The sequence below is a fragment of the Ostrea edulis genome, chromosome 9 (genome assembly GCF_947568905.1).
Source record: "Ostrea edulis chromosome 9, xbOstEdul1.1, whole genome shotgun sequence".
Classification (NCBI taxonomy): Eukaryota; Metazoa; Mollusca; class Bivalvia; order Ostreida; family Ostreidae; genus Ostrea; species Ostrea edulis.
In genome coordinates this window covers 22,962,113-23,106,291 of record NC_079172.1, presented here as the reverse complement: position 1 = coordinate 23,106,291, position 144,179 = coordinate 22,962,113, and the positions used below count along the sequence as shown (strand labels likewise).

General features: G+C 34.4%; 3 protein-coding genes and 3 long non-coding RNA genes across 8 annotated transcripts in view; 3 read left to right on the top strand and 3 right to left on the bottom strand.

Annotated features, from left to right (window-relative positions):
- LOC130050100 (uncharacterized) overlaps positions 1–4,339 on the top strand; it is a 7,690-nt gene extending 3,351 nt beyond the window's left edge. Inside the window, exon 2 of the long non-coding RNA XR_008798497.1 lies at positions 1,509–4,339. This is a non-coding gene — a long non-coding RNA (uncharacterized LOC130050100). The remainder of the gene's footprint in view (positions 1–1,508) is intronic.
- LOC125659938 (uncharacterized) overlaps positions 1–8,143 on the bottom strand; it is a 27,069-nt gene extending 18,926 nt beyond the window's left edge. Inside the window, exon 1 of the mRNA XM_048891746.2 lies at positions 8,025–8,143. The gene's annotated coding sequence lies outside the window, so the exon portion shown is untranslated. The remainder of the gene's footprint in view (positions 1–8,024) is intronic.
- Positions 8,144–26,123: 17,980 nt separating this feature from the next.
- LOC125659325 (UDP-glucose:glycoprotein glucosyltransferase 1-like) lies at positions 26,124–74,946 on the bottom strand. 3 transcript variants are annotated; one of them, XM_056148874.1, is made up of 41 exons: positions 67,611–67,738; positions 67,338–67,450; positions 66,539–66,624; positions 64,813–64,943; positions 64,072–64,184; positions 63,395–63,569; positions 62,896–62,992; positions 59,036–59,108; positions 58,212–58,312; positions 57,651–57,750; positions 56,419–56,479; positions 55,031–55,186; positions 54,486–54,572; positions 54,151–54,270; positions 53,107–53,328; positions 51,823–51,954; positions 50,894–51,058; positions 49,223–49,346; positions 48,121–48,213; positions 47,515–47,609; positions 46,927–47,133; positions 46,451–46,582; positions 45,632–45,762; positions 44,454–44,549; positions 43,811–43,913; positions 43,603–43,682; positions 43,198–43,387; positions 42,381–42,432; positions 40,780–40,886; positions 40,440–40,525; positions 39,823–39,907; positions 39,644–39,726; positions 38,895–38,981; positions 37,292–37,376; positions 37,083–37,192; positions 35,499–35,571; positions 33,637–33,740; positions 31,489–31,545; positions 31,023–31,254; positions 30,077–30,245; positions 26,124–28,754 (listed from the first exon to the last, which is right to left on the bottom strand). In XM_056148874.1, exons 1-41 carry the CDS (start codon positions 67,656–67,658, stop codon positions 28,723–28,725), a joined length of 4,593 nt encoding a protein of 1,530 aa, XP_056004849.1. In that variant the 5' UTR covers positions 67,659–67,738; the 3' UTR covers positions 26,124–28,722. The 3 variants fall into 3 exon arrangements, with proteins under 3 accessions (XP_056004849.1, XP_056004848.1, XP_056004847.1); XM_056148873.1 differs by lacking the exon at positions 67,611–67,738 and adding an exon at positions 74,904–74,946 and having other exon boundaries at positions 26,124–30,245; XM_056148872.1 differs by having other exon boundaries at positions 26,124–30,245.
- An 8,355-nt stretch (positions 74,947–83,301) lies between these two features.
- On the bottom strand, positions 83,302–95,613 carry LOC125659332 (uncharacterized). Its single transcript, XR_008798496.1, has 4 exons — positions 92,942–95,613; positions 92,427–92,504; positions 87,817–87,879; positions 83,302–83,375 (listed from the first exon to the last, which is right to left on the bottom strand). It is a non-coding gene; the product is annotated as an uncharacterized LOC125659332 (long non-coding RNA).
- LOC125659331 (uncharacterized) lies at positions 83,493–87,146 on the top strand. The gene is made up of 3 exons (XR_007364024.2): positions 83,493–83,961; positions 84,866–84,950; positions 85,085–87,146. It is a non-coding gene; the product is annotated as an uncharacterized LOC125659331 (long non-coding RNA).
- Positions 95,614–124,488: 28,875 nt separating the features above from the next.
- LOC125659326 (protein unc-93 homolog A-like) lies at positions 124,489–142,855 on the top strand. The gene is made up of 5 exons (XM_048890963.2): positions 124,489–128,577; positions 139,399–139,532; positions 141,141–141,254; positions 141,726–141,990; positions 142,339–142,855. The coding sequence occupies exons 1-5, from the start codon at positions 127,410–127,412 to the stop codon at positions 142,596–142,598; spliced, it is 1,941 nt and encodes a 646-aa protein (XP_048746920.1). The 5' UTR covers positions 124,489–127,409; the 3' UTR covers positions 142,599–142,855.
- Positions 142,856–144,179: the final 1,324 nt, after the last annotated feature.

Sequence of the window (144,179 nt, the reverse complement as noted above, 5' to 3'; positions counted from 1 at the left end):
GACAGACATCAAACTTTAAATAGTACACTGGTGTATATTCAGGAGAAGATGACTCCTATTGATTTTGAGGTCACATGGTCAAAGGTCAAGGGTCAAACTGGACATAGTAATATACTGTCCACTCAATATCTTGATAACCCTTTTACTTGACAGACATCAAACTTAGTACACTGGTACATGTTCAGGAGAGGATGACCCATATTGATTTTGAGGTCAAAAGTCAAAAGTTGAACTGGACATAGTAATATATTGTCTCCTATATTTTAAGAATTATTTGTTTGATTGACACGTACCAAACTTGGTACACTGGTACAGCATAAGGAGTAGATGACCCCTATTGAATTTTAGGTCACATGGTCAATTCACTCTTGACATAGGAAGATATTGTCTGCTCAATATTTTGAATTGATGATAATACTATCAATTAAATGAGGTGTGTGTATAACCGTTTTCAATTTTGCACCATGGGGGGGCATATGTGTTTTACAAACATCTCTTGTTTTTTTTTTTCAGAATATATATTTCACGTTCATTATTCTCACATGTTGCTGTAGAGTGTAGATTACATCATTTTTTTTACATTGTTTTCTTTGGACAGAAAATTTCCATACAGCAATATTATAATTGTTGTTGAGTGATTTTGAAGTACATTTTCATGTAACACTGAAGTTGAACATTCTTTTTCCCTGTTGTCCGTCTGTCTGTAAACTTTCACATTTCTGACTTCTTCTCAAGAACCACTGGGCCAATTTCAACCTAACTTGACAAAAAGCATCCTTGGTGAAGGGCTTTCAAGTTTGTTCAAATAAAGGGCCACACCCCCTTTCAAAGGGAAGATCTAATTACAAAATTGCAAAAATAGGGTGGGGTCATTTAAAAATCTTCTTCTAAAGAACCACTGGGCCAGATGATGTGAAAGTTACATGAAAGCTTCCGGACAAGTGTAGATTGAAGTTTGTTCAAATCATGACCCCCTGGGGTAGAATAGGGCCACACTAGGTGATCAAAGTTTTACATGTACAAATATATAGGGAAAATCTTCACAAGAAGTAGGAAAATAACAAGGCCAGTAAAATACAAATTTACGTAAAGGCTTCCTGAAATAGTGCAGATTCAAGTTTGTCATAATCATGCCTCGCAGGGAAGGTTGGCCGAGGCCACAATAGGAGATCAAAGTTTTACATTCAAATAAGTATAGAGAATTTTCAAGAACCATTAGGCCAGAGCAGTTTACATTTACATGAAAGCTTCCTGACATACAGCTCTGTAGTGCAGATTCAAGTTTGTAAAAATAAAATTTCCAAAAGGTGTCGCTGTGTTTGGTGTAATTTTTGTTCGTTCTGCACAAACTAGCTCATTCAGCTTGACACAGCCTAGGTAATTTACAGCTGATCATTTGATAAACACTTACTTTGTAGAAATAGAAATTATGATTTTTATCTATTTATACATTTATTGCTATTTCTATGAAGACCTTTTACTAATCACTTCTCTAAATATTTTTGCAGATTTGTCAGAATGTTATGCATCGTTATCAACAGAAAAGAACTTCATAGGTAGACCAAAGCTGACATGGGATGAGATCCTAGAACAAGACCTAGAGTTTACAGGATTGGATAGGATCAATCCACTGGGTCGCCAAGTGTGGAAGTACAAACTTCAACCTCGACAGGACAGCCAGGCCTCACCCTTGCAAAAAGATTAATTTGGCCTGGATAGTCAAAATGAGTGATGATGATTGATATCAAGGTCTGACACTGGAAGCTCAGTAAGGGTAGATGCTGGCAATGGAGCTGTTTAGCAATAAAACAAACAAGTTTAACATTAAACATGTTTGTATACTTTTTTGGCTCACCTGAGCCAAAGGCTCAAGTGAGCTTTTCTGATCACCTTTGCCTGTCGTCTGTCTGTTTATAAACTTTTCACATTTTCATTTTCTTCTCCAGAGTGAACCACTGGACCAGTTTCAATCAAACTTGGTATGCATCATCAACAGATAAAGGGTATTCAAGTTTGTTCATATAAAGGGTCATGCACCCTTCAAAAAGGAAATAATCATGGAAATGCAAAAATAGGTTGGGGTCATTTGAAAAACCTTTTCAAGAACCACTGGACCAGGAAAGTTGAATTCACACGAAAGGTTCCTGTTTTGTGCAAATCATGGTCTCTGGGGGTAGGGTGGGGTCACAATAGAGAATCAAAGTTTTACATTCATATATAGTGCATATTCAAGTTTGTAAAAAGCTCACAGGGGTAGGGTGGGGGTCACAATAGGGGATTTAAGTTTTACATGTGAAATATATACAAGGAAAATCTTTTAAAATCTTCTCCTCAAAAACTAGATGCAGAACTGTAGCTCTTTGAAAAGAGAGCTTCAGATGAACCCCTTATAAAAAAAACTTCAATTTATGGCAGAGAAAAAAAGTGCATGTTTAAGTCCCTCTATCACTGCATTCCTGCATCGCTGTCTCATGAATTTAATATTAAATAATTCCCAACATATTTTTCCACTATACTTGTTTCCAAACATACTTTCAAATATTTTCTAAACCCACATATAACCCCAAAACAGCTTCAAGTGATTTCAATTTCTTTGTTGATGTAGCCATGTTAAGTAGCCAGTCAATTTGAACCCCAGTTCATTTCCATACTCATACTCATTTTGAAACATAATGTCTGTGTGAACTAATATCCTCACAAATATTTTTAGTGAAATATTTTGGATGAAATCATCCCAGTTGGGTTAAATACTTATTATTCAAATACTGTAGGTTTGAATATTGAACTAATCTCACAGCTTTCTTAAGTTTGGTCCCCATCCCCACCAGTCTGTTTTTACGCTTAACTATTGAAATGGAGTGTAAGGGATCAGACTAGGCTTTTATAGCATTATCAATTTTCAAAAGCTTTAGAAAAATTATACAATTTTAGGTCACTTGAGTAAACTCAGATGACATATTGCTATTGATCTGCATCTGTTGTAGTCCGTCGACATTAACAATTGAACATTTTTAACTAAATTCTATAACTGAAAGATGAAGATACCGCACAGCGATCAATCTACGATTCAAATAACGGAATTCTTTTCAAATTTAGTATGAAGCACACAAATTTACATTAAACCTTCTTGACATAGTGCATATTCAAGTTTGTTAAAATCATTTCCCCGGGAGTTATGGTGTGGTAACAATAGGGGGTCAAAGTTTTATATGCTAGCTGATATAAAGGAAAATTCTTTAAAGATATCTCTTGAACTATTTAAGCTAGGGCTTTCATATCTTGTATATACAATTTTTATGGCAAAACAAATCTGACCTATTCAGTATGTCCTGAACTACATTGTGTTTAAGGTAGATGTTTCATATATATTATATATTATGAATTTCTTATGATAAAACCTTTCATCTTGTTGAGGAGCCTCTCACCTCTGGTTGGCGCGGGTTTGAATCCTGCTCGCACCGGTAATTGAGAAAGTTTCCCAGTTTACTCTCGGAAGGTCGGTGGTCTCTTCCCAGGTACATTGTATCTGGGTTCTCTCTTCCACCAATAAAAACTGGGCACCACCAGATAACTGAAAAATTGTTGAGTGTGGCGGAAAACAGTTAAAACAATCAATCATATTATGTTATTTGACCTTGTGACCCTGAACTCTGAGTTTGACATACTTTTAAGAAAGTATAACATATTAAGTATATCCAGGACTATTTTAGATAGGGCTTTTATGTTTTGTATATTGATTACTTATGGCAAGGTCTTTCATATCATACCAAGACCTACGACTTTTTACCTTGGTCTTATCCAGAACAGCAATATCATGCTAGTCATATCTTTGTCTTATATGATTTCATTTTAGTAATGTTGTGTTCTTTAGAGCTAGGTTTGGGTCACATTATTCATGAGAATAAAGATTGATAAAATAGCATTTAAAAATCAAAACAGCAGGGCCAAGATGACTCAGGTGAGCGATGTGGCCCATGGGCCTCTTGTTGATTTTGATATTTCTACCTATATCATTTGTATGAGAAATGGAACTCCTTTTTTTCTTTTACAAATACATGTATTATCATATGGATCCATCTTTGTTGATTATTTAATCAAAGGACATATTCAATTCATTCAATGTATTAAATGTAAATTTATGGATATGTCTGTGGTTGAATTACTTATGTATGTATGTATACATTTTTCTCGCACATGCAATTACATATATGATGTATATATATTTACTAATTGTACATGTAATATCCCCTGTTATATAATAAAATATATGACTGAGAATAAAAGACCTGCTGTTTTCATTGCTACCATGAAACATTAAAAGATTAGAATAATTCAAAAATCTTAATGAATTCTATAATATATGAATTTGATATTTGTATATGATTGCCTCACTGGTGTTCAATGTGAACTTTGGTTTATTGTTTCAGTTTGCTCGATCTTTATATCAAATTAAAATTTAAGACAAATAAGGAATCATTTCCGAAATTGGTTAATATGGTACATTGTAGTAAAATAATCAAGAGTTTATTCATATGAGATAGCTAAATTTCACATGAATAACCAGTGACTGATTCTTGATTGTCAACATTTTCACCGAACAGTTCAGAAATTACCATGGTACATGTACATACTATTAGGGGATCATAAAATTCCTTAAAGAGTGACAAATTTTTAAATATCACCTTTTCAAGGAGAAAAATCCTCTTACGTATATGAATACTATGAAGAGATTAAAAGAGAGGTGGCTAGATCACTTGTATGGTGAGATTCATTTGTGGCAAGAACTGGTATGATGTCTTGAGTCAGAAAGCACTGGAATCCACTAGGAATAGTTTTAGACTATGGAGCGCCAAAATAACAAACTCAGATATTTGAAGATATCTTTAATTATTTGAAGATATTATTAATTCATTTCATGCACGCAACATTGCAATCAAAGATCTCTTCAAATAATTAATGATATCTTCATTTGAATTGAATTATTGATATCATTATTTATTCCGCTGAATTGATGCACACAATAATTTAATTGTTGCTCTCCTCAAATGAATTATAATTTAATGATACCAACAATAGAATTAATGCATGCTACAATTCAATTGAAGAGAGCAATAATTCATTAATGCTAACATCACTTAATGTGCGCAATAAATGGATTATTGCTCGCTTCTATTGAATTAATGATATCATTAATTAAATTGGTGCGTGCAATAATTATGTTAGTGAGAGTAATTATCTAATTGAGATATAATCCTTAATTAATTCGACATATCCACAACTGAATGAATGATTTCTTTAATTAAATTGTTGCTCTCTTTTTAAAAACAAAACAACGATGTGCGCATTAATTACTTATGAAATAACCCTGTATATATAATTAAAAAGATCTATTGAATTAAAAGAGATAATCAAGTCATTCATACAGAGCTCTAAATTAATTTTTGCAAGCAATATTTCCACCACATGGATATTATTGGACTTCAATTATTTGAGCTTATGTAAAACATTAAGATTTTAAAAATCATCCTGGTGAATTTGTATTACAAAAGTCATGAGAGGACACGTCCAGTTTTTGAACAAAAACAGAAAGTAATATATTCCCTTGAATTTGGTCATCCCTGTCCTCAGTGTGTTTCAGACGTGTTTAGTGGGAGGGGGGGGGGGGGGGGGTCCAACACGTTTAGCGGATATTTAGTTGTTGGCATGTGGCGGGAGCGAAACCAGGAATTATCCAAGGGGAGGACGTAATGAGTGCCTAAAGCACGAAATCTCTAAACAAAAATATCTAAGATGAAGGAAAATCGTGATTTTTGGGGGTTTTCTATTACAATTTTGTCCTCATATTTCAAAGTGAGATGATAGTCAAAATTGACATAATTTCCATGTACATATCATAAACATGTAGATATTTTTGTAACAGTATATGAAGGAATCTGGAGCAAATCCTGATTCTGAAGTTATATAAACTGGTGTTATACACCGGATTTTCAAACAATTTATGGTGTTTGCAACGTTTGATTAAAGTTTTCTGTAAGGCCACATCTATGTAGTTACATTTACACAGAATGTTCATGAAAATGTTACCTTTTGGAGTGGAATTAAGATATCGCGTAACATTTTTTTTTACAAAGATATCTAATTTTTATCTATATCAAAAGTCAACAAAAAACTTAAAAGTAATACAAAAAATGTATATAATTATTAATACTTGTTTTAGATCTTTTAGGCACTGCATTATGCAGAATTTTGATTTTATTTATCATACTTTTTGGTTGAATTACTACCGAGTCTGGCCCGTACAGCATGTATTGACAAACGAGGGAGTCTATAATCATAGAAGTATATATATATATATATATATATATATATCAGGGAAGTCGTTGTGGCTGAGTGGACTTACGCACTGGTTTGACAATCTTGCTTGGCGGTGGGTGCCGTACGTCGCTGGTTCGACCCCGGGCTGGGGCGAAAATTTTCAGTACCTAGTTGTGATTATTTAGTGCTTTATATATATATTATATATATATATATATATATATATAATGATAATTATTATAAGTTATTATTACAATTAAAGTTATCATTATGGACACTACTACCCCTCCCCCGTCCGGTCGCGGTAGCTCAATGGTAGAGAGTTCGCTTCGTAACCGGGAGGTCGTGAGTTCAAGCACCGTTCATCCGCAAACCCAATTTTAAGACGTTGAAATTGGTAGTGATTGCTCCTTCGCCAAACGCTCGACATTTAGAAGTGAGAATCACGGATCTTTTAGATGTGACCTTATAAACGTAGATCCCTGGTCGTACATGTAGTAGGTGTTCGCACGATATTTCAAAGAACCCTAATTTCAACGAAATGTGTGGATTCCCTGTCTATCCCATCCCAATTTCCATTTATGTAATCGTTTCACACTTTTTTGTAAGTTTTAGAGATTGGCCTTATGTATTTAGCGTGGTGAGAATGATTGTTTGGATGTTTCAAAGTGTTTGATTGCCCGTGTGTATCAGAGTGTTTAACTGGCCGCGTGTTTCAGAGTGTTCAATTGCCTGTGTGTAAAGGAAAGTGTTCAATTGACCGTGTGTAAAGGAAAGTGTTCAATTGACCGTGTGTAAAAGAAAGTGTTCAATCCCCTGTGTGTAAAGGAAAGTGTTCAATTGCCTGTGTGTAAAGGAAAGTGTTCAATTGACCGTGTGTAAAGGAAAGTGTTCAATTGCCTGTGTGTAAAGGAAAGTGTTCAATTGACCGTGTGTAAAGAAAAGTGTTCAATTGCCTGTGTGTAAAGGAAAGTGTTCAATTGACAGTGTGTAAAGGAAAGTGTTCACTTGATAAGCAAAAATTCAAGGAGTGAATAAAACTATATTTCACAAATTTCGACCGCAGCAATGTCTTCTATGTTGTTTTTAGTACCAAATAGTAAATTTTCGTACTAAAATACCAATAACTGTAGAAGTGTTCAGTTGCAGGTGGGGAGTTAAGGTGTTCATTTGACACGCGTTACACGTATGTGTGTGTGTGTGTGTGTGTGTGTGTGTGTGTGTGTGTGTGTGTATAGTGTATATATTTGGGGGGGAAAACACAACTAAATGCATGATTATGATGATGTTCATGAAGCTCTCTACTAAATTGTGAAATCCATGGTCCTTGGATCAGGAATTCGGGCCCTTGGGTAGGGCCAATATGGCCACATAATAAAAATGCATAAAAATTATTTCTTCTTCTCTACTTTCACAGTCATGTGAGATAGATTAAATGCATGATTATGATGTCCGTAATGTTCTCTTTTTAATATGTGAAATCCATGGGTCAGTGGTGGGTTTTTTTCTCGGGGGGAGGGGTGTTTGGTTCACACAATGAGTCATATCTTCAAACGAGCAAGGAGGTACAGACTCTATACGATACTGAATGTTTTCACCGAAGAAAGAAAAGTACATATATATATATGCAAAATACATGTAGTTCTGTATTTCTATAATCATGCTTTTTCATAAAATTTATTAGAATAAGTGGATATAATGGTACTCACATTTTCTCCACTACCCGCCGGGCGAGATTCTGAATTCTGGATGGCAATATTTTTGTTAATTTTCCACAATTCGTGTGTTTCCTTTAAAGGCGGACATTACTGAAATGCGTCTAATTAATTATCTCTTCCGTAATTAATACCCCGAATTATGTGCATAAGTATACATGTACAACATTTAGCTTGCAGCTAATCGAACAGACTTGTACAAACAGAAGCGTGAATTTATGCACAGAAAGAGACAAGGAGGTTGTATAAAGAACATGCTATTACACCCGCCAATTGGAGGCTATGTTTTCCATCTTGTTTGATAATTTGATTTCATTCCCATTTTCACAAAAGGTGGTTTAATTAACTTATGGATGGAAGTGATCAGTGAACGCGAGCAGTAATTGTTGAAGACAAAGAAAGTTTGGACATTAAGGATCTGTGTGGGAACATAATTAATTGTTTAATCGCAGATCACGTGTGTTCACGATATTTTGATACCACGTAGTCTCACCTTAAGGAAGCATATCAATGCCGATATCAAGGAAAGAAAGAATGGAGTAATATCCTTCTTTGGTAAAGAAGACCCACTGTCCAGTTTCTATCCATCCGACATAAATGTCTTTAATGAAAATTTCAAATCATCCGAGCACGCATTCCAGTGTGTTAAAGCCCTACGCTCGGGTGACATTGTTGCCGCAGAAAAAATCAGGGAAGCGCCCACCGCACGGGATACCAAATTCACTGGTAACAAAACAGTACCACCTGATAGTTGGTAAAAACCAGAGAACAAGCCATGGAAGAAATCCTATACAAAAAAGCTGCCCAAGTTGAACTTTTCTGATTATATATATATATATATTCAAACAATATTTGTTCACTAGAATATAGGTGTCGATAGATTTTAATTAAGAAAAGTTCACAAACACTGTGTGAATTTAGAAATTCTGATATTTTATTTGCGTTCATTGATGTTGTGATTAATTTAGCTCACCTGAGACCAGAATAGATATCGATATATTTATTCAGCTCACCTGGGACCAGAATAGATATCGATAGATTTATTTAGCTTACTTGACACCAGAATAGATATCGATAAATTTATTTAGCTCACTTGAGACTAGAATAGATATCGATAAATTTATTTAGCTCACATGAGTCTAGAATAGGTATCAATAAATAAATTTAGCTCACCCGAGATACTCTTATGTAATGTAGATAGTGCATAATGTGATTATTATTTTTACATAAAATTTAATTCTTTATTTTTTGACACAGATCGTTATATTTTTATGGAGACATTAAACATCCTTTTCTTAAGAAGCACAAGAGAACAGTTTGTCAAATTGATGTGCAAGCATCCTCATGTATTGTAGATTCAGATTTTGATTTCGAAATATTACCCAGTGTCAGAAAAGCTTAAAGGAGTTTACAATATACATGAATAGGAAATCATTTTCATAAACTTCTCAAAAACCAGAAGGGTAGAATAGGTCAAAGTAATATGCAAGCATCCCCATGTGGTATACATTCCGACTTGTTCACAACACCTCCCCATGTAGTATATATTTAGACTTGTTCATAACTCATCCCCATGTACAATCTGATTAAAATAAGATCTTTGATCATGTAGTGTTCATAACACCTCCCCATGTAGTATACATTTAGAATTGTTCATAACACCTCCCCATGTAGTATACATTTAGAATTGTTCATAACACCTCCCCATGTAGTATACATTTAGAATTGTTCATAACACCTCCCCATGTAGTATACATTTAGAATTGTTCATAACACCTCCCCATGTAGTATACATTTAGAATTGTTCATAACACCTCCCCATGTAGTATACATTTAGAATTGTTCATAACACCTCCCCATGTAGTATACATTTAGAATTGTTCATAACACCTCCCCATGTAGTATACATTTAGAATTGTTCATAACACCTCCCCATGTAGTATACATTTAGAATTGTTCACAACACCTCCCCATGTAGTATACATTTAGAATTGTTCATAACACCTCCCCATGTAGTATACATTTAGAATTGTTCATAACACCTCCCCATGTAGTATACATTTAGAATTGTTCATAACACCTCCCCATGTAGTATACATTTAGAATTGTTCATAACACCTCCCCATGTAGTATACATTTAGAATTGTTCATAACACCTCCCCATGTAGTATACATTTAGAATTGTTCATAACACCTCCCCATGTAGTATACATTTAGAATTGTTCATAACACCTCCCCATGTAGTATACATTTAGAATTGTTCATAACACCTCCCCATGTAGTATACATTTAGAATTGTTCATAACACCTCCCCATGTAGTATACATTTAGAATTGTTCATAACACCTCCCCATGTAGTATACATTTAGAATTGTTCATAACACCTCCCCATGTAGTATACATTTAGAATTGTTCATAACACCTCCCCATGTAGTATACATTTAGAATTGTTCATAACACCTCCCCATGTAGTATACATTTAGAATTGTTCATAACACCTCCCCATGTAGTATACATTTAGAATTACCTAATTCAGGTTTAAGTTTATTCATACTTGTATCGTAATCATGATACAGGTCAGAATGAGGCTGGAAAGGGGGTTTAAAGGGACTGATTCACGATTTTCTCCAAAATTTTCTTTTTCACTTTTAATGATCAAAATCTACTGTTTAATGTGTTTAAAAGATTTCACATCAAAATCATGGTTATCACGGAAGCTCATTTTAGAGAGTTTATTATTTGTTTTGTAAACAAAGACTGCGGTATGTTATTGTTTACGAAATTTTCAAAAGAAATAGATATCGATCTAAGTTTATCATCTCTTTCACATTTCAAGCATCTTGGGGGTAAAATATGTCATCTAAAAGTTAAAATTTCTGACTGTGCAAAATTAAGATGCTTTATATGTTACAAAGTAAATATTTCACTTGTTTGTTGGTATACATAAAAAGACTCGAGTCTTTGTTTACATAACACAGATTTAAGGGTAAAATATTGGTTTTATTCTTGCATTCAGAAGGTTAAAATTTTGACTGTCAACATTAAATGAGTTATATTTTTAATGTTTAACATCGAAAATGAAAAATATTTTTTATCAAAAATCGTGAACCAGCCCCAAAGTTCGACATTAGAATAAGTAGGATATTTTTCATTTTAAAATCTTTTTTAAAACTACAAAAGTACAATACATCAAACTGATATCTAAGTTACTTTCTAGAATGTAATGTAGATTCTAGACCGTTCTAATCAGGATTCTCGTGACTGAGGTGGGACCAGATAGGGTATTTCCAATTTTACGTTGGAATGTATTTGTATTGCATTTTGTTTTTTCAAGAACCACAAGGGTCAAATTAAGATCTTAGCATTCTTTATTTAATTTAGGTTCAAGAGTGTTCATGCCATGACCTCAGGGCCAGGGTGGGAACCCCACCCCCACCCCCACCCCCCAAGAAGGTGTTAATTTCATACAGTAAATTCATTCTCGTAAAATCTTCTCGCCATTTTTTCATAGCATCCTCATGTGGTGTAGATTCATACTGGTTAAAACCATGCCACCTGGGCTGAGAGTTGCGTCATAATATGTTTTGCAAGTTTTATATAGGGTTACATGTAGGAAAAATTTTTGAAAATTTTCTTATCGAAAACCACATGTACAATCTCAATTCGCCCGACCGATCAGACATATCTTATATTGCTCTAAATTCAATCCAAAATCCAATCATTTTGTTAGTTTAGTGTAGCAGTTGTATCATTTAGTTTAGTGTTGTAGTTGTGCTATTTTTTTTAATATTATTTTTTTCACACACAACGGAAGATATGACAAGTTTCAGGGTTTTATAACAATACTGTATTTAATTTCTTATATATATCCTTGTATCTATTGCACACATCCAACACTTTTGGTTTGTGCTCCTGAGCTCGAGACGGAGAGAGAGAGAGAGAGAGAGAGAGAGAGAGAGAGAGAGAGAGAGAGAGAGAATATTGCTGCGTCTTATCGATGTCAGCGTTTATCGAACAGGAAAAATTGAATTTCCTATTTATATTTGTGCACAGATCTATATATAACTGGGATAAATTAGAAATAGATAAGTGGGGCTGTATTCTGAAGTGAAGTTTTTAAACACACAAAGCCGGTGTAAGATACAGATCGATGAGGGGTTGAAATTAAGGACACTGTGTCGTATTCTCAGGTAAACATAGAGGACGTTCCGGAAGACGAATGTTAATATTGGGGAGGCTGGGGTGAATATCAGGCGCGCTCAGGCAAATATCAGGAACTGGGTTTGAGAGTGGTGTCAATATAAGGGTCAGATGCTCATTTCATGTCATTATTTGGTATGGAGAGGCATTGATCGACAGAAATCCTGTAAAACATTCCGATTCAGTTCTCGTTTATCTTACTTTGTACGATAGACACGTGTATCAGAGTTTTGTTATTTTGTCATATATTTGAAATTTAAAATGAAAAGCAGAGCACATTTATGAATTGTTGTGGAATCAGGAAATTATCAAATCTCTCTCTCTCTCTCTCTCTCTCTCTCTCTCTCTCTCTCTCTCTCTCTCTCTCTCTCTCTCTCTCTCTCTCTCTCTCTCTCTCCGTCTCGAGCTCTACGTATGATAGTTTATCAGATTCGCTGAACTGAATTGAAAATGTGCCCATTATAGTGAGTGGCAATATGTAACATTTTGCAATATATGTATATTATGAAATTTAAAATTTCAAGTACGTTAAATTATTCAAACCGGTTATTGTATGATCGAAAATTAAGATTTAAACTCTAACACCAATTGCAGTTTTCAGAGCGTTAAAATACTATATCCTTTGTACACTTATGAAAAGAAAGTTTATTGTGGACTTTTATGTGGTACAGTTATTTCAAAATATTGCTAAAGTGTACCAAATATTAACATATAGGCCTAGTGTACACGTGATGAAATAATCGCCCCGACTCTGTTAAGAGATTGATAGTGTTGTAACCTGTAAGTTCCAAAAGGAGTGTAATTGTGTGTTCTAGAAGTTCAACAGGTCATGTTTTCAGAAAATATGGAAATCGCAAACCTAAGAGCAATGCAATACCCTTCAGGTAATACGATAACTTGAATACCAATGGAAGGCCCACCGGGGACATACACAGTGTAGCAGAATGCATACAGAGGGCGTTGAAGCTCAATAGTAGATAGATTTACATAGTAACCTAGATCAGACACTCCATTGTCAGTACATGTGATAGGTTATAACAACAGATATCAGTAAAGTACAGTACCACCTGGTCTCAGGAATTCCATGTTTTCAATATGCAGTGACAGATTTCAAGGGGGTGGCACCCGCCACCCCACCCTCCCCTTATTTGAAAAATTAAGGTAAATTATAGTCTCTTGTTTAGAAAAAAAAACGATAAAAGAAGCAATCATTTTTTTCCCATTCCCAGATAAACAAATGACAATATCTTTTGTTTTATTGGTGCTTTAACTGGGATATCTTATATCCCCCCCCCCCCCTAAAAAAAAACCCATTCAAACTTGTCATTTTATTAATTTCACTTCATCAAAACTGACAGAAAATAGTAAAACTGACTACATAGGAGCATAGGAGACATATTCCAAGCCCTATAAAATCCGGGGGTTTCGCTGCCTGCGCCCCCTTGCCCCTGGACCCACTGGGAGCCTTAAGGTCGTCCCCCTGCCTCATGAAATTGCGCCCCTAACTTCAATTCCTGGATCCACCGCTGGTATGGTATGTGATCTGCAAACATAAAAAAAAATACGGGGGGGGGGGGGGTAAGCGAAGATGAATCTCAGGTTAATTAGGGACCTATTCAAATTTACTAGATCCCTGGATTAAGCAAGTGTATTTTCACTGATTATTTTCAGAAGTTAATCAGCACTTGACTTTTATGGCTTTGAGGCATCATTTGTTCAAATTTTAATGAATTCTTAAAAGTGTGCAGTAGACTAGAGTAATACACACGAGCCCCTTAATTGCGAGACATATTCCTCAACTTCTCTATATATACAAGATTCGAGTTTCATTTCAGCATACATAACGATGTTATTGGTTAGAAAACGATTTTTTCTCAGATCTTGTATATCTTATGAATACAAGTTCAGCTATTGAATCAGTTTAATTAATCAATGACAGTTTCACGAAGAAAACACCTCCAAATAGCGAATTTAATTAAAACACACGGAAAAGGCCGCTGCCATTTTAGATGTATAAAAAAGAGGCTACCATCCCTGTCCTTTTTTTCCCTTTCAAAACCATGATGTTGTTCGATTTTTTTTGTTGTTGCAAGTTTGACTACAAATAAAGTTAAACGGAGCATTGAAGTTTATGAAAATATAATGCATTTAACGACAGGGCCTTCGTGATATTTCATAAAAATACGCTTACCAATCGATTCAAATGCGGCCATTGCGGGAACAATTCTGCTTCAAAGGTATGCGTTTTGATGCATAATTAGCATCATTCAGAAGACCCCCTCCCCCAGAGGTTAGAGTATAAAGCGGTTAGATAGTATAGAGATACCCAAAAACTGAAAATAGTGATCGTGGCCATGACACTGCATAAGTCAGTAATCGGAGTTGTTATACACCTTAATTTTTTCCCTTTATAAAATAAGTGAGCTTTTTTGATCGTTTATCGGCTACCTGTCCGCCCGTCTGTCCGCAAACTTTTCACATTTTCTTTTTCTTCTTCCAAACTACTGGACCAATTTCAAGCACAAATTACCCATTCACTTTTGTTCAAATGAAGGACAATGTCTCCTTCACTGGGAATATAATCACGAAAAGGCAAAAATAGGGTGGGATCATTTAAAACTCTTCTCAAGAACCATTGGGCCATAAAAATGATTTTCGTGACAGCTTCCTGGCATAGTGCAGGTTCAAATTTGTTAACATCTTGGTCCCCCGGGGTAGGAATAGGGGATCAAAGTTTTACATGCAGATATATAAGGAAAATAGTTTAAAATCTTTTCAAGAACAAATCATGGTTAGTCCTGGCAATAAGCAAGCATTCTCAGGTAGAACAGATTCAAGTTTGTTCAATTCCAAGCTCGTGGGGGTAGGGTGGGGTCACAATAGGGGATCAAAGTTTTAGATGAAAATAAACAAGAAATCAATTTAAATAAATTCTTTTCAGGAGTAACAAGGCCATACTAAATAATATGCATGGTCAAATTTTTCCAAGTTGTGTGGATTCAAGTTGTGTTTATCTCCCCGCAACTATAGTCTAGTGGTCTGTCCAAAACTTTAACCTGCTGATAACTTTTGAATGGCGAGTGATAGGACTCTCATATTTCATACACACATTCATTGTGACAACATCTTTCTTTCGTAACAAAAGGTTTCGGGGGCCGCGGTGAAACTTCAATCTACACAATGTTTGCATTTTGATACGATTTTGTGTGGTCCCGCTACTCCTGAAATGAATTGTTTTAATTAATATTCTCCACATTTCCACATAACACTTTGATCCCCTAGAGCCCCACCCTATCCCCGGTAATAAACTTGAATCTGCACTACCTGAGGATGCTTCTATGACTAATGTGTTCTTGGATTTGAAGATCTGTGATGAAGACCGGTGTTGTATAGTAGCCTTTCCCCCTAGCCATCTTTTCCCCCGGAAAAATGGCTATATAGTAGTCCCCCCCCCCCCCCCCCCCGGAAAAATGGCTATATAGTAGATCTTCCCCCACGGAAATGTGGCTATATACAAGTAGTAGGATCCCCCCCCCCTTTTATAGCCAGATTACCTCCTAGGAAAACCTACTATATAGTAGACCCCCCCCCCTCTTTTCATTCCGGTTACGTTTACGGCGGACCATTTCCATACATATTTTTTCCATTTCTGAAATTAATCCTTTTCTGGCTATTCGTTGTTTGTTTTTTTTGGTTTTTTTTTATTATCCTAAATGGAGAGTTAATTTCCGGATTTCCTTGATTGGGATTTTTGGAAATATTTATTATTCAACAACATTTCATTCAGTCGAATGTTATATAAAACAATAATATACATGTATTTAGAATGTAAAATCAAAATATTTCGTGCTTGTAAAACAGCACATATTTAGGCAACTCAGAATTTGTTAGTTAAACAAATAAATATTTATCATACGAGAAATCAAAATTGTTTCTCTCCATTTGATTAACACAAAAGCTTTTCATACAGATAGTGGAGTAAAACTTATATTTTACATTTCTGTTAATTGTCTACCCCCTGATTCCAAATTGCCGCTACTAAGGAATCAACTCGCTTTCCCGCTAGACATGATTCTCAACACCTCATTTTTTCAATTGAATTAGATGTTTTTGAGAGGAACACCCCCTCCGACTGTTCTCGGGTCATTGGTGGATTAATAGATGTGAACATGCTATCGATTTATAACTGTAACTATTCCAGGCGGTGCAACTCCCAGCTGTACTGTCAGTACTTTAATTTATACATATATATTCGTTTACAAAATGTCTCCAAAGATGAATTTATTTTGAATCTGACAGATGGACAACGTCATCATACTTTGTTCCCATACGAAGAATATTCTGTAAAAGTTTTGATTTTAACATGCATTTCTAAAACTTTTTAGCTCACCTAAGCTGAAAGCTTAACTATTATTCATTATGCCATTTCAATTTATTACATGTATATGTTCATACATGTATATTAAATGTATCTGCTATCCTAAAAGATCCTAGATTGTTTTAAAAAATGAAAACGAAGACTCGGGGTAATATTACGTCCATCTTGTATTAAAATCTTTTGCCCAGTACCCACCCACTCCCCAGTGGAATTTTGAAATTTCAATTCTTTACTATACATTTGCACCCAAAAATATGTTTGACCCCCTGGAAAAATTGGGTGTATTAGACTGTATACCTAAAATATTTGGACCCCCTGGAAATATTACCTGGATCCACCCCTGACTTAGGTTGGCTTCGTTTTGTTCCTACATTATGTACATAGGCCTAGGTTCGTTTCGTGGTTTTGTAGGTGCCCTTATGATCAACATATACAAACGAAAAAACAAAATGACCAAAGAGTCAAAAGAACGGCCTCAAACCATTTGTTTCATCTAAAAATTCGAAGTAAACATATTTTAGACAAAAATAATGCATTGTACATTCATTACTTCAAAAACTCTAATAATTTTATGCGCTTTTCATCAGATGTGTTCAAACATGGATATAATATTAGAAAGACCAATAAATTAAATTAATATTGTACATGTACTCTCTAAATTGTAGTCAAAAATACAGATATCCTACCCTTGAGCATGTTTTCAATGAGAATGCATTTTTTTAGTATAATTTCGTTTGTATATACTTTCTCAGTAATACCGTAAAGCCCATCTTTACAATTTGTCTCTATGAAAATACATGTACATGTATCTACATTTAAACTATCGGCAACATACACTTTTCGATACTCAGATCTATGCAATATCAATACAAAGCCCGAAGTCCTGCCTTTCCATAGTCTTTTTTCTAAAATCAAAACAAAAAACGTGAGGGGGTAACCCTGCTATGGGAGAAAGGCTACTATATAGCCATTTTTCCGGGGGGGGGGGGGGGTGGTCTACTATGGGGGAAAGGATACTATACAACACCGGACGTGTGGGGTCACTCTCTGTACAGTACTGTTAGAGTACTACAACTAAATAAGCACTCAGAAATAATGCAAGAATGCATTTTATATCATGTTTATTTTTAATAAAATAATATAAATATCGAAGGATATAATGTTCAGTTAGTGGTTCACCACACAAAAACAAGTATATGCGTATATCTAAGATGTGAATTCAAGACTGCACACAAAATGCTGACAAAGTGAAATTCCTTAGTACATTGCAATACCTAATTTAAAAAAAAATAATTTTTTTTTATTAGCATTGTCCATTGTACAAATAGAAATTTTATAAGTGCATCATAATATATACTTTTAAAGGTAAGATGTACAATGGATATAATATAATCACTCATACCAACCATTCATACTCCACTCAAACATTTCAAAAATAGCTGAAATTATACCAAAATAATAATTATTGAAGTTGCTACATGTATAATAGTATAAAAAATATATAAATTTATACAAAACATGCAGTAAAAAATATATTATTCAGTGGGTTCAAATATATTGTTCCACAAATTCCATTGTTTTTCAAAAAATAATTGATTGGAATTGTAAATAGATACAAGAGGCCCACAGGCCTTATCGGTCACCTAGTGAAAAAGTATCACTACTTCCATGGGCTATGAAATCTAGAAAAAAATTCCTGTTCTAAATATCTAAGCTAAATTCTAATGTTCAGCAACAGTATAAAACAAGATGTGTTCTTAAAACTTCACTGCCCTAAAAAGTGCATACACTGATGAAAGGCGTTAAATAATAGGTGTATTAGCATTAAAACATCAAAAGATATGACTAATTTGGACTCATCTTAAAGTCATAACCCTGGGTTGTGAAATTCACCATTTTTTGTACATCCTTTTCTGCTATTCCTAAATATGCATTTAGATTTTATACAGTATCAGAAAACTTACACATAAATACTATATACTAAGGTTGGCCCCACCCTGGGGTCAAAACCCTTACTCTGGGGAAAATCAAATTTACAATTTTGGTAAAAGACTACCTGCTCTATCCATTTAGTTTCAATTTAGTATCAAAAGCACTAAAGAAAATGTTATTTAAGTGTTTTACACATAAACACTATATAACAAGTTAGGCCCTGCCCTGGGGTCATAATCCCTACCCCGGGGATCATGAAATTTACAATTTTGGTAGAGGTCTTCCTGCTCTACATCACTTTGCATTTAGTTTTTCGTACATGTGTGTGGTTCTTGAGAAAAAGATTTTTGAAAATTTGTCATTTTGGGGCAGTTTTGCTCTGCCCCTAAGGCCCCAGGGGTGCAGGAATCCTGAAATTTACAATTTATGTTCCCTTTGTTCCAAAGATGTTTCATACCAAATTTGAAAAGAATTGGAATGATAGTTATCAAGAAGTTAAAAATGTCTATTGTTTACACACTAAATAACTGACCATTTTGGCCCTACCCTGATACCAAAATCCCTACCCCTGGAATAATCAAATTTCCAATTTTGGTAAAGGACTACCTCTTCTTCTAAATATCTATTTACTTTCAATTTAGTATCAATAGCATTAAAGAAGATGTAATTTAAGTGTTTTACATATAAACACTATATATATACAACTGTAACAAGATTTGCCCCGCCCTGGGGTCAGAACCCCTACCCCGGGGATCATGAAATTTACAATTTTGGTAGAGGCCTTCCTGCTCTACATCACTATGCATTTAGTTTTTCTTACATGTATATGTGTGGTTCTTGAGAAGAAGATTTTTGAATATTGGTCAATTTTGGGCAATTGTTGCCCCACCCCTAGGGCACCAGGGGTGCTGGAGTCTTGAAATTTACAATTTATGTCTTCCTTGTCCCAATGATGCTTCATACCAAATTTGAAAAGAATTGGACTGGCAGTTATTAAGAAGTTAAAAATGTTTAATTGTTAACGCACGACGGACGACGACGGACGAACAATTGTTTACTCAGGTGACCTAATAAACCTTTCAATACTGTATTTTGTTTTCAAGTGGTTCAGAAGACCTAAAATATTTAGTGTTTTACCTTGTAATGAGTTATTGAAAATATACTGTTTAGTATACGAAATAATAAAGTTAATTTTTATGTTGTCTTTGGCAAGTGGTAATTCTCCCAAAATGATATTCTTAAAATTAAAACCAATCCTTTTTTAAGTAGTCCTGTAAACATGCAAACTTAAAGCTCTCCAAAGAGCCAATACCTCATTACAACTCACAAACATATGTTGAATAGTTTACACAAGTTACAAACATCTGATATTTTGATTTGAATTTTTTTGAGATAGTAGCCGACAGGAAGAATTCTGTGAAGAAGTCGATACTGTAGCCACTGTACAGAGGAATCTGATGTAGTTTTGAAACAAACTTTGAAAGCATCATTTATGTATATATCATTAATACTTAAGGACTGAAGCTAATTTTGACCTATGCTATACGATATAATTTATTATTTTTTAATTTTATCATCATTTATTTCATGATAAAATCAAAGTAAAAAAACTAGCGACCAATACCTTGAGGTTAAAATTACGGAAGGATACCATGTGGTATTCAAAAGGGTCTGCATCCAAGAGTATAAACTTGAAGAAATAAAACAGATCACCAACACATCATCAGAATGCAGTGTTAATTTTATTAGGCTGACCGGTTTCGACCTTAGGGCGGTCGTCATGAGAACCTTTGTATTCTATAATAAATAGACTGCACATTTTGATATTGCCGCTCGGAATGCAGTTAATCAAAACTTTCAAGGGACTTCAATCAAGGGTTGTTATTTTTCTCACTACACTGTCTATCTGGAGAAACAAACATTGCGTTTTCAGGAAGAAGACAACTTCCATCGCCTTGTGAGAAGAGCGGGCGTTCTCCCTCTGGCTCCTGAGCATCAAGTGGAGGATGTGTGGTTATAGGTTCTGGAAGACGATGAAGAAGATGATGGCCAGAGCGTCCTGCGTTTCAATGTCTATGTCACCGAGACTTTGGTAGAAAGCCAATCTAATCAAATACACTGAAGTTGGAGAAGATCTTATTAAACTACGCACTGTTAAAAATACTAAAGAAGATAAATTTCATTTCCTCGCTGAGTGTCCATTCTATGATAATTCCAATGTTATTTATTGCAATTGTTTTGATTGGACAAAAATAAAGCTGAACAAGAGTTTACACATCAATAAATCCGAAAACGCGATGTATTCATACACGCCTGAAAACAAATAACATAGTGCGGGGAAACTATTCAAATTTTTGCAATTGTTAATAAAGTGAATGAATTGGAATTATAAGAATCAAACATTCTTTTTGAAGAATTTATCGATGTGTAAACTCCGGATATTTTACCCCCCAACTTTAATATAAAAGTGCTTCGCATTTTTATTAGGTTTGTGAGTAAACTGACCGGAGTTTACACATCGATAAATTCTTCAAAAAGAATGTTTAATCCTATATTGAAGAGAGAAATATGTGGGGTTTTTTTCATGATATATACAAGCTCAACATTTTTTTTTATCTATTTAACAAATAAGGACAAAATTACTTGGTTAATTGATGATTAATGAAGACAAACCAGTAACGGTCAAATCGAGTGAATATTTAGTTAAAACTTTCAGAAAAAGAGGTGATGCTTTAAAACTGCACAAGTCCCTCAAGTTTATTATTCATATGTTGGTATTATACTGATATTGTCCATTTACTTGTGTATATACACCTGATTTGCAATTCATATATATGTATGTACTTGTTTCCCCCACATGCTACATCCACATGTAGTTTGCAGTCCATGCATGTAATCTGTAGTTAATGTTGTAAACTTTTTGAAATTTCCTTCTTTATAAGCTGTCTTGCTGTTATGCCTTCTTGGCCCAAAATTGGAATAAATTTATCTTATCTGTAGTTTAAGATATTATGAATGAAAAATTAAAATGTATAACATGACTATTTTCTACATTAATATACCAAACTTAAATATCAACTTAATTACACCGTGTGTGATGTGTACTCTGGCATGGAAACTCAATGTTTGTGTGTAGTGTTGGACTTGAACATCTGTCTGTCGGCCCAAGACCATATAAAATCAAAGGGATTGATGAAGTTAACCTTAGAATATAGTCTGTCCTTTGGGGAGGCAAACACTTTCGGCAGATTATGATTGTGCATGAAAAATAGCCCAGGAGCCACATCATCAGAACACTGTTATACATATTCTTTGTAATTTTGAACCATCTTTTTTGAGATTTATGTTTTTCAACCCGTCTTTGTTTTGTTTTTTTCTACATGCATTTAAAACCGATAGTCTTGATTATATAAAAAAAAATTCAAAATTATAAAAAACACATCGACGATTCACATTGAAATCTCAATATATTTGAAAATGAGATTACATACTAGTAGAGAGAAAATTATCGTGTTATATGGTGTTGCTTGTTTGTAACATATTTTCCAATTGTAAAGTCCCAGATTGATATAATAGTGAAAGGGCATTGGTCGATCTCTTTGTGGTCGTTTTTGAAAAAAAAAAAGTATTTTAGAAAATGGGGAAAACATTTGCTCAGGTAATTCAACAATAGGTTTGAATTTAAACGAGATAAAAAAAAAATTAAATGCATAAGCCTGCGAAAAAATACTTGCCTTTTTATGATATATTCAAATCGTCCAAATCCCTGACGTGATTCTCGAAACTGAAGGATAAAACTATTATCATATAGTTAGCATTTTTTCTGTATCATTTTTGACATACTACAATGTTCCAGTTGAAAAACGACAAGAACCCCCACTTGCTTCCGGGGATGTTTTCACAAAATGTATTACTAAAATGTCATTTTCCACACTGCTATATTGTTCCGGATATTTAGATCCCTGCAAAGACATATTCATAACCTGCATTGTAAACTAATCTGGCCCCAAGGAAATGTCATTTTTGTAGAGTACACTCCTTGGGTCACCTTTGTCACACGACAACCATCTATAATACAGACCTCTCAAATATAACTTATGCGGTAATTGCAAAGATCGAAGGAATACCGCAGTCATTATTCTGCGATATACCTTCATACGTAATAACTAATTTTTTGAGAAAATATATACCCACCTCGCTTGCACTTCGTATTATGCTAATACAACAATATTGATTGATTAATTGATGTTTTCCGCCACACTCAACAATTTTTCAGTTATCTGGTGGCGCCCATTTTTTTTTTATAGGTGGAAGAGAGAACCCAGATACAATGTACCTGGGAAGAGACCACCGACCTTCCGAAAGTAAACTGGGAAACTTTATCACTTACCGGCGCGAGCGGGATTCGAACCCGCGCCGACAAGAGTTGATAACTGATTATTCAGTTTTATAATCATAAAAATCAATCAATAAATGTATCTGTTGTTAAAAAACAGATTAATGAATGACTGAAGAATCTTTATCATTCGATATCATATTAATTGTCTGCATTCCGAGATCGATACACATGTAAACAAGTTTTCTTGGACCGTGTATTCAAAGCAGCTGATATATTCCGTCAACATCAAACTAAATATTTGATTTATTTTCAAAACATATTTAGAATATCAGTTCGTTTCATAGTGACCTAATTTGTAGCTACGTAGGAAAATGATCGGCTGTATATTTCTGAGCCATAGTAGAATAGAAACAAGAGGCCCATGAGCCACATTGCTCATCTTGGTCCATATCTAAAGATTTTCCATATGTATTTGCATGTAAAACTTTGGTCCCTATTGTGGCCCCAACCTACCCCCGGGGACCATGATTTTTACAAACTTGAATCTGCACTATGTCAGGAAGCTTTCATGTAAACTTCTTTAACCCAATAGTTCTTGAGAAGATTTTTAAAGATTTTCCCTATATATTTGCATGTAAAACTTTGATCCCCTATTGTGGCTCCATCCTACCCGGGGGCCATGATTTTAACAGACTTGATTCTGCACTATGTCAGGAAGCTTTCATGTAAATCTCAGCTCTTCTTGCCCAGTGGTTCTTGAGAAGATTTTCCCTATTACCATGTAAAACTTTGATCCCCTCTTGTGGCCCCATGACCCCACCCTGTTTTTGCATTTTTGTGATTATCTCCCCTTTGAAGGGGCATGACCCTTCATTTGAACCCCTTTACCCAAGAATGCTTTGTGCCAAGTTTGGTTGAAATTGACCCAGTGGTTCTGGAGATGAAAATGTGAAAAGTTTACAAAGACGCAGACAACAGACAAATTCTTATCAGAAAAGCTCACTTGAGCCTTCGGCTCAGATGAGCTAATAAAAATCTTGTTTTTGTGGATGATGCAGGATAATCTCCTTAATCTCGAAATCTAAAAGCCTTCACTAACGCCTCGGCTTTTATATTTCAATACATTTCTCGACCTCGGAGGTTATCCTGCAACATTTACGAAAACGTGATCAATATTTCTTGAATACATGCTACCATTTGTGGCATATAACCATCTTTATCTCAGACACATCCTGATTAAATCTAAGACGGATCATAGTAATTATTTTACCTGAAATATCAAGTGAGCTTCATTGAAGTTTGCCCCATACTCTCTCTCTCTCTCTCTGTAACTTCTCATATTTTCAACTTCTACTAAATAAACAAAGGGCCAATTTCGATCAACCTTATTTTACTATAAAATAGCCTTTGGTAAAAGGGATTCAAAACTGAAATATGAAAGGCCATGTCTTCTTTGAAGGAGAGATATATACTTGCATTAGCAGAGGAATTTGTAAGCCGATAGAACTCATTTGTTTCCAATTCTTCTGTATAATTATACAAATGTTTAAAAAAAAACAAGGAAAAGTACAGGAAATGATTTATAATGTAAAACTTATACGGTACCAATTTTGATGCACCAGATGCGCATTTCGCAAATAATGTCTCTTCAGTGATGCTCAACCGAAATGTTTGAAATCCGAAATAACTATGAAGTTTTAGAGCTAAATATAGCCAAAAACAGCGTGCCAAAAAAGTGGAGCCAAATTAGTCCAAGGATAAGAGCTATGCATGAGGGATATAATCCTTAATTTTGAAATGAATTTCTAAATTTTATAACAGCAATTCAATATACATCCGTATTTTCAAGCTTGTAACGAAGTACTTAGCTACTGGGCTGTAGAGACCCTCGGGGACTAACAGTCCACCAGCAGAGGCCTCGACCCAGGGGTCACAATGTAAAACGTATACGGTAAACATATATATCCCCACACACATCCCCTGTTTAGCCCTGTGAAAAGGATAAACTCTGCATTTAGAATGCATGTAGCGATAGCAAACAATATGGCTTATCTACTGGTCAGGGGCAACCATAATGATACATTTGATCTCTCAAGATACAAAGTAGACATTTCCAAATAATCAGTCATGACCTTTGACCTTGCGACATGAAAACCAATGGTGATCATCTACTCGTCAGAGGGCGCCTGTGTACCAAGTTTGAGTCTGTCAAGCAAAGGTTCTCAAGATACTGAGCAGACAACATCTTATGTCCAGAGTAGTTTGATCCTTTACTTTGTGACCTCAAAATCATTAGGGGTCTTCTACTCCTTAGGGTGTACCAATGTATCATATCTGTCAAGCAAAGGGTTCTTAATACATGTATATTGAGCAGACTATTTCTTATTATGTCCATTTTGGCCCTTGACCTCGTGCCCTCTCTTCTACAAAGGGGAGCATAAAAATGCTTTGATCCATACGATATGAAGATCCAAGTTTGCTCAAACCACAAGTCCCAAGACCAGGGTGGGGCAACAAAAGGGGTTCAAAGTTGCAATAAGAAATTATGTAGAAAAATTCTTTAAAAATCCTCCGAATAATCACATAGGTACAGAATTTAAAAGTCATACATAATTAATGAATTTGTAATGTAAATTCATATTTGTGGATCACACCATAACTCCCAAGAGTGGGGTCTCGAGGTGGGCTGAAAGTTTTACATAACATTATGCAGAAATATTCTCTCCAGTCCTACAAGGGCACAGATTAATATGGGACCATCCTCATTTACTGTAGGTTCAACGTCATACGTGACCCTGGGGTCACAACATGGGTGTAATTTTTTTTTAATAGGAATTGAAAAAATAAGTTTCTTCTCAACAATATGCCTATCAAAGAGGTATAAACCATAACAGCTTTCTAGTTAGGTTGATTTCAGGTCACAGACAAGTATAAACCATAGCAGAAATAAATATCAAAATATCTACACAGGTAGTAGTGTAATAAAAATATCACAAAGTCGATTGATCATACTGCGACAACTAGTTTCATGCTTCATCAAGAATATACTTCTGACTAGTACAGTACTTTTAATCAGCTTTGTGATATTTTATCACACACGCACATATATATAAGACCTATGATGACCAACAATATGGACATTGAAAATTGTCGAATTTTCGGGAAAACCCATTTCTTCCTCAGATCAAACATAGCATGGTTGTTTTTTGTTCTTCTTTAGGACAGAGAACACAACAAGACTCCAGGTTTTATACAAAATAAATTTATTGACAGTCAACATACAAAAACCTGCTCTTTCATACCATCATCAAATGAGCCACGTGTGGTCTTACTGTTATACAGTAAAACATGACTATAGCGAAGTGCTAGGGACAAACAAATCTGTCTCATTATAGACATAATTTGTTACATCCAATAGGTTCATAATATGTTTTATAACTACAGGGAATGAAAATGACTTCGCTGTAAGTGTGAATTCATTATAAGAGTGTTTGTTGTAAACATGTTATACTGTAGTCAAACTTATAATGTCCAAAACGCCGTCTGCAGTGTACCAGCGCACAATTTACCAGAATGAATAATATTAATATCCATTGCTGATAAAGCAGGTCCTAGTAAGGAAGAAAACTTGGCATTATTTAGAGAGTATGCAACGACTTTTGACTGGCGAGAAGTTTCAAATAATCATGAAAAGGAGAATACTTGTTACTGTATTTTCAGGAAATATGCATATATTCCAATGTGTGAAGTATTTCAGCAATTAAATTAATCTTACAAATCTTGCATCTATCATCCTGCAGTTGTTACTATGATAAGCAGGAATAAGTCATTGCAAATAAATTTACATCATAAAATGAATAATAAAAAAAAATCAATTATAATTTACAGTTCTCTAGAAAAGTAAACATTAGTGAGAAATTAGTTGTGATTTCAAATGTATATGACCTAAAATTTCATGCAGAATTCAGAAACTTGTACCTGTTTCAAACATACTGCGGAAAATTCTGTAAAAGCATTCAAGTAATATGAAATATTAAGATTGTTTTGGCAATAAATATGTAACAGTCTTTTTCTACATACATATGGCATTCAGCTATAATGTGGGACACACTATCATTTCCACATAATGATACATCCCAAAAAAAGCCCCCAAAATATGTTACATTTATGTTATAGTTACCCCTCCAACAAGTCAACTAACAGCACTAGCACCCCATGCAACAAAACAATTAAGTCACAATTTGCAAAGCACCGAATACACCACATATAAATTATCACATGGCAATTTCTATATTGCATCTTATATCAGCCGTTGGCCATTTTTGATTATCCTGAGAACTGTAAGGTCCAATGGCCAATATAAAGTGACCAAGGGTCGATATAAAGTGACAGAGGGCTGATGTAAAATGACTGAGAGCTGATATAAAGTGGCCGAGGGCTGACATAAGTGACCAAGGGCTGATATGAAATGACCGAGGGCTGATAAAGAGTGACTGAGGGCTGATATAAGATCCCATATAAAAATGCCATGTCATCATTTTTATATCTTATGCTTAGAGAAAACATACTGTAGCTTGCTTATTTTACGCGAGTACTTATTATCACGAAATCACTCATGGACGTCAAATAGTGAAAAAATAAATTCGCGAGTGCTCTGTTGATCCAAGTGTTTTTGCATGTATCCTAGCAACATAAAAATAAAAGTGAGATAGCTTTTTTTGCGAGTGATGTTTCTTGCAAAATTACGCGATAATAAATTCCTCGCGTGTATTTAGGTATCTACAGTATAAATACAATATACTATATATTTCATTAATTCAATATATTGTTTGAAATAAATGAAGAAATAACAAAAAAAAAACTAAAAAATAAATAAATATCAATTTCATTTGAAAATAATGGTAACATTTCTTCTAATGCAATGAAGCCCCCTTGAACATACAAACAGGCCTGCCCTTGTAGTTTTGGTGACAATATTTAGGAATTATACTGATTGTGACATCATAACATTATGTTATTGCGTAAAAGATTAACTTCACAACACCTACAACAATGAAAATTTGAAAGATGTGTATTATAAAATGTTGCCGGAAAAGGGTGTATAAAATTCTTTATCAAAACCAGGCAACACACTTTTCAATATTTTTTGCTTAAAACAAATAGGGCACAAAACAGTATATTTTCTATAAGTATATGATATATAATTATATTTTATTTCCCTATATCTACCGTCTACACCCATTTCACAATCTTTAATAGTTTTTGTTGCAAGTGGCAATGTATTTTAACAAAACACTACACAAAATATAACAACAAACATGTGCAGTCACATGATGCTGGAAATTGACATCAGATGTATATTTCTCAAGTTCATCATATTAACTCATTCACGCATTACTTAAATGGAAATTGCACTAAAAATTCACTTTAACTACACTTGCTCATACTTTCCTCGCACACCTCACTGCAATCTTCCAGATACATGTCTATACATCACAATCACCAAAGAAAAAGGTAGAACATTCACTGTAGTTTGAAAATTCAGCATATCAAGATTATTCTTTTTTAAATTACTGGTATTGAAGGTAAAACTCTTTATCTAACACTATTGTCACTTAATTACCTCAAGAGTTTTTGTGGAACAGGAATTATTGATCCTTTACTATGAATGTAAAATTCTCCATTCGTTAATGGTAAATAATGATCTTTAAATGATATAAACATATCCAAAATCAATAGATCATTACAAGAATTAATGGCTGATGGTTCGTAAGTTATGTCAATTTTGGTCCTTATGAAATGAGGAACTTCGACATTAAATATCACTAGGTGCTGTACCATTGCTATAATTCATCATGTAAATGCAATTTGGATCCTGAAACAAAAGAAATAAAATTGATTAATTATTGGGAGATACTGAGAAAATATTACCTTATCTTACAGGTATTAGCCTCTTAAAGGTAAATAGAAATATATTCCATATCCAAGACAAATACATAGTTAATATATAGAGAACATTCAATCAGTATTTAACCAGTAAATGATGTGTAATCAGAAATATTCTAGATTTTGTGATATCCATATTTCATCTTAACACTAAGTACGAGGTAACGAATCAATAGCCCTTGACTTGTGGAGATATCGCGTATCTTTTCACAATCTTCTCTATTAATTAAAGTACGAGGTAACAAATCAATAGCCCTTGACTTGTGGAGATGTCACATATCTTTTCACAATCCTCTCCTTTTGCTTCTAAGGAGGTACATGTATATGTATAACCAATTTTTAAAAATTGTTATAAATAAAAACTACAGGATAAATGTCACAAAGCACTGGTTTTGAGAAATGAAAAGTTTGCCTTGTATACCAAAATAAAGCAGTAATTATTATTAAACCCCCTGAAGGACTCAACATATGATCTAAAACTGTAGATTGCCAGTCTACAACACTTTCACTCAGTTACAACAAAACACAAGTGAACAGAAAGTTACTGGTAAAAAGATGGAATAAAATTACAGTATTATCTAATCAATTCAAAGTACAGGTTTTTCTCACTTTATTTGGTGAACCTGAATCTGTATAATTTGGACAGATCTTTAAGTCGTAACTTGTACAGACATATAATTCTATCGACTACTTCTCTGTATAATTTGAACAGATCTTTAAGTCATTGTAACTTGTACAGTAAGTATGTACATGTACAATTCTTGTGTGATTTATATGCTGTTTGAACAATTATTGTATGTGTTAATTTGGCGGTATGGTTTTAAAATGAATTATGTTTATGTACACCTGGTTTTTAAAAGGAAAACTTTCCTATTTTGTACCATTCATTCGTTATTTTCTAGCAAATTAAGTTCCTACAGTAGTTTATTTGATTTTAGATAATTTCAGTTAATTTAACCAAAAGGAGCGCAAAATTATAATCTGTAAAACATTCATTTAATGATCTCCTTTCTAATCAATAATTAAGGCAATAGTGTAGGCATTGTTTGCTGCCTAATCCTTATTATGCTATTCATAATAAAATACTGTTTAAATTATCTGATTTCTAATGTTCTTAACTTTGTTTTTTTTCGAGTGTACCTTATAACTCAAATTTTCAAGGTTGTTGGTTTATACATCTGTCCAAACTATTAAGTACATATGGTAGTGAAACCATGGTGACGAGGAATGACCTTGAGGTGAAAACCTTACCTATTTTTGCTTCATCTATATTGGGCGGCTCGTACTCTACTTGGATTCGTGTGTTCGTCTTATATACTTTGTCCCACAGTACTTTTACTTCGTAATCGTATTCTTTCCACTCAGGCAATATACGCAACGCTGCTTTCAGCTTGGGTTCCTTTGTTAAAGGATTATTGCACTGAAAAAAAAAAAAACACAGCCCAAATTCATTTCATTTCATTCGACAATCTAGATTATGTTTGATACTGATGACAGGTTAGAGGATTTTTAGAAAGGAATATAATTATTTTGACCCGATAACACTGAAATAAACTACAACATAAATCTTACAGATTTAATAATTTTGAACTTATGAGCTAGGCATGTATATTGAAATGCTTCGGACAATGAAAGGAAGAGATTGAACAACGAGCAAAATACAATGTCACTAAGAGCAAAGGACATCATTCAGTACCACCATATCTTTCTATCCCCTCACAAAGAAAATCACTTCTCTTAACCTACATGTAATACACACACTGTGATACAACAGTCTGCTTTCACGGTAAATCATCAGTGTGAACTGCTACACTATATTGCTCTACAAGATCTTATTCTTTATCATAATGATTAATCTTAGCTCTATTTCTTGCTAACATATAACATTTTATAATTCTGAGATTGCGGGTATAGGTGATTTTTTAAGACTGTAAAGCATGTAACGATAAATGTCTGATTTATATAGGGAGTTCCATCAATGTTTGTATACAGTAAAACACAGATATAATGAATAATGAAAGCCCAGTGAAGAACAGTTCTTTATAACCAAACTTCGTTATATCCAGTAACATTTTTGTTATTTTTGTATCATAGGGAAATAAATATTACTTCACAATAAGCATAGATTCATTATAAACATATTCATTATAAGCGTGTTTTACTGTAATTATAATCGGTTAATTCATGGATCACTGACCAGATCTATAGTTTTGGCTGTTTTTTTCGACTCGTCGCTGCACCACGTCTCGCACCACAACCAGTCCTGCGGTAGTGATTTGATGGACACCTGGTGTATCATATTGTTTGGCAGATCCTGGTCCAAGTTTGACAAACTGTTTGGATCCTGGGATAGTCCCTGGTACTGACCTCTGAGACGGTCCCCAGCCGCAATACGTCGGAACTTTTTGAGATCCACGACATACAAAGCACTGTTTAAACCCAGAGAGTGTGTTACAATACATGAATATATACATTAAATCATTTGTTAGATTCACACTGTACTAAAAACAATAACTCCAGCTTCTCTAAATTCAAAGTTTGTTTGAAGGTCAACATCACGACTCCAAGATCAATGCTTTTAGGACTTTTCTAGGTAAATCAAGTTTGGTGGTGGCTGGGGAGGGTGGGGGTGCTATTGATTCAATGGTTAAATTTCAGATTACCTGATGTGATACTCTCTTCCAGCTAAATGACTAGCCCAATAACCAGATTTCCAAAATCTGAAAATACATTACATCAATTCAAAATTATACCACACAGCTGATACATCAATTCAAAATTATACCACACACCATATAGTTGTTTACTGAATCATTCAGGTTCATCTCTAGTCCGTAACTTACTACCACCAGAGTTCACATCTATAGAGTAGTGTACAGTCTATAGTGAGTAGTGTACAGTCTATAGTGAGTAGTGTACAGTCTATAGCGAGTAGTGTACAGTCTATAGTGTACAGCCTATAGTGAGTAGTGTACAGTCTATAGTGAGTAGTGTACAGTCTATAGTGAGTAGTGTACAGTCTATAGTGAGTAGTGTACAGTCTATAGTGTACAGCCTATAGTGAGTAGTGTACAGTCTATAGTGAGTAGTGTACAGTCTATAGTGAGTAGTGTACAGTCTATAGTGTACAGTCTATAGTGAGTAGTGTACAGTCTATAGTGTACAGCCTATAGTGAGTAGTGTACAGTCTATAGTGAGTAGTGTACAGTCTATAGTGAGTAGTGTACAGTCTATAGTGAGTAGTGTACAGCCTATAGTGAGTAGTGTACAGTCTATAGTGAGTAGTGTACAGTCTATAGTGAGAAGTGTACAGTCTATAGTGTACAGTCTATAGTGAGTAGTGTACAGTCTATAGTGTACAGCCTATAGTGAGTAGTGTACAGTCTATAGTGAGTAGTGTACAGTCTATAGTGAGTAGTGTACAGTCTATAGTGTACAGTCTATAGTGAGTAGTGTACAGTCTATAGTGAGTAGTGTACAGTCTATAGTGTACAGTCTATAGTGAGTAGTGTACAGTCTATAGTGAGTAGTGTACAGTCTATAGTGAGTAGTGTACAGCCTATAGTGAGTAGTGTACAGTCTATAGTGAGTAGTGTACAGTCTATAGTGAGTAGTGTACAGTCTATAGTGTACAGTCTATAGTGAGTAGTGTACAGTCTATAGTGAGTAGTGTACAGCCTATAGTGTACAGTCTATAGTGAGTAGTGTACAGTCTATAGTGTACAGTCTATAGTGAGTAGTGTACAGTCTATAGTGAGTAGTGTACAGTTTATAGTGAGTAGTGTACAGTCTATAGTGAGTAGTGTACAGTTTATAGTGTACAGTCTATAGTGAGTAGTGTACAGCCTATAGTGTACAGTCTATAGTGAGTAGTGTACAGTCTATAGTGTACAGTCTATAGTGAGTAGTGTACAGTCTATAGTGAGTAGTGTACAGTCTATAGTGAGTAGTGTACAGTCTATAGTGAGTAGTGTACAGTCTATAGTGTACAGCCTATAGTGAGTGGTGTACAGCCTATAGTGAGTAGTGTACAGTCTATAGTGAGTAGTGTACAGTCTATAGTGAGTAGTGTACAGTCTATAGTGAGTAGTGTACAGTCTATAGTGTACAGTCTATAGTGTACAGTCTATAGTGAGTAGTGTACAGTCTATAGTGAGTAGTGTACAGTCTATAGTGTACAGCCTATAGTGAGTAGTGTACAGTCTATAGTGTACAGTCTATAGTGAGTAGTGTACAGTATATAGTGAGTAGTGTACAGTCTATAGTGAGTAGTGTACAGTCTATAGTGTACAGTCTATAGTGAGTAGTGTACAGTCTATAGTGAGTAGTGTACAGTCTATAGTGAGTAGTGTACAGTCTATAGTGTACAGTCTATAGTGAGTAGTGTACAGTTTATAGTGAGTAGTGTACAGTCTATAGTGTACAGTCTATAGTGAGTAGTGTACAGTCTATAGTGTACAGTCTATAGTAAGTAGTGTACAGTCTATAGTGAGTAGTGTACAGTTTATAGTGAGTAGTGTACAGTCTATAGTGTACAGTCTATAGTGAGTAGTGCACAGCCTATAGTGAGTAGTGTACAGTTTATAGTGAGTAGTGTACAGTCTATAGTGAGTAGTGTACAGTCTATAGTGAGTAGTGTACAGTCTATAGTGTACAGTCTATAGTGAGTAGTATACAGTCTATAGTGAGTAGTGTACAGTCTATAGTGAGTAGTGTACAGTCTATAATGAGTAGTGTACAGTCTATAGTGAGTAGTGTAAGGACACAAAACAATGTTACACACACGTTTTCAGAAACCTCAGTTGCAATACCTGAATCCATCCATTTCTTTCCTGCTAGAACAAAATGGTGTGTATCCATAGGGGGCACCCTGAAGGTCAAGGTCATTCAACTCTTGTAAATCTGTCCTGACAACCTACAGTAAAAAAAAACAATAAATAGTTTAACAGACACTGCTGTACTCTCTTTGAGTGGGGCAGATTTTAAAGACTGCAAGTTACATGCATAAATGGAGCACGAGATGCCTTAAAATACCTGCATACACTGTACCTAAATTATTGATAAACTTGAAGGACCTCAATCGTTAACTCTTTATTCCCACCTACATTTTCTATTTGCATATTCAAAACTATGTTGCAGTTTTTCAACTTTGGTTTTGTTTAATGCAAAGAGGGATGTATTATCAAATGTTTAATACATCTGATGTAAGTGTCAATCAATTAAATTAATACTTAAGGACTGAAGCTAATTTTGACCTATGCTATACGATATAATGTAACTTGGTGCAGTTTACGCTTTATAATCCGCAAAGCGGAGTTTCTACCATTAATATTTTGTGTATTTACAAGTAAAAAAAAATATATACGCCTTGTTTAAAATCAAGAAAAAAAGTCAAACAAACGTATTTCATTGTGCATGTTTTGTTTCGTTGATTTTCTATTTTTATAGAAGGCCTACAACTTAACGGTGCTACGATGTAAAAAAAAAAAAAAAAAAAAAAAGTAGTGCCATTTGGGTTGTCGAGGGGGTGTGTTCCCATACCAAGTTTCATTATACAATGTAAACTAAAAATTTTGCTCAGCCAATCAAAATGCATGTTACAAGTAAATTCAAATCACTCTTAATTACAACATGTTTTGTTTAGGGGGTAACAAATTTTGACCACTGAAATTATGCTCTATAGAATTTCTCCCCAATTTTTTGTATATTGATCACTATCATATGTTCAACTTCTGTAAAATGGTCCTTATGAGATGCTACTATAAAAAGTAACTGTTTATTGGCATTTATTGGGTAATAGGATTTTAGAAACTCCTACATTCCAACCTAACCCGTGGATATGGGGTATATTATAGGTATGTAAATTTAACAGTACCCATAAAACAAGCACTCACAAATAAAGGAAGAAGAAAGGAGGTAAGTAAGAATGAAAGTGTAGCAATACTCTGGCTACATAATCTTTATACAATAAGTCAGGCCAAAGTTTAAAGGCATAGCACACAGTCATATAATGACAGCCTTTTGCATGTAATTTATTAAATTGTGTACTTGACAATGTAACAATATTTATACATATAGCATCATAAATTTATAAAATTTTATCTTTAATTATTGTTTTTATTCAATTTGAAATTGGGTAGTGGTTGGCCATTCTCAACATACTTTAGTCTATAAACAGACACCCTGCCAATCAAAAACTCCTTTGGACTGAATTTTCTAAATAACAATATTTATTACTTAGAGAAAGGTTTTCTTGGTTTATGGAGTGGGGTGGGGAGAAGGTGTGTGTGTCTTTTTTAAAAATCCGTTTTCCATTGATTTCCATAGTAAAAGATTCGAGTTTTACTAAAATTATAGAGTTATTATAGAGTTATTATTAGGAATTATAAATCCTATTTATCACCAAATATCAATTTAAAATTAAAGAAATTTTTGAAAGTTATTTTTGAGGTAAGTGGCTATCAAGAGTTAGCATTCAGGGTCCTTTACCAAGTTCACTTTTTATTTACATCTTCATAAGAGAAAATTTTATTCCCCTGTAGTGGTAAAAAAAAAAATTGGCAAGGGGTTCATGCAACAAACGTATTGTGTATATTACATAGAAGTTAATTTACACTTAAACAGCTGATCCACTGACAATTCTTTAATCTAATGAGTTTTACGTCAACCTTACCTGATCAGCATCCACAAATATGAACTTCTTAACACCCAAGGGAAATAACACATCCAAGAACAGGATTTTATATCTACAAAAGGAAGTATCCTTTATCATTCAATTTAGATCATCACCAGAGTTTATCTTTTAGATAGGAATAGATATTGACAATATTCATAATCAGAAATTATGAAGTTATGTGCGTGCTGGCAAAAAAATAAAAAAATAAAAACAAATACCACTTGCATCACATGCCTCCTTAAAGAGTTTACATGACAATATTACCCTTGACAACACCAGTCAGATTTTTAGGGTTTCCAAAGCGACAGGAGTATGATGCCTAGTCATTTAAATCTTATAAAGGGGTATAACACATTGTCATAATGGCTGATAAGCAATAGAAACATCTAACAGTTTAGTTCTGTGGGTTAACGCGTCAGGCTGATAAGGTATAGAAATATCTAACAGTTTAGTTCCGTGGGTTAATACGTCAGGCTGATAAGATCACGAGTCCGAATTCCCAGGTGACTCTTCAGTAAAAATGTATTTTTTTCACTACATAAGGTAAATATGAAAGTGTTCAATTTCAAAATATTATTGCATGTATTTTCTGGTTTCCATTGATAACAATTTTTTTCCCTGGGATCTTTGACCTCCCTTACCACACCATGCATTCTGAATTAGGAGGGAGTTTTAGTACATTCAAATGAACAGCTAGATTTATTTCATCAATACACTGAATTTATAGCATTATCTACCGTTTCTTTCTGTATCAACACTTGTTTTGTTCCATAAGCTCATCTGACAGAGGATATGTTTATGTGTGAGAGCAGTTCATCATCCTAGGTTTATAGTAGGTCTATAGTACCTGTTGTGATTTTTATGTTATCTAAGGGAGACAACTCCTACGTCCATGTTTCAAAATTTCCTTTGTTTTAATAATGACTGACTTTCTTTTGAAACTTCAATGAAAATATAGATATCAGCAATGCATGTACACCCCTTTCAATTTGGTTGCCTAGCTGGGTAGTTCAGTCGGTTAACATGTCCACAGCTGATCTGTTGATCGTGAGTGTAAGTCCAGCAGGGGTTTCACTTTCCCCCCAAATTACTTTCTACTGAAACTGCATTTTTTGACTAAATAAGGTAAATTTGAAAGTTTTGAATTTCAAATGACTATTGTACATATCCTTGACTTTCCATTCTCCCTATCAGTGAGATTTCTATGGTGTGTTAATCCTCCTTACAATCCATACGCTGTCCCTTTCTTTAATTTTTAGAAAACATGATCCCTACACCATTACCTTAAAAACCTACCCAAACATAAAAATCTACATCCATCATCAACCAAAAAAATATAAATCTTAAGAATTGGCAGTCCCACCTCTACCCCCTCCTAGGTCACTTTAGTCGGAAAAGCCATGGCAATAGGTATAATTGAAATGATAAAAAATACATAAATTTCATTAGTAAATATTCCTAAAATACAAGTCTTATTTTCCAAAAAAAAAAAAATATCAATCTATTCTTATGTATACAAAGACTACCTAATGATTTAAAGTTTTCTATAAGAGTGTGAAATATACTGCCATAAGTTCTTACCCCCACATCACTCTCTGTTTCTCTTTCTGCTGATTTAACCACCTGGGCCATTTATACTGCACAAGCTCATACTCAAAGCCGTACTCTTTGGCCATTTTTGGTATAAAATCCTGAAGGAGTAAAAGCAGACCATATTACATGTACAAGCATTGTGTATAACACATTCTAAGTTTTGAAACATTTTCCAGAAGCATGTTGCACTTGCCTACCTTAAAAGAGGGTGATAAATAATTCTTTAAAAACCAAAATTTCACTTTGGACTCTGTGTGCTTTAACACACTCAACATCATGATTCTGTAAATGAAAACAAGGTTACAATCACTCAACATCATAATTCTATAAAGAAAACAAGGTTACAATCACTCAACATCATAATTCTGTAAAAGAAAACAAGGTTACAATCACTCAACATCATAATTCTGTAAAAGAAAACAAGGTTACAATCACTCAACATCATAATTCTGTAAAAGAAAACAAGGTTACAATCACTCAACATCATAATTCTGTAAAAGAAAACAAGGTTACAATCACTCAACACCCTAACCCTAACACACAAATAATAAAAACACCCAAATATTTACATTAATTACAATCGCTCCAACACAAATAATAAGAAATTCTACAAAAATCTCACAACTTTCCAAAAAAAAATCTCAATATAGATGTAAGAAAATCTCAGTATAGATGTAAGCAAATCTCAGTATAGATGTAAGAAAATCTCAATGTAGATGTAAGAAAATCTCAGTATAGATGTAAGAAAATCTCAATGTAGATGTAAGAAAATCTCAATGTAGATGTAAGAAAATCTCAGTATAGATGTAAGAAAATCTCAATATAGATGTAAGAAAATCTCAGTATAGATGCAAGAAAATCTCAAATTGAATATAGATGTAAGAAAATCTCAGTATAGATGTAAGAAAATCAATATAGGCACCCAGGGATGCATGAGCCGAGTTGCATGGGATACATTGTAAAGTCAGGAATGATGTGGCATATTCATAATTGTGAAGAACTAATTTCAGTTTTAAACTTTTCGACTTACTGTCCAGAAACCATATTTGTCTGAAGTTTTCAATCTATTTTCGGTCACTGTGACCTAGACCTTTTTTCTCCAAAATCAATCGAGGCCTTGTTTTGCTGGTATCCAACAATATATCCAAGTTTCATTTGATTCAAATTAAAAATTTTCGAGTTTTCCTCATGAAACCAAATTTTTTTTTTAATTTTAAATCTATTTTCGGTCACTGTGACCTTGACCTTTGACCTATTTTCTCCAAAATCAATTGGGATCTTCCTTACCTGGTACATAATAATATCTTTAACTATCATTTGATTCGGATTTAAACTTTCTGAGTTATCATCCGGAAACCAAATTTTCCTGAAATTTTCATTCTATTTTCGGTCACTGTGATCTTGACCTTTGACTATTTTTCTCCAAAATTAATAGGGGTCTTCCTTACCTGGTACCCAACAATATATCAAAGTTTCATCTGATTAGATTGTAAACGTTTCGCGTTATCATCCGGAAACCAATTGTTGATGCCCGCCCGTCCGCATCACCAAACCAATAGCCGAGTTCAACTTTGTTGCAACTCGACTAAAAATCTCAGTATAGATCCAAGAAAATCTCAGTATAGATGTAAAAAATCTCAGTATAGATGTAAGAAAATCTCAATATAGATGTAAGCAAATCTCAGTATAGATGTAAGAAAATCTCAGTATAGATGTAAGAAAATCCGAGACACCTGATGGAAGCAATTTTGAATACAACAAATAAATGTTAAGGAATAAAATAATTTATCATCATCATACCTCATAAGTCTTTCATACATGTGGCCTGAGGCTAGGGAGAAAATGTTCAAAATTTTTTCTTCTGTTTCTTCTTTTGGTTTAAATGAACTGAAAATGAAACACAAAAAACCATTGGTATGAAGTATTCAGTTTTGATGTTAAAGAGCAAAAATAAAAAAACCCCAAAAAAACCACCCACTGACAATACATCATAGTGTGTAATACATCACTAAAGATAAACAGAGACATGGAATCCCAAACCGTCCCACAATACCTTGTTAACATTTGTTGGTTGAATATTGTTTAACGGTCCTTTCCAGAATTTTTAACTCATATGGAGACGTCACCATTGCCGGTGAAGGTCTGCAAAATTTAGGCCTATGCTCGGTGCTTACAGTCTTTGAGCAAGGAGGGATCTTTATCAGGCCACACCTGCTGTGACAAGGGACCTCAGTTTTTGCAGTCTTATCCAAAGGACAAACCCCATTTAGTTACCTCTTATAACAAGCCAGGGGTATTGAGGACCTATTCTAAGCCGCATCTCCACAGGATACCTTGTTACGGAATCCCAAACACTCGCATTATACCTTATAGAATCCCATAAAATCCCACCATACCTTGATAGGGATTCCCAAACACTCCCACAATATCCCAAACAGTCTCACAACACCTTTTTGGGAATCCCAAACAGTCCCACTATACCTTGCAAACTAATCCCAATCTCACAGTCATACAATATCTCGATATGGAATCTCACAGTCATACAATACCTCGATATGGAATCCCAAATACTCTTGTCATCATCTTCATCCTTCAACAGTTGTTCCATCATTTTATCCTTCTTTTTCTCCACCTTAAAACATTACATATTCTCTATCACTCAGTCAAACTGCTCATTTCATTTCTTCTACTACAGTAGATGTTATCTAACTGTCAATCAGGACATTACCTTGACCCGAATAATTTTACTCTTGAAGCTATTCATAGACACCACCACATCATCCGATCCTTCAGGAGTATCTGTCAACTCATGCCTGTCCAAAACAAACAACGAAGCTTGTCAGAGCTATCTCACCACAGAAATTCATGGTCATATTCTATACACAGGCAATTGTGTTTAAAGTTAACATCAAATGACTCTATTATTACTCTAATGTTAAATTCGCGTTAATTTGATATTAAATTAACATTTAATTGGCTGGATATAGATACATGTAGTAACATGGATAAGAGATATTTCTACATCTGATAGAGAATTTCAATCTCTCTCACAATAGATCCACCCAACAGTTGTCAGACTCTTCTTTCACCTGGTTGTCCAAATATGGCAAAGGAAAAGCCTAGATGTAGTTATTTTGTAACAGTGGGAATGTGTACGTTTTGTGGTAGAGAAGATTTATGACATTCCCTGCAATGTTGTAGATATCTCTTGACTGGCCCTCTCAAAGGTTAAGACTAACCCTGCAATGTTGTAAATGTCTCTTGACCGGCCCTCTCTAAGGTTAAGACTAACCCTGCAATGTTGTAAATGTCTCTTGACAGGCCCTCTCTAAGGTTAAGACTTACCCTGCAATGTTGTAAATGTCTCTTGACCGGCCCTCTCTAAGGTTCAGGAACCACACTCCCGGGTTAGCTTTCAGCTGGAAGTAGCCCTTGTAGAAAAGAAAATTTCGTTGAATCTTTTGACCTGACAGTTTTGAAATAATTTATATTGAAGGAATAAAGACATCTACAATATACTGTGTGTCATATTACTTGTAATGTGACTAAAAATGTGACACATCATACCTTTAACGTACCTATAATGTGACTAAAAATTGGGTGACATCATACCTTTAACTTTGACCTGTGGTATACTTATAAATAAAGAGACAGACAGACAGACAATAAACAGACAACTGTTTACCAGATTCGCCATAACAATGGTGTCCACCAGTGGTTTAGATATATTAGTGCCCAGCGTAAACTGCAGACCGCGAGGCGGCTGACCCGAAGTAATGTCCGAACAATGACCTGTAGAAACAGTCAGGATATCAAAATACTTGTACATATAAATTCATTACACTGTAAAATATTTCCCAGAAAATTATATTCTACTCATCAAGAAATTTCTCATTATTTCTATAAATAAAATATCAATTTCTTTTACGACTAAAAGGGTAGTGAGCTGTATACATTGCCTAGATACAGATGGAAGTGTCTGAAATTCACTATCCACTTAACAAAAGTAACACAACATGTTCAAAAACAGAATTGCAGAAATAGCAAAATGTCTTTGACCTATTTATCCATGGACTGAACAATGATTAGAGATTTGTGACCTATACACATGTGTTTAAACTGCCAATTATTTATATCATCCATTAGATCAAGCCCTATCTGTCCACAGACCAAAAAGCATAATGCCCCCCAACTTTACAATAAGTCATAATGTCTCACCACTTTACAGTAAGTCATAATGCCCCACAGCTTTACAGTAAGTCATAATGTCTCACAACTTTACAGTAAGTCATAATGCCCCACAACTTTACAGTAAGTCATAATGTCTCACAACTTTACAGTAAGTCATAATGCCCCACAACTTTACAGTAAGTCATAATGTCTCACAACTTTACAGTAAGTCATAATGTCTCACAACTTTACAGTAAGTCATAATGCCCCACAGCTTTACAGTAAGTCATAATACCCCACAATTTTACAGTAAGTCATAATGCCCCACAACTTTACAGTAAGTCATAATACCCCACAACTTTACAATAAGTCATAATGCCCCACAACTTTACAGTAAGTCATAATACCCCACAACTTTACAGTAAGTCATAATGCCCCACAACTTTACAGTAAGTCATAATGTCTCACAACTTTACAGTAAGTCATAATGCCCCACATCTTTACAGTAAGTCATAATGCCCCACAACTTTACAGTAAGTCATAATGTCTCACAACTTTACAGTAAGTCATAATGTCTCACAACTTTACAGTAAGTCATAATGCCCCACATCTTTACAGTAAGTCATAATGCCCCACATCTTTACAGTAAGTCATAATGTCTCACAACTTTACAGTAAGTCATAATGCCCCACAACTTTACAGTAAGTCATAATGTCTCACAACTTTACAGTAAGTCATAATGCCCCACAGCTTTGCAGTAAGTCATAATGCCCCACAACTTTACAGTAAGTCATAATGTCTCACAACTTTACAGTAAGTCATAATGCCCCACAACTTTACAGTAAGTCATAATGTCTCACAACTTTACAGTAAGTCATAATGCCCCACAACTTCACAGTAAGTCATAATGCCCCACAACTTTACAGTAAGGTATAATGTCTCACAACTTTACAGTAAGTCATAATACCCCACAACTTTACAATAAGTCATAATGTCTCACAACTTTACAGAAAGGCATAACACCCTATATCTTTACAATAAAACATAATACTGTATAACTTATAAAATATTGTACACTTTAACTTTGATGGTGGAGTATAATAAAATATTATGTACCTTCCATTAAAATGTATTCCAGGGCAAATTCAGCATTCACTCCGCTCTCCACCTGCATAATGAAGAGTACTATTACAATGTATAATGACTGTATCCATGATAAACCACATCAAGAAAAGCACAGGTTAACTCAGATCTTATTCACAAAGTGAAGCAACACAGCATTTGGGGATACTTCTGAGAATGGAGTCTCTACAATGACGCTTTTCTTCTAGTTTTTTTTTTAAATAAGGCACTTGACATTACAAAAAATTCACATCCATTGAAATCATGCACCTAAGTATCAACATGTAATCACTATGAGGGAAGCCATGTGGATATTTAGTGTACAGTAGGTATGATATCAATAATATGTGATTTTTGTAATGCAATTTTAATATTGTAGTACATGTAGATTGAAATATCAGTAAACATATACATTTGTATGTACAATACACATCCAAATTAAAAACCTACAATTCTAAGGTTATTTCATTAAAAAATTGTATGCAATTACAGTCCTTTGCATTGATAAATTGTAATTGAAAAACTCACACATACCACATCACTTCCACACAAAAACATACCACATCACCACATCTCTTCCACAGAAACCTCCACACATACCACATCACCACATCTCTTCTACACAAAAACATACCACATCACCACATCTCTTCCACAGAAACCTCCACACATACCACATCTCTTCTACACAAAAACATACCACATCTCTTCTACAGAAACCTCGACACATACTACATCACCACATCTCTTCTACACAAAAACATACCACATCTCTTTCACAGAAACACCCATACATGAGAGATCACCTCACCTCCTCCATTAACAAATTGTCCAGATCATGGGCAGCCTTCACTGACTCAACAAGCCAGCTCTCTGGAGGATTGACCCCCAGGGTTAGGATCGATTTCTGAGGAAGGTCTGTAAATTTAGCCACTGGTCCAGTGGTCAAACTTCCATCAGGCTTGAAGTCCAGGTCAGGTTCCAGCACATAGCGATAGTAACTGTAAGGAAAGCAGTCATAATTCATATTTAACACGTGGAACAGAAAAGCCTCATACAATATTTAAGCAGCACATGAAAATATTAAACGTTACAGACTAGCCAACTGCAGAAACATGACAATTTTAATTGTTTTCATCACTTATCATAGTCACATGAAGACCATTAATGATGTTGACAATTTACACTCCAAACTCTACACGTATAATGAATTTACTTTTTGACAGGCAGTTCGGAGATCTTGTCTCGACAATTCATGTAGATCTTCACATCAACATTGACTACATCTCTCAGCACCTGAAATATTGTAATTAGTCTTCCTATGTTTAAGGCTCTCAATCCGTGTTGATCACGTATCACTAATTATCAACCAGCTCCAAAAAATGCAATACTGGTTTTTGAGAATTATTTTCGATACCACTCACCTTTATCATGGGTGCAATTTTCTGAGCTTCCTGTGAGACTGGGTCAAGGACAACCTCTATCTGGTATGCTGGGGAGTCTGGACTTGCAGGTAACTTTATTGCACTGAAAAATCATAGGTCACATTACATGTATACCATTTCAACAGTGTTCAAGGAAATTTCCAGAATGACCCTGTATATTTCATGCGAGTACTTAACATCTCAAAATGACTTGTAGACATCAAATCACGAGAACACGAATTTGCAATTGGTCTGTTGATCAAGAAATTTTACATGTATTTCAGCGAAATAAGAATATAATTTCATATTGCCAGTGGTGATTTTTGCTAAATTACGTGATAATAAATTATTATTATTATTATGTTTATTCAGATAAAGGCACGTTAGACAAAGAATAACAATTGACATGACACAATATCACATAAAATAACACATTCTATAAATAGTATCACATTTTGCATTTACAGTCACAGATTGGACTTTAAAATTGTCACAGCACTAGGCTCACTTAATAAACATATTAACATAAATACTGCCCTTTATCTTGGATAACCCAAAAAAGCCAACAGGCTTATTTCCATTGGGGTCCATTATAGGATACAAGAATTACTTGTGTATATATCAGAATCTACAGTATTCTTGCCTGTGCTGGTCCTTGAGTCCCGTTATCTCCTTCCTCTCTGTGGAGGCAGTTTTAGACGACAACAGTGAAGATATCTTCATGACCAAGTCACTTCCTCTGTCATATAAAATCATTTGCTTAGAAATAGGTCAAATGAGTATTATTTGGGAATCATGTATGGTCAGAAATATACTCCTACAAGAAGAGGCCTTGGTTAAGGTTCTATACCTCGACCTCGCTGAACATCCGTTACATTTCTAATATACACGGAACTCAACTTCAGTTGCATTAGGGCTGTTTGGTACACTGAAAATTTCAGTACATTGTGATTCTTGCTACTCGATTTAATGCACTGATTACAAATTCTAGGTTATGGTTCGGTTTAGATTTTAAATGCACCATAAACAACAAATATGGCGTCTGAGAGATGTGAAGAACATGTGGATTTTAATGCAACAGAGATTTAAATCACTACTGTGTTAGAATTTAGCATTTTCATCACTCAGATACCAACAAAATATGGTCCGCAAAATCATTGTATCTTATCTTTACATGACAACTGTAACATTTCTGTCAGTACTGGGGTGAAATCAACATCGTAGATACTGACACAGATTTAATACTTTGACAGTTGATACGAGAGAGAAGTAAATCAATAAAGAAGAGGTTTTCAAAGACTCCCAAATGATAGAATTGTTGAATTTTCACAAACAAATGAAAATAATATACATTTCAGATAATCTTTTATCTGTTTAATGATTCAAAAGATACACATTAATAGAACAAAATTTAACAGACTGTCAATGTTTTCTTTACAAAGTTATGAAGTTTACGAATTTACAATATGCAGTTGTAAATAGATATGATGTATACAAATGATGATATATAGTAACTCAAAATATATATACTACTCATTCTAAATGGTAATTTTTGTACTATCATTGGATAAATCACAGCTAACGTGAAACAAATCAAAATAAAAAGTTTAAAAACCACAGTGTTCTGAATCGAAACCGAATCGAATCGAGCTAATATCCTCAATCGTCCCAGCCTAAAGTTGCACGTGTTAAAAACTAGATATACATGTATATACTGCATATCAACATATAGTAAAAGTATCACTAAGAAACTTCTAGCTGATAGCTGGAACTAGAGTACCCAGAAACACTGCCTCTCCCCCCTCCCCTCCCATTTCTCACCGGTTTCCATTGATGCCCATCATCATCATCTGTGTCTTGATGCCCCTCGCCACATTCTGGTATTCCACCTTCGACAGCAAGTCTACATCTTCTGTCATGAAACGCTCATTTTCATCCAAAGGACCACACACCTGATGAAGCAAAGGCGCGTGAATTTAAATATAGATCAGTTTTGATTTCAACTGAACTGACAAGATTTTTTTATTGCTTACTTTCCTCGATGATGAAAAAATTACAACAAAACAAGGTTATAGCAAACCTTCACAGCCAGCGATAAATAATTAGTTTTAACTAAACTTCATCATGATTATATTCAATAAAATTTTCATTATCTTTCTCTCACATCATCGTCGGTTACCCACGGGTGCTTCTAATCGATTCTCTCGAGGGAGCGTGTGTGGACTCAAAACCGTGGTGATGATGCTCTCACAGGGGAATAAATATTACTTCCCAATAAGCGTGAATTCGCTTTGAACATGTTCATTATACTAGTAGGTGTGTTTTACTGTAGTACAATTTAAGAAATTCAAAAAAGGTTTGATTGTACATGCCAATAAAACCCACACATTATTTTTTCCTGATCATGTTTATCCTGACTGATGATCTGAACTGTGAGAAAACAATGATTTTACATTCAATGGCCAGAAAAAATCACTAGGGAGAGGAAGACCAATTTCAAACATCAGGCATCATCTACGGTGTTCACAGTACGACGAAACTGTCAAAATGCCACCAGAATGGTTGTTCCTAACCTTGATATACACCTACCAATCATTCCCGCCACAATTCACAAAAATATCTGCCAAATAAATTGCTCACCTTTCCATTTGCAATAAGCCCTCTGTCACCCTCACCCCAGCCAAGCACAGTTCTTATGAAAGAAGCATGGTGATTCAGAAAGTCTGTCGTTTGCTTTTCTAGAGCTTTCATATAGCCATTCATATCCATTCCCTAAAAAAAAAAAAAATTCTGAAATACACGTAAACGTCCTGTAATATTTACATAAGTTTTACAAGAATTACTGGTTACTGTCTGTCCTAATTCAGTGTCACTTATTCTTGTTACTTTTACTCGGTGTTTAAATCACTTGAAGCATGAAATGACTGAAAATTACATCTGCAACTGCCAGCAAGCAGCAATTGATGACAAACATGTCCATTTCTATCATCTCATGACTCTTTAGAGACAAGCAACAAAATATTTGAAAACCTTGTTGGAGTAAAAAGTAACACTTAATCGGGACAAGCAGTATCATGGTTGGTAAACTTTCAACAAAAGAACCATTGCTATCTCACATGGACTTCTAAATCCTCTAATTTCTTGACTCCAGATTTGAGGTCCGCCACGTTTTCTTCCTTGATGAGTTTGGTGACGAGACTCTTGGCATGGTTGTTCTCCAGGGTGTTGAGAGCTGTGTAGACGGCCTTCGAGATAAAGAGGTCACTACTGAGCACAGAGTCATGGTTAAAGATGATACCCAGTCTCATCTCATAGGAATGTTTCTGAATCAAACACCAAATTGTCTTTGTTAGTATTACTAAGGTGAAACACAGGCCCATGGGCCACATTGCTCACTTGAGCAGCAGTTCCTAGCAATAAACAAGCTTGAGCAAAACTATCATTATACAAGCAGCTTGGTTCAGAAATAACTTTTCAAAGGTGGTTCAGAAAAAACTTTTCAAAGGTAATGACTAAAAATTCATTACTTATTAAACTTGACTACAAATTCATTGAATATCATATTCTCTTGTAGACGGGTATGGTCTTTCATATTGACAAATTTCATCTAAGGATGGTTTGTGCCATTTAGTTTGGTTCCCTTCGCATGTAAACCTTTAAAACCGTGGAAGGATATGCTTGACATGACTTTGTATATACTTTACCAGTTGTCTGATGGCAGAGTAAAGCAGTTCTCTCCCTTGAGGAGTTTCCACATCACACACCACCCATACGGTGACTGGGTGTAAACTGTCTTCATCTGTCAATGTAAAATTATTCACTCCAACAGTGGCATAGAATAATATTCTTTTTCACTTCATAAGCACATGTATACAATTCCAATGTTATTCAATGCTACAATGTTCTACACATGACCTTTTGCACTTAAATGTAAGATTAACTCAAGATTTATGCAATTGAACTTGCTTTGTCTGTTGGTGTCAACACAACATGAGCAGCACAAATCAATCACTATGTAAAATAGATACATAATCATAATTCCAATGTTATTTATTACAATTGTTTTGATTGGACAAAAATAAAGCTAAACAAGAATTAACACATCAATAAATCCAAAAAAGCTATGTATACATACACACCTGAAAACATATAACATAAAGCGGGGAAACTATTCAAATATTTGAAATTGATGATACAGGGAACAAATTGGAATTATATGAAACATTCTTTTTAAAGAATTTATCGATGTGTAAACTTTGGATATTTTACTCCCAAACTTAACATAAAAGTGCTACTTTGATAAGCCTTACCTTTCCTTGTGAGATACTTCATATCTCGAGCCATGATGGCAGTTATCTCCCCTGAGCTCTTCTGATATATACTGTCTAAACTCAGACTATCATCTGAAAAAATGGGGGAAAAATACATATGTTGAAATAGATATCAAAGATTAAAACGTGAACAGAATATCACGTCTACTCATACAAAATTTTATGTCGATGAATTTATATGTACTAAGTCTAAATTAGCGAGCTCATACTGGAATATTCTGAGTACCTACTTTTTAGGTTTCCCCCTTTACATATATACAAAAAGATCTGTATGTGTACTCTTTTCAGGCGCGTAGCCAGAAAGAAAATTAAGTGTACGTACAGTACGGCAAAACCCTGGATTTGATTGAATGATGTCGATTGAATTATGAGTCGGAACTATATAACGCAAAGCTATTTTTGAGACACAGATATTCTAATGGCAGAAATCTCTCTCTCTTTCTCTCTCTCTCTCTAGCAAATGATGTGTACGCAGTTGCGTACTTGCGTAAAGGTAGCTAACACACCTGCTTTTTAGCGTACTCTAAATTTAGCACAAACATAGGACAAAGGATAATTTGGTGCATGTCTTCACAGAAACCAGCTTTCTCTGAGTTACATGTATAGATAGAGTTATATCTTGAGAGTGATCAAAGGTTCGTATCAAAGGCACCAGAATATGAATCCCACAATGATAAGTACTCATGTTGACTTTTCCCAAAATAATCACTTTCAAAATACTTAAATAAAACCTGTTACCATGACATTTTGATTTTTTTTTTAGTTTTACTATCTTGAGGTGCATGACAGCTGTAGAATAATTGCATATTTCAACAAATGCCTGACTACCACACTGACCTATAGTTGTGAAGAAGTCTACGTCTTACTGGGAAGGGAGAGAACTGACTAGCACACTGACCTATAGTTGTGGAGAAGTCTACGTCTTACTGGGAAGGGAGAGAACTGACTACCACACTGACCTATAGTTGTAGAGAAGTCTACGTCTTACTGGGAAGGGAGAGAACTGACTACCACACTGACCTATAGTTGTGAAGAAGTCTACATCATACTGGGAAGGGAGAGAACTGACTACAGTACTGACCTATAACTGTGGAGAAGTCTAAGGATTTCTTGGGAGGGGAGAGAACTCTGGAATTCATGCGAGGCAGAATGTGTTCCTTCTCCATAAGGTATTCCAGTATATTCATGTAATCATGGAGATTTCCCTGAAAAATTATTTTCACCAATAATTAATCTATTTTGCATGTATCAAAACAAGTATTCTGAAAGTATTGCATAGTAATAAATGTCCCCTCCTGGCCCCAAGTCAAGTATTCTGTGAAAATAATCATACATCAATAATTTGTGCACAAGAAAAACCAATTAAAGCCAGACTCAAATTCCATATCTTCAAAGTTCAAGGGCCATAACTCCACAACTCAGCGAAAACATCAATGGACAGAAAAAAATATCAAACTTTATCTGCATCTTGTTATAGTAAAGCAATGTACCAAATAGCAAATGAATATCTACAAGCAGGACAAAAACAAGAGGCCTAAGGGCCACATTGTTCACCTGAGTCACCTTGGCCCATATTTAAAGATTTTCCCTATATATTTGCATGTAAAATTTTGATCTCTTTTGTGACCCCAACCTACCCCTGGGGGCCATGATTTTTACAAACTTGAATCTGCACGATGTCAGGAAGATTTCATGTAAATATAAATTTTCTGGCCCAGCGGTCCTTGAGAAGAAGATTTTTAAAGATTTTTCCAATATACTTGTATATAAAACTTTAATCTCCTATTGTGGCCCCAACATAATCCTGGGGTCATGGTTTTAACAAACTTGAATTTGCACTATGTGAGGAAGCATCAGCTCTTCTGGCCCAGTAGTTCTTGAAAAGAAGATTTTTAAATAACCACATCCTATTTTTGCATTGTTTGTGATTATCTCCCCTTTGAAGGGGGCATGACCTTTCATTTGACCAACCTTGAAAGCCCTTCACCCAAGGATGCTTTTTGCCGAGTTTGGTTGAAATAGGCCCAGTGGTTCTGAAGAAGAAGTCGAAAATGTAAAAAGTTTACAGACGGACAACAGGCAATAAGAAAAGCTCACTTGTGCCTTCAGCTAAGTTAGCTAAAAAGTGCGGAAAACTGATTTGTAGGACTTCCGGACAGACAGACGTATGGAGAGATGGATTGAGTGCAAACCTAAAATCTGGGACAGACAGAAGGAAGAACAAAGATAAACAAATGCACCGCTACTTAATTCCGAGCAGGGGTATAATAATATACAATCAAAATCCTATATGTATTACATGAATACAAGGTTCGTATGAAATAACCACGACAAAAAGCATTGAAATCATTGAAAAGGAAATGTAAAATACATACACAAAGCTCAATTATTTTGTCTGTCATTATTTCTAACTTGAGCTAATATTGAAAACATTTTAGAAATAGTCATTGTATGTTGAACTAAACTGTTTACCACTTTCATGTGAAATGCACAGTCTCAGCTGATATCAACACTTATTGTCAAAATTGTTGCTCAGCATTAATTTGCCAGAATGTAAAACTTAAAGTGGACAAAAGATTTTCTAAATTCACTTCACTAATAAGTAATACTGGTACTAGATATAGTTTATTAATACTGTAGAAAATCTCAAAATATGTAGTGATTACTGAGTTTTCAGTAGAACACCTAGTACATAAAGTTTTAAATTTCAAAATGCACTCTTTCCTTTTCCTGTAAAGATATTGTTTTTCACCTGGTAGACTGCTTTTTGGATGTCTGGTGTCTGTGCCATGATTTGAGAGACCACGCCCTCTTCGAATGTGTCCTCCGTAAGGTATGATTTCTTTAAGGGGACTCCATTCAACAGAACCTGGGGGAAATCTCCCAACCCCGACTTCTCAACGTAGTCTTTTGCTGCCTGAAGTTTGGAAAAAATGGTCAACAAACCTATTACACACTGTACTATGTAATACAAAGTCTATACTGAAAAGCAAATCATTCAATAACATTAATACAAAGTCTATACTGAAAAGCAAATCATTCAATAACATTAGAATTTGGTACAAAACATTGCAAAAATATAAAATATACAACTACACATAAAAACTTGGACTGTAAACACAATTTGATTTTTTTTTGGTGTTGTTGTTCACACATAATTCATTTATATTCCAATTTCTACCTTGGATATATTTGACAGGGTTTTTTAAAGGTCTTGATTTCAAGGGCCTGGGCCTTCCCAATTGGGAAAAATAGCGACATTTGCTTGAAATTGGGAACAAAATATTCCATACAAATAAGTATGGAGAAAACCAAACCAGAGCATTAAAGTATGATTGGACTCCTTCTGACTTTATATTTGGTCAAAGCTGACCTCATTCAAATAATCAGAGGCCAAAATACTAGGTTCACTAATAACAATTTTGAAGCAAAAATTGTAATATGTGGGCCTGTGAAGAAGATTATTGAACCAAAAGGCTACCCTACTTTGATTTGTTTTCATTGTTTAGGAATTTAAAAGCAAAAATTGGGGAAAATACCTGCTTTTTAGCATTGGGAATGGGGCCTTATTTCGGCCCCCTACAGACCCTAAAAAAATTCCTGTTTGACCTAATGCTCTGGATCAATTTAACTTCATTGAATGACGACAGTCATCTTCATTCTTGAATGAATTCAACTCACTCGTCTAAGAATGTTGTAATCATCGTAATCTTTGCCAAACACTTCATTCACATCAGCATCGGAGTATTTCTTCTTAAACTCCTTTAGCACAACCTTAGCTGTGATTTCTTCTCCCTTGGTCTTTTCATACACCTGCAAATTTCGAAATATACATCATACAATTTCAAATAGTGACATGTAAAAGATGCACCTGTAAATATGTACATCATACACCTGTAAATATGTACATCATACACCTGTAAATATGTACATCATACACCTGTAAATACAGATATGTACATCATACACCTGTAAATATGTACATCATACACCTGTAAATATGTACATCATACAGCTGTAAATATGTACATTATACATCTGTAAATATGTACATTATACACCTGTAAATATGTACATCATACACCTGTAAATATGTACATCATACATCTGTAAATATGTACATCATACACCTGTAAATATGTACATCATACACCTGTAAATATGTACATTATACATCTGTAAATATGTACATTATAAACCTGTAAATATGTACATCATACATCTGTAAATATGTACATTATACATCTGTAAATATGTACATCATACACCTGTAAATATGTACATTATACATCTGTAGATATGTACATTATACATCTGTAAATATGTATGTTATACATCTGTCAATATGTACATCATACACCTGTAAATATGTACATCATACACCTGTAAATATGTACATCATACATCTGTAAATATGTAAATTATACACCTGTAAATATGTACATCATACATCTGTAAATATGTACATTATACATCTGTAAATATGTACATCATACATCTGTAAATATGTACATCATACACCTGTAAATATGTACATCATACACCTGTAAATATGTACATCATACATCTGTAAATTATACACCTGTAAACATGTACATCATACATCTGTAAATATGTACATCATACACCTGTAAATATGTACATCAGACATCTGTAAATATGTACATCATACATCTGTAAATATGTACATCATACATCTGTAGATATGTACATTATACACCTGTAAATATGTAGATTTTACACCTGTAAATATGTACATCATACACCTGTAAATATGTACATTATATACCTGTAAATATGTACATCATACACCTGTAAATATGTATTCATTTACATGTAAACTCTCTCCCTTATTCATTTTAAAATTAAAGTATCCAAAAATACCTTCATGTATTTATATCTATGTCTAAAAAATATGTTTGACATGTTGAAATGCTGGTTCATATTTCTACATGTAATACTTACATCTGTGACAAATGAAAGGGCTTTAGGAAAGTCATTTTCTTGTCTGATGTAATCGAATGCTCTGGAGATCGCTATGCCAACATCTTCTAGAGGATCTGCTTCCAGGTCAAAGTTCACGATAAATACAATACTCAATCTGATTGGAGCACTATGAACAAGGAATGCTTCAGCCATTTTGATGAGTTCTATGTCTGTTTGTTTAGCAGGATCCACAAAATATACCTGAATCCAATGATAAAAAACATGTCTGGAAACTAGAATCTGAAAGAAAGTTTTCTAGTGTATTTTTACTCATTTACAAAATCAATATCAATTTCACAAAATTGTTTTAATAAAAATAGAAAACCTCTTCTTTTATATTCTAATATGTGGTCCTTTGTGCAAGCTTTTACTGGTAGCATCAATTCAATTTGGTATCAATTAAAAATACAGAAGCCAAAAATGTACATGATTAAGTTCTTGCCAAATATGAAGTCTTATTAATACATGTACATGTATTAAAGTAAAAAGTATTTGCCATGTTAGTTCTCGGGATTAAATTTTTCTATGACAGAATGACCGACAATGATGTTCCTGTGCTTCTGCAGACAGTGGGGAAGATAATCAAATTTCATTCGTAAAAATCTGGATTGATCATATTCTTAATTATTCCCAAATACAGCACATGAGGAGGAATATCACAATTTTTCAAATGAGAGTATGCAATTGACACAAAAATAAATTTAAAAATCTGACCTACGGGCTTTTACAATTCATTATCTATCTGGTTTATAGCATAGTGGATTAAGGTGTTGAGCTGTCAAACTAAACATCATACGTTTGAGTCCCACAAGGAATTTAAATCAATTCTTTTTTTATTTTTTCTGAATAAAATTGTTCCATTAGGAAAAATTATATTTTCCAACAGCAAAACTTTAAAGATATATCTTTTTCTTATTCATGACAATTTTGATTGCTTTGCTATACTTCCTTAAAGTCATTAGAATACATGTATAAGATTGTGTTCACAAAAACCAAATCCAGCAAAATATTGAAACAGGTTACCAGATGGAAAAAGTTTTTGGCCACGTGACGTAGCATTCCTGGGAAGGTGGGCCGCAGAATGTCCTGTATGCTGTTTGGCCAATTCTGGTACTTCTTGTCACTCTCAAGGTCATTCAAAAACTGTCAAGGTCAAATATTTAATACTATCATCAATATATAACTCCTTAACAAAATATATAACAATTATTTCTAAACTAAATATATTATACACGAACCATTCAAAATGATATGCAAATCCATTCTCCATTTCTAATAACTATTACATATTATAGTACTCCATCAACAGGCAAAGATACTGGAAGTGACAACTTTCAAGATACATGATATCATTTTACCTGTATCGCTGTATGTCTAATGTCCAGAGCAAACTCCTTAGAATCACCTCCCAAGTCCAGCCGCATGAATTTCTCCAATTCTGTTCCCTACAGAAACAGAAACATTCTTATCAGAACAACCTGCTATTTAAACTTCTTTAATTCTGTTCCCTATAGAAACATTATTATCAGAACAACCTGCAAATTAAATTCTCCAATTCTGTTCCCTACAGAAACAGAAACAGTGTCAGAACAACCTGCTAATTAAACTTCTCTAATTCTGTTCCCTACAGAAACAAAAACAGTATCAGAACAACCTGCTAATTAAATTTCTCTAATTCTGTTCCCTACAGAAACATTATCAGAACAACCTGCTAATTAAACTTCTCTAATTCTGTTCCCTACAGAAACAGAAACATTATCAGAACAACCTGCTAATTAAACTTTCATACTGTTCATAAAAACAAAAATCAGTTCCTTTCATAACATTTCGATTTTCTAGAGTAGTTTTCGGGGGTTTGAATCAATGACAATTTGACAAAGAGGAGACACTGATGACAACTTACCTTGAAGCCCATTGAGAACAGTCCCTCCATTAGCCTGGCCTCTGATTTCATTAAATCTAGCAGTGTGTAGATGTCGTAGACTTCCATCTCCACCGGAATACCATTCAAAAACATGGCCGACTCTCCTGCTCCTAAACTTAAGGAGCTTTCAAATATCTGAAATTACACAAGTTTGACATTGAAGTCCAAAGAAACTAACGAGTAATTTCTTCCGGAATTATATTACTTGGAGGACTGGATGTTTATGCATGGAAGACGGGAATTATGTTTATACATGGAAGACGGGAATTATGTTTATACATGGCAGAAATGATATAATAGATGTACTGTCTAGTATACAACATATCAATAAAACATTCAAACTTTTTAAAACCTAAACTGAAAACTGTGGGTTCCTGTGGGAAGGGGGATAGTCTCTAGGGGGAGGGGGATAGTCTCTGTGGAGGGGAATAGTCTCTGGGGAGGGGGATAGTCTCTGGGGGGAGGGGAATAGTCTCTGGGGGGAATAGTCTCTAGGGAGGGAGATAGTCTCTGGGGGGGAGGGGAATAGTCTCGGGGGGGGGGGGGGGGGGGGGGGGAAATAGTCTCTGGGGATGGGAATAGTCTCTGGGGGAGGGAAATAGTCTCTGGGAGGGGAATAGTCTCTGGGGAGGGGAATAGTCTATGGGGAGGGAGATAGTCTCTGGGGAGGGGGATAGTCTCTGGGGGAGGGGAATAGTCTCTGGGGAGGGGAATAGTCTCTAGGGAAGGGGATAGTCTCTGGGGAGGAAGATAGTCTCTGGGGGAGGGGAATAGCCTCTGGAGGAGGAGGAGGGGGGGAATAGTCTCTGGGGAGGAGAATAGTCTCTGGGGGAGAAAAATAGTCTCTGGGGAGGGGAATAGTCTCTGGGGGAGGGGAATAGTCTCTGGGGGAGAGAAATAATCTCTGGGGAGGGGAATAGTCTCTGGGGGAGGGGAATAGTTTCTGGGGGGGGATAATCTCTGGGGGAAGGGGATAGTCTCTGAGGGGATGGGGAATAGTTTCTGGGGGGATAGTCTCTGGGGAGGGAAATAGTCTCTGGGGGGAGGGGGTAGTCTCTGGGGGGATAGTCTCTGGGGAGGGGAATAGTCTCTGAGGTGGGGGTTGGGGGGTTCCAGAGAGCTACAGTTCTGCAGTTACTCAATAACTAGACACAAATAGTAAGTGAAATGGAGCATAGCATATCAATTACCAAGAAATACACATATCAACACTTCACTGCAAATTATGTCCCTTGTCTGCCATTTTACCGTGGCAATAGCAACTGATCTAAATCTATTCAATATATATAGCTTTGGCTTGGATAACATAAAAATGCAATGCTGGTTTTTAAGATTTTTGAAATTCTCCACCTTCATTTTAGTTCTACCTTCTTGTTCTGGTTCATTTCATTTCTGACATCACTCTTCACACCAACTTTCACCAAAGACCTAAAAAAACAAAATATATATATTTACATAAGCTGCTGGACTAAACGAATGGTGTGTGGGTTTCCTATATTGCAATATCCAATGAAAAACATCATCTCGTCAGGTGTTGGGGCTGCACAGGCAGATCATATCATACAATAAATGATGAGGTTTGCCTCCCTTTACGAGTCATAATTAAGACACATATCAGCACAAGTTGGAAATAAACACTTCACAACTGTTCAGAGGACTCTGTCAAGTTTGAATAACACAAGAAACTTCCAGGATTTCAAACTTTGTGAATCGTTGAACTATTCATGTAATGAATCAATCAATTACTTTGTAATGTGATTATCTTTAGAACTCAGTCATCATTGTCCTCCTCAGGTTAATTAGCTAAATCATCATATTCACCTCATAAAATTAAATCATCATATTCACCTCATAAAACTAAATAATTGCATGATATGTATTATGTGTCATTAAGCTAAATCATCATATTCATCTCATAAAATCAAATCATCATATTTACCTCATAAAATCAAATCATCATATTCACCTCATACAATCAAATAAATATAATTGTACAAGATATGTATTATGTGTCATTAAGATTAAATGCTTTAATACAGAAAAAGCTATATATAATATGGGCCAAATTTGAATAGTCAAAAAGTACTATAAAATAAGAATTTCACATTTCAAAATTTGAGTGTTAAAACCATGATAATGCATGTGTATATACATGTACATACATACCCATTTCAAGTTATTTTTGCATAATCGATAATTGACGTAAGAAAAGAAGCATATTTTGAATATTTGATATAAAAAACAAAACATTTGATTGTCTGTCATCGATATTTGCTATGATAAATGGGTTGGGTTTTTTTTTTTGTTTTTTGTTGTTGCAAAAACAAACATATCTTAAAATCTTCCTAATATCAAAACTACATAAAATGATATTTAATTTTTGCTTCAGTTTCAATATTTGTTTGGGCTTCTTTTGGCTAACACCAAAACACTTACAAATGTACATGTGTAGCTGAAACACAAAATGTATAACAGATGGCCTACAGATCATAGAGTCAAATGCAACTGAACAGACAACAAAATTTCTCACACAAATAAATTGAAAATAAACTGAAAATTGTTTTGTCCAATTTGATTGTGTATGAACCATGATTCCTACCTAGTCCTGGAGGGAAAGTTCTGACTGAGATCCTGCAGAACTCGGATCTGCTCATCTCTGTCTGCACTCAACACCTTCTGAGCAGTTTGGTAACTCAAATCTGTCACAAAAAAATCTTCAAACTGAATCCGCTGTTGATACTGCTCCTCCACATTTAGTATTACTAATGCCCATTCTCAGAAGTAAAAGTAATTAACCACTTGCAGCATGAAATGATTGAAATTGACATCTGCAGTCACTGCCAGTACGTATTTATTCTGTGCAAATGTTTCAATTTCAATCATGCCACTGTTGACTGGATTGTTGGAGCAGAAGTAACACTATATTGGGACATACAGTAAGATTCTAAAACTTCAAGTCTATAGCAGTAAGGCACTGGTTAAGGCTGGTGGCTACGAATCTATTTTACAGAAATAAGTAACTAGTACCTATAAGCTACATGTAATATACATGAATAAAGATCAAAATTCCAATAAGTTTTAATGTTATTTTGCAGACTCTTTCTCCTCATAATATAACCAGTATCTATATATACTACTACACACAGTCATTTCAATATACCTTGTAGTTCCCAGACTTTGAGTGCTGCCAATTCTGATGAAGAGGCAATTAGATGACTTCTCAATTTCTTCAATTCGTCTCTCTGGTCAGGATACAGTTCCCTGGTAAAAAAACAAAAGGCAACATTTGTATTAAACTTGGCATAATTTCACAAGATGACTAATCTAGAATTACTATCATGCAATTCATACAAAAGCTACATTTACATGTACAGGGTATTTGTATACAGTATATATCATTTAAGTCTGTCCAAAGCAATGATGATGATGATGTTGATGATGACTGTGGTGGTGATGACAATGATGATGATGATGCTGCGGTGGAGATGGTGGGATGATGATGGTGGTGGTGAGTGTGATGATGACAGTGGGAGAACATCAAAAGGTGGTGGTGATGATGATGATGGTGGTAATGATGATGACAGTGGTGATGATGATGATGACAGTGGTGATGATGATGATGATGGTGGTGATGATGATGATGATGACTGGTGATGATGATGACTATGGTGGTGATGACAGCGATGATGATGATGATGATGATGACAGTGGTGATGATGATGGTGATGATGATGATGACTGGTGGTGATGACAGTGATGATGATGATGATTCGGTGGAGATGGTGTGATGATGATGATGGTGGTGGTGAGTGTGATGATGATGATGATGATGCAGTGGAGATGGTGTGATGATGATGATGGTGATGGTGACAGTGTGATGATGACAGTGGGAGAACATCGAAGAGGTGTTGATGATGACAGTGGTGATGATGGAATAAGGTGGTGGTAGAAATGATGATGAAAATAATGATGATGATTACTTACTTCAGTTTGGCAAAATCAAATCCTTGGATTTCATCATCTAGTTTGTCATCTTCCTCTGTACTGGCTCCATCACCTACAAATCATCATTGAAATAAATTTAAACTGATCTGATTCTTCCAACATTTTCCAGGAGCGTAATTTCAATCTCCGGAGATCTGTGTTTAGGAGTATGCACTGTGATGAGGAAGATCTTGTTCAGTTTCACATGACATCTATCCAATGATATCTGAAGATTTTCTTTAACTCCACAATGAAAGCTGTTCACACTGAAGTTTTGGTGGCAAATTCCACATCATAAAAGGCTCCTGGCCAGGATTTCTAAGTCTGCGATTTTACTAAAATTTTGACTACTCAAATAAAAGAAAACTCACACTGAAGATAGAGATTTTTTTGAGATGTGCTATCATGTATGTATTGACACCATTAGCATCAATTACAAGATTATCAAATTATTTGTCTTTTAAAAATTCTTAATAATTCTTGAAAGCGTGTGTGAATTCATCCCTCAGTTTTCACTTCCTGTATTTGTTTTCATCAAAGTAAATAACATTAGTTATTATATACTTTCAATTTCATCTCTTCATTTTTCTTTAAAAGTTTGTGGGCATATATCACACAATATATGCCCGGAAACATTCCGGCCCGCAAACATTACGTCACAATCAATACACAAGCCGGTGCTTTTATCACGCCCACAAATTACTACGGCGGGAATTTCAAATTTTTCGTGTTTTTCATCTTTTATTCAGTTAAACCAATAAAGAATTTGTTAAAAATGAAATTATTGTTACAGCGAATTACAAAAGACCGGTTGAGTTTTCAATTGCCTGCTGGATTGATCAACAGACTTTACAATTTGGTCAGCAAAGTATCACATTTGGTCTGAATTTAGGTCACAAAGTTACTCAGGTATGACAAAGAATTGACAACTTTTTTTTCTTAGTGCGAGTGACAACCCCATAAATAAGATAATTTAACACTTCAGTTTTACTGATTATTTCAGGAAAAAGAATTTCTCTAATTGTATAAGTTAATAATTTCTTTGTTAAAATATCTCTCCATCTTATTTTTTTCATGGTTATAAGCTGAATAGGTGTTGTAAAATTCCCAAAGGTAGATGTGCACTAACCAACCCTAAAAACTATAAATAGAATAGAAAGTCTGAACTTAAATGGTTAGCTATAATAACAAGAATTCTATTGGTCAGAAACAGTAACAATAGAAGAGTTTTCTGGAAGTTTTCTTTGTGTGATATGAATGGAATGACCTCAAATATAGATTGACAAACAGATGAATGGTACATGTACATGTGGACACTTTGTGAGATGTCTAATGAATTTTTTTAAAAAGTGAAATTGATAAGAGTTTAGTAAAGTTCAATTTAATCAATAAAAAATTGTATTTGAGAGAGAGAGAGAGAGAGAGAGAGAGAGTGAGCGAGAGAGAGAGAGAATGCACCCTTTTCTTTACTTAAAGTAATCAAAAGTATTTTTGAAAGAAAAATATAATCAAATTTGATTTTGTTCCAAATTTATTGATTTAAAAACACTTGAAATAATGTTTCAAAATAGAGAGAGAGAGAGAGAGAGAGAGAGAGAGAGAGAGAGAGAGTGCACCTATAATTAAACATGTTAAAGTAATCAAATGTATATCTGGGAGAGAAATATATTCAATTTGATTTAATTGATGTTCACTTTGAAAAAAAAATCCTAGGAAATAGCTGCAAAAGACACTGAAATCAACTCAGATTTACCTGTAAAAGCAATCTTCGCTTGAGTAACTTTGTGACCTAAATTCAGACCAAATGTGATTCTTGGCTGACCAAATTGTAAAGTCTATTGATCAATCCAGCAGCCAATTGAAAACTCAACCGGTCTTTTGTAATTCACTGTAATTTCTAAATGAAATTGAAAGTATATAATAAAAAGGTTATAAAATTTGTATGGGAAAATATGACGACCTAGTTTTTTGTTGTGGACGGACCTCGCAAGCTCGGTCCATCTACGCGCTAAAAAACTCGGTCGTCATATTTTCCCATACGTCTATAACCTATAACAATAGCGCTTGCAGAATTTGTGTTGAGAAATACGGAGGAAGATTATCTAATCTAGGTGGCTGTTATTAGCAGATAGCATTGAAGATGAAAAAGATAAAAGTATCACTTAAATCCCATGTCCGTAATCTATAAGATTGGAGAGAGGGTTTTCATATATATGTGTATACAGGATTAATAGAAGTTTAAAGGTTTTTTCCACGAAATCTGGAAAATTGTGCTGGAAATGCAGATATAAGCAGCGTTTTGATAATATAATATTTATTTATGTTAAGTGTCCACTTCCCCACTGTATGTCGCACACTGGCGAGTGACTGAGTGTAACTATTTCTACTTTTATACAAATCACCTACCTGTATGCCCACAAACTTACCTCGAACTAAATGGATAAATATGAATCAAATTAGCTGAGATATGTGAGAAAATCATATCAGATATGGTAATTTTCAGAAAGTATTCTAGTGGGTAGTTATTAGATACACATAAGTATGAAGAAATATGCTTTTAATACATCAATCCCATAAAGTTTACTAATACATATAAAAAGCATTTCTGAAACACTATGTCCCGAAGTATGGCTGCTTCGTCTTTTGGCCATTTTTTTTTTTACCTTGAACTTGCTGAGTGACCTAGACCTTTTTAGCAACAAAAGTTTATATATCAAAAGTATAAAGTCTCTATGTTGTATGGATCTAAATTATAGGATAAACAGGCAGACAGATGGATGAACAGACAGACAGATGGATGAACAGGCAGACAGATGGATGAACAGACAGACAGATGGATGAACAGACAGACAGATGGATGAACAGGCAGACAGGTGTATGAACAGGCAGACAGATGGATGAACAGACAGACAGATGGATGAACAGGCAGAAAGATGGATGAACAGGCAGACAGTGTATGAACAGGCAGACAGATAGATGAACAGACAGACAGATGGATGAACAGGCAGACAGATGGATGAACAGACAGACAGATGGATGAACAGACAGACAGATGGATGAACAGACAGACAGATGGATGAACAGACAGACAGATGGATTAACAGGCAGACAGATGGATGAACAGACAGACAGATGGATGAACAGGCAGACAGATGGATGAACAGACAGACAGATGGATGAACAGGCAGACAGGTGGATGAACAGACAGACAGGTGGATGAACAGACAGACAGGCGGATGAACAGACAGACGGATGAACAGACAGACAGATGGATGAACAGACAGACAGATGGATGAACAGACAGACAGGCAGATGAACAGACAGGCAGATGAACAGACAGACAGATGGATGAACAGACAGACAGATGGATGAACAGGCAGACAGATGGATGAACAGACAGACAGATGGATGAACAGGCAGACAGGCCAAATAATGTTCTCATGATCTTAAGTTCACTCTGACCCATTTTTGTAAAATATATAACAAAATTATAGCATTTCTCTAGTCATTTTTTAAATACCAGATCGTGGTGTAAATAAATGACAATCATACTTTTCCACTCATACTATAGACTGACTTTGAAATTCTCTCCACAAACCTTCAATGACAATCATACATTTACTTCTCCACTCATACTATAGACTGACTCTGAAATTCCCTCCACAAACCTTCTATGACAATCATACTTCTCCACTCATACTATAGACTGACTCTGAAATTCCCTCCACAAACCTTCAATGACAATCATACTTCTCCACTCATACTATAGACTGACTCTGAAATTCTCTCCACAAACCTTCTATGACAATCATACTTCTCCACTCATACTATAGACTGACTCTGAAATTCCCTACACAAACCTTCTATTTTGGTGTCGTCCTTTGCTTTGTACTCAGTGCTTTTGATGGCCAACTCCACCCCATACCCAGATAGACGAGTCTTTTTATCGGAGGGATTCTATAAAATATAGCAGTCATGTGAGGCCTACAGTTTTCTAAGCTCCTTTCAAGGTTGCAAGATTTCATTTCACAGTTTACTTTGTTTAAATCAATAATTCAAAATCTTCAATCAAGATCCCAGCAAGATAATCATATGCACAGCATGTATACTTATTTTAGCATATTCACATGTATGAAGTAGGGAATTTCACATTTTGATGCTTTATTGTCAAAACTGCAAAAATTTGAATTCTACTAAAATAAGCACACATGCAGTAATTTAGCCCCTACAATTTTCTGAAAAAATGTCTGTTGGCAAACTCGGTATAAACTAATATTTTGTAATCACTACTTGTGCTCTAAACAAACTCTCCACATAAAATAAAATCCTTGGAATTTATAATTTTCCCCAGTCCATTACCTTCACAAAATGTCTCAATAAATATGTCACTTCTTTTTGTTTGGACAAAGATTTCAATTTCTCGTGTAATTCCGTAAAGCCAGGCTTTCCAAGTTCTCCATACAAAACAGCAACAATGTTCTTATTCCCAGCTCTTGGGTAGATATGATCAAACTTGTAGATAGAAGACTTTGGTCTAAAACAGAAACAATCTCTGGTCTGTGTCATGTTCAAACATGTACTTTGGAAAGGAGAGGTTAAAAGCGTTGAATGGCTGTTCTAGAAGCCTGATTGCATTATGATTATACATGTATATTTACATTTTCAATGTTTTTACCCTCTATATCTTTACCAATTGAAATGATAGCCATTTCCTCATAAATGTGAACATTGAGCATATGAATCTTGATAGATATACACTGTAGTACAACTACTTTTAACAGCTGGGAATATTCAAAGAGAAATGAAAGCAAAATGTTAATATAAATAGTAAATTTAATTTTTGAAAATACATGAGGGCATGAACAACTCCTCGCCAGAATACTTTTCATAAAGCGCTAACACTTATTTCTTAAACGGATCACAAAATCCATCCAATTAAAAATTAAATTTGTCACAGTTTCATTTTTTTTTCACACCTGCTTTGTCACAGAGGATATACAATGCACAGATTATAGTCACGGGTTGTATATAATTACTTGTTTGCTGCAACTTTGATGACATCATCAATCTTGCTGACATCACATGTTTTCTCTCCATTAATGCTGACATACATATGACAATCCTCTGGGACTGTCTCCTCTCTGGACATCTACAGACAGACAGACATTGAAAAAAAACATGGCAAACCTATCCTGGAAAGCTTGTTTGTTTGTGTCATTGTAATACTCTAAACACTGAAATGTTTGTTTGTTTGTGTCATTGTAATACTCTAAACACTGAAATGCTTGTTTGTTTGTGTCATTGTAATACTCTAAACACTGAAATGTTTGTTTGTTTGTGTCATTGTAATACTCTAAACATTGAAATGTTTGTTTGTTTGTGTCATTGTAATACTCTAAACATTGAAATGTTTGTTTGTTTGTGTCATTGCAATACTCTAAACATTGAAATGCTTGTTTGTGTCATTGTAATACTCTAAACATTGAAATGTTTGTTTGTGTCATTGTAATACTCTAAACATTGAAATGTTTGTTTATTTGTGTCATTGTAATACTCTAAACATTGAAATGTTTGTTTGTGTCATTGTAATACTCTAAACATTGAAATGTTTGTTTGTGTCATTGTAATACTCTAAACATTGAAATGTTTGTTTATTTGTGTCATTGTAATACTCTAAACATTGAAATGTTTGTTTGTGTCATTGTAATACTCTAAGAACAGACAGCCATTGACTACCTCCACAATCACATGGTTTCTCTGTGAATAATTTCATTTACCTCCTGGAAATTCTCTATGGCTGGTGAGAAGCTACGCAGAGACAGGGAGAACTTCATCAGCCTCACATGTAGTGAAGACAACACTTTTCCAGCATATTTCTGAATTAAGTGGTAGTTTGATTGAGATGTGCCTAGAAAACAAAATAAGCAGTCAAATATTAATCCTTAAAGGAACTGGTTCATGATTTTTGATAAAAAATATTTTTCATTTTTGATGTTAAACATTAAAAATATAACTCTTTTAATGTTGACAGCCAAAATTTTGACCTTCTGAATGCAATAATAAAAGCAATATTTTAGCCTTGAATCTGTGTTATGTAAACAAAGACTCGAGTCTTTATATGTATACAAACAAGCAAGTGAAATATTGATTTTGTAAAATAAAGCATCTTAATTTTGCATAGTCACAAATTTTAACTTTTAGATGACACATTTTACCCCAAAAATGTTTGAAATGTGAAAGATACTGTATAATAAACTTAGATCGATATACATTTCTTTTGAAAATTTCGTAAACAATAACATACCGCAATCTTTGTTTACAAAACAATAATAAACTCTCTACAATGAGCTTCTGTGATAATGTATAACCTTAATTTTTATGTGAAATCTTTTAAACACATTAGGCAGTAGATTTTGATCATTAAAAGTGAAAAAGAAAATTTGGGGGAAAATCGTGAATCAGTCCCTTTATCAAGGTCATTTCTTCCTTTGAACAATAAGCTAAATATCATATCATGAAGTCACAGGGATTTTATAAATATTTCGTTAGACTAATGATCTTACTGATCTTAATGAAGTTATACTGTATACATGTATTACTTTCTCTGCATCAGATGCAAATTACATGAAATTATCACTTGCTTACACATTATAGGACATCCTATTCTTAATCTAATCAAAAATTACATACACTTTGAGCCACCCACCTAATTTGCTATACAACATTCTAACAACACCACATTGAAAGTGTCGTCAATCTCCCTAAAATGAGTCTGATAAAAGGACCCTTCCCAACTGGAAAATAAGCAAAGCAAAACTTTCCCCAATATCAATAGTCTAGAAGTTCCCAATTCTGAGACAATGCAAGTAAAACGCATTCCTCGAATGATCACCTATTGTCAAAATACAGAGATACTAGACTACACTTAATGTACCTTGATTGGGGGGTGGGGTGGGGGGTGGGGGGTGTTACTGAATGAATGTAACTGAGTCAGAGTCTGTCTTGGTCTTTACCTTAAAAAAAAAAACTCTTTCACTGAAACGAAACTTGGGAGTGATGGTATTCCCAATCTGAACAAAAAAAATTCTGATAAATTTCCCAATGTAAAAGGATTGGGACCCTTTCTAAAAAACTGTAGTGACAGCCTTGATTGAGAGTCAACCAAGGATATGACTTTATCAACCACTCAAATCAACCCTTCACAGTTTTTAAAAGTTGATCACTTTATAGAAATTTCCATGTTCCTTTACAGGAACGTTAAAACAGACATGAAAGGAGCAAGAGGTGTGTCAATCAGACGTGATAAAGAAGTGTCACAATTCATGTCATATTTCTTATCTTTTTTTCTGTCACTAAAATTTTGTGCTTACTCATAATAGAGTAACACTCAAAATCTTATCCAAAAATGAGTAAGGGTGGGAAATGTCACTTATCTATTTTTCTTCCTTGGCAAAACTCATTACATGTAGCAGTTATACTAACCAGCGCGACTAATGTACCAACCTGACTGCACTTGCTCTGGTGTCAGGGCTGAAACAGCATCCACAAACTCCCAAAATTTTTCATTGCTTTCTCCAGCTATATATTCACTGTAAATAAAATACGATAATATCATTTATATGACCATAATCAACTGTTCACATCTTATACATACAATTAATCTTAAATGAGAATTTTAGTAAATAATGGCATCTTTCTTAAAGGGACTGGTTCACGATTTTTGATGAAAATATTTTTCATTTTTTATATTAAACATTAAAAATATAACTCTTTTAATGTTGACAGCAAAAAATTTCACCTTCTGAATGCAATAATAAAAGCAATATTTTAGCCTTAAATATGTGTTATGTAAACAAAGACTCGAGAGTCTTTTTATGTATACAAACAAACAAGTGAAATATTGATTTTGTAATATAAAGCATCTTAATTTTGCATAGTCACAAATTTTAACTTTTAGATGACACATTTTACCCCAAAAATGCTTGAAATGTGAAAGATATAATAAAATTAGATCAATATCCATTTCTTTTAAATTTCGTAAACAATAACATACTGCAATCTTTGTTTACAAAACAAATAATAAACTCTCTAAAATGAGCTTCTGTGATAATATATAACCTTAATTTTTATATGAAATCTTTTAAATACATTAGACAGTAGATTTTGATCATTAAAATGAATTTAAAAATTGACATTTTTATCAAATTAGGAATTCAAAAAGCAATAACATTGATGTGACCCCTGTACTTACCTGGCTTCCAGCAACAAAGGATAACATTGATATGTGACCCCCTACACTTACCTGGCTTCCAGCAACAAAGGGGTGGAGGACCACTTGGCATCCAGAGAAACTGTTACTGGTTTTTGTTTGGCTAAAGCTACTGCTACAAGAGCCCAAATATAAATCCACCACATCTGAAATCACAATTCAGAATAAAACACTCCAGGACACATAGCACATCATCACAACCAATGACTTCCCTTCCAAAATACGAATGAAAGGTGAAGATAACGAACAGTGATCAATCTCATAACTCCTATAAGCAATACAAAATAGAGTTGGGTAAACACGGACCTCTAGACACACCAGAGGCGGGATCAGGTGCCTAGGAGGAGTAAGCATCCCCTGTCGACCAGTCACACCCGCTGTGAGCCCTATATCTTGTTCAGGTAAACGGAGTTATCCGTAGTCAAAATCACAAATAAGCAGTTATTATAAAGACACATGCAACATGTAGTATCATATTGTGTGGACATCATTATGAGGTAGATCAATCTTTTATAAAGTAATTGTTTTCCATTTAAAAAGTAAAAATTGGAGTTGAAAATGGTTATTTTATTGCTTCATATTTTGAAATTTTTTTTTTTTAAATCTCTCCAGGAAGTGGCTCTCAATCTCCTGCATTTTCAAGGTCAACCTTCAAATTGGATCCACCACAGCATCATGTTTATGATTCTCACTGGGCAATAACTAAAGCATGACAGAGAGGTGTGTCCGTGGCCTTCAAATTGTAATATTCAGACTCGCCCCAAACTCAAAAGTAAACAAACACATCAGTGTATACATGACAGAGAGGTGTGTCCGTGGCCTTCAGATTGTAATATTCAGACTCGCCCCAAACTCAAAAGTAAACAAACACATCAGTGTATACATGACAGAGAGGTGGACAGACGCGTTCCTCTTATGAGTGTCTAAAGCACGACAATTACGGACAGTACATTGGCGACGAGGATAAAAAAAAATTGCACAATGGCAAAGGCATTGCAGCTACCTGCAATAAGTCCGTTTGATGTAAATGGTGACCAAACCAGTGTCTCACAAAGGTGGGATAAATGGAAGAAAACTTTTGAGTTCTACCTAACAGCGTCCGGCATTACAGATAAAGCGCAAAAAAGGGCTCTGTTTCTGCATTCAGCGGGAAGTGAAGTTCAGGAAATATTCGATACCCTCGGTGACACGGGAGACGACTTGGAGGGCGCTAAAACGAAATTGGATGAGTATTTTCAACCAAAACGGAACATAGTGTTCGAGCGCCATTTGTTCAGAAATGCGGCACAAGGTGAAACAGAGAAAATCGACAGTTTTGTGACTAGGCTGCGCAAGTTGGCCGTGACCTGCGAGTTTGAAAAGCCAGATGACAATATTCGCGACCAAATCGTTGAAAAGTGCAAATCGTCAAAATTAAGGAAAAGGCTCCTAAAGGAAAAGGAACTAACCTTGAAAAACGCGATGGATATAGCCCGAGCTGGCGAAATTGTAGACGAGCAAGCAGACAGATTTAAGGGCAGTGAAACGTTTTCAAACTCTGATGTTAATACTGTCAGACCGTCGGTGAATCACCCAAAAAGGTACGGGAGTGAGAAAAGTTCACAGAGGGATGTCACGTGTTTCCGTTGCGGGCGCAAGGGTCACATTGCAAGGAATTGTACAATCACTAAGGACAAAAATTGTAATAAGTGCGGAAAAAAGGGACATTTCGCAAAAGTGTGTAAAACGAAATCGGATACCCCGCGCACAAAACCAGGTAGGGACCGCAGTACAAAACATGTTCATTTAGTACAGAGCGAATCTTCGGAGGACGAGTTCGCGCTTGCCGTGCACGACAAGTATACAAATGGCATGATAGACATTAATGTGGGCGGAGCTACAGTGCAAATGCTAATCGACTCTGGCGCTACCTGCAACATCGTAAACTCCGATATATGGAGCGCCATCCGCGCTAACAACGAGAATATGTCCCTATCGAGAAATACCAAAAGATTGTTTTCTTACGGATCAAAGGAACCACTACAAATACTAGGAACTTTTCAGACAGTTGCAAAGTATGGGTTACGTGAAACATCTGCAGAATTTGCTGTCGTTAAAGGTGATTATATTTCCTTACTAGGGAAGGATACAGCAGTCGAGCTAGGAGTTCTACGTATTGGAGTCGAGGGGTCAGACCTTTGTTCTGTTATAAGCGAAATAGATAAGATCGTTGCCTCAAGGAATACTGTTTTCGATGGAGTAGGGAAGCTTAAAAATTTTCAGCTTAGAATTCATGTCGACAAAACCGTGACTCCAGTAGCACAACCGCTACGACGCTTACCATTTAATGTAAGAAAAAGCGTGAACAAGAAGCTTGAGGAGCTGGAGAAGATGGACATAATTGAGAAGGTAAACAACCCCACGGCTTGGGTATCACCACTTGTCGTTGTGCCAAAGAAAAACGGGGAAATTCGAATTTGTGTCGATATGAGACGGGCCAATACTGCAGTTCAACGTGAACGATACCCGATCCCGACGGTGGACGAAATGCTGGAAGACATGAATGGCAGCAAGGTGTTCTCCAAGCTTGATTTACGTTGGGGATACCACCAGATAAAGCTGGACGAGGAATCAAGGGAGATAACTACGTTTGTGACACACGAGGGCCTCTATCGCTATAAGCGCCTCATGTTTGGAATTTCCTCAGCATCCGAAATCTACCAAAGGGTGATAGGGCAAGTCATTCAAGGAATTGAAGGAGTCCGAAATTTGTCTGATGACATAATTGTTTACGGAACAGACGAGGTGGACCATAACAGGAAGCTTACAAAAGTGCTTGACAGATTGGCAGAGAAGGGACTGACTCTAAATAGAGAAAAGTGCAAATTCGGTCTGTCGAAAATTGTATTCCTCGGACACGTGATTTCGTCAGAAGGAATCCGGCCTGACCAAGAAAAGGTCCAAGCAGTATCAGAGACCAGGACGCCGACGAATAGTTCTGAAATAAGGAGTTTTCTTGGACTAGCTAATTACTGCGGGCGTTTCATACCGAATTTTTCGACGATTGCAGCCCCACTACGCGAGCTAACAAGGAAGAGCACGCACTGGAGGTGGACGCAAAAACACCAGGATGCGTTTGACATGCTTAAAAAAGCCCTTGTAAGTGCTGAAGCACTAGCATACTACAACCCAAAAGCCGAGACGAGGATAATAGTGGATGCAAGTCCCGTAGGACTGGGAGCCATACTAGCACAGAAACAACCAGACGGATTGTTTAAACCAATTGCATATTCAAGTCGATCTCTAACCGATGTAGAGCAGAGATACTCACAGACTGAGCGCGAAGCGCTGGGTGTAGTGTTCGGTTGTGAAAAGTTCCACATGTACATATACGGACTAGAGTTCGAAATCTGGACTGATCATAAACCACTGACCTACATTTACTCTCCAAAGTCAAAACCACCAGCCAGGATCGAGCGATGGATTTTGCGACTACAGCCTTATAAGTATAAGATCGTCTACATACCTGGACCAAAGAATGCTGCTGATGCTCTATCGAGATTGAGCCGAAATCGGGTTGGCCGAATACGCCACATTGCAGAGGAGTACGCGTATTTCATCGCAGAAAATGCTGTACCAAAAGCACTGACCATCCAAGAAGTTCGTCAGAAAACATCGGAGGACCCAGAACTCGCGGAGATTATGAGGAAGGTCAAGACGGGGAACGGCCGTCTGAGTCCAAAATTTCGTACCGTGGAGGCGGAGCTTTCAGTCGTTGACGGAATAGTATTACGTGGATCGCGCATCATATTGCCCAAGTGCCTCAGGAGGCAAACAGTATCCCTGGCCCACGAAGGACACCAGGGTATTGTCCGGACGAAACAGAGACTAAGAGAGAAGGTATGGTGGCCAGGTATCGATATAGAAGCCGAGCGATTTGTCAGAGCGTGTCATCAATGCCAACTTTTAACAAACAGCAATAGACCCGAACCAGTTCGAACAACTGTTTTACCTGACGGGCCATGGCAGGATCTGGCTATAGACCTTATGGGACCGTTTCCCTCTGGGGAATACCTATTAGTCGTTATAGACTATTTCTCCCGATTCCAGGAAGTAGCCATAATGAAGAAGATAACTAGCGAGAGGATCATCTTCCAACTTGAAAGTATGTTCGCAAGGCACGGCTTACCTTACAGCATGCGGAGTGATAATGGACCACAGTTTGTGTCGGAGGAGTTTAAGGGATACCTGGATTTAAATGGTATCAAACACATTCAGACCACACCATACTGGCCGCAAGGGAATGGGGAAGTAGAAAGGCAAAACCGAACATTACTAAAAGCTATAAAGGCGGCAAACGCGGAACGTAAAGATTGGAGACGAGAATTACCAAAGTTCTTACTTGCGTATCGCACGACCCCGCATTCTACAACTGGAAAAAGCCCTGCAGAGTTGTTGTATAACCGGAAAATCCATACCAAGTTACCAGAGATGAGTAAAAGGATCGATCACCAAGAATTACGAGAAACAGATGCGAGACAGAAATTAAAATTCAAAAGAAGGGCGGACGAGAGGCGTGGCGCCGTAGAGTCCAAAGTTGAAATTGGCGACACAGTTGTACAACGTCAGCCTAAGCGCGATAAGCTGTCAACCGAGTTCGCGCCTGAAAAGTTTGTCGTGAGGGAGAAATGCAGGAATGCAGTGACACTCGAAGATGAAAATGGATCATCAGTAAAGCGAAACTGCACAGCTGTAAAGAAATTCATATCGAACCGCGAAAATGAAACAGAATCGCGTGAACCGGAAATTAGCGCAGAAGAATCCGGAGATGAATCTGATAAAGACCGTTCTGTCACAGATACCGGAAGACCATCCCGGGAACACAAGCCACCTGCGTATCTAAGAGACTATGTGACCACTTGAGGAAAAAAGGGACCTGACTTATTGTTATTAGATTATAATTTTGTTTTGATGTTATAAAAATGAGTTTGTTAGCATTTTAAAATTTAAATCAACAGGCTGTCGTTTCTAAAATTTTAAAAATTTGCTTTTGTCTAAGGTGAAGAGGGATGTAATGTCTATATCTTAAATAGTTCATTCAGATTAAATGTTTTCCCACACTTAGGAATGTGCTCTATCAGCGAAAGCTATATATTTAGTATTAAGTCAGTAATTGATGTTGACAGCCTCAGCCACGCGGTTTGTGAAATTGCTTAGTTATGGAGTTTAGAATTAAAGAGTTGAATTGGACAGACGCGTTCCTCTTATGAGTGTCTAAAGCACGACAATTACGGACAGTACAAGAGGTGTGTCCTTTGGCCTTCAAATTGTAATATTCAGACTCGACAAAAACTCAAAAGTAAACAAACACATCAGTGTATACATGACAGAGAGGTGTGTCCGTGGCCTTCAAATTGTAATATTCAGACTCGCCCAAAACCCAAAAGTAAACAAACACATCAGTGTATACAAGTTCAGTTGTCTTCAGAGACAAGTCCAATTCTGTTATCAAAATTCATTGCATGAATAAAATGAATATGAACAAAATGATGTCCATTATGATAACAACTTATACCGAGCAAAGCTGGGACGGCTGCGAAGCAAGGCTCTAAAGGTAACACATATGTAAAAGTCAAAATCAGCAAATTTTAAAGAAAAAGACAATCTAATCAAAATTAGATCTTCCATCCACTCCCCAGTTTTCGATACGTCATGCGACGTATCGAAAACTGGGGAGCAGATGGAAGATCTAATTTTAATTAGATTGAAGAAAAAGAGATCATCTCTTCATACGTTCACCGCCATTTTTATATTCATTAGTTGCTTCAAAAGTTAATCGTGTTTTAATTTTGATTGCCAAAAATGCATTACTCTGGCATTCAATTTGTAATTTGAATACTCAATTTGTTCAAATGAATAGTCTAATCATTTTTGTAGCAGTTTTTAGCAAATCTTCAAATAGAAAAACAGTAATATAACTAAATAGATGAACAAGTTCAATGGTTTCTTTAAAAAAAAAGTGCAATATTATATATTCTTACCTTTCTACCAATTTAAATTTGTTGGTTAATTTTGTTTATTTTTAGCTGTGTTTTAAATTGAAATTGGGATGTATTGTTGTTGATAATTGTTTGGTCTGGAAAAAAAATCCATCGAAGCTACATGTGACATCACGATGTATTGCTGAAATGTCAGCTGGCATTATATTCCTCGCATTAAATGAACAGGCGGATCAGAGTTATCCTTGTATATTATCCCCCCTTCTACTATTTGGATGTTGCTGGGCCTTTAACGCAGGGGAAATTTCATAAATAATATATATTTTTAAGTGAATGGATATTTCTTTTTATAATTTTACGTACTTAACTGAATTATGATTGTCAATTGGGACACACCAATGACCTTTCATGCTTCACTCAATCCAACTGCCCAGTGCTCTATCATGAACCTTCACAGAACGACTGCCCAGCGCTCTATCATGAACCTCCACAGAACGACTGCCCAGCGCTCTATCATGAACCTCCACAGAATGACAGTCCAACACTCTATCGTGAATCTCCACAGAATGACAGTTCAACACTCTATCATGAACCTCCACAGAACGACTGTCCAGCGCTCTATCATGAACCTTCACAGAACGACTGCCCAGCGCTCTATCATGAACCTCCAGACTGACTGTCCAGCGCTCTATCATGAACCTCCACAGAACGACTGCCCAGCGCTCTATCATGAACCTTCACAGAATGACAGTCTAACACTCTATCGTGAACCTCCAGAACGACTGTCCAGCGCTCAATCATGAACCTCCACAGAACGACTGTCCAGCGCTCAATCATGAACCTCCACAGAACGACTGTCCAGCGCTCTATCATGAACCTCCACAGAATGACAGTCCAACACTCTATCGTGAACCTCTACAGAACGACTGTCCAACACTCTATCATGAACCTCCACAGAACGACTGTCCAGCGCTCTATCAGGAACCTCCACAGAACGAATGTCCAGCGCTCTATCGTGAACCTCCAGCATGACAGCCTGGTGCTCTATTGACCAAGCTTTAGGGTTAACCCACAAGTTACCCTACATGTAGGCAGTAGGACGGCCATGTATCTAACACCAACACATTTTCCTCCGCCAGAGAAAAAGAGACCCGAACATCTGTTTACTTTCTCATATGCAAATACATGTATATGCAAAAGAAATCATCGACCACAGTTAAAACATTGGCAGTCAGCTGGATTCGATCAATAACTACAGATAGCTGTGTAGAGCAGCTGATTAGAGATTCGGACCTTCAGTCTGGTTAGTTGCACCTATGAACATAGATAGAATGTTCTATCGTTAAAGTGATAATGTCCTACGGACCCGGTTAGGGCCTGTCCCGAGACGCAGTTAGATTATTCTAACTACTATGAACAATAATCTCGGTCCGGCGAGATTATTACGAAGGTCTACACGAAACGGTATTCAAAGCTAACGTATCTGATCTACAGTTGTGAATTAAATTCTTAGTCAATATGGAAAACTTGTGAATTACAGGATAATCAAATTAGTTTCACGGCCAGATATGACACTTAAAAGAGATAAATCTGAGAAAAATAAATACCGTCAGTTGCTTACGTTTATGGAGGCCGCCATATTGTAGACCCGCTTATGATGTGGGTCAATTTCATTGGTAAAAATACTTTTCTAAATATTTCAATATTTATATATATTAACTAATTTAAATCCTTAAAAGCTATGAGAATGATATGATGTTTCATGGACTGCACTGCAATTTTTTTTTGTATATGTATATATATATATATGTATAGTTTTACAGACTCGCATATATTTGTAAAGCGGGAAATTTGAATTCATTCTCGAACCTGATTTTTGCTATTTTAGAAATATATTTCTACATTGAAGGGAATTAAAGCAATGTGAAGTGTTAATACATTTGGCGGTAAATAAATTGAAAATAAAAGGACAAACACAATAACATTTAATTGTGATTGAATATGCAATACTATATAATCTCATTGAATCAGAGTGGATCTGATAGCAATAAACCAATCAAATAAGCATAAAAAGTCGATTCATGAATCATAGTCTTCCTATCTCATGTGGCAGTAAATACAATTATTATATACTTTCAATTTCATCTCTTCTTTTTTCTTTAAAAGTTTGCGGGCATATATATCACACGATATATGCCCGGAAACATTCCGGCCGGCAAACATTACGTCACAATCAAATTTCTATGCCGTTAATTTTCAAATTCTTCGTGTTTTTCATCTTTTACTCAGTTAAACCGATAAAGTTATTGTTAAAAATAAAATTATTGTTAGTTTCTAAAAGAAATTGAAAGTATATGATATAGGTTATAGACTTTGTATGGCAAATATGACGACCTCGTTTTTTGTCGCGAACGGACCTTGCAAGCTCAGTCCGTCTATGCACAGGCAAAGGTATAGAACTCTAAATATAGGGTACCCAAGTTAGCCGATGTAAAAACAATAAATAAATTGATATAAAATTCTACTTTGTATTTTAATCTATTCATACATAATCAATCTACATTACTACCAAAGTCCATCCCAAAATTCCGTATACTTCCCAAGATATGCAATGAACTCGGAAAAATGCCTATTATTTTTTGGTTGACTTTTAGCTGGGCCCTGACACTATACGACTACACAGAGTGTTTGAGCATTGCAACAAGCTATCAAATAGAATGTGCAGCATAAAATATCATTTCTAAAATGAATGTCTTACCTCAATTCATAAAATGAAGTCCGTAATAGCTCCAAGTGACTGAAAATTTTCAAACCGTCTTGGGTACCCTATATTTAGAGTTCTATACCTTTACTCTCTATATAGTAAATTCGACCCCAAGCGATGCAATTGCCTGTGCGTCTATGCGCCAGAAAAAACTCGGTCGTCATATTTTCCCATACCTACACTACAGTGAGGTTGCCTATAAAGAATCGTCTCCATTACCGAATCACCTAAGATAATAATTCTATATTTTCCCCATCACTTAGAGTAAAGTATCCTGTCATTAAGAGTGGGTCTTTCTAGCACCAGTTATTGAAAAAAAAATTGTTTAACTTGTTCGATGGCGTAATTTTAAGTAAAAAATCATCAAGCTTTGTCGTGACGTAGATTAGAAACGCCGAGTGAAGCAGACAACTTTCACTTTTAGATCGACAGGTGCAATGTAGGTATGTGAAGTTGTTATAGATATTTAATATAATTACTCATCTAAAAGCTCTGAAAATATCACACCGTTGTGAAAGCAGGTAATGATTATATTAGCTTTAAAGTTACAGGTCGTAAGGTTTCCAATATCGAATCACTGTTACTGAAAATTGTGAGTGAAAGGGATCGTGTCAAAAATCATTTTTCAAATGCGATTTCTGTACAAATGTTGCAATAAAAAATAAATACAGGTTGAATTAACATAATTGACCGTTTATAGAAAATTTTCAAAGTCTTTAATAATATTATAAATATTTTTTCATGTTCCTTAGGTCTACGCATGTAATTATAACTAACAATTCCATGCATCAATATTAAACATGGCAAGCAATGAAAACATGTTAGGGTATAAATCATTTTTCACCAACATTTGATAGTTATTTGGAATTTCAGATATGCCCCCCATAAGAAAATTTAATAATAAAAATGGTGGGAATACACCCAACCAAAAATTACACGGGAAACAGTCAAAACCTTTGTCTTGATTTTTATACATCGTTGATTTTGAGGTACTGTGTGCAGGGGTCAGTCTGATTAAAGAGGAGGGGGTGGTTTTAATCAGACTGTGCAGGGGTACGATGAATTTAAAATTACCCGGCAAAGCTTGTCGGCATCTTTATCAGAACGATTTCAAAGGAGATTTTTAAAGAGGATTCATATTTTTATTTACTCTTTTATTTTCCACAATGCGGAAGACAAGACCCGGCATCTTGATGTTTATATGCGTAAATCTTCGGATTTATATTCCATAATCTTAATGTTTATACACAAGCGCCTGAAGTTTGGATAGCTTCTAGATCTTATGTGCATACCCCCACCCCCCTTTATCCAAAAACAAGTTATATTTCCCCACCGATCACCCGCCAATAAATCGTTCTGAATAGCGAGTTTTTTTGTACCTTCTGTAAGCTTTTAAGATGACCACTTATGAGGGTGATCGGTGTGAAAATAACTTATTTTGGATAAATTTTTGGTTATGTATAAAATAATTTCATTCTGAAGGGGGGTTTATATGCGTAAATTTTGCTTTATATTCGATAAGCTTGATGTTTTAATAATATGCATAAAGTTTGATATTCCTATGCGTTTATCTTGATTTATAGTCGATACACTTGGTGTATACATGTGTAAATCTTGATTAAATATTCCATAATCTTGATATTCATAATGCGTAAGATTATCGATATCAACATTATCGAATATAAATCAAGTTTTGCGCATATGAATTCCGAGAAATCAGCTCTTTTGTGATGGAGGCACGTTAAGTATATTCTTTTGTATGGAGGGTAATCGTGTTCAAAAATCCAAGTATGTAAACTTGTTAATTGAAACACGCAACCGTGTTAATTTCTCAGTTTCAGCTATGTATGTTTATAACTCAGGAGGGGGGGGGGTGTAAGTTATGTTTCTCAGAAATGCATACCTCAGTGTTGTACTCTTCAACTGTGTAATCGTTTGATTTCTAATTTTACATTTCTCTTTATAAAAATGCATCATTGTTTCTTAAATTATACGCGGTCATCCCTACAGTATTTCCGTTTATTGACTTAGTATTTACATAGTTGTACCTTAAAATATCACATCTTACACGTTACAAGTCAACAAAAGTCAAGTTTACATGTTTGTCGAATTTTGATTTGACCATATATGGAAAGACAACGGAAAGACAACGGAAATTCACGATTACTACCGAGAACCGAAATAAAATCGATGTGCTACACGGGCAGAACACAAGCGGTATTCTCGCGAAATTGTACTTACTTGGGTGAAACGTCACCAATGAACACTATATTTCCGAATAAATGTTAACGTATTTTAAAAATTCGAAAAATTACTGATAATATAGTCATATCTATTAGATCTAAAATACCTTGCATATCGCATTACATTAAGAATATTACGAGGTACAACTGGACTGAAATTACATGTTAGTTTGGTAGGCTATTTTTCTTCTTCAATTATATCTAGGGCTAAAATAAATCAAAATACGTATATATTTTTTCATTATGATATGTAGCAATATGTAAGGAATTAGTTGTCAGAAATTTAACTCAACTTAATTTTTGATGCATAAAGAATGACAAAGAATATCGGCCACATGACGTGGCTTTTCTGAAAAGGGGGTGGGGGCAGAGAAGTCGTCTAAAATTCTTGACAATCTAGCAAACAAGGGGGACCCCCCCCCCCCAAAGAACCTCATAAAATATGATATCTATTCCAAACTTATAGCCAAAGGGAGAGGGAAAGGGCTTAGTCCTTCAATTCATTATCTACTACAATGTACATGTAGTGGGGGGATGTCATCCAATATACCTTAGTTTGTATGTGAAAATAACTTTGCAAGTAAAAATCACAGAAAATCAATTTTATAAAAATTAGAAATGTCCCCTTTCTGTTTTAACGTGCCTGAGTATAAGATGGACGAAATCAAGGATATCAAATGTGATTATTCACTCAAATAACTTCTTTGAGACTACATCTCCCACAAAATTTATAAAGAGGAACACTTAAACAGAGACGGGATGCCCCTCATTGATTGTGGAAAAAAACTGCATTCTTTCAGCCTTTTGACTGGCCCTGTGAAGTGCAGTACCACAAGACCTCTGCACATTTAATATTACATACACATACGCATAGGCGCCCTCGGGTGATACCCTTACTAAGATAGGATAATTTCCTATGTCTCCCTGCTATAAACAACCCATAATTGTATATTAACAAATAACATTTTCAATTTTCATAAATATTTTATTCTAAAAATTCAGAACGTTTATATCTGAATCTTGTAGGCATGTTTGATTAGATATCCATATCATGCACCAAATCACGGCGAAAATTTAACTCTAGAATCCGTTATTTGCAAGGAAAACATTTTTTTTTTTATCATCCCGGGACATATCACAAAACATCGTAGTACTCTACATCGTCATAATGGCTGACTTCCTTTAAAAACATGGATGAAAAAATCGATATCAGCAATATTGGACTTTTCCTTTTCTGTTTATATACCTAGCCGAGTAGATCAGTAAGTTAGAATACCGACTGCTGAACTGTAGGTCGCAGGTTCGAGTCCAGCAGGGGTTTTAATTTTTCTTTCTTTCAGATTACCTTCTACTAAAACTGTATTTTTTGACAAAATAAAGTAAATTTGAAAATTTTCAACTTCAAAATATTGTTGTGCTAATCCTTCACTTTTCATCTACATCAAATTTCTCTGGTGTAGCATACCTCCTTAACGAACCATTAAATAAAATTTTAGTGCAAAATATTTGTACTAGCATGTTGGATGGTTTTATCCATACATAAACGTTACATGTTTGTGCACATGCACACCAAGAAATCATTTGCTTATTAGGTGTTGGTGTAAATCCATTCTTTGTAACCTCTTAGATCATTTTCTGTGTGTAATGCGTACCGTTGAGGACTTGAGACTGTGACACATGTCGATTAGTCTTTTTATATAAAAACTTAACAAATTCGAGATGCACATGCGTTGTCAATTTTGGCGCATGAACAATAGCTTAGTCTTACAGATGGGGAATTATTTCGGTTCTCGGTAATAATCGTGGATTTCCGTTGTCTTTCCATATATGGCCATATCGAAATTCGACAAACATGTAAACTTGACATTTGTTGACTTGTAACGTGTGAGATGCGATGTTGTAAGGTGCATCTATGTAAATACTAAGTCTACAAACGGAAATACTGTAGGAATGACCGCGTATAATTTAAGAAACAATGATGCATTTTTATAAAGAGAAAGGTAAAATCAGAAATCAAACGATGACACAAATGAAGAGTACAACACTGAGGTATACATTTCTGAGAAACATAACTTACACCCCCTGAGTTACAAACATACATAGCTAAAACTGAGAAATTAAAACGGTTGCATGTTTCGATTAACAAGGTTACATACTTGAATTTTTGAACACGATTACCCTCCATACTTTTGAACGCTATGGTGAGTACAAGATGTATGCATACACAGTAGTAGTAAAGGGGTCCGCCCACCCACTAACAATGGGAAGCTATTGTATTAGGAAGACAATGGATCTATTGTATTGGTGGACAATGGGGATGGCAATATTGAACCCGATCGATGATCCGAGACCATTTTTCTTATAAATCGTTATATTGTAATTTTTTATCTTTGCAAATTCCAGGGGGGAGGGGGTCCGGAAAACCAAAATCAAATGCAGTTATTCAAATTTCTGCAACGGGGTGCCTGTGTCAAGAAAGTCATTGATGACTATATTGTTTTCCATTCTAACGTAAATTCGTGTAAATTTTGTGACAAACATTATCTTTTACGCAATGAATTTGTTCATGAAAAAGATTGTGTTGTTCGACTAGCCTTGGAAGGCAAACAGAATGACGAAAAATTGCTTAAGATATATGTTGATGTCACAGGAAATTTTTTTGGATCGAGAAATGAGGAAAGGTGAAACCTCACCTATATCAGAAGTCTTAAAAATTGTGAGGTTCGACCGTATTCCGTTGAATAAGTGGAAAGATGTAGAAAGGGACTATGTGGAAAGAGTACTTCAGAACTAATGGTTTTGAAAAAGACGAGATTCCTTACATAGAAGAACCAGACACGACTGAAGGATTTATAAACATTCGAAATGAATTTCAATTGATTATCGTATCTAGTTTATGGAAAAAATATTTTGATTAAACGAGACCATTTTTTTTCATCAGGATTGTTTATGGTTCAATAAAACCTATCATCACTATTGAAGTTTCCCCACCAATGCCAACGGTTTATTTTTATAGTAATTTTCCGTGACGATGAGACTCTCTTGATAAAACTGAGAAACAAATTAATAATTTCATTGCGACTCCAGCATCAAAAGAGAATAGAAGAACGATGGCTGTACGACATTTTAAGCCTTTGGTAAACGGACAATATGTTAAGATTTCGGAATGGAAAAATGAACCTAGAGTTGATCTCAGGGAATACCAACTTTACAATGAAAAAAAGATCCCAACGAAAAAAGGTATTAGTCTGAAGTTAATTCAGTTCAAAACCGTGCTGTCACTGATGGAAAGAATTCAAGGTACCCATAATCAGAACGAAGCGCAAAGTTGGCATCTGGGGTATAACGTGTATGTCCCTGTAAGGGAAGACAATACTTGCGTTGATGTTCGTCAATATTGGAAACCAAATGCAGATACGGACATAGTTCCTACAAAAAAGGACTCTGCTTTCGTCCGACGGAGTTCCAAATTTTCAAAGATTTGTTGCTGGACATTGAAAACTGTCTTCCGGAATTGACATGCAGATGTAGAATGCTGTTCGAAACGTGAAGATCACCAGAATCAAATGGGAATGCTTCAATGTAACATTTGCAACCCAAACGAATATATATATTTTCATGTATAGAGTCTAGTTTTAAAAAAAAAAGCCAAACAATAGCAAACAACTTTTTACAATATTTTGCTTCTTTTTTTTTTTTTGGTCTGTGTGTTCTTAATTATTTTACTCCATTTATGTCATTTGAATTTCATGTAGTTAATGTTTGTATGATATCTGTAATTTTTATAACATGAAATGAACAAATCTTGTATCAATAGATTTAGAACACTACCGTTTTGTTGTGTTTTTTTTTATTTGTATTTATCAGTAAGATATTACGAAAGCCTAGAAGGGTCAAATTAGAATATATAAAAAAAAAAATTTAAGTCGTAATGTACGACTTAATTAAGTCGTAATAACGAGATAATAAGTCGTAATTACGACATAATTAAGTCGTTATTACGAGATAATAAGTCGTAATAACGAGATAGTAAGTCGTAATAACGAGATAATAAGTCGTAATAACGAGATAATAAGTCGTAATAACGAGATAATAAGTCGTAATAACGAGATAATAAGTCGTAATAACGAGATAATAACGAGATAATAAGTCGTTATTACGAGATAATAAGTCGTTATAACGAGATAATAAGTCGTTATTACGAGATAATTTTATTAAGTCGTTATTACGAGAAAATAAGTCGTAATAACGAGATAATAAGTCGTAATTACGACTTATTATCTCGTTATTACGACTTATTATCTCGTAATAACGACTTAATTATCTCGTTATTACGACTTATTATCTCGTTATTACGACTTATTATCTCGTTATTACGACTTATTATCTCGTTATTATCTCGTTATTACGACTTATTATCTCGTTATTACGACTTATTATCTCGTTATTACGACTTATTATCTCGTTATTACGACTTAATTAAGTCGTAATTACGACTTATTATCTCGTTATTACGACTTATTATCTCGTTATAACGACTTAGTATCTCGTTATTACGACTTATTATCTCGTTATTACGACTTAATTTTTTTTTTCTTTTATCCTGATTTGACCCTTCTAGGCTTTCGTAAGATATACATCAAACTCATTATAAAAATATTGGAAGTTTATTCTGTTAGTTTTTTCTGTACTTATTGAGTTTCCAAGTTCAGACGAATGAGGGAAAAAAATTGTCATAAAATGTTATCGGTATCCATCAATGTCGTATTCCTCTCTGATGTTTCCCTTATATTCCCTTTTTGAATAATTTTCATAAATTTCGTGTCAAGATTTTTTTTTCATGTTATAACAAGAAATCAAAATATTGTTTTTAAAAAAAAATGAAAAACATTGTTACAGTCATTGTAAGATGATTTACATACTTGTTATGCAACAATACAAAAAAAATTGACACGATATCTATGAAATGATTTTCTGATGATAGAAAAAAATAAAAAAAAACACAATTAAAAGAAAAGAATTACAAATTTATTATTTTTTTTCTCAAATTAAATTTTCTTTCTCCGCCTGCATGTGGAACTGTGATCTGAAATGAATTTTAAAAAGTACCTTGAATGATTTTGGAATAATTATCATATCACAAAGAGTGTTCATTACACTTACGGAGGAATTAAGATGTCCAATTCCTCGGATAGGTCTCTAAAAATGTGTTTAAGGTAGAGACCGATAGCAACCACGTGATCAGTAAAAATCGTGTATTTTCACGTGAAATTATTTTTCGGAATTCCGTACATCGCCATAGAGTAGTTGAAAAACAAAAAGGGGTTCCGAAAGTACAAGTTGTTGCTGTGACTGAATCGATGATTGAGAGGGTCGTCTCGACGAAAGATATAGAAATTTGGCCATAGTTTAGATTAGGAATACGTCAATGTAATAATAGTGGACTAAATGTTTCGTCCGTGCAGAATGGCACTTTTTACCTCACGAAATCCACCACCATGCATAGCTGCGCTACGTAAACAAAGTTGTTGATGTAGCGTAATCGTGATGTCCGAGTGCTGCGAGTTTCAATACTGTTTATGTAGTCATTGAGAGTTTAAACAAAGTTTCTTCTGAGAAGAGGAATTCGATGGATGCATTCAACGTGGACAACGAAATCATAATTTCGTTTGGTAAGTGAAAAAAATGGCAAATTGAATTTGTATTCAACCCACTTTTCCTCTGCTATTTCACAACGCGATTTTATAATAACATGTATAAACGCACAATTTGGAGCTGTTTCATTTTTTGTGCATTTATGTATTCCATATGTGCCCAAAATATAACTCCTACATGTGCATGTAATTGTAAATGGATGTCATGTATTATATGCCAGATTTGAAAAAAAAATAGGGCTCTCACAAGTTTGAGGGGGGGGGGGGGTTGCACTAAAATTCTATTTGGTATAAATGATAGTACTTATAGTATCTTGAAATTTCATTGACCTAAGAGATATTTCAAATCTGGGGTTTCATGTTTCATGCAAGTATGTAGGTCTACAAAACTTTATTTAAAATATTTGTAAAATCACACTCATAGGCAAATAAATGTATTGTATGAAAATAAGATATGTATGTCCTTCTCTTGACCCACACTTTGATATTATTAGAATGAACTGGCAGTTTATGAAAACATATCTGTCATCTCATATTGTAATATGATAATTATGATGTTTATTCACCTCATTAAGGACCCGGGGGTGGGAGGGTATGTACAGTTTAAATAGAAGGTAACTATAACAATATGAAATAAATAACAATCATGCAGATGTACTACTACTGCAAGAGTTCACATTGCTGCACTGCACACATTTAACATACATGTAGTGTTACATATGTAATACTGATTTCAGACAAGATTTTAAAAATTAACATAATAAAATACATGTTATGTGTGTAATTTTCAATATATCAGCATTTTAAAGTTCACTAAACATGCATTGAGACACACAATTTTAAAATTGACATTGTCTGACACAGTATAATTAATGATTAATACTGACTGTGCAAATATTAATTATGATGATTTTTTTCTAAGCATCATCCTAAGGACCAGTGCAAGTTGAAATGGGCTTCCAGCCAACAACTTCAACAGCAATTTGCCATGAAAATCAGCAAGAAAGGTACAATATTTTCTATCTTAGTAAGATAGAATTTTTCATTTTAACACCAGACATTTATAAAGACAATTCTTAGTATATTAGATATTCATCTCTTTTTCAATATTTGAATATACAGAATGTATTTTTTATAACAGGTACTTCATTTACATTGATGATGTCATATCCCCTGGACCCCACAACTTTACAGTTTACAGAGAAAATTCAAGAACTTCTGCAAAATGTGGGACTTGGATAGAATCAATAATGTATTTGTGAGCCCAGAGCAATGGATATATTGTGCAACATACTAAAGTGTGAATTTAATGGAAAACAAGTACATGTACTCATGTATTACATGTCTTTTTTAAAGACAATAATATTGTATAAATATAGAGGAAGTGTCATTGTTGATTATTCTAAGTTTTTGATATATCAAAATCAGTAAACATTTCTAAATGAAAATAAAATACCAATTTTATAACTTTAATCAATGTGTTTGAGATGACCTTCAAAACGGATGCCCAGTGTCACAGTAGATGTGGCACGCTAAAGAACCCTCACTGCTCAATGGCCGTAAGCGCCGAGCAAAGGCCTAAATTTAAAGCCGTTCACCGGTCTTGGTAACGTCTCCATATGAGTAAAAAATTCTCTCGAGAGACGTTAAACAAGATACAATCAATCAATCCATGGGTCGATTGGGTGGAAATCTTTCCATTGATATTAAATATAAAGTTGTTATTTAAACATATTTGGTGCACTATGCTGTATAATCATATCAATTTCTTATAATAGGTAATCGTGTCTGGTTATTATAAAAAAATGTATGAAAAATAACTAAATATTAATGCAATCATTGTGAGTGCAAAAAGGTCAATCGCAAGAGCACATACATAAATGCATTGGCGGATATAAGGGGTGGGGTGGGGGGCAACCTGCGCGAGCCCCCCTAAAATTTTCAAGTTTAAAGTAAATCGTGGTCTCTTGTTTAGAGAAATATATACGATAAAAGCCATAATTTCCTCCACTCTCAGAGAAATAAATGTATGACAAAATCTTTTGATTTATTGAATTACTTTTAGTGGGAGAACTGCTACTTTTTCCAAAAACCCTTAAAATTTGCGTTATTTTATTAATTTCACCTTATTAAAAATGACAGAAAATAATAAAAATTACTACATAGGAGACATATTTTAAGCCCTAAAAAATCTGTAAAATCCAGGAGTTTCTGGGGAATCGCCCCACCCCCCCCCCCTTCAAGGCGGCCCCCAGACCCCTGCCTCATACAGTTGCACCCCCCCCTCCCAACTTCAATTCCTGATCCGCCCCTGAAATAGCTTATAGAAACCTTCTTATTGTCATGTTCAATTTTCAAAGAGGTAATTTGGGAATGCTTAAACATTCTAAGTTATAAAAAGGTCAGTAGTTTATCTCTGCTGGCTGAATCTTTCTTCTCAATGCACCGAGTGCAATTCATGACGTCTATGTTCCTGCTCATTCTTTCTCCTCCATACCATGCAGTATATTAAAGGGGTTGGGATGTAATGGAGACATTTGTTTTAACAAATATAAATTGTATTTCAATTTTTTGTGGGGATTTTTATTTGGGAAAACTCTTGATATTAATCATCAAATATGATGACGTATGATAAATCTATATTCTGAGTGTAAGTGCACAAAGGTCAACAACGAGAACTACAACAAAATATAAGCTAAAATTTGAAATACATACTTTCTGTATTATATTTATTAATTTAAAAAAGGTATTACAAAGAATCTTCGAATTTCAGCAAGCTGTTTTTGATGGATTGTTTACAACATCTTTTAATAACCCTTTTTCTTACAAAAATGTGTAGTTTGTTAAAAGGGGGTGGGGTTAGGAATTTTTTGCTACTTCCATATTGAACCCCATTATGGTGTATAATTTTTTTCATATATTTTACTTACTAATAGACTGACCACTTAATGAAATAAAATAAGAAATTTGATGGGTAATTTTTTTGCAGCGTAAGCAAAGGTATGACCCTGTGTGCAAATATTGTGCACTGTTTTAAGGTAATTGGCCAATGTAGCTCTGTTGAAGTAATGTTGTTGCATGTTAATAATGATTGCTGAACTTGAAATTGATGTGTAATATACAATTATGTGAAAGGTTGTTTGGAACCATATATGACAAGTTATTATCCTTTTTACAATAAAAATGTTATAGCTCTATTTGTATATTGCTCTCTACTTATTTTTCTTCACTTTTTACAAGGACTAAAGAAGGTGTTGTTAAAATCGCCATATTTCTCAAAAACAAGGTCGATTACCTACATTGATTTTTTATTATGTTTTATATCGAAGCTTCATTATAAACATATATCAAAATAAAAAAAATTCAATGGTTATTTTTTTTAGCATCAACCTATCAATCTCTACCTTAAAATAAAGATTAAATTAGAATTTGAAAGGACATTTATTGAATCTTAAGATGAAAAAATAAATTTGATAGTTTGGTGTGTATTTAAAGAAATCTTATAACGGAATCGCTAGACTGCTGCATGGTGTTCTCACTATTTAAAAAAAAGTGTTAAATAAATTGATCAGATTGAAAAAAAGAAAAAGATTAACTTGATATTAAAAAGTACAACGAAGATTAGAACTTACGATGAACTGCTTATTTCGATATATGCACTGTGAAATAGAATATTAATGATTTATATTATTTTGAACAGATAAAAAATAGTAACAAACTAATTTTTCTTTTAATCAGAGAAAAAAAAAGTTTTCAATAGTAACCCATTTTTGTAATAATTTTCAATATTCAATTTTTTTTTTCTCTGTTAAATTTTTTGAATTGATTGACATTAGTATTTGATATTAGCTGCAAGGGAAAAAAAATTCTAACCCAACGGGGGAAATGTCCCATTGCAGTGACCCGTCCTCACATTTGTTCAACCTCCTTGGCTGACTGAAATAAAAAGAAAAAATGAAGAAATATGCAACAGTGAAAATTATAATTCTTTATACACTGGAAAATTATTTTTTTTTTATATACATGTATATATATCAATTCATTTTTATTTTTATTTTATAATATATATATTATTGTAAAAAAAAAAAAAAAAAAAAAAAAGAATTGATCAATTCTCAAGTGATCTATTTCAATCGACTCACAAATTTAACATAATTTTAAAATACTTTCACATTTTGTTTTCTTAAAACAAATTGATAGTTTCTTGATTAATTTTTTTTTTTTTTACCTGAACAAAGGAAATGTTCACCGGTGGATTGAAACTTAATTTCCTTTATTTTGTGTATACATAATCTCATATATTGTGTCAAATTCCGACATTGTCCGTGGATCAACACTTGGTCAAGTTCCGTTCCTGGTTTTAATAAAATATCTCTGATTTGACACTCCACCCTGGCCACTTCAAATTCAGGACATGCCATTATGTAAAAACACTTAGCCATTCCCAAAACATTTTGACACTCACACGGTGGGGTATCTTCACACAGACTCATCCCAACCATAAGGATAATCAGGGAAATCATTTTCTTGGTTAATACTTTGAGAGAAAAAATAAATGCACTCAAGTTGATAACTTTTTTTACAATATGGTTGACATATTTAATCCCGATAACTATACAGCTTTGTGCTTTCACATTTTTTTTTTTTTTTTTTTTTTAAATTTATCTCAAGTATTGTCAAATTCAAAGAGGACATGTTGACACCATCAATAAATGACACTGACTCGGGCATAAAAAATCAGAGACCATCATATATCTGATTACCGGTAGTAGACGATGACAAAATTGTATTCTGTGTCAGAATTTCCTAATTTATGTATAATTTTATGGTGTACTATTTCTCAATCGGACCCCCCCCCCCCCCAAAAAAAAGGGGGAGGACTTGTAAGGGTAAAATACAATTTTAAAATGTCATTCTGGATTTCGAAATCCTGGTTTCAATGAAAAGGGGGAGTATACTTTTCCCCAAACCTTTTCAGTAACCCTCTCATCGTCTATGAAAAATTTCTTGAAGTGTACTTTTTATCCAATCATTTTTACAAAAAAAAAGTCTGTTACGAAAGAGGTATACAATACTTTGATCAGTCTTAAATTTTTAATCCTGTTCCCTGGAAAAAATCTTTTGGTATTTTTTTAAAAAATCTTATATAAATAGAAGAACATGGCAAGGTCAGTACATTATAAATAGAATTCTTATTACTAACATTATCTTTGTTCCCGGATATCTTTGTTTAAAAAGTTTCTTTTGATTAAAATGTTCCGGCTCCTGCAAATGTATGAGGAAAGTGGCCTTATTAGAGGAGGCAATTAAACTTGTGGACCAGTGTCCATGTCCGTAATTTTTTTTCCAGTCATAGAATTTATACAATTTTTTTTTTAAATATCAATTATGATTGTCATGTTTTCTTTTCTTCATAAATACTTCTTCCTACTCGTTTCTCTTTTTTAGATACTCAAATTTTTTCTGATCAAAAATTGATGACTGTTGATAGTATTTTTTTTCTCTTTTAAAGTCATAGCAGACGGGGTCTGACATCAACCCCAAACGTGTAAGTTACATAACTCTCAACTCTTAATTGTATTTCACATTAACTCTATTTTTAAAATAGTAATATAGGATTTAGTTTTGTTAATTTAACCGAATTTGTATTTTTTTTTAATTTAGAAAATCTCATAGCAGAGAGCCAGGTTTGTAATATATAAAAAAAATTTAAGACCAATTATGTAAATCCACTACTTTAAAAAAAATAACAACCCCAAAACAAACTATCAAAACCAAAAATTAATTCTTTTATTTAGATTTTTTTCTTTTTGTTTAGCAAATTGAATAGAAAAGTCTCGAGCTTTTAATTTGAATTAGAAATTTAGAAAAAGAAAATGGAAAATAGAAAAAGAAATAAATGATATTGAGGAATCAGACTATCAAAATATTGATATGAATAGAAAAAGAAATATCGAGGCAGAGTTAGACAGCCTATATAACAAGAAATGCCAAGGTGCTTTTATACGATCAAGATCCAAATGAATAACTGAAGGTGAGAAATGTACGAATTATTTCTTATCTTTAGAAAAAAGTAGACAAAAACAAAGTGTTATAAAAGATTTAAAAATGGATAACAAAGATATTTCAAAAACTAGCGACATAATGTATGCCATGTGCAATTTCTATGAAAAACTGATATTCTTCCCAAAACATATCGGATGACGAAATTGAGGACTACTTACAATCTGTTGAACTAGAAAATGAAATGAGTGATAATGACATACAATTATGTGAAGAATTTCCATCTCTTGAAGAATGCACAGAAGCTGTTAATAATTTAAAACTAAATAAATCACCTGGTTTAGATGGCTTAACAAATGAATTTTACCAGTGCTTCTGAAAGTATATCAAAGATTTATTCTATGACACACTAAAAAATATCCATAAAAATAATCAACTAAGCTATACACAGATATTAGCTGTAATTTCTCTAATCTTTAAAAAAGGAGATACAAAAGATTTGAAAAACTATAGACCAATAAGTTTAACAAACACTGATTATAAAATTATAGCATTTATATTTGCATAAAGACTTCAAAAGGTGTTAGATAATCTGATAAATAAAAACCAGTCCGCATATATCAAAGGTCGATATATTGGAGAGAATGCTAGACTAATTCTAGACATTTTAGAATACTGCAAAGAATCAGCTGATGAAGGAATTTTGCTATTTGTAGATTTTGAAAAAGCTTTTGACTCTGTTGAATGGAATTTCATGTTCAAAACATTAACAAAATTCAAATTTAAAGACAATTTTCTAAAATGGATTAAAATATTGTATACAAAAATAATGGTTCGATATCTTAAAATCTGCAACATGAAACGAGGGATACGACAGGGATGTCCAATTTCAGCGATATTATTCCTATTTGTAGCTGAAATCCTGGTTATGAAACTAAAAAAGAATAAACAAATATTTGGAATAAAAACCTCTCAACTTGGTGAGGAAATAAAACATGTTCACCATGCAGATGATCTCACTTTATTTTTAAAAAACATTAATTCAATGAAAGAAGCTTTGAAAGAATTGAAAATATTCTGTAAAAATACAAGATCTAAAGTGAATATTAATAAAACAAAATGCATATTAACTGGTACTTTAAAAGACACAACAATTGAAATGGTTGGTATAAAAGTAAACACTAAGTCTTTACGATGTTTAGGAATATACTTAGGAAATAATAAGAAAGAATGTTACCACAAAAACTGGATAGATAAATGTGAAAACATGGAAAAAACTCTTTGAAACATGGAAAAAAAGAAAATTAACAATCTTTGGAAAGAAAAAAATCATAAATACTTTAGGTACTAGCAAATTTATTTACATAGCATCTGTATTACCAATTCCAGGAACTGATTTTTTAAAACGAATAAACAAACACATTTTTAACTTTCTTTGGAGTAAAAAAGACAGAATAAAAAGAAAAACCATAATAGGTCCAGTAAATGAAGGAGGAATAGGTGTTATTGATATAATCCTTAAATTTCAAGCATTTAAAGCTGCATGGGTATCAAGACTTATCAAAAATGAAAATCAAAATACTATTAAAAAGCAAATAGAAAGCATACTCAGAAGTCAAAATACAGATATTGAATATGTCATTAAAATGAATTCTTTTGACAATCTGCCAATGTTTTACAAAGAAGTATTTATATACTTTAATAAATGCAAAAAATTAAAACCGTTAAATACAATGAACACATCAGGAATACTCCAAGAGCCCATATGGTATAACCGACATTTTACATACATGGGAAGACCGATATTCTTCACGAATTGGTGAAAGGCGGGATTAAAATACGTGAAAGACCTATTTATAGAGCATGAATTCAAAACAATCAATGATATAAAAAGTACATTTAGTTGTAAAGCTAACTATATATGTGAATATAAGGTTGTGAAATCAGTCTTCAAAAATCTAATTGAAAAACTAAAAAATCAGGCAAAGTTTAACATAAAAAATAAAAGAGCATTCTTATTTCATAAAACGAGTATCATATTTTAGATAATATAAGATGTAAAATCTTTTATGAAGTTTTATTAAGAAGTAAATTTATATATCTCCTGTATCAGAAAAAATTCCAAACTGAATATGTGATGGAGTAAAAAAAAAGGCCACAGTTAATTCTTATCTTGATTTCAGTTATTCAACAAATGTTTTAAGTTTTTGAAGGTATATCAGATTGATCAGTCTTCGTTATCTTCACCTTTTCATGATAAACCTCAAGCATCTTCACACAAACAAGCTTAATGAAGCATGTTAAAGCCCCATGAAATAAATGTCAGTATAAAGAGACTCGGGGTTGATTTCATACTTCAACAAGTGGGTCATGGTCCACATTGCTCACCTGGGCCACACGTTTTTGTATTTGGATATAGGACTTATGAGATAGATCACTCTTCATTATCTTCACCGTCATGTAACGTTTTATTCCGTTACCTTTTTCCATGTGATGGAACCATTTCCAAAGTATCATCTTCAAGTGTGTCCATATCGTCAACCAATGGACACGTCTCTCTAAAAAAAAAAAAAACAATACTCAATCACTGGTAGCGTCTAAGGCTACCAGTGATGGAGTAAAAAAAAAAAAGGACCACAATTAATGCTTATCTTGATTTCATTCATTCAACAAATGTTTTAAGTTTTTGAAGGTATATCAGATTGATCAGTCTTCGTTATCTTCACCTTTTCATGATAAACTTCAAGCATCTTCACACAAACAAGCTTAATGAAACATGTTAAAGCCCCATGAAATAAATGTCAGTATGAAGAGACTCGGGGTTGATTTCATACTTCAACAAGAGGGTCATGGTCCATATCGCTCACCTGGACCACATCGCTCACCTGGGACAAGTCGCTCACCTGAGTCGCACGTTTTTGTATTTGGGTATAGGACTTATGAGAAAAATCACTCTTCATTATCTTCACCGTCATGTAATGTTTCATTCCATTACCTTTTTTCATGTGATTCATTACATTTCCAAAGTATCATCTTCAAGTGCGTCCATATCGTCACCCAATGGACACGTCTCTCTGGAAAAAAATACTCGATCACTGGTAGCGTCTAGGGCTACCAGTGATGGAGTAAAAAAAGACAACAATTAATACTTATCTTGATTTCATTTATTCAGCAAATGTTTGAAGTTTTTCAAGGTATATCAGATTGATCAGTCTTCGTTATCTTCACCTTTTCATGATAAACCTCAAGCCTCTCCACTTAAGCAAATTCAGTGAAGGATGTTAATGCTCTATGAAATACATGTCAGTGTCAAGAGGCTCAAGGTTTATTTCATACTTCAACAAGAGGGTCATGGTCCACATCGCTCACCTGAGTCGCATGTTTTTGTATTTGGGTATAGGACTTATGAAGATAGGTCACTGTTCGTTATCTTCACCTTTCATGCAATGTTTCATTCCATTACCCTTTTCCATGTGATGGAACCATTTCCAAAGTATCATCTTCAAGTGTGTCCATATAGCCACCCGATGGACACGTCTCTCTAAAAAAAAAAAAAAAAAAAAAAGAGCGCTCAATCACTTGTAGCGTTTAGGGCTACCAGTGATTGAGTAAAAAGGCCGCTATTAATGCTTAATTAAGAAAATATCTCTCGTTGTTTACTGTACTATTTTATGCAACATATCTTATGAAATATAATAATTTATTTATCTTACACACTCTATTTTGTTAATGATACTATTTGATATAGCATCGTATTTTATGAACTATTCAATTTTATTTACTGTACTTTTGGATTATATTAATTATATGTTCTGAAATACTACTTTATTTACTGTATTATTTGAGGAAACGTAAGATTCTATGAACGTCACTTTCTCTACTATTTGATGGCACAAAATATTTTATAAACTATCGCATTTTAATTGCTCTACTATATTATCTAATAAAACATCTAATGTAACATCTTATGAACTATTCTATTTATGGTACTATTTAATGTAACGTAATATCTTATGAACTATACTCTTTTATTTCCCGTATTATTTTATGTAACGTAATATCTCATGAACTATTCCATTCTATTAACTGTGTCATTTGATGTACTAATTAATGTAACATAATATTTCAACATGTGCACTTTTTATTTAATGTACTATTTAATGCAACGTAGTATCCTAAGAACTATACTATTTTATTTAATGTACGATTTTTAAAAATGTAACGTAGTATTCTTTCCTATTTCGTTTACTGTCCCATCTCCCTTCAATCCTATTTTTACTATTTCAATTACTGTCCTTTATTTCCCACTTCGTTCACTGACCTTCCCCAATTCGTTTCCTATCATATTTTTCTATTTCGATTCCTCTCTTATTTCCCCTCATTCACCTACTATTCCTACTTCAATTACTACCCTATTTTCCCTATTACGTTTACTGTCCTATCTTCCATACTCTAATTACTAGCCTATGTTCCCTACTACATTTACTGTGCTTCAATTACTACCTTATTTTCCCAATTTCGTTGACTGTTCTATCTTTTCTAGTTTAATTACTTCCCTATTTTCTTTATTTCGTTGACTGTTCTATCTTTTCTATTCTAATTACCATCCTATTTTCTCTATTACTTTTCTGTTCTATCTAATGTCTTATTTTTCCTACATCATTTACTATCCTATTTTCCTACCTCAATTACTCTATCTTTCCTATTTCATTTAATGTCCTATTTTCCTTATCTTATTTACTGTCCTACTTTTCCTAATCCAGTTACAACCCTATCTTTCCTATCTCAATTACTCTCCTATATTTCCTATTTCATTTTATATCCTAATTTCCCTACACTATATATTGTCCCATTTTCCTCATCCTATTTCTCTACTTAAATTACTTTCCTATCTTATCTATTTCATTTACTGATCTCCTTTTCCCCTATTTCATTTAATGTTCTGTTTCCAATTTCAATTACTCTCTTACTTTTCCTACTTTAATTACTGTCTTACTTGTCCTAATCCAGTTTATATGTCCTATCTTTCCTATTTCATTTGATGTCCTATTTTCCCTACATCATTTACTATCCTATTATCCTTATTTTATTTACAGTCCTACTTTTCCTATTTCAATTACTGTCCTATTTTTCCTAATCAAATTACTGTCCTATCTTTCCTACCTAAATTACTCTCTTATCATTCCTATTTCATTTTAATTCCTATTTTCCTTATTTTATTTACTGTCCTACTTTTCCTATTTCAATTACTGTCCTACTTTTCCTAATCAAGTAAAAACCCTATCTTTCCTACCTAAATTACTCTCCTATCTTTCCTATTTCATTTTATGTCCTATTTCCCCTACATCGTTTAGTGTCCTATTTTACCTACTTCAATAACTGTCTTACTCTTCCTAATCCAGTTACTGTACTATCTTTCCTACCTCAATTATTTTCTTATCTTTCCTATTTCATTTTAATTCCTATTTTCCTTATTTTATTTACTGTCCTACTTTTCCTATTTCAATTACTGTCCTACTTTTCTAATCAAATTACTGTCCTATCTTTCCTACCTTAATTACTCTCCTATCTTTCCTATTTCATTTTAATGTCCTATTTTTCCTACATCATTTACTGTCCTATTTTCCTTATTTTATTTACTGTCCTACTTTTCCTATTTCAATTACTGTCCTACTTTTCTTATTTCAATTACTGTCCTACTTCTCGTAATCAAATTACTGTCCTATCTTTCCTACCTTAACTACTCTCCTATCTTTCCTATTTCATTTTATGTCCTATTTCCCCTACATCGTTTAGTGTCCTATTTTACCTACTTCAATCACTGTCTTACTTTTCCTAATCCAGTTACTGTCCTATCTTTCCTACCTCAATTATTTTCTTATCCTATTTCATTTTAATTCCTATTTTCCTTATTTTATTTACTGTCTTACTTTTCCTATTTCAATTACTGTCCTACTTTTCCTAATGAAATTACTGTCCTATCTTTCCTACCTCAATTACTGTCCTATTTCATTTAATGTCTTTATTTTCCTATCTTTCCTAACTTAATTACTCTCTTATCATTCCTATTTCATTTTAATTCCTGTTTTCCTTATTTTATTTACTGTCCTACTTTTCCTATTTCAATTACTGTCCTACTTTTCCTAATCAAATTACTGTCCTATCTTACCTATTTCATTTAATGTCTTATTTTCCCTACATCATTTACTGTCCTATTTTTCTTATTTTATTTTCTCTCGTTCTTTTCTTATTTCAATTACTGTCCTACTTCTCCTAATCCAGTTAGTGTCCTATCTTTCCTACCTCAATTACTGTCCTATCTTTCCTATTTCATTTAATGTCCTATTTTCCCTACATCATTTATTGTCCTATTTTCTTTATTTTATTTACTGTCCTAATCCAGTTACTGTCTTATCTTCCCTACATCAATTACTCTCTTATCTTTTCTATTTCATTTTAATTCCTATTTTCCTTATTCTATTTACTGTCCTACTTTTCCTATTTCATTTACTGTCCTACTTTTCCTATTTCAATTACTGTCCTACTTTTCCTAATGAAATTACTGTCCTATCTTTCCTACATCAATTACTCTCCTATCTTTCCTATTTCATTTTATGTCTTATTTTCCTTATTTTATTTACTGTCTTACTTTTCCTATTTCAATTACTGTCCTACTTTTCCTAATCAAATTACTGTCCTATCTTCCTACCTCAATTACTGTCCTATTTCATTTAATGTCTTATTTTCCCTACATCATTTACTGTCCTATTTTTCTTATTTTATTTACTGTCTGACTTTTCTTAATCTATTTACTGTCCTATCTTTCTTATATCTACCTCTATTATTCTTATTTTTCCTATTTCATTTTAATTCCTATTTTACTTATTTTATTTCCTCTCCTACTTTTTTTATTTCAATTACTGTCCTACTTTTCCTAATCAAGTAAAAGCCCTATCTTTCCTACCTCAATTACTGTCCTATCTTTCCTATTTCATTTAATGTCTTATTTCCCTACATCATTTACTGTCCTATTTCCTTTATTTTATTTACTGTCCTACTTTTCCTAATCATATTACTGTCCTATCTTCCCTACCTCAATTACTGTCCTATCTGTCCTATTTCATTTTATGTCCTATTTTCCCTACATCATTTAGTGTCCTATTTTACCTACTTCAATTACTGTCTTACTTTTCCAATTTCTCATACTGCACAAAATCCTCATAATTGCAATGTCTAAATAACGGTGTGTGTTTGAGTTCCAGATATCTAAACACCGCATTCATAAGAATTTACTCCATAGTGTTTTATTAACTGTCCTATTTTTCCTATTTGATTTACTGTCCTATTTTTCCTATCTCATTTATCCTCCTACTTTTCCTATTGTATTTTATCCAATGTCAGATGATTTATTGTCCTCATTTTCCTATTTTATTTATTGTACTATTTAATGTAAGGCAATATTGTCTAAACTATACTATTTTACTTATTGTACTATTTAATGTAACGTAATAACCTCAAACTATACTATTTTACTTACTGTACTATTTAATGTAAGGTAATATTTTCTAAACTATACTATTTTACTTATTGTACTATTTAATGTAACGTAATAACCTCAAACTATACTATTTTACTTACTGTACTATTTAATGTAAGGTAATATTGTCTAAACTATACTATTTTACTTCTTGTACTATTTAATGTAACGTAATAACTTCAAACTATACTATTTTACTTACTGTACTATTTAATGTAAGGTAATATTTTCTAAACTATACTATTTCACTTATTGTACTATTTAATGTAACGTAATAACTTAAAACTATACTATTTTACTTATTCTACTATTTAATGTAAGGTAATATTTTCTAAACTATACCATTTTACTTACTGTACTATTTAATGTAAGGTAATAACTTCAAACTATACTATTTTACTTATTGTACTATTTAATGTAAGGTAATAACTTCAAACTATACTATTTTACTGACTGTACTATTTAATGTAAGGTAATAACTTCAAACTATACTATTTTACTTAGTGTACTATTTGATGTAAGGTAATAACTTCAAACTATACTATTTTACTTACTGTACTATTTAATATAATGTAATAAAATCACTTCTAAACTATACTATTTTACTTACTGTACTATTTAATGTAACGTAATATCTTCTAAATTATACTATATGTACTATATTATTTATTTATTTATTTACTGTACTATTTGATGTAATTTAACATTTTATAAACTATACTATTTTATTTACTGTACTGGTTGATACTATCTGATGAACTATAATACTTTATTTAGTTTACTACAACAAAAAGGCAATACATTCATAGTTTGAAAATTCTCAAAAACACAGAGACTTAAATTCTTGAACTCAAAACAACTGTTCTCACACACCGTTTTTAAGTCTAGTATCCAAGAAAATTTTCATTGTACAAATATATCGCTCTCTTGTTCCTAACAATATACCCTTATGCCTGTATTATCTTATCTACTGTACTAATGCTTTCCCTATCCTATCGCCCCATTTAGTCGCCTCTTACGACAAGCAAGGGGTACTGAGGATCTATTCTAACCCGGATCCCCACGGGATCTTTTATTTAACATACTATTTCATTAACTGTACTATGTTACCTATTTCATTTACTCTCCTATGTTCCCTACTTCAAATCCTGTTTTATTTTTCCCATTTCATTTACTCTCTTATTTTACCCACTTTGTTAACTCTCTGATGTTTCCTACTTCAATTCCCGTCCCATTTTTCCTAATTCAGTTACTGCCATATCTTTCCTGCTTCAATTACTATCCTATTTTTCTGTTTCGTATACTGTCCTATGTTTTTTTATTTCATTTGCTGTTCTTATTTTCCTATTTCATTTACTATCCTATCTTTCCCTATTTCAATTACTATCCTATTTTTACTATTTTGTTTACTGTCCTATTTCCCTATTTCAATTACTGTCCTATTTCCCCTATTATGTGAACTGTCTTAATTTCCCTATTTCAATAAGTATCCTATTTTTACTATTTTGTTTACTGTCCTATTTCCCTATTTCAATTACTGTCCTATTTCCCCTATTATGTGAACTGTCTTAATTTCCCTATTTCAATAAGTATCATATTTTTACTATTTTGTTTACTGTCCTATTTCCCTATTTCAATTACTGTCCTATTTCCCCTATTATGTGAACTGTCTTAATTTCCCTATTTCAATAAGTATCATATTTTTACTATTTTGTTTACTGTCCTATTTCCCTATTTCAATTACTATACTATTTTCCCTATTTCATTTACTCTCCTATGTTACCTACTTTGCTTACTGTCCTATTTCCCTATTTCGTTTAGTGTCCTATTTTCCCTATTTCAATTACTGTCCTAACTTTCCAATTTCAGTGACTGTCCTATTTTCCTACTTCAATTACTATCATATTTTCAACATTTCGTTTACTTTTATTTTTGTCCCCCTATTTTAATTACTATCCAATTTTTTCTTATTTATTTACTGTCTTTTATTTCCTAATTTCGTAATTCAATTACTGTTCTATGTTTGCTATTTCATTTGCTGTTCTTATTTTCCTATTTCATTTACTATCCTATATTTCCCCATTTCAATTACTATCCTATTTTGTTTACTGTCCTATTTCCCTATTTCAATTACTGTCCTATTTTCCCTATTTTGTGAACTGTCTTATTTTCCCTATTTCAATTAATGTTTTATTTCTACTATTTTGTTTACTGTCCTATTTCCCTAATTCTATTACTGTCCTATTTTCCCTATTTTGTAAACTGTCTTTATTTTCCCTATTTCAATTAATGTTCTGTTTTTTCTAACTCGGTAACTATTCTATATTTCCTACTTCAACAACTGTCCTATCTCTCATTTACTGTCCTATCTTTCCTACTTCAATTACTATCCTATCCTCACTATTTCGTTTACTGTCCTATTTTTTCCATTTCAATTACTGTCCTACTTTTCCTAATCAACTAAAAGGCCAATCTTTCCTACCTTAACTACTCTCCTATCTTTCCTATTTCATGTTATGTCCTATTTCCCCTATATCGTTTAGTGTCCTATTTTACCTACTTCAATCACTGTCTTACTTTTCCTAATCCAGTTACTGTCCTATCTTTCCTACCTCAATTACTCTCCTATCTGTCCTATTTCATTGAATGTCTTATTTTCCCTACATCATTTACTGTTCTATTTTACCTACTTCAATCACTGTCCTACTTTTCCTAATCCAGTTACTGTCCTATCTTTCCTATATCTACCTCAATTACTTTTATTTTTCCTATCTCATTTTAATTCCTATTTTCATTATTCTATTTTCTTTCCTACTTTTCCTATTTCAATTACTGTCCTACTTTTCCTAATCAAGTAAAAGCCCTATCTTTTCTACCTCAATTACGGTCCTATCTTTCCTATTTCATTTACTCTCCTATTTTCTTTATTTTATTTACTGTCCTACTTTTCCTAATCAAATTACTGTCCTATCTTTCCTACCTCAATTACTGTCCTATCTGTCCTATTTGATTTATTGTCCTATTTTCCCTACATCATTTAGTGTCCTATTTTACCTACTTCAATTACTGTCTTACTTTTCCTAATGTCTCATACTGCACAAGATCCTCATAATTGCAATGTCTAAATAACGGTGTGTTTGAGTTCCAGATAGCTAGACACTGCATTCATAAGAATTTGCTCCATAATGTTTTATTAACTGTCCAATTTTTCCTATTTGATTTACTGTCCTATTTTCCTATCTCATTTACTCTCCTACTTTTCCTATTGTATTTTATCTAATGTCAGATGATTTATTGTCCTCATTTTCCTATTTTATTTACCCCCCTTTTCTCATATTTCACAAGATCCTCATAATTGCAATGTCTAAATAACGGTGTGTGCTTGAGTTCGAGATAGCTAGACACTGCATTCATAAGAATTTGCTCCATAATGTTTTATTAACTGTCCTATTTTTCCTATTTGATTTACTGTCCTATTTTTCTATCTCATTTACTCTCCTACTTTTCCTATTGTATTTGATCTAATGTCAGATGATTTATTGTCCTAATTTTCCTATTTTATTTACCCCCCTTTTTTCATATTTCACAAGATCCTCATAATTGCAATGTCTAAATAACGGTGTGTGTTTGAGTCCAGATAGCTAGACACTGCATTCATAAGAATTTGCTCCATAATATTTTATTAACTGTCCTATTTTTCCTATTTGATTTACTGTCCTATTTTTCTATCTCATTTACTCTCCTACTTTTCCTATTGTATTTGATCTAATGTCAGATGATTTATTGTCCTAATTTTCCTATTTTATTTACCCCCTTTTTCTCATATTTCACAAGATCCTCATAATTGCAATGTCTAAATAACGGTGTGTGTTTGAGTTTCAGATAGCTAGACACTGCATTCATAAGAATTTGCTCCATAATATTTTATTAACTGTCCTATTTTTCCTATTTGATTTACTGTCCTATTTTCCTATCTCATTTACTCTCCTACTTTTCCTATTGTATTTGATCTAATGTCAGATGATTTATTGTCCTAATTTTCCTATTTTATTTACCCCCCCTTTTCTCATATTTCACAAGATCCTCATAATTGCAATGTCTAAATAACGGTGTGTGTTTGAGTTCCAGATAGCTAGACACTGCATTCATAAGAATTTGCTCCATAATGTTTTATTAACTGTCCTATTTTTCCAATTTGATTTACTGTCCTATTTTCCTATCTCATTTACTCTCCTACATTTCCTATTGTATTTTATCTAATGTCAGATGATTTATTGTCCTAATTTTCCTATTTTATTTACCCCCCTTTTCTCATATTTCACAAGATCCTCATAATTGCAATGTCTAAATAACAGTGTGTGTTTGAGTTCCAGATATCTAGACACTGCATTTATAAGAATTTGCACTAGCTTTTTATTAACTGTCCTATTTTTCACATCTGATTTACTGTCTATATTTTCTTATTTGGTTTACTGTCCTATTTTCCTATCTCATTTACTCAACTACTTTTTCTATTGTACCTTATCTAATTTCAGATAATTTATTGTCCTAATTTCCCTATTTCATTTACCCCCGTTTTCTCATAATTCACAAATTCCTCATAATTGCAATGTCTAAATAACGGTGTGTGTTTGAGTTCCAGATATCTAGACACCGCATTCATAAGAATTTGCTCCATAGTGTTTTATTAACTGTCCCATTTTTCCTATTTGATTTACTGTCCTATTTTTCCTATCTCATTTATCCTCCTACTTTTCCTATTGTATTTGATCTAATGTCAGATGATTTATTGTCCTAATTTTCCTAATTTATTTACCCCCCTTTTCTTATATTTCACAAGATCCTCATAATTGCAATGTCTAAATAACGGTGTGTGTTCGCGTTCCAGATATCTAGACACCGCATTCATAAGAATTTGCACCATTTTATCTATTCTACTTACTTTTCTATTTGACTTACTCTTGTATTTAATTTAGCAAAATATTTAAATCATATAGCTCCATTTAGTCGCCTCGTACGACAAGCAAGGGGTACTGAGGACCTATTCTAACCCGGATCCCCACGGGGTTTTTCATTTAACACTTTATTACATTAACTATACTGTATTATTTACTGTACCAATTCATATCTAACATAATATTCTATGAACTATGTTATTTAACTTACTGTACTATTTGATGTTATGTAATGTAAAAACTTATAAACTATACTATTTTACATACTGTGCTATTTCATATAACGCATTAACTTATAAACTATACTATTTTATTTATTGTACTATCAAATGTAAGGTAATAACCTTTAAACTATACTCTTTTACTTATTGTACTATTTAATGTAAGGTAATAACTTCAAACTATACTATTTTACTTATTGTACTATTTAATGTAAGGTAATAACTTCAAACTATACTATTTTACTAACTCTACTATTTAATGTAAGGTAATATTTTCTAAACTATACTATTTTACTTATTGTACTATTTAATGTAAGGTAATAACTTCAAACTATACTATTTTACTTATTGTACTATTTAATGTAAGGTAATAACTTCAAACTATACTATTTTACTAACTGTACTATTTAATGTAAGGTAATAACTTCAAACTATACTATTTTACTTATTGTACTATTTAATGTAAGGTAATAACTTCAAACTATACTATTTTACTTATTGTACTATTTAATGTAAACTATATTATTTTACTTACTGTATTATTTAATGTAAGGTAATATTTTCTAAATTATACTATTTTACTTATTGTACTATTTAATGTAAGGTAATATTTTCTAAACTATACTATTTGACTTATTGTACTATTTAATGTAAGGTAATAACTTTTAAACTATACTATTTTACTTATTGTACTATTTAATGTAAGGTAATAACTTCAAACTATACTATTTTACTTATTGTACTATTTAATGTAAGGTAATAACTTTTAAACTATACTATTTTACTTATTGTACTATTTAATGTAAGGTAATAACTTCAAACTATACTATTTTACTTATTGTACTATTTAATGTAAGGTAATATTTTCTAATCTATACTATTTTATTTATTGTACTATTTAATGTAAGGTAATAACTTCAAACTATACTATTTTACTTATTGTACTATTTAATGTAAGGTAATAAATTTTAAACTATACTATTTTACTTACTGTACTATTTAATGAAAGGTAATATTTTCTAAACTAGACTATTTTACTTATTGTACTATCTAATGTAAGTTAATAACTTTTAAACTATACTATTTTACTTTTTGTACTATTTAATGTAAGGTAATAACTTCAAACTATACTATTTTAGATACTGTGCTATTTAATATAACGCATTAACTTATAACTATATTAATTTATTTCCTGTACTATCAAATGTAAGGTAATAACTTTTAAACTATACTCTTTTACTTATTGTACTATTTAATGTAAGGTAATAACTTCAAACTATACTATTTTACTTAATGTACTATTTAATGTAAGGTAATATTTTCTAATCCATACTATTTGACTTATTGTACTATTTAATGTAAGGTAATAACTTTTAAACTATACTATTTTACTTATTGTACTATTTAATGTAAGGTAATAACTTCAAACTATACTATTTTACTTCCTGTACTATTTAATGTAAGGTAATATTTTCTAAACTATACTATTTGACTTATTGTACTATTTAATGTAAGGTAATAACTTTTAAACTATACTATTTTACTTATTGTACTATTTAATGTAAGGTAATAACTTCAAACTATACTATTTTACATACTGTGTTATTTAATATAACGCATTAATTCATAAAATATACTATTTTATTTACTATACTATCAAATGTAAAGTAATAACTTTTAAAGTATACTATTTTACTTATTGTACTATCTAATGTAAGGTAATAACTTCAAACTATACTATTTCACTTACTGTACTATTTAATGTAAGGTAATATTTTCTTAACTATACTATTTTACTTATTGTACTATTTAATGTAAGGTAATAACTTTTAATCTAAACTATTTTACTTATTGTACTATTTAATGTCAGGTAATAACTTCAAACTATACTATTTTACTTATTGTACTATTTAATGTAAGGTAATAACTTCAAACTATACTGTTTTACTTACTGTACTATTTAATGTAAGGTAATATTTTCTAAACTATACTATTTGACTTATTGTACTATTTAATGTAAGGTAATATTTTCTAAACTATACTATTTTACTTATTGTACTATTTAATGTAAGGTAATCACTTTTAAACTATACTATTTTACTTACTGTACTATTTAATGTAACGTAATATCTTCTAAAGTATACTATTTTACTGACTGTACTATTTAATGTAACGTAACATCTTTTTATCTATACTATTATACTTATCCCATTATTTAATGTAACGAACCAACTTCTAAACTATAATAATTTACTAAACGTACTATTTAATGTAACGTTATAACTTCTAAACTATAATATTTTACTTAATGTAATATTTAATGTAACGAACTAACTTCTAAACTATAATAATTTACTAAACGTACTATTTAATGTAACGTTATAATTTTTAAACTATAATATTTCAATTACTGTACTATTTAATGTAACGTAATTTCTTCTAAACTTATGCTAGTTTGCTCACTATACTATTTAATGTAACGTAATATCTTCTAAACTATACTATTTTACTTATTATACTATTTAATGTAATGCAATAACTTGTTAACTCTACTATTTAATGTAACGTAGTAACTCCTAAATTATACTATTTTACTTAGTGTACTATTTAATGTAATAAAATCACTTCTAAACTATACTATTTCAATTACTGTACTATTTAATGTAACGTAGTAACTCCTAAATTATACTATTTTACTTAGTGTACTATTTAATGTAATGAAATCACTTCTAAACTATACTATTTCAATTACTGTACTATTTAATGTAACGTAGTAACTCCTAAATTATACTATTTTACTTACTGTACTATTTAATGTAACGTAATATCTTCTAAATTATACTATATGTACTATATTATTTATTTATTTATTTACTGTACTATTTGATGTAATTTAACATTTTATAAACTATACTATTTTATTTACTGTACTGGTTGATACTATCTGATGAACTATAATACTTTATTTAGTTTACTACAACAAAAAGGCAATACATTCATAGTTTGAAAATTCTCAAAAACACAGAGACTTAAATTCTGGAACTCAAAACAACTGTTCTCACACACCGTTTTTAAGTTTAGTATCCAAGAAAATTTTCATTGTACAAATATATCACTCTCTTGTTCCTAACAATAGACCCTTATGCTGTATTATCTTATCTACTGTACTAATGCTCTCCCTATCCTATAGCCCCATTTAGTCGCCTCTTACGACAAGCAAGGGGTACTGAGGATTTATTCTAACCCGGATCCCCACGGGATCTTTTATTTAACATACTATTTCATTAACTGTACTATGTTACCTATTTCATTTACTCTCCTATCTTCCTTACTTCAAATCCTGCCCTATTTAATGTAACGTAATAACTTTTAAACTATACTTTTTTCCTCAGTGTACTATTTAATGTAACAAAATAACTTCTAAACTATAATATTTTACTTAATGTACTATCTAATACAACGTAATATCTTCTAAACTATACTTTTTGTCCTAACGTACTATTTAATGTAACGTAATAACTTCTAAACTATTCTATTTAACTTATTATACTATTTAATGTAATGCAATAACTTCTAAACTATACTATGTCAATTACTATACTATTTAATGTAACGTAATATCTTCTACACTTTAAGTTTTATGTAATGTACTGTTTAATGTAACGTAATATCTTCTTAACTATACTATTTTACTTACTATACTTTTTAATGTAATGTAATATCCTCTAAACTATACTATTTTCCTTAATGTGTTATTTAATGTAACGAAATAAGTTCTAAACTATAATATTTTACTTAATATACTATTTAATCTAATACAATAACTTATAAACTATACTATGTTTCCTAACCTACTGTTTAATGTAACGTATTAACTTCTAAACTATACTATTTTACTTATTATACAATTTAATGTAATGCAATAACTTGTTAACTATACTATTTAATGTAACGCAGCAACTCCTAACCCTATACTATTTTACTTAATGTACTATTTAATGTAACAAAATAACTTCTAAACTATAATATTTTACGGAATGTACTATTTAATGTAATGTAATATCTTAAACCATACTATTTTACTTATTCTACTATGTAATGTAACCTTTAATTATAATCTTCTGAACTATACTATTTTACTTAATATACTATTTAATGTAACGTAATAACATCGAAACTATAATATTTTACTTACTGTACTATCTAATGCAATACGTTAACTTATAAACCATACTATTTTACTTACTCTACCATTTAAAGTAACATTTTTTTATCTATACTATTATACTTATCCCACTATTTAATGTAACGAACTAACTTCTAAATTATGATAATTTACTAAACGTTCTATTTAATGTAACGTTATAACTTCTAAACTATACTATTTTACTTACTCTACTATTTAATGTATTGTAATATCTTCTGAAATATACTATTTAATTACTGTACTATTTAATGTAACGTAATATCTTCTAAACTATACTATTTTACTGACTTTTCTATTTGATTTAACGTAATAACTTTTAAAGTATATTATTATACCTATCCTACACCCAAGGAGGCTGCAAATCCTGTTACAGGGGATGCCCGCGTGATCTCTAGAAGACTGTAAATCCTGTGACGGGGATGCTCGCGTGACCTCTAGGAAAATGTTTCATGGTGGTGTCTATGGAAGTATGCCAGAGAGAGGTACAAAGCGTCCATCTACAACAACAAAATTACTATACACATATAAATACATCATACTCCCTTCCCATGTTGGGGAGAGACAACAGAATTACTGCCTTCCCATGTCAGGGAGAGACAACAGAATTACTGCCTTCCCATGTCACGGAGAGACAACAGAATTACTGCCTTCCCATGTCAGGGAGAGAACAGAATTACTGCCTTCCCATGTCAGGGAGAGACAACAGAATTACTGTATTCCCATGGTAGGGAGAAACAACAGAATTACTGCCTTCCCATGTCAGGGAGAGACAACAGAATTACTGCCTTCCCATGTCAGGAAGAGAACAGAATTACTGTCTTCCCATGTCCTGGAGAGACAACAGAATTACTGTCTTCCCATGTCAGGGAGAGACCACAAAATTGCTATATACACATAAATACATCATACTACCTTCTTTGTAGAACTTTGCTTGAGGTTGTATCAACCATCATCAGGCTGCAACATACTTTCTTTGCATCGTATGAATCAAAGGTCCAAGCTGTGATAGGAGGTAGACAACCCAAGCGTTGTCTGTGTAACATGGTTCCCAAACTGGACTAAATTCACTAACCTGCAAATATTTTATACGTGAAAGGTGACGATAACGAACAGTGATCAATCTCATAACTCCAACAAGCAATACAAAATAGATAGTTGGGCAAACACGGTCCCCTGGACACACCAGGTGTGATCAGGTGCCTAGGAGGAGTAAGCATCCCCTGTCGACCTGTCACACCCACCGTGAGCCCTATATCCTGATCAGGTAAACGGAGTTATCCGCAGTCAAAATCAGTGTGCCAAGAACGGCTTAATAATAGGTATCAAACACGTCAGACAGCATTTGACCCTATGATAGATTGTATTGGGTACATCAAAGAAAATTAAAAACTCAGCTCTTATTCAACATTTGCAGAAGAAGAAAATTTGTTTTAATTTCCTGTATATTCCAATATAAAACTTCTATCTCCTACTGTGGACCAATCCTACACCCAGGTGCTATGATTTTGAAGAAAAATAGGAATACGTCCATAGGACCAATGTGATATTTGTTGTTTAATATTAAATAAAACATGAAGATATCGGTACCTTCTCTTGGCCCGATATTCTGACCTATTCACAATGACAAAGGTTGAATTTTTTCATTTTATGAGGGGGGGGGGGGGGGGATTTGAAATACTGAACCTCTTTTAGAAATCCCTTTTTTTTTTTTTTTTTTAGAAAAGTATGCAGATTACGGTAATTCCACTCTTCTAGAATTATAGATTAAATCTTATATTTGATTGTTGATTCTTCAAATAACACATCTTAGCAAATAAAACTGATAAAATAAGTATGTTGCGGTATTAATGAAATTTTTATCAATTGGCACAATATACCTGTTATCAATTGCAATTTTCTTTAAACAACATAATTTATCAAAATTTCACAAAAACTGGTTGTAATGATTTAATAATATTGATAACAATTTCATGAAACTGTTTCTTTTAAAAATTATACAAAATGTCTGTGAAAAATAAAGGAAATCTTTCACATAATAGACTTGACAAATGATTTAATGAAAACAGAGTCATTGCCCTTGGATTCAATATTTTGAAACATATGATTGATTATCATATACATGTATAACTAAGACTTTGGAAATATTTTATGGTTAACAAGAATTTTTACAATAACTATTGAAAAAGACTCCAACAAAAATTATGTTCCCGTCATGCACAAATCTTATTAAATCATTGACTTTACAAAAACGTTGTGACGTCACAGTAGGGTGGCAATACCTTAAGGATAACCTAGGAGCGACTGAGGGGAAATATATCTTTAGTGTTAAAAAGACTTTATAGCTTTTCAATGAAGAGAGAAAGTTGCTGCACACTTTTTCATTCACCTTTTTTGATAAATAAGAAGAGAATTGCACTGTTTTTACAATAGGGAATTCAATTTGTTGTTTTAGTACCAGAGTTTAAACCTTAGTAAATTTTAAACACTCTTCCTTATCAATCTAATGGATTATTTTTCCTGGCAGAGTGAGGTGTTCTAATTTTAAAATTCCACTTTTTTTCCCATTTTTTAAAAAACCTTGACTCGAGTATCACCTATTCATTTCACTCTGAATTATTATTCAAATTTACCAAAATTCTAAGAAAATTGCTTAAAGCTGTGTGACCTGATGTTCATGTGTTATTTTTATACATAATTACTTTAAAGCTGTATGACCCGATGTTCATGTATTATTTTTGTACATGATTACTTTAAAGCAGATTAATTACTTTACAAAGTTATGAACTTTCCCTTAATTGCATGCTTGAAAACATCTGCATATAAAAGAAAACAGTGAGAATATTATTTAGAAAGTAAATATAGTGTGGTACATATATAAATCATCCGGGAAATCTCGGGACTCTCACCCAAAGCACGGTGTATTCTGTAAAAGGCCCGAGGTGTTCCAGGTAATGCATAAATTATACAGTGTTAGACGTCTATAAATAGCCCCACGCGCGTCAGGGGAATCCAAACATGTTGTATTAACTCAGACGCAACTGTCTAGTTTTAAGGCTGAAAGAGCGTAAAACAACGATATACTAAGAGGTATTTGATATTTTTATTTCTATTAAACTTATGGCACGGTACTGTTGTTACAAAATACACAGCTTTACACACGTTTAAAAAAAATGGCGGAGTGGACATATCACTGGACAATAGCTCTGGTCATAACATCCATAATATGCAGATTTACACCACCTGCCGACCAGCATGCTACTACACACGATCCTCAATCATCTTTAGACGACATATGTAAATCTAGACTAAACTTTGAAGAGTACTTAGATGACTATTTATTGCAAAAACTTTACCCGTCAAAAATCTCTTTGTTTGATAAAAACAAAGACAATGAATCCAACTCAGTGGGAAAATACCTTCTAATCTTACGAATTCTTATAGCGGGTGACATCTCAACCAACCCTGGGCCGATTAAATTTCCCTGTGTGGCCTGCAGTAGACAAACACGAAAAAATCAGAAACTTTTGATATGCACACATTGCAATATGAGATGTCACCTTAAATGCTGCACGGACAACTTTCCACCCGTTGCAGCACAATGGGTCTGCAATGCATGTTTATCTATTGACAACCCCGCACCCAGCATGGAAACAGATGCTGACATGATTGACATGATGCCTGAAACGATCGGGATCGACATCTCAGGAGATGACAATTTACACTTCCGGCGTAAACAACGTGGAAAACGACCATGACACCTGGGAGAACTTAGTAAACGTTAGAAAAGCGAATCCAGCTAAGCTTATCTGTGGTTATTTAAACATAAGTCTCGCAGGAAAGTATGATCAGATCCAGGACATATTACAGCGAAATCTCGTCGACATACTTTTTCTGACGGAGACTAAAATCGACGCCTCCTACCCCGATGCACAGTTTGTAATTGACAATTATACTATGTGGCGAGCTGATCGGATTAAGCATGGTGGAGGAGTACTAGCCTTCCTCAGGTCCGATCTGGCTGGAGATCGTAAGCCTACCTTTGAATTTAAAGACATAGAATCCGTGGGAATAGAGGTAACATCAAACGGTCACAAATGGTTATTTGTTGGAGCATATAAACCACCGAATATGAATGAAAATGTTTTAGTGACGATTTTAGCAAGACTTTAGATAGAATTATAAGTAGATATGACAACTACATCGTTATTGGCGATTTAAATATCAACATGCTTGACAAACAAAAAAGCTTAATATTGTCTGATATATGTCATACTCATGGTGCTAAGAACTTTTTTGTGAAAAAGGCAACATGCTTTACCAAAATTGGTAAACCATCCCTACTAGATGTCATTATCACCAACGAAAATTCAAACACAGGCAAAGTATGTAATTTTGGTTCAGGAATTAGTGACTGCCACAATTTTATATCTGTTCAGGTTGACATAACCATATTAGAGAGACAAGCAAAACGCAGATTATGTAGAAGATTTAAACATTTTGATGTTGAAAAATTTGCAGAGGAATTAGAAACCAAATTATGCTTATTGTGTGATGGCAAAGATGTAAACAAGTGTTACAATGATTTTAGCAACTGCTTTCTAGATGTAGCTAACAAACATGCCCCACTGAAATCAAGAAAAATCCAAACAAAACAAGTCCCATATATGAATAAAGAACTCAGGAAGGTAATATACAAGAAAAAAATGCTGTTCAACAAGTACCAATTCATAAACTCCTCTGAAAATTGGGAAAAGTACAGAAAACAAAGAAACTATGTAACCACCCTAAAAAAGAAGTCTATAAATCAATACTTCATTGAAAGACTTTTGGCCAACTGTAAAACCATTTTTAACAAACAAAGGATGCACCACACAGAAAGACTTGATTCTCTCAGAAAATAACACGCTTGTTAACAGCCAGAAAGAAGTATGTGAAATTTTTAATGACTTTTTCATAAATGTTGCTAAAAATATTGGGGATGCAGAACAAGTAGAGGAAAATCACCCAAGTATACAGGCAATAAAAGCAAATAGAACAGAATTACCACAACAACATCCATTTTCCTTTAAAGCTGTCACTGAAGACTTTGTAACAAAAAGTATAAAGAAAATAATTTAAAAAAGCCACTGGTATTGATGGAATTTCTCCAAAACTCTTACACATCGCTTTACCAGTTATCAGCAAACCTCTAAGTCAACTAATTAACATGTCCCTATCAACATCAACTTTCCCTAACCAGCTTAAGATAGCACAAGTGACACCATTACACAAGAAGAATAGTTCATTAGAGAAACGCAACTATAGACCTGTTAGTGTTCTTCCTGCAATCTCAAAAGTTTTTGAAAGAGCAATTGAAAATCAGTTAACAATGTTTTTTAAAAATGTTTTCAATCCTTTTTTGGCAGCTTTTCGGTCAAGTTTTGGATGTCAGTCAACTTTATTAAGAGTAATTGAAGATTGGAAACAAGCATTGGATAAAAACGAGTACACAGCAGTAATTTTAATGAACCTTTTTAAAGCCTTTGACTGCCTTCTTCATGAACTACTTCTTCTTAAACTAAAAGCATATGGTCTCTCAAAAGCAGCACAAGAGATGTTAAGTAGCTATCTCTCATGTAGAAAACAGTGTGTTAAAGTAGGGGAGCACACCAGCATCTTGTCAAATATAATCAAAGGTGTGCCACAAGGGTCTATCCTCGACCCCTTACTCTTTAACATCTTTATCAATGACCTCTTTCACTTTGTAAATAAATGTAATCTCTACAACTATGCAGATGACAATACTTTATCAAAATCAGATAAATCTTTAAATCATGTAATAGCAGCACTTCAAGATGACAGTAGATCTCTGATTAAATGGTTTAAATCAAACAAAATGCAGGTAAATCCAGAAAAATCCCAAACTATCTCTGTTGGAAACAAAACACACAATGAAAACATAGTTTTTGATTTAGATGGGATAAAAATTTCATGTGATGAAGAAATAAAATTGTTGGGCATTACAATTGATTTTAAACTTTCTTTCAACACACATATTGCCAATATCTGTAAAAAGGCAGCAAGGCAATTAAATGTTCTTAAACGAATAGGCAAACATCTTAGCAAATTAGGTAAATTAACCATATATCATTCATTTATTATGTCAAATTTTAGTTATTGCCCGTTGACATGGCACTTCTGCACTGAATAAAACACCCGCAAAATTGAAAAGATTCAGGAAAGAGCTCTGAGGTTTATCTATGGTGACTATAAAAGTACTTAAGAAAACCTATTAAAACAATCTAAATTGCCTTCACTAAAAACCAGAAGAATGCGAACAATAGCTTTAGAAACTTTTAAAATTATCAACAAAATGTCCCCACTTTTTTTTTTATAAGATCTAGTTGTTATAAAAATTTAGATATACAAATACAGCGGAAGTACCAAGACCTAGAACAACCAGGTACGGGATTAAATCTTTTAGATATGAGGCAGCAAAGCTCTGTAACTTTGCCAAACGAAGCAAGAAATATTACACCATATAATCTATTCTCAAATTATATTCAAAATTGGTGTGGGGAATTAAATTGTAAATGCAGCTCATGCAGATTTCAGCCTCTCCTGCCTAAATCTTAAAGTTTTGATCTAACTTCTAACTATGCTTCTAAGCTTACATGTACAAATTTAACTGTATTATTTTTACTCCTCTCTGTCTCTTAGGTATGCATACTTATTTAGTCTATGTATATATCCATATTTTTATGTTTGTGTTGCAAACTGTTTTCATTGCTGCATGCGCACCTTAATATAGCTAGTCCCTGTGTATATATATGCATGACTTGTGATGTCTGTATACATGTATGCGTCCTGTTTTATATAAAATTTCTGTTTTTATGTCTATGCATGCAATTATATATAATTAGTGCTTTGTGGTTTTTTTAATGCTATATAGTCGGTTAAAGAGCTCTTAGCTCATGTTTATTGTTTACCTGAATATAGTTCCGACTTTAAATAAAAATTACTTACTTATTTTTACTTACATCTCAAAGTTTTGAACTGGTCACGTGACTGTCACTTGAAATGATGACAGTGACGCGGTTATTTGTAAACTTCGATTTAAAATCAAATAATTTTTGTTAAGACAGGTGAAATAATGTATGATATGCCGTACAGCCTCATAACTACATACGTGCGATGATTTAATAGCGTTTTTACGAGATGGAAAAAAAATGTTATAATTCGGACCATACAGCTTTAAAGATAAATAGCAATCTTACATTGGTTAAAAAAATGTTGCCTGGTTAAAAATAGAAAGGTCGTCATTATTCAAATTGCTTCTAAAAAGAGAAGAAAAAAACAATTTTCTTCTCACATGAAATGCAGATCCTCATTTATATACATGATTATCATTAACGGACATGGCGAACACTATCTGTCCTGGCCAGATTCAGAAAAGGGGGAAAACCTTGAAACTGAGCAAACCCTCAGTTTAAGGTCACAGGGAAGGACAAGGTCAAATATAATGCCATAGTTAAATAGTTATCACTAATATGTGCAAGTGTAAGAGTTTTCATAAAAAATATCGTCAGTAGTTGCCTTGAAACTAAGCTAAATACCGAATAGGGAAAAGTGAGGTCAAGGTCAAAGGAAATATCAAGGTCAAAGAATATTGATGCATATTGATATGTACATGTATCCGTTTGATAAAAATATCTTGAATAATTTCTTTGAAACTGACAGGTCCAGTCCAAAGACTTTCTAATTACGTAGCTAATTAAGTATATAAACCTACTCCAGGTAGCTATTTTTACCTACTTTTTCCTTTACTGGCATTTCGTGGCCAAACGGAGGAACTGCACAATATGGTGTGTACCAAATTTCTTGATTCATTTACACTGATGATGAATACCACAAAAATATTGGACTTTCTAACCTTTCAAATTTGCATCAATAACTACAACCAGTTCCATTTTCTAGGTGCTTGGGATCAAAGCTAGGTGATAAGAAGTCTAGAATGTCTTACAAATATGTATCGCGGTATACGTATGACAAATATGACAATTACCTTCATGCATTTTTACATTAAAGGTTTTGGGGCGATTTTCCAAACATTTCCTCTACATTCTTCACCCTCGTAAAGTATTCACATTTATGCTCTGAATTTTGCCGTGCACATCCACAACATGATACATAAAACGACTGACATGTTTAAAAGATGCGCCTTAATCATATCCCCCCGCGGAATAGAGCTACCGCGGTATATCTCAGGTAACCCTGCATATCCCCCGCTCCCCCCGCGGTCCCGCTGTCCCCGCCGCGGTCTCACCTGTAGATGATTAATACCAACAACAAACGCGAGTTATCTCCCGTTAACAGAAAAAATATACATTGATCTTAATAACTGAATACAGATCGCTGTTCATCAATACTAGCAATAGATCAATTGTCATATATACATGTGCATACCCCGCTTGTAAAACACATTATACAAAAGCTTTTCATTTTACCTTTATAGAAACATACATTCAATATAAGGGTAGATTACCATATACCCTCGTGAAAAGTTTACAGACGGACGGACGGGCACAAAAAAAAAACGACGATCACTATCACCAGAAAAGGTCACTTGAGCTCTCAGCTCAGTTGAGGTAAACACTACAAATGAAATCAGTTAAATAATGTCACTTGAGTTCTCAGCTCAGGTGAGGTAAAAACTACAAATGAAATCAGTTAAATAATGTCACTTGAGTTCTCAGCTCAGGTGAGGTAAAAACTACAAATGAAATCAGTTTAATAATGTCACTTGAGTTCTCAGCTCAGGTGAGGTAAAAACTACAAATGAAATCAGTTTAATAATGCATACCCTAAATGCCGTCCCCATCTTGAATTCGTTAGATCTGTTCTCGGAATTCAAGTAGTGCAGTGACGGAAGATCGTTCTAATGCTGTGGATATTCTCAATACAAACTCTTCAATTACTGTGAAGATTATTTGATGATGAATACAAAATGAAATGCACTCCAATTTTCAGTCAGTGTCGCTCGCCCAACTTCAAAACAGTGAAAGAAAGATTGTCGCGGGTTTACAAATCACATGATCCACTGAGTAGTTTTTACCAACATTTAGAGACGGATCCATAATTTTTCTTCCGCCCAGAAAGGGCCCATCTAAATCTTCCAATGGAGAGAGAGAGAGAGAGAGAGAGAGAGAGAGAGAGAGAGAGAGAGAGAGAGAGAGAGAGAGAGAGAGAGACGCGTAAGCGTGAAAAATCCTAATATACATGCACAAATGACATTGGCAGGAAAGATTAAATACGTGTATGTGTTTGAATTGTTGCGCACATAAATAAATGAACGATATCTTTAATGCAAATGAGTCTAAGAGCAGTATTTGAATAATTGCGTGTGTTAATTATGCTTTTGATATCATGTACAGTGAATAAAACTTGATTATTAGGAAGCCACTTGGACCTCCACATAAATTATTTATGATCCTTAGCTCAAAAGCACTAGCCAAGTGGACTGCACATCCACTGTCCCGCTCTCAGCTTGGCCACTGACCACCCCCTGCCCACATTCCTCTTTGGACTGATCCTGCGCCCTAACTGGCTCCGGCACTCGCTAGGCTCGGGGTCCGCGCTTACCTGCTCCTACTGAATGGGCGAGGGCTCCAGATCCGGAGAGTCCTTCGAATCCTCCACGTTCCCCTGGTTCACTGCCCTGAATCCTGGCAGTTCCGGCACCACGATATCCTCAGGGAGCCTGAATCCTGGCGACATATCCCTGGGAGAGGGCTCGTATTTGTCCTCCCAGCCTATGAGCCAGGCCTCGGATTCCTCCTCCTCCTCCTCCTCGGATGCCTCCCTGAACCTTACTTAGAGCGTGCCCTTCCTGGAGTGGCGCATGCAGGAGGGCGCCTGCCTGTGTCCTCCTGGAGTCCGACTTGTCCCCGTGCAAGCATCGCACGGCCCTGGCATAACTGGGGAGGGCTCTGGAATCAACATCCTGACTTCCCGCTGTGTAGGACCTCCACTAGACTGTGGTTGGCGGGTCTTAGCTCCCGGCCCCTTCGTTCTGATGAACGCTGCTGCGTGTCGTGGCTATCCCTAGACATGACCTTGGCCCCTTGACCCTGGTTTGCCTCAGCTTTTCCCCTCAGTTCCGGGCATTCCCGCTTGAAGTGCCCCATGGCCCCGCACTTGTAGCAGCCTACTGGCATCCGATTGCCGCTTGAGGGTGGCGATGAAGGTTTCCGAGGAGAGGGAGTCCTTCTCCAACTCCTGGAGGCGCTGGTGCATCTCCTCGAGTTCCTTGTCGGAATTGGGGGGGCCTCATCCTGGTTTACCTGCATCACATCCCTCCTAGGCTTAGATGACTTGGTCTGCCGTGAATGCTGATAATACTGCATTCTGTCGACTGCTTCCTCAACTGTCTTGGCCTGGCCGTCCAGGGCATAAAGTCCTGCGTCTCTATCCTCAGCACCGAAGCACAGCCGTGGGATGGTATACACATGAAAATCCGGCACAGACGGGAAAGCCTGGGTGGCCAGGGTGAGCACCCTGTCAGCCCAATGTTGCAATGACCCGCCCACATCCTGCGATGCTGACTGAAAGTTCAACTGATGCGTGAAACCTGGTGCAGATGACCCAAAACGTTTCTCAAACCGCCCAATGATGTAAGCCAGAGAGAGACTGCGGTCTGTTTCCATCAACAGGGTGTAGTAGTCGCTTGCTGTCCCCTCCAATCAAAAGCAGAACTGGTCGTGTTGTTACATCTCAGTCCAATGTTGGCTGCGGGCCAGGCGAATGAACTTGTGCAGGAAGAACTTCCAGCTAGAATTTCCATCATACCGCAAATCCTTGTACTTGGGTGCGTTTCAACTGAAGGCCATCGACTGCTCCCCTACACAAGAGTACTGTGAGACACTGGAGCTAGTTCTTGGGCAGAATGCCCAGAGAATGGTGTGTGTCGTTCTGGTTCACCTAACTGGGGATGAATGTGCACTACGCTATCCCCCTCATCCCTCAACCCACAAGCCGTGGTGTCATGGTAGGTGAAGGGCCCCTGCTGTTGATAGGGAGGAGTCACCATGGTAGTGTAGGGCATATGTGTGCTAGCGTAACCGCCAGGCATGGGCGGTATCAAAGGCTGGGTGTGGGGGACATTCCCCCCAACCTATGGGTCTTGCACATGGGAAGGGTAGGCATGCGAGACTGGGGACCCTGTAAGCAGATCATGGCCCTGGCTGGGCTGTGGGGGCTGGTAATTCCCGTAGGTAATCCCTGGCTCCGAAAATGGGGAATACTGTCCAGGAGTGGGGTGCTGTAAGCATGAACCCATGCCCGTCTGGGGCACATCCTGACTAAGCTGGCCTAGGGCCTGATCATCAACCCATGAATGAGGGAGTGGGGCCGACCTTGACACTGGAGTGTAGGAATGCAGAGAAGGGGGGTGATATTCCGGGAGATTCCCAGAGCTGGGTACAAAACCACCCCCTTGACCGGAGTAGGCCTCACCGGGACATTAGGAATAACTGAGCCCCCATCAGGGGACAAGAAATCCTCCTGACCTCCCACCTATCCCAATCGCTAAACCCTGGGGTGTCATGTCCAGACCCTTTCTTGGGCGAATCTAATCCCATTAAATTCCCCGGGAAGTCACACCTATGTTTCCCAATCTAAGCTATATCCTTCATCAGAGCCAAACTGCGTGCCAGGAAACATGTCACCCTCCCTAGAGCCAAACTGCGCGTCACTAAATCTGTCACCCTCCCTAGAGCGAAACTGCGTGTCACTAAATCTGTCACCCTCCCTAGAGCAAAACCGCGTGCCGGAAAACCTGTCTTCCCCACCTGTGGCATCCCTTAACCTCCCCCTCCCTCAAACAGTAAGCCAAGGACGGCGAGAAATAACGCTCGCCACCGCCTGATGATACCTGAGAGTACACGGGTACATTCCACGTGACCACAGGTGTGTCCGGCAATCGGATCACGCGCTCGTCTTTTTCCGTAACCGGTAAGAAGACTCGGACGTGGATCGGCGCAAGAATTGCATTAAATCGGTGCATTTCTTCGCCGGAAGCACGCCCGTGGATGAGAGTTAAAAGGCCAGAACCGAATCCCTGAATAATATGTTATTTATATTTTCACCACAGATTCAGTTTTGGTATCATTAACGTCTTATTCACTCTAATACATAACATGTAAGTGGAAATTGATAGTGGTACAATACCTTAGATGTGTATAATATCTTAGATACATTTGAAAGTTCACGTTTCATAGTGTAACGTACGACTGTGATGTCAACGTTACGTTTATGTATACGTAACAACCAACTCTGATGGCGTCGATCCACATACGAAGTTCATTTGCGGTTACGGAAATAGCCGAGTAGTTACGATTGGTGTGTCCGGGTGAGGGCGCAAGCCCAACCCACGTAACGCCTCATCTATAGACATATCCATCTCACAAGTAAATAATCCACAAAAAATGTATCAAAAATGCAATCAAGGAATGTCTAAATTGATTCAGTAATTAATAAAAATCCCTGTTAATCACTAAAACCGAAATCTATTCCCAAGTAGAAAAGAAGAAAAATCCCAAATCTGAAACTACCCGCCAATATGGCGACTTAACGTGATTGCGGGTAAAGCAACAAAAAAATTGCAATAACCCACCCAGGTAAGTCCGCGGCCTGGAGTTGGGCGCCAATAAAGTATCTATAGTATTTATTACAGTGTATCTACATAAAACATGAATAAAGTATCTATAGTAATTATTACAGTGTATCTACATGTAATATAAATAAAGTATCTATAGTAATTATTACAGTGTATCTACATGTAATATAAATAAAGTATCTATAGTATTTATTACAGTGTATCTACATGTAACATAAATAAAGTATCTATAGTATTTATTACAGTGTATCTACATGTAATATAAATAAAGTATCTATAGTATTTATTACAGTGTATCTACATGTAATATGAATAAACTATCTATATTATTTATTACAGTGTATCTACATGTAATATGAATAAAGTATCTATAGTATTTATTACTGTGTATCTACATGTAATATGAATAAAGTATCTATAGTATTTATTACAGTGTATCTACATGTAATATGAATAAAGTATCTATAGTATTTATTACAGTGTATCTACATGTAATATAAATAAAGTATCTATAGTATTTATTACAGTGTATCTACATATAACATAAATAAAGTATCTATAGTATTTATTACAGTGTATCTACATGTAATATAAATAAAGTATCTATAGTATTTATTACAGTGTATCTACATGTAATATGAATAAACTATCTATATTATTTATTACAGTGTATCTACATGTAATATGAATAAAGTATCTATAGTATTTATTACTGTGTATCTACATGTAACATAAATAAAGTATCTATAGTATTTATTACAGTGTATCTACATGTAATATGAATAAAGTATCTATAGTATTTATTGCAGTGTATCTACATGTAACATAAATAAAGTATCTATAGTATTTATTACAGTGTATCTACATGTAATATGAATAAAGTATCTATAGTATTTATTGCAGTGTATCTACATGTAACATAAATAAAGTATCTATAGTATTTATTACAGTGTATCTACATGTAATATGAATAAAGTATTTCAAGTATTTATTACAGTGTATCTACATGTAACATAAATAAAGTATCTATAGTATTTATTACAGTGTATCTACATGTAACATAAATAAAGTATCTGTAGTATTTATTACAGTGTATCTACATGTAACATAAATAAATTATCTGTAGTATTTATTACAGTGTATCTACATGTAACATAAATAAAGTATCTGTAGTATTTATTACAGTGTATCTACATGTAATATGAATAAAGTATCTATAGTATTTATTACTGTATATCTACATGTAACATAAATAAAGTATCTATAGTATTTATTACTGTGTATCTACATGTAACATAAATAAAGTATCTATAGTATTTATTACAGTGTATCTACATGTAACATAAATAAACTATCTATATTATTTATTACAGTGTATCTACATGTAATATGAATAAAGTATCTATAGTATTTATTACAGTGTATCTACATGTAACATAAATAAAGTATCTATAGTATTTATTACAGTGTATATACATGTAACATAAATAAAGTATCTGTAGTATTTATTACTGTGTATCTACATGTAACATAAATAAAGTATCTATAGTATTTATTACAGTGTATCTACATGTAACATAAATAAAGTATCTGTAGTATTTATTACTGTGTATCTACATGTAACATAAATAAAGTATCTATATTATTTATTACAGTGTATGTACATGTAATATGAATAAAGTATCTATAGTATTTATTACTGTGTATCTACATGTAATATGAATAAAGTATCTATAGTATTTATTACTGTGTATCTACATGTAACATAAATAAAGTATCTATAGTATTTATTACAGTGTATCTACATATAACATAAATAAATTATCTATAGTATTTATTACAGTGTATCTACATATAACATAAATAAAGTATCTATAGTATTTATTACAGTGTATGTACATGTAATATGAATAAAGTATCTATAGTATTTATTACAGTGTATCTACATGTAACATAAATAAAGTATCTATAGTATGTATTACTGTGTATCTACATAAATCACAGATAAAGTATCTGTAGTATTTATTACAGTGTATCTACATATAACATAAATATAGTATCTATAGTATTTATTACAGTGTATCTACATGTAACATAAATAAAGTATCTATAGTATTTATTACAGTGTATCTACATGTAACATAAATAAAGTATCTGTAGTATTTATTACAGTGTATCTACATAAATCATAGATAAAGTATCTATAGTATTTATTACAGTGTATCTACATGTAACATAAATAAAGTATCTGTAGTATTTATTACTGTGTATCTACATAAAACATAGATAAAGTATCTATAGTATTTATTACAGTGTATCTACATGTAACATAAATAAAGTATCTGTAGTATTTATTACTGTGTATCTACATAAAACATGGGTCCCGCGGACTTAACTGCTCCGCCTGTGGTCGGTCTCTATCTTCAGGCAGGTCCTACTGTACGTCTGGTATGTACCATAGCCGCGAGAAATCTTCTTGTGCTGCCGGATGTTGATCCTCTGCCATCCGGGAATAAATAAGTCGTACTGGGGAAGACTCCCCAGATACTACATATATATATATATATATATATATATATATATATATATATATATATATATATATATATAAATACACCAGGTATGCAACGATATTTTGCCCCCTCCTTGAATCGAGTTCAATTTTATTATTAAACAAACCTATTTTCCAACACGTTTAAGCTCAGAAATGATTTTCCTTCTTCAGAGGTCTAAACTCCATCGCAACAACCCAACAACGGTTCAAGCCCATATTTTATGGAAATTAGCAGAAACCACTAAAATCGACAGGGTCTGCTTATAAATTCTGACCAAAATCATTCAAGCGTGAACTAAATCAGAGAAACCCGGTATTTATGGAAATTAAAACTGCTAACTGATTAAATACAGGCAAAATATGTAGTAAATGACCCTTACCATTGCAGAGAAATTCAACCACTTTTTTTACACGGACGGACAAACATCATCAAGCTTTAAACCGGATTGCTTTGAAATCTGGCCAAAACACATAACTATTTTTAAGATAGCTCCATCCTCATGTGACTTATCAATATTAATGGTTAAAAGTGGAAAAACTTTATTACTTTTCACCCAGTATAGCTTAATTCAATTAATAACCAAAGAAAATATATATATCACCATCTTTTTAAAGATGTCAGACATACAAAAACAGAAGTATACATCAACATCAGAAAATCACACATTTTCGTTAAACAGAATAATAAAAATAGATAAAAACTTGTACAAAATATTTAAATATCAACAGTTTTAAAACACTGCTAATTCATAAGTATGTATAGATTAATTGTGGATATTAGGGAAACCAATGTATAATAGACATCTAGTAAAGGAAATTCCAGCATAGGAGTTATTGCCCTTGACAACATTTTTTTAATCATAAATAATTGATTATCTATGGAAAATATAAACTTTTTCAGTATTATTAGTTTACCACATATTTTATTATATCCAGTGAATAACATTCCTTGGAAAGATATATTTCTATCATGTGCAAAGTTTAATTTATTAAGATTTTTGCAAAAACCCATGACATCACATGAGCAGGGCCGTAACTGCCGATGAGGCAGACGAGGCAACTGCCTCGTCTGATTTTTTGGCAAAAAAGAAAATAAAATTATATAAATGTTATATTATAGGATATATGTTTAAAATGAAGACAAGCACCTTTGTCTTTGACACCATATTACGATTCTTTACATAGTACAAATGAAACACAAACATGATAAATTGGGATTTAAAAAGTGTCATTTTCAGTCGTAAAGTCAATCGGCGGCCCCCAATCCCCTGCCTCCCCTGATTTAGAACCCTACTTACGGCCCTGATGAGGATCGATCAACCTTAAAATAATTATTGCTTTTCGATGTTATGTTTAAGTCTCTGTGTGTCTTACTCCCTGACATGATAAAATTCTTACTGTAACATCATTTTGAGATGGTCTTTGCGTATGAATATGAATTTAGTAGTCTATGAAATTATTATCAAGATAATGAGGAAAATGATATTTTGGTCGATGATGAAAGACTGCTACACGTGTTGTATGTTTTAATCTGTATAACCAATCAAAACAAAATGAATGTTACAATGAGCTGTCGCGTACAGAAAGTAAAATTAAAAAAAAAAAAACTTGTGCACATTAATGGTATGATTTGGCAAAAATAACATTCATTCATACATTCATAATACTTGCAATAACCATGTTTGTTGGCAAAAAAAAAAAGGAAAGAAAAGAAGCCTAAAAAGCAAACAGAGCAAACAAAGGAAAAACACAGCCCGAGTGTCATTATCCAGGTGAGTCAAGACCTTCAGAGGTCAAAATTGTACAATAATGTAATATATATAATAAAAAAAACCTGAAATAAAATAAACTGTAAACATATAATTTTAAAAAATCATAACATATTCTCCCACTAGTAATCTTATTAAGACAGACTTCTCCACTAGCCCCCCATTTGTTATCCATAGTATTTAACACATGCATATATATAAACCAACCAAACTTTGGATACATACCGTCCCGCACGAACGACAACTCGAACAAGCAAGATTTACGAAAATCCGAATATGACATTGATTCCTCCAAAGGTATGTGAGCCCTTAATCTCGACTGAGATTCGGCTCGGTTAAATATTAATTGGACTGACGCCTTCACCGAATAATAATAATAATAATGTCCTTTATTTAAACAGGATAGCACAATTAGTTTAAAACTAGTTTACATTGTGGTCCTGAAAACATATATATACCGACAGCAGTATTATACAGATACAATATAAAATAGTATATAAAGGTATGTTGTATACATACATGTATGCTATTTACATATTTAAAACTGAAAATAAAACAAAATAAATAAATAAACAAATAAAAATAAAACTGAAAATAATCAAAAACAAATCTATATGGTTTTAATTTCCCGAATAAAATTTTTTTCTAAGATAAGCGGATTTAAAAGTTTCCAATGTTGGGTAATATTTTAAAAATTCTGGCATATTATTCCATAACTGCGAACCGTAAATTGTAAAAGATCTAAAATATTGTGTCTTTGCTCTCTGGATATATAATGAATTACTTTGACTTAATCTGGTAGATCTACTGCTAATTTCATGAACATACTGAAAAATATCTAAATAATCGGGGGTTAGACTATGTAAAACTTTGAAGACAAGAATGATAGTTCTATATACAAAGTAGTCTGACAGAGGCATCCATCTAAGTTGCTGCATCATTTCTGTTGTAGGTGTATAAAATTTCTATTTAAAATCACTCTAGCAGCTCGCTTTTGAAGTTTGCATAATTTGTAAAGACCGTCCTTGTTTTTCATATTGCCCCAAACAGTACAACAGTAGTTAAAATGAGGAAAAACAATTGTATTAAAAATTTTCAGTAATAATTCAGTTGACAAGAATGAACGTAATCTAGATAATACACCTATTTTGCTTGCAAGTTTTTTTGGTTAAAATTTCAACATGTTCAGACCACGTGAGACATCTGTCAATATAAACACCAAATAGTTTTGCACATGATACATTTTCGATGGCGATATTGTCCACTTTTATCGAAAGAATCTCGGAGCAGTCCGTCAAAATTCATGCCTGGAAATTTGCTTTCAGCTTTGGCCTGATCTAGCAATTAATGTGCACTTAGCTGACACTGCAGTTCGCTTCAAATATTAAGTGATTTGACTGTTAAACTAATTCCCTATCATTATCACTTGTATTGCTTACCGTTTAGATATGAAAATCCCAAAATAAAAACAGCCACTAAATTTTCCTTTCAAATGGTGACTTCCATGGCACAATGATTTATCTTCTGAAATTGAAGAGTTCTTATAGTCTGTTTTATCAAGTTACTGATACATTGCATCTTCACATACCAATATGTATCGCTAATTTAAAAACAACAGACTAAAGGAACTCTTCAATTTTAGGAGATAAAATATTGCACCTTGGGGGTCATTATTTGGGTAGAGTTAGTTTGATAGTCAACTAATTTGAATTGAAGCGAAAAGAAGTGACAACTAAGTGCACAATAATTGCTAGAACCGGCCGAAGCAGAAAGTAAATTTCCAAACATGAATTATGAAGGATTGCTCCGATATTCGGTGAAGGCGTCAGTCCAAATGTTCAGCCGAGATTAATGAGCCCTGGGAGCATATTGATAATTCGAACTTCATTTAAGGCTGATTAACACATCGTCATAATGGCTGACTTCCTTTTGAAACATGACTTGAAATGTAAATATCAGCAATACTTGTATATTCTTTTTAAAAATCTTATTGCCTAGGTAGGTAGTTAACATTTCGATTGCTCTTCTGTAGTTTGGCGTTCGAATCTTTTCTCTCTTTTTTTTCACTGAATACTTTCTATATTGAAACAGCATTTTTGAATTAAAAAGGGTAAATCTAAAACTTTTCAATTTTCAAAATGTTAGTGCACACATCCTCCACTGTCCATCCATATCAAATTTCTCTGTGTTATTCCTCCTTAAACCGGTAACGTTCCTTGTGAAGGAGAACCGAACGAATCGAAAACGAACGGGATGTTGATACTCTTCCTCGATAATGTAATATAAGATAGTGAAATTTCAGATAATGACTTTCTTTGTGATGGGTAACCCTCAGGAATAACAGAATTCAAAGTCATGGAAATGGAGTGGATGCCAAGAGGTCAGACAGGAGATAAGACGCATTGCATTGTCTGTGTTCTCGGTCTATCGATCCATGCACGGCTTTCAAGAAGCAAAGGTTTGAGCGGAGGCTATGTGCAGATATTAATTATGATATTTATTCACTTTTTTACGAAATACAATTCCAAAAATGCCTCTCGGAGAGCAAGGCGCATTTCTACCACTTTACCAAATGTGTGGAAATTGCGATACTCTTCCTAATGTTGTGAATCGATCGGGCGGATTGCGCATTAACGAGGTAGAACTGAAATAGCACGATACATTGAGTTATAAACGGACTTTGTTTTGAAAATTACTTTGTTTCTCAGAAACAACATTTCTGTGTTAAGTGCTTTTTATTTCGACAGTGTCGATTTTTGCGTTCCCCCGGGAATAAGCATGCATTTCTCCTACTGCAACGTATGTGAGCGGTCGATCGCAAGCACAGCACTAAGAAAAAATCGGGAGTGAAGACGACATTTAAGTTTATGATTCGTCGGTTGCACCTTGTCTTCATCTTTTGACAATCATCGGAGGACAATGTGTCTGTCTGACATTTATCAGATATAAAATGAAAGTAATTATCATTCTCTGGTGACTGGCCGCCCTAGAATATTGCACGGCAGAGCGGTTGATTCAGCGGCTGTGATTCATGCAAGAGACGCCCCCGAATCGGGGAGGAAACGTTGTCAGGTTTTTTCCTTGGTCATTGAATAAACAATTTTGGAGTGTGACGTAGTCCGATGTGGGTTTATTGTTTACATTGAAGACTAAGCCCCGAGGTGTCTGTCATTAACATCGTTTCGACAGTGCTTGGGTGTCAGAAGTTGGCGCGGTCTTGGAATCTTGTCGGTTTTATGAAGAAAACTATTGATCCCTGGATCGGTTGTTTTCAGAGGCGTTAGATCCGCGTAATTACTCCATTATTTTCAGGGCGAGCCATCACTGGTTGAGGAAAATATTGGATCAAAATCTTTCCAAATAACGACGAAATTAAGAATAATTTTGCGGCATGGGGAAAGCACAATCTTATCGATGCGTGTTCGTATTGATCTCGTCAAAATTGAGTTAAACGCTTTCTGAAGGAACGTTAACGGCAAACAGATGCGAATGGACTTCAGTCACGGGAATTTCAAGTGAGGATTCATCTGTGCAAAATGTGAATTTATTTTTAGCCATTCTAACTATGTCTTCGTTGTCGCCTTTCACTAACACTGGACTAGGGTATGGCATGGGAATCTATCGACCGAGAAGACCCAGTTACACGTACGCCACCCAAACGTACCGCCAGAGAACCGAAAGTTACAGGTATGCCCTCCGTAAAGGTACCGGGGACACCGAAAATGCCGATTTCATTGAAGGAATGACAAATAAAAGGGGCCGAAAGGAGAGCTATTTTCAAGCCATCAGACGCGATGACCCAAATGTCGAAATGGCACCTGTGGAAATTAAGATTGAGCCGCCAAGATCCTCTGAGGACGAGCAGACGATCACTAACAATAGACACTCTATGAACACAGCTCCAGATGAACATATGAAGGAGTTAAAAAGGGCTATTCTAAGACGAACGAAAAGTTTAGAAAGAGAGAGTCATAACCCGGATAACTACATTACTCCCAAGAGTGTATCCAACGAACAACTGGATTTGCCTGCTGAAAATCACTGTTTCAGTAGAGCCGATGCCACGGGTACCCCCAACTCGGAGCTTAGTAGCAATGTACCCTCCATTATCTTCTTTACATTTAAGAAAAATCTTGTGTTTCTGTGTATTAGTTTCATTCTCTTGTTTTCAGTATTCAGAGCCATTCAAAATCTCCAGACTTCTATAAATGATCAGAAGTATCTTGGAATTACTGCCATGTCTTGTATCCATGGTGCGATGTTCCTCACGTGTCTATGGGCTCCAACTTTTATAAATCTCATGTCCGCCAAATGGGCGATAGTTTGTGGGATGTTCAGCTTCTTAACTTGGACCGGTGCCAATTTCTACCCCAGATTTTATACTCTGATCCCCACGGCCGTGTTTTCGGGGTGGGGACAAGGCATTTTGTGGACAGCCGAAGCTTCCTATATCCTAAAGCTAGCCTTCGATTCGTCACGCTTTACGAAAGAAGGGATTGACACAGAAGTCGTTAGATTCAACGGATTTTTCCTCGCCGGTTTTCAGACAACACATATCTGGGGAAATTTAATCTCATCCATTGTGATTTCCTCTACGACAACAGACGATTTAAGTACCGATGGCGAGCTTAGTGCCAATTTGACTACCAGCATCCAAGACTCCGGGGCCATTAATAAATGCGGGGGTTTATATCCCTGTAGCCCTGTACCAGGGGGTATCATGAAGATGTCAGGTTTGTATACAGAATGTATTTATAAACCTCCGCGGATCAAAGAATATCAAGACCTAGTTTTCTGCCCCTCCCCCTTTCCTATATATAGGTACCTAGGAGGAGTAAGCATCCCCTACCGACCGGTCACACCCGCCGTGAACCCTATATCCCGATCAGGTAAACGGAGTAATCCGTGGTCAAAATCAGTGCGCCAAGAACGACATAACAATCGATATGAAACATGTCAGGCAGCATTTGACCTAAATATGTTGTATTGGCGAACTAGATCATTAAAACAACATTAGAATTTCGAAACGCTGACTTTAAACGAGACTGTTGAAACCCCTGTAACATCAACTTGTTTGACAGTAGCCTGCCTCGATTTCAAAACTGATCATACGTAGAACAAGCTCTTAATTGCGTATCGAATCAGTTGAGAGATATATACATCATATCGAAGTGATAATGGAATATTGCTACATAAATATGGAAAGTTGACGATGGAAAAAAGTTTAACTCATTTTTGGTACCGTCCTCGTTCCTATCAGGGGCGTAGCCAGGGTACTTTTGATGTGGACGCCCCGAGTAGGCAGGGTGTTTGGGGTCCAGGGCAAAGCGATTTCGATGTGTATATTCGACCCTCCTGAATGCATTTTTCGAACACTTTATAGCATTTGTTACGCAGCCATATTGGAGGCCTGTTCTGTTTTTGTACGAAATGCGGACAAACACTTGTAAAATCTCAAAAATGAGAAAGGATCTGTCCAATATCGTTGTATGACGAAATCACTACAAACAATTTTAGACCTTTGAAGAGACAAAACAAACACGTATGGTAATTGACATAGAATATCCGGTTTAAAACTGTCAGATAGACTGGTTTAAACAGACCAAGTGATTGACTGATATCTCGATCTCTCTCTTTCCTTTTTTTTTCAAAAATGATGTGGACGTTTGTACAAACGTACGCCTGGCTACGCGCCTGCCTATGGTCATAGCGTAAACTATCACAGAATCCTAACTACATCATGATGCTTGCGTATTGACAATTGTTTCTTTGTGCTTCTTATAGAGGAAGATTTTGGAAGAATTTTCTTCCGGTCTATATTCCTATGTAATATATCCTGCTGTAATCCCAACCCGGCTCCAGCAGTTATAGTTTGAACAACTTAAAGCTTTCAAGCAAGTTTCCGTTTTTTCCGGTCAGGTACCGATTGTCGTTTTATAGTGCAAATTTTGGGAAGAAGATTTATTATAAATGGTAACTTTATTTTCATTATCTCTTAATAGCATCCCCTTAGAAAGAAGCTTGATTCCTTATAATTTTCTACGAATTATAAATATGTGAAAAACTAGGTGGGTTTTTTTTAGAGGAATGTGTCCGACAGATTGATCAATGTCAGACAACATTTAATCAGAAAAATTCAATTTAGCCTTCGGCTCAGATGAGTTTAAACACCATAATAAATAGACTTTACAAACTTTATTTCAATTTTTATATCCCCTTCCTCATCAGAGAACGTATATCGATTTTGTGCTGGTAAACCCTTAAGAAAAGAAAAACTATATCGATGGTTAAATGATAAAGCCTGGTGTCACTTAAACATTTGCAAAATTGGTTCTGTCTCTTTCAGTGGTGATTAGGTTTAGGAGAGATAAAAGTTTTTGTTATACATCTTAATTTAACTGTTAAACTAACTCTTACACTCGTGGTCTATTGACCGGTCAACAATTTACGAACTATAAAAATATAATTATTAAGGTAATTCCACCCCTCTAGAATTACAGGTTCAATCTTATATTTTATTGTTGATTCTTCAAATATTATATCTTAGTAACAAATACAAAGGATAAGATAAGTATGTTGCGGCATCAATAAAATTTATATCAATTAGCACAATATATCTGTTTTCAAAGTCAGAAAATTGCAATTTTCCTTAAACAGCATTATCAAAATTTCACAAAAACTGATTGTAACGACATAATAGTATTCATAACAATTTCATGAAACTGTTTCTTTAAAAAATATACAAAATGTTTGTGAAAAATAAAGGAGGTCCATCCTTAATGGACTTAATTGATAAATGATTTAATGAAAACAGAGTCATTGCCCTTGGATTCATTATTCTGAAACATATAATTGATAATTAGTTCATATACAACTTTGACTTTTGAAATATTTTATGGTTAACAAGTTTTTTTTTAAAATAACTATTGAAAAAGACTCCAACAACATTTATGTTCCTGTCATGCATAAATCTTATTAAATCATTGACTTTGCAAACCTTATGACGTCACAGGAGGATGGAAATACCTTAATTAGGATATTGGGTAACTTTTCTTTTAAACTAGTGGATACGGTAATAGATGTACGCAATCACACTGTCCTGTTAAAGTTTAAAGTCAATAAATCATGTACATATAGTTCAACAATCTAAAAATGAAGGTTATGAATAGTTATGGACTGTCCTCGGACAACAGCTGTTTTGTTAGACCCTCGAACGGATCTGTTGTCCGAAGCCGACAGATCCGTCCTTGCCGATCAAATAAAACAACTGTTGTCCTCGAACCCAGTCAATAACTGTATGATATCATTTGTAGAGACTTTTTCCGTGTTTCAATAGACATGCATGCATTATCACTCGGCATCACAGGTTACCTTTAATACACGTGTGTAGAGACAGTGTGTTGTTACTAATATAATATAAAGTTTGATATTCATGAATTTATCTGAATTGATCAATCATACCAGTATATAAAAACAGCTAGGAGCTCCTTCATGAAAATGTTTAGGGGGGAAATCCTTGTAGAAATAACATTTCTGTACGTTGTATTTAGATGAGTCGTGAAATTTTATACACGTATTGTGTTCTGTTGAAAGTGTTCACATGTTATAAAACTCGGGCTCCTGGGAATAACGACAGGGTACTATCTCCCTTTTCGGAAACACGTTTTTATTAGTTCACCTGAGCTGAAAGCTCAAGTGAGCTTTTCTGATCGCCTGTTGTCCGTCGTCTGTCCGTCCATTTGTCTGCCTGAAAACTTTAAATTACATGTTCGACTTCTCCAGAACCGCTGGGTCAATTGTAACCATCTTGACCAAAAGCATCTTTTGGTGAAAGGCTTTCAAGTTTGTTCACACGAAGGGCCATGCCCCCTTCAAAGGGGAGATAATCACAAAAATGCAAAAATAGGGTGGGCTCATTTAAAAATCTTCTGCTCAAGAACCACTGGGCCAGAAGAGCTGAAATTTACATGAGAGCTTTCTTACATAGTGCAGATTCAGGTTTGTGAAAATCATGTCCCCCGGGGATTGGATAGCGCCACAATAGGGGATCAAAGTTTTACATACAAATATATAGGAAACATCTTCAAAAATCTTCTCAAGAACCACAGAGCCAGAAAAGCCAATATTTACATGAAAGCTTCCTGACATAGTGCAGATTCGAGTTTGTTAAACTCATGACCCCTAGGGCTTAGATGGGGCCACAATAGAGGATCAAAATTTTACATAACTAATAAATAGAAGAAAAAAATCTTGAGAAATTTTCCACTGAAGAACCATTGGGCCAAAGAAGTTTACATTTGCACAAAAGCTTCCTGACATAGTGCATATTCACATTTGTAAAAGTCATGGTCCCCGGGGGTAAGATAGTAGGGGATCAAAATTTTACATGCAAATATATTGGTAAAATCATTAAAAATCTTCTGATGAAAAATCATTGGGCCACAAAAGTTTACATTTACATGAAAGCTTCCTGACATATAGTGCAGATTCAATTTTGTAAAAACCATGGCCCCCGGGAGTAGGTTGGGGCCACAATGGGGATCAAAGTTTTACATGCGAATATATAGAAAAAAGCTTTAAATATGAGCCAAGGTGACTCAGGTGAGCGATGTGGCTCATGGAACTCTTGTTGAAAATAAGAGAACCAACGAAACTTTGCCCATTCGTATATTTACCCCCTCCCAATCTCTTTGAAAATGCTTCCTATGCAAATCCACCTTGGCTAAAATTAAATGTATTTTGAGGAGATATCCCGTATTTTCTCCAATCACAAGACAGACAGAAAAAAAACGTCGGATAAGAATATTTGCATTTGTGGGGTTTCAATGAGAACATCGTCGGAAAGAACGATTGCAAAAGCTAACGGAAAGGGGTACCTGTAAAGTGCTAAACGAAATCGAAACGAAACGAAACGAAATCTTCCGAAACGAAACGAAATATGCCGAAACGAAACGAAACCCACCGAAACGAAACGAAACCTAACGAAACGAAACATTGTACATGTATAACCGAACTTTTTAAATTATGATAATTAAAAATGGTATCTTAGGCCCCTGTGAAAGTTACCACATATAAATAAAATTCGCCTCCCATTTGATGTAGGCTTTGGGCTTGACTGATATATAGTTTTAAAAGTTGGAAAGGGGGTGAGTAAGCACAAAGTACATATCCGAAGTTGATTAAATACCATGTGAAATTAGTTTCGGATCAATAAATTTCAGAACGGAGGATTACAGTCTCAGAGGTCTGGGGAAACACACTAAACGAGGGGTGGGGTCACCGGCGTTGGATCCGCCTTTGGGTATAGATACATTGAAGAAGCTGGTGTCTGAGAAAGTTGAAAGCAGGAAGAGCTCTTAACCTCTTATTTTATCTCTAACTGCTGAGGTGCGAGTACTTTCAATAATGAAAAAAAATTAAATAGTATACCATATTATATGAATGCAATTCGGTAAGATATATATACATGTATTAAAAATTATTATTGATATGTAGTGAGTCTAAAGATAACGCTATACACTTGGGGTGTTGCTAAGACGTGGAATTGAAAACGGGACGGAAAACGGAAATTGATTTATGCAATAATATCAGGAGGAGGTCAACATTTTGTAAAATCAAAAGGCTTATGAACAAGGGAAGCATAAATTACAAAGAGAACGGGAGGACATACTAAGAATCCACCGTTTGATAATACTACATACAAATACACAATATCCACATGTATACATAGATTTGTATATAGAGCAAAAACACTGAAATATGTATTTATGCTCAAACGCGGATCCAGCACCGGCGACCCCACCCCTCGTTAAGTGTGTTTCCCCAGACCTCTGACCTGTGAGACTGTAACCCTCCGTTCTGAAATTTATGGATCTGAAACTAATTGCACATGGTATTTAATCAACTTCGGATATGTACTTTGTGCTTACTTACCCCCCCCCCCCCCCCCCCCCCATTCCAATTTTTAAAACTTTGTATCAGTCAAGCCAAAAGCCTACATCAAAGGGGAGGCGAATTTTATTTATATGTGGTAACTTTCACAGGGGCCTAAGATACCATTTTTAATTATTATAAAAGTTGTACAATCTGTTTCGTTTCGGTAGGTTTCGCTTCGTTTCGGCAGATTTCGTTTCGTTTCGGTAGATTCGTTTCGTTTCGCACTTTACAGGTACCCAACGGAAAGGCTTCTTTTTCTTTCCACAAAATAATTCGATTTTAAATTGAACGTATTCTTAAATTGTCCGTTTTGCGTTATCGAACGAAATGGCGGTAAAGATCTATACAACAGTTACTTTGTTTCTCTCGGGGCGCGTCTATACATCTTATGTAATATTCAGATGAATTGATATGCGTTCCCCGTTATCAATTTTCTCCTTAAAAAGTGAGTGCGTTTTTTTAATTAGACTTCTCCATAAATCAATAGCGCACAATTTCCAGGAAGTGAGAGCTATGATAGTATGTGGCCATGTCATTTAATTGATAAGCGCCTTCTGAACCCAAAGAAATCGCGATAAACGACTTGAAAGGAAAACGATAGGATTTTATCTGCATTATAAACCAGTTTAATACATTTTTGGAGAGTGTTTGTTTAGTAGTTCTCGAACAGGATGAGAGTTTTTACTACCGCACTATTTGTCATCACTACAAGCATGTGATTTGCATCTTCATCCATATGTATGTTCGTACAGAGAGTTTTTAATCATCTAGTGTTTGTTGAAAGCACTAGATTTGCAATAGAAAAAAGTCATTTAGAAATATTAAGACTATAGCAGAAATCTGTTTGTAAAACATCTCATGTAGTGTGGGGTGTTGGTTACATTTGGTCTGGTATCAGTGACGGATTTAAAGGGGCGCAGCCGGCGCGCCCCCCGCCCCTAAATTGTGATCTCTTGTTTAGGAAAATGTAAACGATAAAGAAGCAATAATTTCTTCCACTCTCGGAGAAATAAATGTCAAAATCTTTTGAATATATTGAATTACTTTTATTGGGAGAACTTACATTTTTTTCAAAACCCCTTACATTTTGCGTCATTTTATTAATTTCACATACATGTAATTAAAATGACAGAAAATAGTAAAAAATGACTACATAGGAGACACATTTCAAGCCCTATAAAATCTGTAAAATCCAGGCCTCCAGCCTCATGAAGTTGCGCCCCCCTCTAACCACAATTCCTGGATCCGCCCCTGGGTATTTACATGGGAAGGGGTTCTCCATTAAAGCACCACCACTCTTAGAGTACGAATCTGAAAAGGGGGGGGGGCAAACTTGCACGAAACCAGATCGGTGGACGATAAACTACGGGTATCCATGGTACATGCATTTTATGTTCGTGTTTGCAGACACTGTACACTGGAAATAGCAGAAAATTCACCTCTCTTGAAAATCGCGTACGGTCTGCACTAATTATACCAGTGACTTCATTTATTTTTTTTTAGTTTAGATCTTGGACTGAGACAATCGTTATTGAGAACCATCAAAGAAATCGGTCCTAACAAAGTAATTTATCTATTTTTGAGATGAATTATTAGTTGTTACTTTAACGAGGAAGGAGGTCGACTGTGTGCATGACATGTGTACCGAGTGACATTAGTGTAACCGCTGGGGTCAGTGACAAACAAGACAATGACCCCTTATTGTGTTTCCAATGATGGTTCTTTTTCTCGACGTATAAAATTCAGCCAATCTACATTCTATCTTCTCGTTGTGACAAACAAAAGGGGTCAAATGGCGGTCACAAATACTCCATTAGTATATTTAGGATTGCCCTTTCGTTCTGTGACAGTCTTACGTCCATTTTGTGTAGCCTGCAAGACACTGCTATTCTGGGGATTCATGTCTGCAATGGCGGATTGATTTAGAGGTGGCGTGTCCCTTGAAACTTTCAAAATAAATAATGTTTCCTTCAAAGTACTGATCAGATGCACGACTTGCTAACATTTTCCGGAGACTCTTCCCAGAATTCGCCAACAAGGATCGCATAATTCCGAGAATTGACTATCATTTTGTTTATTGTGCTTCCTGTAAACAGACTCGATCCTCACACATCGGAAGGCCTCGGGAACCAGGCTATGTAGAAGTCATACACTACTGGGGGGGGGGGGGGGGGGGGGGTTCCATTATTGCGTATAATGCGTATTTTCCTTTATTTAAACTTTTTAAAACGTCCGTAGACAAGCCCCCAAAATCTGCACCTTAAGGTATCACATGTTGCTCAGAATTCGTCATTTTGCTTCTTGTTAAGGTTTGTGGGGACAAGCGCCCAGATAGCAAGACAACGTCGGACCAACGTTGGCCCAATTTTTTTTTTTTTTTTACAACGTTGGGCCACTGTTAGTAGTCCTATGTTGGCCCACGATCATTTTGCTCATCGGCCCAACGTTGGTCCAACATGTTGGCATACTGTTGGGCCAATGTAGGTATAATAGTAAGCCAACTTACAGCCAATATTGGTAGTTGTTTGTTTTGGTTGGCCCTTTGTTGAAATGATGACATTATTGTTGGGCCAACGTAGATAATATTGTAAGCCGACAAATAGACTGGTTGGTTATAGGTTGGCCCAATGTTGGCCCTTCATTGGTTGAAAGGGTAGGTCGGATATTGGCGGTTATTGATCTAAAGCTTTTTTTTTGTTGGTCAATATTGTTGGCTATACTAGTAACTTACATATATCAAAGCAAATTGAATGAATACCTGTTGAGAATACATTTGTAAATCATACTTATATTGACTTTTCCCATGATTATTTTAAAAAGTACAGTACACATTTTGACCTGCATTCATATCAATGCATACATTTAGAAAGAAAATATTACAAATGATTCCCTGTTAAATGATTTTATATATGAATTAAATTGTCAAAAGTTACAAAATAAGTTTGAAATAGATGATGGTAGACATTTCTGGACAATAATGATTTGAAAGTTTTTAATCCTGGCTCACTTCCTCGCTGTCCCTTTGTTGCCTTTTCCGCTCTTTCTTTTTCCTCCCTGTCGCCTCCCCCATCTCGATCTTTGGCGATTTCACTGTCAGTTACACCACTACAGATTTTTATTTATCCAGACAGCCTCTGATTGAAAATACAAATAATTTGGTATTGAAAACAAAGCAAATACTGGTACAAAATCCAACATATGGATCATATGATTAGGTCTTTTAAAGACAACGTATATTACAGGTGCATATCGATCTATGAACCTTAGAATCTTTATCAAAAAACGTGATCATGTATACATTAAACAGTAGATGGAGACAAGCTGAGAGAAAGATGTTCAATGCTCTATAACTTGCTTATTATGTCTCTTAATTCTAGACTTGACAACCCTCTTTTTGCCCCCTTCCCACTCCAATTTAATTGCATGGACAGTAATCTCCGAACACATGTTTAAACAGTGTCGCCTCCGATGCATATAAGTTTTCCAAGCTTTAAATCACAAAGGTATATTTATATCAGTTAACTGACACGACCTTTAGATACATGTACAAAAGAATAAATGTATAAGAGTATTTATTATAAATGTACAAAACAATTGAAAACAGCAGAGCAACAACCAAATAATACAGGCACCTAGCATTGGGAGGGGAGTTACTTAATTATACATTAACTTCCAAGTGCCATTGAGCATAAACATGATAAGAATGGGAACAACTTATACAATAGATTTTAGATATATTAAAGATGATTATAAATATATTCATACTTACATCTCTTTTAAGAAGCAGCTGCATGCAACAGTTGAATTCTCCTTATATTGCTCTGCATATTGAGTTTATCAACCACCTGTGAGTAATTGAATTTGATGGCTCATTCCACAGTTTGGTGTTTTAATCGCTGCGACTCCCCAGTTTTCAATGTAATTATAAAACTGGTTGGTTTGTATTGATTTATATTTACGTTCACATTCTGTCCTGGGGAACTTATATACTGTTATAAGAAAACTTTTATTCAGTGTTCTAATGAAACACTCATGAATTATAAGTCATACATGTAAGATTGAATTAAAATTTTGAGCTTAGGATTTTAAAACTAAATAAATAATCATACAGCCGCTTAAATTCAAAGAATAGAACAAAACAACTTTTTGATGTGTTGATCACATTCTTTGGTTCTTAGCAACAAATATAAATGGATGCAGTCATCCAATTGCAATCAATCAGCATGGACTAATAATGTCCTCCAACTATTTCAGAACCTGTCTCTTTTAACGTTATGCAATCAAATATGCTTGCAACACAACCTTTGCGCCAACATTACAAACGTGGAACCAACGTTAGCCCAACGTAATACTCCCCTAGTTCGCACTACAACTGTTGAGTCAACATTGGGCCAATGTAATCACCCCAACTTGAAACACTTAATATATAAGAGAACTCATGCGAACACCGGGTCAACGTACTATTACCAGCTTAATTAAATATCTTTGTTAAGGATGCATTAAAAACGTTGAACCAACATTGGGCCAACTTTAGAATCCCAACATCCTCGGAAAATAAAGCAAATAAGAGTTGATTTACGTTGGGCCAACTTAGAAATCCCAACATGGTTGAGAAGATTGTCATGGTAACATTGGCCCAATGTTGGCCCCACGTAGTCATGCTATCTGCGCCCTAGAACCTCTGTAGTGTAAAAAAAAAAAAAAAAAAAAAAGAATCGGAATTCAACATTTTGCTGGAGGAATACGCAAGATCGCGACTACTTTTTCCGTCTTGGTTTTAAAATTTTACTTTCCCCTTTCAAAGTCTCGCGAGACCCAAAGTATGCGAGAATTTGGGCATGTTCGTAAATAATACCAGTTCTGAAACTTTTGTCGTGATCGATCCACCCGATTTTATCAATGGTGCACTATCATTGCATTAGCATTAGACTGTAGTAATGATTCAAGAAAGAAACATAATACGCAGAAATATCCACAAATGATAGATTTTAATGGAAATGTGGTGGATTTTTTCCCCACTGCTGTCAGCCAGGAAATTCCCAAAGCTGAGAAGAGCTTGCGTCAAAATATATAGCTTCGCGAGCTAATTTAGGAATTCATTTTTCCTGTATCCAGACGTTTTTACACACCTTTCATTTAAATGCTTTTAATTGCGGAAAGCACATGGATGTTAAATCGTCTTCCGATCCCATGTTTTGAATAAACAAAAAATGCCAAGATCGACACGCTTTTCCGGACTTCTTTACAAGAGAGTTCCACTAACTCGGTATTCTTCACGATCTTGTGTATTCATGCTTAAACATATCTCAAATCTTGGATTTCCAGTTCATTCCATCCTTTGTCGACCCCCCCCCCCCCCCGCATGAAAATCTTGAATATGATACACCCTAGAACTCTGGGGCCCATTCACACACACACACACACATGCGCGCACACACACACACACACACACACACACTGGTGAGACACAATGTATTTTCAATAACTTTTATTGGAGAAATAGTAGAATTTGTGCTTTATCTATCAAGAGTACTGTTAAATGGATGGGAAATTTTTCTATTGCGTTGCAGCAGATATTTCTTTAGTTTTGATGATTTTTTTTCCTTCTTCATTTTTAGACGAGCAGAAATATCCGCTGTTATGGAAGCTAATGGGAGCCTATATAATCATCGGCTTTGTGGGATTCTGTCTCATTTTTTTCTGTCTAGACCGCATCGGAGCTCGAGTCTACCCCGAGAAAAGTGGACCTCAGGTACCTAGCATTTGTTCTGTAGATGTACCTCAAACCGTGTATTGATATCTTACAGCCAAGGGAGTCGGTTGATTGTTAGTCAAGAGCCCATAGGGAGTGTAAAGCATTTAGTACACAACGAAAAAGTGACGATCAATCTCGTAAATCCTATAAAGAATACAAATTGAGAGTAGGGCAAATACGGACTCCTGGACACTTCAGGGATCAGGTGCCTAGGAGGAGTAAGCATTCCCTGTTGATCGGTCACACCCGCCGTGAGCCGTGAAGTAAGCATTCCCTGTTGATCGGTCACACCCGCCGTGAGCCACATATTTTGATTAGGTGAATGATTATTTATTTCGTCGTTTTACGTCTTTTCGAGAATTTTTCACTCTTATTAAGACGTCATCAACTGTAAGTGAAGTACCACAAATTTAGACTTATGCTTAGCGCTCAGGGTCTTATCAGTGATGGTTCATTAACGTGTTAATGTCTGTCTCGACACGTGACTTATATCCGAAAGACCTGGTTTTCTCCCTTCTAAATGCCGAGGTTTGGTGCCAGCAAAGGATCAGTCACTACCTATTTTTACGTCTTAGATTTGACACGGCCATGGCACGAGTAATGCTTGGACTCACTACTTCCCGGTCATTAAGCGAACGGGTGACTGATCGTGTTTTTTCGTGTTTTTTGTTTGTTTTTGTTTTGTTGTTTTTTTGCAATACATCAGAGAAAAATACGAATCCACTGTAGATATTTTCGAAGAAAAATCACATTTTTTATGAGGACTGTAAATTTACAAGGATATAAAAACGTTTATTTACTGTGTCTCGAGCAACATATGTTTTGGTCGACCCTCGGACCATATTGTTGCCTATGGTCAAAGGCAAATTTTGGTCCTCAGGTCAAGCAAATCTCATGTTGCCCTCGATCTCAGTCAATAAATGTATCATAGTGACCCATGTGGTAATAAGGGTCGATAGTACCTCGTGTGACAATGAGGGTCGATAGTCGCTCATGTAAAATTAAGGGTCGATAGTGGGTCATGTGATATTAAGGGTCGATAGTGGGTCGTGTGATATTAAAGGTAGATAGTGGGTCATGTGATATTAAGGGTAGATAGTGGTTAATGTGATATTAAGGGTAGATAGTGGTTAATGTGATATTAAGGGTAGATAGTGAGTCATATGATATTAAGGGTAGATAGTGGGTAATGTGATATTAAGGGTAGATAATGGGTCATGTGATATTAAGGGTCGATAGTGGGTCATGTGATATTAAGGGTCGAAAGTGGGCAATGTGATATTAAGGGTAGATAATGGGTCATATGATATTAAGGGTAGATGGTGGGTCATGTGATATTAAGGGTCGATAGTGGGTAATGTGATATTAAGGGTAGATAGTGGGTCATGTGATATTAAGGGTAGATAGTGGGTAATGTGATATTAAGGGTAGATAGTGGGTCATGTGATATTAAGGGTAGATAGTGGGTAATGTGATATTAAGGGTAGATAGTGGGTCATGGGTGAACAATGTACTTTCAGGATCAAAAGACAAGTCTTGAAACCCCGATTAACCTGCTCGATACAGCTAGAATTAATCCTTATCGTATCATGTATTTACTTCCAGATTTATCTCCAACATTTGAATTTGCTGGTTACTCATAAGACCTTCCGTCTTCTCATTCCCCTACTCATCTTCAGCGGATTGCAACAAGGTTTTGTGTACGCAGACTTCAATATGGTAATTTTGTAATTTCTAAAGCAGATTTTTAAGTAAAACACTTGTTGTATATCGAGGATATACATGTATGATGTGAAACAATTTCCGTCGATGAAAATAAACTTAATTCAAATATATTTTACAAGAGTAAAGTAAAATTGTTTTCATAAAATGAATTATGCATATTGTAATATGTTCTGTAAGCTCTTTTAATACACCAGAGATCAAATTAAATAAAATGATAAACATTTATAAATGTAATATCACATGATTGCAAAATGATATTGTTTTCAAAAATATGAAGAAATATATAATTTTCTCATAACGGTTGAGTTATATATCTAACGTTGAATTAGACAGGTTGTCAAATTGCAGTGTAAATTTCATGGGGAATGAATTGCTTGGATTTGCAGGGTTGGATTGCACAATGAAACGGATTATACAGGTCTCAGATTAGGCAGGTTTAGATGCATGTTGTACATTATATTACAGGCATATGTGACGTGTTCACTGAATCTCCAGTTCGTTGGATACACCATGATAGTGATGGGCGTTACTAATGTCTTCATTGCGGTGCTGATTGGTCTAGGCGCCAATCACGTGCCGCGCGAGGCGGTGTTTGGCGTGGGAGGAATTACTCACATTGGAGTGATGATCGTGATTCTCATTTGGGTCCCGGATGACAATGTGATGGTTCATTTCATTATCGCTGCAGCCTTGGGGCTTTGTGATGCTGTTTGGCAAACACAGTGCAATAGTAAGGTCTTAGAATGAGAGAAAGAGCGAGATCGAGAGCTTTAACTTGAATATAATTTATTGTATAAAAGTACATTAATATTTTCAACTTACCAATGTCTTCATGGATAGACTGTCAAAGAGACTAGCAGAGATATATTTGGAAATGTTCATGATCACAAAACAAATCAACGGTAACCCAATCCTAATGGACGAATTATAGTCATAAATAATTGAAGATCACTCATTCTCTGTGTAATTCGCTTTTCAGTATTTTTCTTTGGTGAAGAAACTGATACTTAATGAGAATTTTTTTTAATTATGATAATAATTCGACGATAAAAGTTTTACCCTCGCTTTTTCTTTGTAGCACTGATTTGCATCACGTGTCCTGAAGCAGTGGATATCGCATTTGCAAATTACAGGATGTTACAAAGTTTAGGGCTTCTCATCGCATTCCTAAGTGATAAATTTATGTGCGTCTACTCCAAACTTTATTTCCTAATCATCATGCTGGTAGTCTCCACGATGTTTTATGTGCTAGCGGAATATCGAGTGCGACAAATCGACAACGTCGTTGATGAAGTATTTGAAGAGCAAACCAGTGTAAACAGGTCACGGGACAACTAAACGTCAGTTGATGGCGGTTTAAGTGGTTCAAAATTTTACGTTGTTTTATTGATCATTTGTGCTTCCCTCTATGTAGACTTCACGTTACTTTGTTAACAGTTTGAGATCTGATTTTGATTTTTGTCTGAAGCTTGATTTTGAAATGTTTTTGTGTGGACGTGTTGTGTTAATATGTACAATTTGGTGTAGTATTAAATGTGGGTGGTCATGTATGATTGTAGCACATATATAATCAAAATATTATCATGTATAATGTATACAGTATTGAGCAATTTATAAATGTGTGAATGACAGCACGGATACAGAAACGACTCCTGTACCATCGTCAGAAACCCACGGTAGATTATGCTTCGTTCCTCTCTCCATCACCCGTGGGTCCATTCATTCCTACTCGCTCGTTCTCATAAATAAATATTTTAAAATATCGTCCAATCAAAGTAATCGTTATAGTAATGGAACTCTTCTGTTTTTAAAGGTAGCACTAACTTAACTTTGCTATTACAGCAATTGTATACCGAAATTGGGCTGAACGCGTCTTTTTGATTGGAGAAATTCGCTTAGGGTTTTCCACGAGCGCCCAATCAAATTGCCTCATTAATTATTCATGAGAACGAGCGTGTAGGAATGAATGGACCCACGGGTTTCCGACGATGCTTCTGTACGTGTTTGAAATATTTGGAGAATGACCAAACGTTCTACCAGGCACAACGTCGTGGACTCATCATTATAGATTAGTGGTTTGGGTTTGGATTTTTTTTTGTAAATGACGTTGAAAATCTTACCTTTGAATCACGGTTGACAAAATGTCAGATGTAAGTTGAACACTGGTATTAATATTGATTGAAGTAGTATTGATAGTAACATTGCAGTCACTCAGTTAATGACCATTTGCATTTTACCGACGTCAGACATCAGATGTTTATGTCCAAATATCGTATACAATGTGCATTATTTAAACCTATAAATTTTTTTAATCATTAAAAACTACAGAAATATTTTTCTTTAAAAATCCATATGAACGTAAGACAATAATTATTGATAGAAAATTTTAACCAAAATCATAACGTTAGTTGAAATTAAAATTCTTTTTGTAAACACTGGCAAAAAAAAATTCAATATTGAAACGTCTATGATAACCAAAAATTGAAATCATATCTGACAGACTGCATTACCGTATCAAAGGTTTAAAAAATTGTACGTTTAATAATCCAATTTCAAGTTATACGTTTAATAATCCAATTTATAAGACGCAATTTAATTGCAAGAGCAATATGCTTTATTTTTCAATAACATAACTGTGACGTCATTAATGTTCGATTATTTTATTTTTTGATTGTTTTTTAGTTTGAAATTCATATTAGAATCAGAGCGTACTTGTCAAGTGACGAGTTGGATTAAGAATGATTCTAAAACAAATGTGTATATTATATATATATATATATATATACACACACACACGTCTTCTACATTGAAATGCGACTGGATGATTACAGTACAATTAATGTTAGAGAGTTGTACTTTAAATATTGTTTTAACATTGAATTTTTTATTTATTATAATATATATATATGAAAGCTTAAG

Excerpts from the sequence above, each read along its gene's own strand:
- LOC125659325 (XM_056148872.1), bottom strand. The coding sequence starts at position 67,658 with ATGCTTACTCCTCCTAGGCACCTGATCCCGCCTCTGGTGTGTCTAGAG. Across the intron at positions 48,214-49,222 it reads AGACTTCTCCACAGTTATAG|ATGATAGTCTGAGTTTAGAC; the intron begins GTCAGTACTGTA and ends CCATTTTTTCAG. Across the intron at positions 35,572-37,082 it reads AAACAGAGAGTGATGTGGGG|ATATAAAATCCTGTTCTTGG; the intron begins GTAAGAACTTAT and ends TTCCTTTTGTAG.
- LOC125659326 (XM_048890963.2), top strand. The coding sequence starts at position 127,410 with ATGTCTTCGTTGTCGCCTTTCACTAACACTGGACTAGGGTATGGCATG. Across the intron at positions 128,578-139,398 it reads GGGTATCATGAAGATGTCAG|ACGAGCAGAAATATCCGCTG; the intron begins GTTTGTATACAG and ends CTTCATTTTTAG. Across the intron at positions 141,255-141,725 it reads TGTACGCAGACTTCAATATG|GCATATGTGACGTGTTCACT; the intron begins GTAATTTTGTAA and ends ATTATATTACAG.